Below are 114,845 nucleotides of genomic sequence, written 5' to 3' on the forward strand. Positions count from 1 at the left end.
AGGTTTGTTATTACAATGAGCAGGGCCCATCCCTAATATAAACGTTAGTCTGATTGATATAGCTACTGTCCTTCTTGGATAATAGGTCCAAACAGTCTAATGTTAATACATCCTTCCAACACTAAGCCCAACAACAGAACAAATTGTCTAAACTGAGAAATACACACAAAGAAACTGGTTAACATCTGGACTTTTGATTAATTTGCAATCGGAAAATTCTCACACATCATCAAACCCGATCAGCAGTCCTTCTCTAAAGTATGCAACACAATTTTTCCTCTTCCTCTTCAAAAGGAGGAAGCCCCCCTCCCGTCCCCGTCTAAACTCTTTGCCAATGTGCTGAGCCAGTGGAAAATCCAACGTCTGTTCAAGAAACAAAGTGGTGTAGAAAGATTGGTTGACCAGAGGAAGCAATATTCATACAGCGTGTCCTCACTGATAGCGACCTGCTTGTGTAAGTTGACTAATGCGACATCTTCATGAGCGCATTTTCCACTTGCCTTGGCTTGAGGAGGCACATGATCTCCCAGCGCACCATAGGCATTTCCACCACAGTCATATGTTTATTTAAAAAAAAAATGTTTAGGAAAGAACTGCTAATCTGTGTGGCTTGTGATTTATCTTTTCCATCCCCTTTGGCTTTTCCATTTTGCATTGTTACTTCAGCAAGTGTCTTAATCAGCTCGCAGCAGCATGTTATCTAAATATGTGATAAGATGCCGAGTCCGCAACTAAGTTCCTCTCCGTTAGAACAGCAGACACATTCATGAGGTGCCAGTTGCTAGACACTCTTCGGCTGAACCTGCAATTATTTGTCAAGCTATCTCGTCTCATGGTGTGTAGAGCTCTCCCCCAGTAATTAAAGTTCTATGTTGGGATGAACACACGCACACACACAGCCGCGGCTTTCTTGTTTATTCTCAAATGTGACAACACTTTTGTGTAACTTTTTTTTTTTGCTTTGTTGAAGCCATGTGCCCTCTTTCACCTTATATGAATAAGTGATTCTATTCTAGTGTTTTTTTTTTTAAATGCAAGCGGTACCCCGAAGACAGCATCCCCCTTTTTGGAGGAGTTTTGGCATGCCTCATTATTAATGCTTACTCAGGCAGCATAAACAACACATTAGCATGCACAAAGTCTAATGACACTTGACATTTACTGTAGTTCACAAGATGCTCCAGAGCATATGGCAAATTTCCTCTGAGAAACTGAGTCAACAGCAAGACTGAGACAACAGCTGTGGGGAAAATGATTGGTCTCCCCAATTTAAAAAACTCTCAGCAAAACTACTGACATGGCTCTCTGGGTGTGTTTGCACAGATGTAATTTCCTTTTCAGTTAAGCAGCAGGATTAATGTAAGTACATTTTTTTTCTTCAGCAGTTAATTTCTCAGATTACCACCGCTGCACACCCTGTTGCAGATACATGCAGTGTTTTTGTTTTTATTTATTTATAATTCACTGTCTCTATTAACGAGTCAGCTTCCAGATTGATGTGTGTACAGCTAAAAGGCCTCTCGTGTGGGGTTTCACCACGTCACTCTCTTCCGCGGTCCCAAAGTGTTCAAATAGATTGAGGGCAAGATTGAAGAAGTGATTTTAACAGAACAAACAGGCAGTGATGACACAAGGCTAAATAGCCTACCTATTTATTGTCTGTCACAGTTAGACTTAGAATAAACCATATAGAAATATAAGCCACAGAGAGGAAAGTTTTAGCCTCCTATATTGACCTATATTTTTATAAACTGCCTTATTAGTGAGCGTGTGTCTCTGGTTGTGCATTCATGTTTGTGTAATTGGCAAAAAAAGAAAGAAACAACCCTTTCCCATTCCTTAAATTTAATATAGAGGTACAGTTTGATGTTTTGGTTAGCTTAGCTTATAGCACAAGGACTGAAAATACTAAGAAATAGCTAGTCTGGCTCAGTCTAGCAATAACAAAATCTGTTAGCACATCATATTTTGTTTCTTTAATTTGGACACAAACCAAATTCTAAAGACAACAACTTGCTGCTAAATGGGGTGGTTCTCTGTCTGCCCCGAGCCAAGAAATAGTCTGGCACAGAACAGCCTGAACCATGGGCAAACTGTGGCTGTTTCCAGCCTTTGTGATGAGATAAGATAACTGGGTGCTAGCTGTACCAATACACTGTATGTACAGACATATCTTCACATCTAACTCTCAATTAGAACATTTTTTAAATGGCACAAATATAAGTAATTGACATCTGTGCCCTTGTGTGGTAGTCTATTGGACTTGTTTCTGAGAGGCCTTTTAGACCGTTAGATTATTGTGTGTTGGCTTCTGCAGTATCAAGAACAAGCGAGAGATAAAGAGGGAGCAAGGAGACACAGACTGATGGATATAGTCAAAGATAGGCAGACAGGGAGAGACTGAGACAGAAACTTGGGCCATCAGTGTCATGTTAGACGGACGTGTGCTCAGGGTAGGCCAAACACAAAGCACTGCAGGAAGTCGTCAAAACCACTGTCAGTGAAGAGTCACAAAAATAGTTCTTGACTCTACCTCACTCAGCAGCACAGGGCTCGAGGGTCGGCAGAGCAGCAGAGATCTTGTTTGCCCTGTGCTAGCTGGGCTGAGATCAGTGGTATTGGTGGATGATGTACACGAGAAAACATGGAGATAGAAGCGCTGCAGTGGAACAGTTTGAAGTCTGAGAGCAGGAGATTGACAGCTGAGGATATCTGATGTGTTTAGGGCTGCACATTTGCCACCCAGAGATAAGTGAATGCATCATCTCACTGGTGGCTGCTTTTGGCCAAAATTCTCCACATGTTTACTTCTCATATCTAGAAATTCTTTTTTCAGTCACAACGAAAGCCGTTCTTATTATAGACTCAAGTTTTAATTTTCCAGTGCATGGTATTGTGTGCACTAATGTACCATACTGTATAGCCTACTAACCAGATGAGTCATATAATTTGTGGTTGAAAGAGGAAGACTGGATGTTTGAGAGTATGAACAGATCCAAAAAGCAGTGATCAATATAATTATCAGTTGTATGAATATTGATATCATATGTTGATCATTCCTGTGTCTGCTTTTGACCGACCCAACTGGGTCAAATTACACAAACGTGAGACCAAAACAAGTGCACAAGTTACATAAATCAAGTTTTTTTTCCACTCCTCTGCTTAATCTCTTCCTCTTTTCTACCCTCCCTTGACACTGATCTGACTCAGAAGTTCTGAAACAACATTTTCCAACTTTTAAATTGCACACAGCCGTAAACATGTTGAACTTTTCCCTTGTTTACAAGTTGTGCAGGGGTAAATGTTTCTGTGCACTTAGGGCTCTTGTGTTAATGATAAATCCCATTATGTCAAGGCAGCAAGTATATTACACTGGGGTTTGACCTCAGTCGGGATTATTTTCCGTTTATCATCTACCACCACTGGTCTTGTCTTTTTAACCAGGGGGCCCACCGCAGGCAGATAAGGTCACTGATGATGACAGTTAGTTGGTGCAAAGTCAAAATGTCTGTGCATGAACATCAGCTAGCCTATAAGTCAGTTACTTTTACAGTAATATGTGACCATGCTGCACCATAAACATGAATAGCTATTCTCTGTTTATTGTTAATGTGCAGCTCAGTTTCTGTATAGTTTAAACAGTCAGTGGTGTAGCCTATTTCACCGACAGTTGGCCCCCCTAACAGAGAAGTTGATTGTTGAATGTGTGACTGACTGCTTCTCAATAGGACCCAATACAAGAAGCGCAAAGAATACAGGCATTGAATCCAGAGAAGAAGAAGTAGAGAAAGAAAAAAAAAAAGCGCTACGTCATGGAAAGAATGACGTCAGGTATTATTAGGCGCCGAGGGAAGAGCCTCGTGAAGCCTAGGTGGAGTTCAGACAGCCACACGGCAGAAACGATGCGGCAGTGAGGTTTCGGCGGGTACTTTTTTGCAGGCTGCATCATATGATGGGAAGTGAGGAGAGAGAGAGAAAGAGAGAGACGGGGGGGTGGAGGGGGCTGAATAATCCTGTTATTATAAAGCGACACGGGAGCAAAGAGGGAGTACGAGGGGATCATGACGTAACCGTTTCCATAGGCGACTGATATGCCGGCTAAGCCAATGGGAATCCACACTAGCGGTCCATACCTATCCTCCTTTTAACGTGCATCACATGTCCGCGGCGGTGTAGTGACAGGACGCAGCCAGGCGAAGCGAGATGATTCACCGCCGCGCACTTCCGCCTTCGCCGACAACGTCGAATGCACGTCAGACAAACCGAAACACTTTTTTTTTTATTATTATTATTATTATTATTATCTCCAGCTAACTCTATCCCAATGTCGTTTTCACTTGCATTTAATGCTTACAACCTCAGAGAGTTGAAATTGTCCTGATACTTATATTTCATACAGTTGATTAAAATTTACAGGTGCTCCTGGTTTGTTTGCACCTGTTCCACAATGACGCGCGACCCATTTTATGAATCATCCATGTGGTCATTTCTGTTATTTAGATGAGGTAGCAACTGCCCGTTATTTCAATAGTGTCACATTAGCAGTACGCATGTGTCATATGTTTTTTTTTTCTTCCGGGAAGTGGACGTGGGATGTCGTGGGGACGGGAACCATCTTGACAGTCGACGCTGCGAAGACTTTGGTTGTGGTTGTGACAGCGCAGTGGGCGGGATCTTACCTCAGATCAGGGGAGAGAGTCCAGTCTTTGGTGAGACTGAGGGGGAGTTAAAGAGAGAAAGGGAGCTGGGGTACTCTTCAGAGAACGGAGTAAGTATTTTTATTTGTGCTATATTTTTTCCTCTGCTGGCGCGACTAAATGCACCAAGACCCGGCTTGCCTCCGAGTGTTTCGGCCGCTGCACGGAGCAACCCTGGTCGGTTCAGTCTTCTTTTTGTGTGTCTGTGTGTGCAGTGATCAACGAGGGCCAACCACTGGTGGTGGGTAGCTGCTGCCTTGGGTAGTTAGCTTTATACCAAGCTAACATCGTTAGCTCACGTTAAGTCTTGAATAGATACTGACACTGGGCGTCTCGTTTTTCCAACCCCAGGTAGCTTTTCAGCCCAGGATGCTGCTGCTGCTGCTGCCACCTCCTCGTTTCTGTTTAGTTTACTCAGACCCCGGTGTTGCCACGGGCTAAGTTTTTCCACTTGTCAAATCTATTGAAAGTAGCTTTTGTTTTAAAGAAAAGAAAGAAAGAAAAAAAAAATCCAATCTTTACAATCAACATAAGCTAACGCATGGGGGGCTAAGTTGGCTGGCTAACATTGCACCATGTTAGCCCGGATCGATGTGGTTTTTAAACACGTTTCCAGTGTCTCGTGGGTCGCAGTTTTGACGGGGCGAGACGTGGAAAAGCGGGTTAGCGACTGCGTGCGAAATATGGCTAGACACAAATGTTGGACGTCCATAATGCTCCCGAGAAAGTTGCCTGAATATCATCCTCCTATCACACAGAGCTCAGAGGAACATTTGGTGCATTTTTACGACCTGTCATTTAACCCATTTAACATTAAGAGGGCAGCAGTGCACCCCCCCTCCTTTTTTATTTTTATTATAGGCGCTTAGTGGGGTAGTACCACCACTCAGCCGGCCTGGAGCAGAGACTCTCCGGGTCCTGGACTTCACGCACTGCGGCTCTTTCACATGGGCAGCTCGGGGAGTCGTCTTTTTAAAGTGAATACTATAAATATGCGTTTTTTAATACCGAGTATCGGTTACGTCTTTTCACGCCCCACGTGTCCCCACGCTGTCAAAGTTGGACGCCCAGCCGGGGGTAGTATCATTATCATTTTGCCGGTGTTGTGTCGAGGTGTCCCCTCGTGCTACACTATATCCTTCACTCTATTTTGATCTAACCTCGGTCTAACCAACCCACGGAAAACACCTCACTAACGGGAAACACCATTTTGCACCCTTGTCTATCTCACAACCTCCAGTCACATATCAAGCCTAAATGTCATGGGAGGAACCTTACACTTTTTTTTTTATCTGTTGCAATCCCCATCGCTATTTTAAAAACAAAATATAGCCTATAACGCTCATTTCCTGACTAGTAAGGCGACTGCAGTTCACTTCAGTCGAAACCTTGAGCCGCATGTCGCTTTAAATTACCATTACCACTTACAGCATGACGGTAATGTCTCGTAATATCTCCTGTTTCCTAAACTTTCCAGCCCATGCGAGTTGATTACATGTATCAGCGTTACACTTTTGACCTTGATAGGAAATGCAATATAGTTTCGCACTCGCTAACATTATACCGGCAAGTTTGTAGGTTAATGTGCGAGTGTGTGTATGTGTGTGTGTGTGTGTGTGTGCAGCCTCTGAGCACCTTTCTGGTGTCTAGTTGAAGGGATCAGTCCTTATCCACTGAAACAGCACCGGGCTTGCTGCAGCGCCAGCACAGCCTTCCTGTGTTTGTGTAGAATAACTCGTGATCCTTCACAGACCTATTGTAGTTTTTTTTTTTTTAAATCGAGAAATAATATTTGAACACCGAATTTAAACTTGAGTTTGAAGTGGATCGACTGTGATTGAATGATCCAAGGTGTGCCATGGTATGGTATGGTTATCTGTAGACATAGCCTATTACATAATGGCTAAGAAGTTCCATATACAATCATTATTGACCCTCATACTGTATTGTGAGTGTAGGCAAGATGTGAGGATAGTCTTTGTGGTATTTAGTTTTCAGTTGATATGTGTGGATCTTCCAGATTTTACAACATTAGGAACAACTTCCAGGTTTAACAATGAGTAGCCTAATATTGAATTCTTGTTGTCTAGCTCAGCATATAGAGGTCCAGAGTTTGTTTAATGATTCACTTAAACCATCAGTAACACAATCTGTTGCTGTGTCTGAGCCCTTTGAACTCAGACTGTTGCTGTCACTCAAGAATGACAAAAATATCCTTTCTTATTCCTCGCCGTACCATGCTTTTTCATAATGGCAGACTATCACCCCGACTAAAGCATATACAAGTCGGTAGTCCTCCTCACACTTGTTTTGTGAATAGATTTTGAAAGTGGTTAACTCTCGGTGGCAGGATCACTTGACCTTTTTGGCAGTGTGGTTCTGCCAGATAGTGTTTGAGCTACTTGCATATTATAGACCGACAACTTGTCAAGACTACTACTACAGGTTTTCTTCTTTTGTGCACGTGCCTAATGGGTTCATTAGGCAAAATGCATGCCGGCAATGATGTGATTTCCACCAATCATAGCACGCTGTTGAAATAAGTGTCGTTTGTGGTTATGGTGTAATAGACACTGTTAAGTAATGCAGTATAGTGAGTACACTTTCTTCCAGGCAGTTTTCACCTGTCATGTCATTCCTTCTTTTATCACGGAGGAGACACCTCTTACAACCCCATGCTTTACATGTCCTCTCATTTCATTGTCATGTTCTGCACATGAGTCAGTTACAAGCTTTGCTTAGAAATAATTCATTTTGTTAATGAGAACAAATATTTATGCGTCTCAGTTTAGTCTCTATTTTGAAGCTGCCTAGTGTAAAGCATTGTTTTTGGAGAGCAAGCAACTATAGGGTCATTAATCTAAGGTGACTTTGAGCTTCATGTAAACTGGCATGGAAAGCTAAGTATAGTCTGGTTTTGTACCATTTCGTACAATGTATTTATGGTATTATTTACTTATGATGGAGTTTTGCTTATCTTTGTTTTTCGATGTGGATTATAAGGCCAAGGTTATTTCAAGCAGTGGTTTTAGGTTACATGCAGTTTGACTCATTCATTACTGCTCATTCATTTAGATGTGGCCTGACAAAGCGAGCAGGAAGGACAAACTACACCAGTATGACTGAAATTTATCTGCTGAAATGTTAATGTTAACAACAGCCAGGTTGATGTTATGGAGGCAGGGAGACCCCAGGGGATTAAAATGTGACAAACAAAAAAGGCTAAACGAAATTGATAAGCAATCCTAAGGCTCACTTTCAAATATCATGAATTAGTCATCAAGACAGGCAGGAACAGCTATGCTCCAACAAGGTGGTCCAGCCAGACATTTATCATAGTTTTAGCATGTTTGGAAAATGTAATTATGCTGCTAAACACCTAGGTTTTTTTATGTTGAGAGATACTGGTTGTTGTAAACCTGTGGCATGAGGTACACAGTCCTTTGCTGGTGTCATTTCTTCCACACTGTTCAGAGAGAAAGACAATAAAGACATCTCTGTCTCTCAGGCCTTTAAAACGTAGCCCTCAAATTTCTCGTTTGGAAACCCTGTTAGTTCACCAGGTATGGTCACAATGAATTGAACAAATCTGAAATTGACACGATTTGAATAAAGTGAACTGAGTTAAGTGAAAAAAAATGGATGGCTGCCTTGAACCTCTCTTCACTAAAGGTATAGTCTGAATGCGTTACTCAGCTTGCAGAGGCTGGATGTGAAAGTGCTGACTGCTGACGTGCAACATATATACAAGCTTTAAGACTTAATATACCTTCACCCACTTCCCTGTTGCAAGCCTATGAGTCACGTTAAAATGAATATAATGCTCAGCAGCACTATGGCATACTAAAATTGAAATGGTAAGGACAGCAAGGTCGGATTATGGCAGCAAATGGTCCGAGTGGCAGGACCTCAGGCCACTGAACTGAACTGCTTTGTAGAATCACGTGTGACAGACACCACGGAGAGCTGCTCATCTTCCAAGTGGCTCGATGAAAGACGCTTCATTTCGCAATAAATTCCATCCCATGTATATGACAGACTTCATAATGGTTAAATAAAACCTCCACCTCCTCCTGATCCTCTGACCTCTGAATGAAAAATATGATAATATTTTCACAGACACTACTTACACAATGTAGTTTGAATATTAATACAGGAACGCGGTGGAGCAGAGAGGGGTCTTCAGCGGTAGAATGTGATTCTGATCAAAAGAAAAATCCCTTTCAGAGTTCGTGGGTGACTATAAAGAATTAATGATATCTTAACAACAGTATAGTCTTTCAGGACTCAGCACTGCTTGGACAGCCTTGTTAAGAAAATGAGAAGTAGATGATTGCACCACATGACCTCTTACCGTATGCACCTACGTCTTCACAGTGATGAGAAGCTGAAATGAGGTGCAGAAATAGTGGATTTATATAAACTGTGTGACATGTTACATGGGGCAATGATGAGGTTTTAGAAACTGAAGAAAAAGATAAGTGCTTATACCTCTGCTTTTACTTCATCTATATCTTTATTGATTATAAGGGACAGTTTGAATCTTTTAAAAGCACACATTTAAAAGGAATAAATCAGTCACTTTCACCTCAGCATGTGGGAATTGAATGATATTCTTGCCCATGCTGTTTGATTTTCTTTTGAATAGGCTTTTTTTCGTAGGCAATCATGATTATATGCACTTTGCACTGATCTGCTGGTCATTCTTGAAGTGTCTCTCTCAACATTCAAATGTTTTCTAGCTCTGGCTTTTTGTGGATCAAAAGCCAGAGCCGGTGCCTGCTCTATTTTTATGACGTAACCGGCCAAATTTCTGCCCCATTTCTGGGCTAGCATCATGCACTTCACTTGCACGTTGTACTTTGGGACTGTTTTTTCATTGAACATCAGATTTCTTTACACAAATGTTGAACAACTAAAGTACATTGAATTATTTATAAGCAAAAAACACCTGCAGTGATGCTTGAAAGAAAACACACAGGCATTAATTTTAATGTATCAAACAATTTATTGTTTAAAAAAAAATATTGAATGAAATGGAGAAATCTGAACAATATAAATTTAGCAGTTAAAGAACAATAAAGACATCCGCTAAGTAAACTCATTCCTCATTCCTAAGTAATTGCTACGCCATAAATCCAGGTCCAAATGCCTCTGGAGAATGATTTCTTTTCTTTTCGCCATCACACATCCCTGCATACAGTACATAAAGTAAGAAGAGCTGAGGAGGAAAAGTGTGTTGACGCTGACACCTCTGACTGTGCGTTCTTATGCATTGGCAGCCTGACAGCGTTTGAGGTCCCGGTCCGTGGGGGTTGAAGAAGCCACGGCTCTTCAGTCGGCCACGAGCCGTGCAGCCGCGCAAGGAGGGCTGGGTGTCTCTGCTTTTGTACCCTCCACATTTACATGGCCTGACCCAGTTCAGCAGTGGCTAGCTGTGGGGGGAGGGGCAGTCTGGGGAAAGCTAAAAATACCACCCCTCGCATTAGGCAGCTCCATTGCAGAGGGATCCCTAGAATTGCTATCCTTGACTTGCATCGAGTTGTTGGCACGTAGAGGTGTGCAAACTGCCAGAGGGTTTCCTTAGCGTGGAAACAAAGACATGAGTATAATTCTGAGATGGCCTCCATTCTTGTCCTATCTACTTCTTTTCCACTGGACTCAACCCATCTGGGTGGAGAGTTAAGTTGTGCATCTAATGTGTGAAAGCAGCCTTAAATAGCTCGACGGGTATAGAGAAGTCGCTCGTGGTGACGCGGAAGCCTCGCCGGTCCTTTGGGTGAAAAACCGGCGCACATTTTAATGCTGAGCTACGGCTTCGCTGCGGTTTGTCTGCAAGGGGTTAACCTTCGTCCTCTGTCATTCAACCATACCATGCCAGCTGTTGGCTTGGAGATCCAATCACAATGATTTTCCACTGTTGTGACATGTGACCTGCTCCGCAACCCGAAACTGTCGCAGCACAGCAAATGTTGGCACTTCCTTTCAGCTTGGCGTTGTTGCCGCTCGTGGTGTTAGGGAGTGTGAATGTGGGAAGAGAGGGCTCATGGAGGAAGACGGGAAGACTGGGGGAACGGAGAGGGCAGAGAAGTACATTCATTACAATGAGCTCTGTGAAATATCTCCTGTTCAAGATGACTCCTTTAGGATGCATGGACACATTTGACACATTTAAGAAGCTGTATGCTTTTACCCAGAGTCATGTGAAATTCATCTCAGGAACCCCAAAACCTTGGACCATCTGGGTTGTCTTTGATTAATCTTGTGACTTGTGTATTTGCATACAATGATTATTTTCTTTCTCTAACACATTTATCATCTCAAACACTGGGATACACACACAATCATCAGAATTAACAAAAGAAACTATCTCACCTGACTCACACTATAAACTTTAGTATTGATCAAAACTGATAATTACTGTTTAACTCAGCCCCATACATCAGTAATTAAAACATTACTGCATCTACACTCACAGCTTAGTCACTGGGTGTCACCATGATGATGCATGAGTGATAAACTCGGTTTGCGATGCAACTACAGTGAAACGTCTCATTTCTCACACATCTACTATGTGTGATGTAGACGTGGACACGAAGCAGACATTATGGAGGAGTTATCCTGCAGAAGAATATCCCAGTTTCTACTTCTCTGTGGAAATGAAAACAGTGGTATGAGGAATTGATGTGATTATCATCGATCATACGATGATGAATATTGGGACAAAACAACAGCAGAAATGATTGCATTTCCTAATTGGCTTTGTCGACATGCGCCGGTGATGAGCACGAGAGGTGGAGAGAGGTGCATTTCCTCCACAAAATATATTTCTGCGATCTCTCCCACCTCGGTAATACACCCGGCCCTGCAATTATGCTGTGTAATAAATAATAAATTCTGTCCTGTTTTCCATGGCAGATGGCTCCAAATAGAATCTCAACATGTGACAGAATAGTTTCCAAGAATCTCAATGGAATAAGCTGCGAGCTTTCATTTGTGCAGTGAGCAATAATAAAGGCTACATTTTCTGTCCTCCTGCATCTGCGTCCCAGTTTAAAGGTCCGGCGTATTTGTGAATTTTGGACGTTGGTTTGGATTTGCATGTTTCGAAGGGTCCTGCTTGCCGTTAACGGTGTTCTCGTAGAAAACGTTTCGATGCTTGTTATATAGTCAGAAATCCAGAATGCGAGTAAAACCTCCCCAGCTGTGGGATAACGGCAGCATTTTTTCCAGACCAGGAAAAAACATCCCCGTCTGTCTCCACTCTTATGTATCAGATGGCTCCGTCCAGGTTCCCTTCACTGCAGATTATAGTCAGACCTGAAAGTACAGTATAATGTTTCCCAAATTGTTTCGGACTAGTAATCAAGCTCATCTTGTTGAATCTTTCAAATAAATCCAATCCGACATGAATGAATCACTCTCATTGTGTTAGGCTGATTAAAGCTGAATGGACAGCAACCTCTCATTAGAATGGACTCCCCCCATGTAGAGCACCATGGAGCTCCCTGATGCCACAGATAGTCTTAATTAGATTAAACAGAAGGCTTTTCCTAAGGTAATCAGTCAGTTGGTGCCTGTTCACTACGTTACCCCACATGTTTCACTGCAGGGAAGCTTGTGGCTTGGTTGTCTGAACATTTTTTCCCCGCCTTGTCACAAACCTACGGTGCTCACTGGATAGACGAGGATTTTTCGATTTGACTTTAATATTTTACATCTGGTCATACTTGGAAACCGATGTTCTCATCATGCAGCTTGGCCTCAGAAGTGTGTAGAGAAGAAGAACATCTCCGAAACTCTTTCGCTTTTCCCACGGGCATCTCTGGGGTGAAAGGGGGATTATACATGGCTTTTCTAATCATAAATAGAAATCTAGCAGTAACAATACAAAATCAAGATGGAGAGTTATAAGAAAAACATGATCAAAATTTAAATAATTGATGCTTTTAATTCTCTACAGAGGCTGCTCTTATCTTTTTTTCTTTTGTTGTTGTTGTTTCACTCACTAATCAGTAACGTTAATTCCATTCAGGGCACGTGTGTGTGTAATTTTCCCTGCCTACCTCACTATTAATTACAGCACCAAATACCTGTGTAGTGAGTCCACTGATTGATTCAGAGTGGATCACTGAACAGTTTCAGAGTTGTTACTGAATTTTATTACTACCCAGCTGTGATATGTGATGCAAATACTTTTTTTTTTTTTTGTAATTTGAAATGAGAGCGTGCTTGCCTTCTGTTCTGCAGCTTTTTTATCTTTCAGTTTCCCGGGCTCACTACTGTTTAAGGTCCACGAGTAGTTCACCAGCCACTGGCCAGCAAACAGATTTGGGCCAGTGCTTAAGCTCGTATCTTATGTGCATTAAGTAGTTTTAACTCGCGCCCTTCAGCCAGTCAGAAGGCAGCAAATGAAATGAAACCAAACACACTGAGTCAATTCAAATCCAAGCAAAGGAAGGAAACTGAATTTGGAGATGGCTGCTGGAAGCCTTTTACCTTGCAATGGCAACAAGAAGCATTGAGTTTCTCTTCAGTGGTAGATGAACATTGCAGAGGGGAAAAGACTATCTTTAAATTCTCCAAGCAGGAAAAACCCTGGGAGCAGCTTGTAGCTGAGTGATTATTGAATACTAATGCTCCATTCCACTCACATATTCTTGCCGGGAAGCAGAGTGCACATTACCAGACAAGAGTTTTGTCCCAATGACAAAATTATTAGTATTATTTTAATAAAACTCAAGTACAACTAATCAAAATCTCTTGGCAATATCTCCAGGCAGTTTCTCTAATTATTTTCCTACTTCTCTCAGCAGCCAAGTGGATTTGTGCAAAAGGCCTCCTCCATGTTTCCTCTTGTGCGTCTGTGCTAGCGTAGTTGTATAACAGAGATGCAAAGACCTATTGTTCAACATGCGACATTGAGATTTATGAATGAAGAATGAAGGCTTTGCATTAAATCAAGTTACACAACATTTATCTGTATATTATGATCTCTGCAAAGTATCTGTGTTCTTATCTTGTTTGAAAGGGATGGATTGTGGGGGGAAAAAAAGTCAGAAATGGACCTAAAACTCAACTAATTGTTTGCTCCTCTCTTTCAGATCTTCATGCATGGTGATCTCCGGCTCTGTGGGTGATCCTCAGTCACCATGAAAGACTAGGAACTCAGCTCTCCAAGGGGAAATGGCTTGTTTTGTAATATCCCTGCCCTGCTACCTGGCGTACGACTCCTGCTGCCTGTGAAGGGCCTGTCAACTGTTTATGGGAACTACTACTGTGTATGCACTCTTAAGGATTTAAGCTTTTCCAGCCCCCTTCCCCTCCCCGTCTTCAATTTTTTTTTTTCCTTTTTTAAATTACATTTTTATTTTTTTTTTACCCCCGCCATCGAGCCAAAGCAACAACGCTTTGCAACCGAGTGGAGAGGCGCTGAGACAATGGCGAACAACTCATACAGCGGGGTGAAGAACTCCATGGTGGAGGCCAACCACGATGGAGAGTTTGGCTGCACGCTCAAAGAACTGCGCTCGCTCATGGAGCTGAGGGGCGCCGAGGCAATAAGCAAAATTGGAGAAACTTATGGGGATATTCAAGGACTCTGCAGCCGATTAAAAACTTCACCTACAGAGGGTAGAGTAACGCTTTTCCACTACACTCAACACGATGATGACTTTTGGTGGTGTTTTAACTGGATCAAATACAAGATGTTTTCACAACAGTGAGAGTAGTGAGTGCTTGTTGGAATGCTAATGTGGCGCACACATAGTTTAGGAGGCGTGTCATTGCGGCCGTGTTATCCACATTGTGGATACCTTGACATCACTTCCTTGGAAAACTCATATGCCAGACAGGTGGCCAGGCTGGCTGGCTCTGACCTGGGCTGGTCCTGCTCTATTTCAAGGCCTCTGGATATGTCCCTCACACCCTCTCCCACTCTCTTTCGCTCTCTCTCTCTCTCCCGTTTCACCTCTGTGTCTCCGTGTGTGCGTGTCTCTGTGTGTGTGTGTGTCTCTGTGTGTAGGCTTCAGACGGACCAGCTGTCTGCCTGGGCACTGCACCAGGCTGCAGGCAGGTCAATGTCCCACATGTGGCGGACAAAACAGGAGGCTGTAAGGCTGGGTCGTAATGACTTGAACATGTTAGGGGGAAGGAGTGACTTCATTTTTTGAATCGCTCTCCTGCCACCAAACCATTCACCGTGAAAAAATAAGAGCATGTTAATTCTTTTGGAAAAAATCTCCGGTTAGCCTACAGTACAACCTCACACAGCGGTGGTGGTTGACAGCACAGCGCCACTCCGTTTTTTATTTTTTTTTTAACTACTCTTTCTCTCTCTCTCTGTCTCAGTTTGTCTCTCTATAGACAGTCTGCCTAATCGCCAGTGTGACCTTGACTGAACTCTTATGGGAGGGGATTTTCAGTTTGATCCCAGATTAAAACGGCACCGCATATTCACTGTAGCAGCAGCAACAATCCTCTGTATGCAGTGTCTCAAAGCAAGTCAAAAAAATGTCCTAACCAAAAAGGAATGCCGTAAATACCGCGCCGTTGCTACGAGCGTCGCTTCATTCAATAATCGCCGCCGCAGCGAACCGTTTGATTCTTGACCTTTTTGCGTGTATTGACAGCGCGGGCCGGCGCACATGCTACGCCCGCCGTGCATGTCTCTTCTGCTTCCTCCATTGTCAGTCATACACAACCCAGCAGGCCCCTTTTGTCTGAACTGTGAAGAAAAGTGCTGAATTGGAATTTGTCAGTCGGAGGGGGGGAGGAGAGGGAGCGAGTTGTCTAAACATGTATGTGGCTGTGTCAAGTCGGTGAACACAGAGAGGCCTGTCATATTTGTAGCATGAGCGACACGGTTGTTTCATAAGTGTGCTCGTTCTACTGAGTCCACATCACATCGCAGCGCTTTCTGCTATGAAGTCTTAGTGCATTATTGGTTTTTACTGGAAGCAGGTAACAGAATACTGTTGTCAGACTACTTTAAAACTTAGCATTGATTTTCAACCTCTGCTTCCATCAGTATTCAACACAGCACACATCTCCTATATACAGTACCGTCCTCACAGTGATCAAAGACGACGCAAAAACTGAGGGATAATAACTGAGAATAAACATTGTTTTTTGTTTTTCTAGCTCTGACGGAAGTTGTAGAAAGTTTAAGTTTCTACTCCTCCACTTATTTGCGACTGCACTGCTCTGATAAGCTCGACGAGGTTCACATTTGTTTCCCCACTCGCAGCAGGTGCTGTCCCACTTGGTACGCCGCCACTGAGTTTTGATACTTCGAATCGGCTCATTCGTCATTGGCTTGGGGAAATTAAGCCATCATTTAAGATTACAGCAGCTTGACAATTGAAAAGGGATTTCTAATTAGTTGGTTGGTCATTTCTCGAACTTCTTAAGACAATCCTTTGCTAATCCTCCACGTTTCCGAGCTTTTTCTTTTTTTTTTCTCCCCCTTTTTTTTTCATCCAGAGAAGTTTGACACTAAACTTTCTTGTTGCAGCTGTGCATGAATGTACTACCCAACTAGATTTCAAAATCTAAGACCTAGAGACATGGTCTGTTTGGATTAGGCTAAATTTAATATAACATGGCACTGCTATTTTCCATGCCACAAGTCTGAAGTCTGAACTTTGAATATCTCTCAGGTCTCCCGATTCATTCAGATTCCAGTTGATTGGGCTGTGATTTAAATTCGTTTTTTCAGTGAAAAGAGTCAATTCTGCTCAGTGTACAATGCACTTTACGAACTGTGACAATGAACTCTGCCAGAAGCTTATTCAAATATTACATCTGTCTGTTAGACAAATGTAAACCATTAACCCAGTCACAGTGCTGAGGTCTTGTGAAATAAATGGTGAAGCCTGAAGGACAATAATCACAGATAGAGAAGATCAAAACTACGAGTTGATAATTTTTAACCAACTTCTTGTTTTTACACGTGTCCTTCTAGTCTTGTCGTGCTTGTCAAACAATCCCTGCTCCTAAAAAAAAAAAAAAAAAAAAAAAAAAAAAAAAAGTGGTGAGGATGCCCTTTGTGTACTGGAAAGACAGCTCACCACTACCTGAAGCTCTGGCTGTTGGCCTGGTCTTATTTGTATGAGTTCATTTCCTCTGTGTGCGCAGATTGTTTATTCTGTTGCTAAACACGATGAAATAAGCACCAGTTAACTCTCAGTTTTACCTCTCAGGGTATCCGTTTATCTCCCCCCCCTTTCTTTTTTTTTTGGTTCTTGTTGCATAGTCGGTTATATAAACCTCAGTGGCACAGAAAAGGAAACTCCAACTTGTCTTTACGCATAAAAATCATCCATTTGAAATACTAGTATTCAGACTGTGTGAGAATATTAGTATAATACCGTATGTGTTCTTGTGGGAGCGTTGTCAAGCCTGAGGAAATAACACCAGTGATGTCACCAGGGTTACCTTGGCCCGGGACCTGGTGGTGGTGATGACGCATTTTTAACTTGAAGGTTGCATTACATTTCTTGGGGCACGGCATTTTGGAAGTCCTCTGTGTTTACCAGACTGAGAAGGCTCCATTGAAAAAAAGTGCACTCAGGAGTCAGGATGCAGGTTTTGGGGAGTCTTACTGATGGTGTAAAGCCCCTCGCTCTCTGACAGACTTGTCAGTGGTGCATCCGTCGTCAAGGGAGGCAGGCGATGCTGCGGAGTGGGCTCTACTTATTTTTCATGGTCAGAGTCAGGATGTCTGAGCCTCTGCTGCATTAGGTGCGACTAGTCTTGTGTTTTTTTTTCGTTTTTAATGTGTCTCTTTCAGTGGTGTGTAAAGAGCAGCATTAAACCACTTGGAGTACTGTTATAACAAAATTCCCATCCTTTTACCACATTTTTCTCAGCATTGAATATCACTGTAGCTCAGGGTCGTAGCATTGTCGTTCCAAACTGTACCCAGATGTCTGGATTTAGAATCGGGAGTTGCCAAATCAGTTGATGCTTTAAAAGCGGTTAGTGTGTGTGTGCGGTTTGATCAACTGGAGCGTCCATAAACGCCTCGAGGAGAATTGGGAAACACGAGCTTGAGTTTTTTTTTTTTGCATGTTTGGAATATTGGAAAAAGTAACATCACACTGCATCATCAATATTTTCAGCTCACACAACAGCTTTTTGTATTTATTTATTTATTTTACTCCCTATTATTGGATCCTCTTGTCTCCTCTGTATAATGAGACTTATCAAATGCGCAAGGCCACTTTGCATCGATATTATTGACACCATTCCCCTATTTCTCCTTTCCACTGTTATTCCCTGTTGATCGCTGTTTTAGCAGAGTCAAATATTTGGGTTCCAGCCTATTGATCTGATCGACCGGCGGGGCGGAGAGAGGCTTCCACGATTTGGAGAGGGCAATTCAAAAAAAAAAGTGACAAGCTCTCTGTACAGTATCTGTCACTGCTGCAGACACCACACCCCCCCCTCATTCACAACAGGACGGTTCAGGCTGTTAAATGATAGCTTACTCTTTGTGACTCATGGGGGCTCATGCAGCTTGTATTCATGTCTGAATTCAAAATGATGTGCTTAAGATGGGCTTCTTGCCTGTGAGTAGTGGAGCATATGGCCCAGAGTCAGACCCTGCTTCTGTATAGTGGGAACAGGGGGAAGGTATGCTGTGCTGTTAGCTCTTGTGTTTCCTCGCTTTTCCTTATTAAACACGGGCACAGCTGTCGTAGCGTATGTCTGCTCCTATTGTCTTGGGGATTTTAGAGCCTTAATCTGTGAAGTAGATAAGTTAAAACCTGTTTAATGATGAGCACAAAGCATTCAAACATTTAGGGAGCTGTGAAGATACCGTCCCCTTGTGTTATTCATAGTCCAGCCTGATTCTCCGGTACAGCTTGCCAGGTGGAAACTGAGCTCCCTAAAGTGGTCTTCCCAGAATTCCTGAGATGGGTGGTGATATTAGATCCACAAAAGGGGGGATACCAAGGCTACCAAAAACACATTTTCTGTACTTCTGTGATGAAACTGCAACGGAAAAAACTCCCATTTATCGCCTTGCCTTTTCAAAGTGGAACGATCAGGCCGCAATAATGAGGATGCAGCACTGCTGTTCCATTCGTTAAGCAAAGCCCTGCTCATTAGCACAGAATCTGCTTATGTGCAACAACGCCCAAAATGCCCTGATCGCTTGGAAATGAGAAGGAAGCATGGGGATGTAATTGCTAAAAATGACAGCAAATGGAAGTTCAGAAAAACAACCGCGGTGATTATTTTTGCATGTCAGAGTCACCAAGCCATTTTTCAAAATTGCAGGAAAAGTGAAAGGCGTGTCTGCTTTATGTGCCCAGAGAATGAGTTTTTACATTTGAGCCATTTGATAAGGCAAAACACTGTTGCTCCCCAGTGGATACCTGTTGTATGAACCCTTCAAATCAGGAGTTGTATGATACTACAACTTGAGCAGAGGTGAAGGGAATCGAATAATCCATTGATCTTTGTTAGACTCTTTGTGGCACACCCAGGATATGAGTTAAACATTTCAACCATAGTAGCTCATTTTGTTGTTTCCTGTTTTTAGGACGCTGAGGATGTTAACCAAAAAAACCACAGATGAATCATACACAAACACAAACAAATTCTCTCAGGTTCAACTCGTTAGACTTGTTTCAAAAAATCAATTAACAATCCAAATGTTCTCATCTGGGTTGAAAAGCACAAGCGGAACTCTCTGGCATCTTTTTTTCTGTGTGTTACGCTTCACATATAGTGATTTAAAATGCTCTGACGCACACTCCCGTTATGTGAACGGAGATTGGAAAGAAAGCATGAAAAGAAGAGTGGACATCCAGAGTCAAGAGGTCTAATGACACAAAGACTCTTAAGTGTCTAATGAAGCTCAGCTACTATATACGACTGCGAGTGAGATTTTCTCTTTTCTGCTGCTGTTCTGTTTAAGCTCCCTGGGCTATTGTGTGAAACGGCACATATTATCGTTTGAAGCAAGATGGCTTTCAAATAGCTTGCCCATTAAAGGGGTTGGTCTCCCAGAACTGGACAGCGTGTTTGTGCTTCTCTGTCTGCAGCAGTAATGTGAAGGCAGTTTAAAAAAAAAAAAAAAAAACGGTGAGACCCTGATGCATTTTATTGTGACAAGCCTTACCTTGACCCCTCTCAAGTGGCTAAAATGACAGTACTCCGAGGGGTCAGCTGGGGACAAGCATCCAAATTAAATGGTTAATGATTAGCTGCTTGACTTGAGACACACTCTGGGTGCTAAAATGATGCGAGGGGACGCCAAGGCCAACCTATTTTCTGTTTGTGTACCCAGCGAAAGGGGACGGCATGTTGATGATGATCACCCCCCCTCCTCCTGTCACTCGTGTTCGCTGCTCTAATGCAAAGGGAAAATGTGGTGTAAAATTGAACGGGGTATTAGCTGTCAGCATGTTTTCATTAGAGGCGCAGAGAATCAAAGCAGACGGTGAGAGACAGCCAGGGAGCAGCAACAGGCAGCTATGCAGAATAAATCTCATAACCTTTTTTTTTTTTTTTTTTTTTTTTTTTAATGTGCTGTGCCAGTGAGTCATTGTTCCCTCTTCACCTCCCTTTTAGAAAAGTATGCATCAGTGTGAGGTCGTAATGTCAATTAACCATGTAAGTAGCGATAAAAGGATTATTTTCTTGTTTTAATGAAGTGGACCGAAACTTGTTTTAAAGGGTGAAATGTGATGGAAATGTGAGAGAAACACAAGCGGAGAGGTCATGTTTTAATTAAGTTAGATCTTGCACCCATAAATGCACACAGCACAGCATGCAGCGGTCTCACTTCTCACTGGAACAGTTCACACAGGTGGAGCTCGCTGATATAGGCTACTGTAATTCAGTTATGGCCACATGTAATATTAAACTAGGACAAAGCATTAGAATAATTGCAGATGCGTCACTGGTTTTGTTTTATTGAAGTATCCCAAAACATTTAGAGCTTAAAGGATGACTGATTAATTAGCCAATTGACTCAAAATTAATAATAACACCTATGGTAATCATTGAAGATGTGCTTTGGGTGCTTTGCGTCCTATACTTTTATTAAATTTTGTATATTTTCTATAAGATTTAATCACGAAAGCAATTACTGAATGATCAAATTCTCTTGGTTATTATAATGATGTATTGATTGTTTAAAAAAAAAAAAAAAAATTGAATCGGAAAATGTGTTGCCAGCATAAACCGAGAACTAGTATCAGATTTGGTTTCACATCTTCACAGTCATGGCACAAAACCACCTAAAAAAACCATGACATCATTTATTGTGGTGCATTTCAGTTGGTATTTTTTTCAGTACATGAACAAAAAACATTAACCTGACAATGACAACTTTGTTTTGAGGTCAAGAATAATATCTCACTAACTGCAGTCAGCCCACAGAGCTTCATAAAACATCTTCTAAGCACCAACAGTTCATGGTTATTGAATGCAACACAGCTGCTAGTATGTACAGTACTGTAATATCTAGTTGCTTTATTTCAGTATTGTGTATTAACAGTTACTACGGACAGGATTTGACAAGATTGAAGTGTTAAAGAGGAAAAAAACGTAGATTTATTTCATGAGATGATGCTTTGTTTGATCAATGGACAAGTTCATGTTTTAATTCTCAGTGAATGTGGGCTGGTACTGTAGACCTGTCTCGCCCACTGTGCTTTGACGTAGTGAAATCTGTTCCCGTTCGCCTGCAATAATCAAAATTCAGCAGCAGCAGCAGCAGCAGCAGCAGCAGCCTCCTCCTCCTCCTCCTCCTCCGTGGTCCCGTTTTGGCAGCGTCCGTGCTCACGTGACAACGGAGAATTGTCTCATTCCCAGATGAACAATGTACCTTACTCCCTGTGCTGTTGTCATCGCACAGACTCATTATCCAAATGTGGTGTCGCCATTTGTGTGTTGTACCTCTAGGCTTTCCGTGTGTGTGTGTGTGTATGAGAGAGAGAAAGACTTGACTGTATGTGTGTGTGTGTCTTTCTGTCCATAAACTGACCCTACTGATCCTTTCCCCCCCATTGAGATGCTGCTATTCCCAGTGCAGCTTCCCCTTCTTCCGCCGTCACTCGCTCCTTCTCTTTAATAGTCTCGGTCCTTTGCACCCTCACCCCCGACCCCCACCCACCCCCCATCTGCCTGTCAGTAGCAGTTTCACACAGTCACTCTTCTCTGGCCCCCGATTCTGCTCCACCTCCTCTCTGCTGCCGCCACACGCACGCACACACACACACACACACACAACAGCTCCATCCAGTCTGTACAGCCGCCCACACACAGTCAGTCGGCATGAATAGAGCTGAAAAACTGTCAGGCATCATCAAATGTGCGAAGGCCCTTTTGAATATATGACTGTGCCTTGAATGTGGAGGCATTTTGAATGGGTGGCTGCAGAACGCTCCCCGTGCCACCACATGGATGAATGGGTCTCCGGCCAGCCAGACATGTAATGTGTCAGAGAGATGACTCTATAACAGGACAGTAGCATGCACGTCGGACACCTGTGAGGCTTTTTTTTTTTTTTTTTTTTTTTTAAAGCTGATTCAACCTCTCCAGTCATTCAGTCATTGTATTTAAAAAAGGCAGTTTACGGGATTAGCTCTGACCCTCTCTGTTGTCACATTCTCTGGCATGCCTGAAAGAGGTGAAAATGTTTGACGTGGCCCGCAGAATGTGTGTCATTGTTGTCCGGCGTTGTCGCCTCCACAGTGTGTCCTGCTGCCAGAAATGCTGAGTCCTTTTTGGGGGGGGATCGTGTTTTTTTGGGAGGCCCAGTGACCATTCACTGCCTTTTTAGCTTTTTTTTTAACAAACAAGCACTCCTCCTGTCTCTTTTGTGACACAGACATATGCTATCTGTATTGTAACATTGCATCTCTCAACAGATCTGAGTTCTGAACCTGACAATTGAAACGGTTTTCTCTCTTGTGTTTCTCTCCCCAGGTCTAAGTGGACAGCCTGCAGACATCGAGAAGCGGAAAACAGTGTTTGGGGCGAATTTTATACCACCCAAAAAGCCCAAAACTTTCTTACAGTTAGTGTGGGAGGCACTACAGGATGTCACACTGATTATCCTAGAAGTGGCAGCCATAGTTTCACTAGGCCTTTCTTTTTATAAACCTCCAGATGCCAAAAGAGAGAGTAAGCACTTCATTAAAATGATATTTCCTGTACTTTGCACTGGTTCATGTTCCTGTAAATGACTATTAGTCTGTGTTTGGATATTTGAATAGATTTGGTTCTGCATAACACATTTTAAAACAGTCAGTTGTTTTTGTTTTAGTTATTCTGTCAGTTTATTTCATGCTAAAACCAAATGAAATGCTTCTTTCTCTTACACTGAATTTTTTGGTCTGAGTTTGTGCCTGAAAGACGGCATGATGGGATATTGTGATGAGCTTTTCCCTCCCCGTGTCTCTCTCTCCCTGCAGACTGTGGAAAGGCTGCTGGAGGCGTGGAGGACGAAAACGAGTCGGAAGCGGGTTGGATCGAGGGAGCCGCCATTCTTCTGTCGGTCATCTGCGTGGTGCTGGTGACGGCGTTCAACGACTGGAGTAAAGAGAAGCAGTTCCGAGGCCTCCAGAGCCGCATCGAGCAGGAGCAGAAATTCACTGTCGTCCGTGGAGGACAAGTTATCCAAATTCCCGTGGCTGAGATAGTGACCGGCGACATTGCACAAATAAAATATGGTAAGAGGAGAGTTACAGCTGCTTAGGATACAGATAGCACAAATAATAAGCTTCATTTCTAATTGTTAAACTCTATCGTCCTCCAAATTAAAGACATGTTTTGTCTACGTGTGTCTCAGGTGACCTTTTGCCTGCTGACGGAGTCCTCATCCAAGGCAACGACCTGAAGATCGATGAGAGCTCGCTCACAGGGGAGTCGGACCATGTCAAGAAAACACAAGAAAAAGATCCGATGCTGTTATCAGGTAACGTGAAGCCTCAGTTTTATGCCACGTTCCCTGCTTGCTGAGGAGGGGTTGTAAAATTTAAAGATCTTATTGAAAAAATAATTAAAAGTGTTATTTTATCAGACATGCTCACTTCATGCTGTTTAAGAAATGATCTACGAGGCTCGTAGACATCTGGAAAACTGAGTTGATTTAATTAAAGTAATACCCCGCTCGTCATCCTCAAAGCCGAGCTCAGTCTTTATGGAATTTAAATCACAAGTGACCCTTGAGCAATTCCTTCGTATTAAAATGCAATATATTGTAGAGTTTTGGTCACATGCACATGGAGGTAAATGGGGGAAAACCGACTCTAATCTGATTTTGAAAAATGAATTATAGTTATTAAAACAAAATCATCCATGTAATGTTTATTTAATCTACTGTGCAGCACTGTAGACTTCATTCAAAGTTACGTCTATAATAAACTTGGGGCATACATGACATTCATCAGTCTATTGTGGCCAGCAGGTCACTGGTGCAACGCCTGAACTGTAATACAGGGACTTTTTGCCTGTTAAGTTAAATGAACAGCGTGCTCAACTGTAGAGCAACGAACGTCTCATGTTTCATTCATAAGCCCCCCCAAACCGTGTTTAATATTTGATTCACACCAATAATCCTCATACAATATGAAAACAAAGATTTTACTTAAATCAGCTGTGAACAGTTGAAAGCGCCTTTCGGTGTAGTACACAGCTCGTGCTCTGCATTTTAAGATAAGTCTCTGTGTGGATTTCTAGTGCTGTGATGTACATTTGCAACGGCTCCCGACGACAAACTGGATTTGGAATTAGAAAGTGAACTGGTCTCCTCATTCTGCTGCTCCTCGCTCTAATCAATTATCAGCCATACAACACCCCACCCCCCCCTCCCCCCCTGCAGATCTGAAGCTGTAATAGTTTTTGAGTTGTGCGTTGGAGTCGTTCCATGTGCACAAAGCCTCCTCGGCTCTGTGCTTCTGCTGTCAGATAGCTTTGTCTTCACTGCTCCGCTCGGCTCCGCAGAAGTGTGGAGGGAGTCAGGAGGAACACTTCTTGTTTAGTTCATCCAGCTCTCTGTTGGCACACCTCCAACAAGAGAGCTGTGAGTGTGTGTGCGTGCGACGCGTGTGTGTGTGCAACCGCTGCTTTTAGATTCCCCTCAGCACAGGCTGTATCCCTTCTGCCATCACTCTCACGAATGAAAGGAAAGCATCCTCTAATTAACAAAGGCATGAGAGAGCTTTATAATGCTTTCTACCTCCTTTCTTTTCGGCCTCTTGCTGTTCTCCCTCTCAGACTGCGGCTTGTTTTCTCTTCCGCTCTCTTCGCTTTTCCTGTATAAATCGACAAGACTTTCCTGTGTCCTGAGAAGGATAGTGAGCCAGAGATATTAAACTCCGGAGAAACCCTCTGAGATTTCCATTAATTCACCCAGCCTGACAAATGGCTTTTGATTAAAGGCTGTTGATTAAAGGTTTGGAGGGTATTTGCATCTTTCTCTTTTTTACTCACAAATGGGCCATTCCCTTTTTCTATTTACTGCCTGCATTTGAAAACGGGTATTTATTTTTCCCCTAACTTTGTGTAGCTGAACATGCCACTTGAAATCCCAGGCTAAACCACCTTCTTTAGTAAGCAAAGGAATCTAGCTCAATATTTAGGCTGAACCAAAGTCAAAGCAGCAAATAAGTCAGAAATGTCACGGTCAAAGCTGAAGCAGGAACGGGGTTTAAGTAATCTTTGGAAACAAATTGAAACAGCGCGTATCGTTCAGTCAGTATTTTCTACGTCCCCTCCCTTATTGACTCACTTCTTTATTTTCCTCCTCCTCTGTCTAAAGGCACCCATGTAATGGAAGGCTCAGGGAAAATGGTGGTCACTGCTGTCGGTGTCAACTCTCAAACTGGAATTATCTTCACTTTACTCGGGGAGAGCGAGGACGACGAGGAGGAAGAGGAGGAGAAGAAAAAGGAAAAGGAGGAGAAGAAGAAACAAAGAAAAAGTGAGTGTCCCCCCCACCCCGCCTGTTTCCACCGGCATCGATCCGTCGGTATCGATCATCAAGGTGGACGTGTTTGCTCACACACATCTGACAGATTCTCGCAGGCTTTTGCAGAGGTGTAGTTGCTTCCTCACTATGAGCGTAGATCAGTCTTGGTTGATAATGGATAGGGCCAGAACCTATTATTTATTTACATCACCAATAATCTAATGTATGTTTTCTTCATTTCTTGAAATATCTGTAATTTCCCACATCACCCACCATTTTTATTTTCTTCAAATGTCTTGTGTTGCCAGTCCAACATTTCAAGGTCTTACGGAAGATAAAGAAAAAAAACATCACATTGAAAAACTGGAGCCAGCAAATATTTGGCATTTTACTTTTAACTTTACTTACTACTCAGTTAACCAAATAGTTGCTGGATGAGGCTCTGTCAGTTTTATGCTCAATGGCCTAATTGCTGCAGCTCTGCTTATGGACATTGTGATGACGATAGTTAACGTGATTATAAACACAGCTTCTATCCATACTGATAGATAGATAGATAGATAGATAGATAGATAGATAGATAGATAGATAGATAGATAGATAGATAGATAGATAACAGTGGTTAATGGCACTGTAACCAATTATCTACATAGCAACACTCACTCTGGTGTATTTCTCCGCAGACAAAAAGCAGGATGGATCTGTGGAAAATCGTAAGAAAGGTAAGTTGCTTCCCCACACTAACACACACACACACTAACTCACACACATATGTAATTGTCTTACATCTCAGTGTCTACCTTCGTGTATTAGCCTCCCTCTCCATTCAACAGCACTGGCTGTAGGTTAAGATCTGGATCTGTTAATAATTGGCCACAGTGGTTTTTATGCGAGTAATGAGGAGTTGCATATTTTAGCATGACCCCGTGTCAGCATATACTTGGTACAGGATGTTCTTGCCCATCCATTGTACTGTCTGACCCTCCCTTCTGTCTCTCTCTCCTCTTCTCTCGTCCTTCCCTGGCACATTGCGCTTTGAGCAGCAGGTGCTACTGAATCCAGTTATGGCGATTAGTGATGAGGAGATTAAAGCCATGCAACAATTCTGGGGCCAGAACATCTGCTTTCCCACCCATCTCTCTCTCTCTGACTCTCCCTCAGGCCCCCACTATTTGATTTCTATTGACGGCCCAATCTGAACTATTCACAGTCGACCCGTACGACTTCAACTGGTGCAATTTCAGACCCACAACAATGCTAACGAGACTGTTTGAGGGGTGGGGGGGGGGGGTTACTCAGCCAGCTAACCGGGCTTGTAGTCCTCCTGGGACACCATGATCAGTAGTGCTTGGGTCTGTGGCCACAACCCTGGCGCTAGTCCCTGGTGCACAGATTCCCTCTGCCTGCCAGGAATCAACAGTAATCCTTTAGACTGAGATTACACAGGCCATGTAAGTGCAGAACAAGCCACAGTCCACAGCAGCAGCTGCAGCGGCCCAGCGATAATGCCCCTCCTCTCCCCCTGCTGCATACGTTCACACACAATGCCACGCCACAGTCCATACCATAGTAAATAGAGCTTTCAGCATTGACAAATTAGACACGAAAGGCAAGACTGCTGAAACTACACAAGACGCCCACATAATGAACGGTAATGATATTAGCAGAAAGTAACTGAAGGATGGGAGAGATGTGTCGGTTTCCCTGTAGCAGCAGCAGCCTCAGTAGCCTCAGTGCCCCGCAGAACTAATGATTTTATCGTGGTGAGTGACACGACAGAGCCCAGCCCCTGCTGGCCTGCCGGCTGCCTCTCCGCTCTGCTTCGCCATTAGAGACCATGTGTCTCCAAGGTTACCTGGTTGTATGTGGGCTTGGGATTCCTGTCAGTTCTGCAGGCGAGGAAAATGGGGAGGGAGGGGAGGGAGGGGGGGGGGGGGGGGGCTCCTTAGGGACGCTGAGGAAAAAGATGAATGAGATTTATGGGAATTTAACTGGCAACAACTGCTGTGGGTGCTGCTGCTCAGACAGATCCCAGACGCTACTAGCTGGTTAACCTGCTCTGGAAATCTCTAGGTGGAAGGATGCTAATTACACTTCTGAATCTTTCTGCTAATTACTGTACAGTCAGATCAGTGCAAACATAATAACAGTGACTTTTCCTAAATTCCACAACTAAAAAAAAAAAAAAGACACGTGCTAAAATTTGGAGTGATGTGACATCTCGAGTCATTTTGAAATTTAGTGCTCAATCGCGTGACACTTGAAATTCCCACGCTCTCGTAGGTTTGACATATGAAGCAACTGAAGCTACGTGTTGTGACATGTTACCTGCTGCATCAGGTATTCAAATGGTTGCAATCTAGTCTAAACTTGTTTGGGGTCATATACTTGTTTTCTTTAACTTAAATGCTAGGAAGGAAGGAAGAGATTGCATCCTGAAAGAAATAACCTAACACGTTGTAAAGTCAACAATACGGTTTTATTTCTGGTCTTGCAAATATAAGCAAATAGGCTTTGCATGGTGTCAGATTGACAAACGCGGCCCTTGTTCCTTTGTTTTATGCTGATTTGTTTCTACCTAGAGGAGTACGATGAGCAATCCTTTGCATTTCAGTATCAAATCTGTTACAATATTCAGAAACCGTGCTACGTTGCATCAATGCCAGATTGTGTGCATCACTTCACCCGACCCCAGTCCAACGTCACGGCCGGTGCACGAGCGGAGCTGCCGGGGCGTTTCATCTAACAGCTATTCCTCGTTCTCTTTTGCTGCAGCTAAAGCACAAGATGGAGCTGCGATGGAAATGCAGCCTCTGAACAGTGATGAGGGAGCTGATGCTGAGGAGAAGAAGAAAGCCAACCTCCCGAAGAAAGAGAAGTCTGTCCTCCAGGGCAAACTGACCAAACTAGCTGTACAGATTGGAAAAGCAGGTGAGTCAGACAAACGCAGCTCAATACAACTGTTTTTTTTCTACAACTTTCCATAACATTTTCTATTCAGAGTATCTTCTGTTAATAGTAACCAATCCTCCTTCTTTCTTCCTTCCTTCCCTCCCAGGACTGGTTATGTCAGCCATCACTGTTATTATTCTGGTGGTGCTGTTTGTAGTAGACACCTTCTGGATCCAGAATCTACCCTGGGACAAGGACTGCACCCCCATTTACATCCAGTTCTTTGTGAAATTCTTCATCATCGGCGTCACCGTCCTGGTGGTGGCCGTTCCCGAAGGCCTGCCGCTCGCTGTAACAATCTCCTTGGCATATTCCGTCAAGGTAAAGTCTCTCTAGCCAAGTGACCTGTGCCCAGCACCGACCAGCTTACACATTAGCCTATTAAAACTAGCAGCCAGGCTGTTAAGTCAAGACGACTTGGTTAACTGATACCCTAAAGCCAAGCAATGATCCCCTCTGCTGAAGTTGTTGGCCAACAGAGGGCTTTATCCTACCAAGGAGCTATTATTTCAGCACATATAACCTTTGCACACTATTTTAAAAAAACAACAACCATTATTAGAATAGAAAATGTACCCGTTGAATTTCTCCTTGTGCACGCTGGTAGCTGTTTGTAACCATCTGACGCATTGTGTATCTTCCTACAGAAAATGATGAAAGACAACAACCTGGTGCGTCACTTGGACGCCTGCGAGACCATGGGTAACGCTACGGCCATCTGCTCAGACAAGACTGGTACGCTGACGATGAACCGCATGACCGTGGTGCAGGCCTACCTCGCTGACAAGCACAACAAGAAAGTCCCTGAGCCAGAGAACATCCCCCCCTCCATTTTAGACATCCTGATTCTGGGCATCGCAGTCAACTGTGCATACACCACCAAGATCATGGTATGTTTGTGAAGCGCTCTCTGTCGGAAGAATACACCATGTGTCACCCTGATTATATGATGTATTTTTCCTTTAGGAGATAACTTGCTCTCCTCTCAATTTCTCCTCAGTCTCCAGAGAAAGAAGGGGGCCTGCCACGGCAGGTGGGTAACAAGACCGAATGTGCCTTGCTTGGCTTTGCTCGTGACCTGAAGCGTGACTACCAGGCTATCCGGAACGAGATCCCTGAAGAAAAATTATACAAAGTGTACACCTTCAACTCAGTCCGCAAGTCTATGAGCACTGTGTTGAAGATGGCTGATGGCAGCTACCGTATGTTCAGCAAAGGAGCCTCAGAAATTCTCTTAAAAAAGTGAGAAAACAGTTTTTATCTTTGGTATTAATGCTGTATGTGGTTGTTTTTGTCTTATATGTTGGATTGTGTGGTTGTTTCGTCTTTATATTGGTGTTTTTTTGTTTTTTTTGGGGGGGGTGGAATTTTAAAGTTTGGTCAGTCCTGCCCACATGAATGATTTTACTCAATGAAAGGTTATTCTGTAGGTTTTTTTTTACTTGCTCCAACTGGCCAGACTTTGCAGTAAATGATATGTGTAATGGCTTAAGCAGCTAAGAAGTTCAAGTGCATCCCACCCAAGCCCCTTACTTTGAGACTTAAAAACAGGGGCTGAGAAAATGAGCCGGTAACAACTCTGTAAGCCTCTTAACCAAGCAGGCTTCTTTTTAACCCACAGACGGCTTAGTGTGACTTCTTACTACTCCAGCTCACCATTCAAATGCTTTGTCTTCTCCTCTTCCCTTACCCCTTTATCTCATCCAAATGATCCTCTCTTTTTACAATTCACTACCTATCTTCCTCATCCACATCTTTCTTAAATGCCTTTTCTTCCTCTGGATGTTTTGCCCTCCTACACTCCCTCTCCCCTCTGTCTTAACCCTCTTCTCAACACTTACATATATATATATATCGATATATCCGCTTTTCCCATCCCAGGTGCTATAAAATCCTGACAGCAAGTGGCGAGGCCAAGGTGTTTCGCCCACGGGACAGAGACGACATGGTTAAGAAAGTGATCGAGCCCATGGCCTCCGAGGGCCTGAGGACCATCTGCCTTGCGTACAGAGACTTCCCCGTCTCCGAGGGCGAGCCTGACTGGGACAACGAGAACGACATCCTCAGCGGACTGACCTGCCTCTGCGTGGTGGGCATAGAAGACCCAGTGAGACCCGAGGTTAGTGGCTGCAAAAAAACACCCTCGGCCTGTGGTTACATAATAATTGTGGACTTTAATTGAATCCGCTGGAGAGAATTTGATTTCATAAACAAAATGACTTGCGTGTCTTGGATTATTTTCAGGGGAACCACTCATAATGGAAATGCAGCTTGCTTGTGGGTACACTTATATCACTAATACATTTTGGAAATAACAGTGCATATTTTCAGACCGCCTGTCCTGGAAGAGATTCATCGTGTTGCACTCGGTTGTTCGCATGATAAAATAACAGAAATAGTTGTGTCAGGAATGAAAGGGAAGAGGAAAAACTAGAGAAAGTTCAAACCCACGCTTTTTTTCTCACCTCCGAACAGCTAACAAGTCACAGCATGGAGTGGTCGACAATGTCAGATTGCAGTTTTTTTGGAAAAGATTGCAGGTTACGGAGAATGAGTTGGAGAACACAGCCTCCTCCAGATCAGTGTTAGACAGGTGAGGAGGAGGAGGTGGAAGAGATGCTGCATCAGCCAGTTTTAAAAATGAGAAGTCAATGTTAACTCAAACATAAAATACTGAACCAATGCGCCAGTTCTGATATTGAAGTGTCTGTAGGAGTGCCTCCCCTCAGTTTGTTTGTATGTTGTGGGGAGCGGAGACCAGCCAGCTGAGAGTTGGATATTACTAATGAAACCCTCATGACAGAAGGACTCATTAGTTTGTGTCTACAGCTTACATATGTATGCTTGATGGAGCTTTAATTTTGATTTTCCCCAGCCGATCCCCTGGCAAAAAAAACACAACATGCATTTCCTCTTTGATCATGTTTTCCTCTTTCCTCCTCCAGGTCCCCGACGCCATCAGGAAATGCCAACGCGCTGGCATCACGGTGCGAATGGTGACCGGGGATAACATCAATACAGCTCGAGCCATCGCCACCAAGTGCGGCATCCTCCTGCCTGGAGACGACTTCCTCTGCCTGGAGGGCAAAGAGTTCAACCGAAGGATACGCAACGAGAAAGGAGAGGTGGGCCACAGCAAAATACTGTACGTCAGAGACTGTTGCAGTACTGTACTGTTGGGATTCTATTAGGTTTTGTCTCATGTTTCTAGATTGAACAAGAACGCATTGACAAGATCTGGCCCAAACTACGAGTACTGGCTCGCTCCTCACCCACAGACAAACACACCTTAGTGAAAGGTAGATCTGTTTTTCTGGTTTGTATGAAACGTTTTGTTGTCACCAGCGTGTGCGTGCGTGCGTGCGTGTTGTTTCAGGCTCTGAGGGTGTTTAAATATTCATGTTCTACTATTCCAGGTATTATTGACAGCACCGTGATAGAACAGAGACAAGTGGTGGCAGTGACAGGAGACGGTACAAACGATGGTCCTGCTTTGAAGAAAGCCGACGTTGGCTTTGCCATGGTGAGTCTTCTGTTTACAGACGTGATGTTCCAGTCACTAAGCCATGCTAACTCTGTATTCAGTGAGAAAACAACACAGAACTGGGCCACAAACAGTTGAGTCTGCAAAAAAATAATGCTCACGCAGAGACATAATGATTTTAAACATGTTGTGACTAGATGGAGATCCTTGATCATTATGGTTTTTGTCTCCAGGGCATTGCTGGCACAGATGTAGCCAAGGAGGCATCTGACATCATCCTGACTGACGACAACTTCTCCAGCATCGTCAAAGCCGTCATGTGGGGACGCAACGTCTACGACAGCATCTCCAAATTCCTCCAGTTTCAGCTAACTGTCAACGTGGTGGCCGTCATTGTAGCATTTACAGGAGCCTGCATCACACAGGTTAGAGTCCAATTTACCCAGATAATAATAATAATAATAATAAAGGCTTTAGCAAAAGTAGAGTGAAATAACTACAAATTGATTGCAGATGCAGGTTTTAAAATAGAGTAGTAAGTGCTGCCCACCTTAAATTCTCTGCAATTTGTTTCATTTTATTGAATTTCCTGTAGTAGAAATTATGTTACAATGACTTTTAATGTCTTTTGTTGACCTGAGCCAAGTTCTGCAGGCTAATAGAGTGATTTACTGTAAGTGTAGCCAAAAAAAATATACTGCACATTTATTCTACATATTCAATATATTTCTCAGCATTATTTGTCTTTTTTTCTCAAAAATTCCTGCACTATAATGATAACTCTTCTTTTTGTGACACAATTTGTTCCTGTGTAGAGAAACCTGTCATTTCTCTCTTTCCCATCAACTATCAATCTAGGACCACATGTCAAAACACACACTCATCATCGCTCCTGCCACCACAGCTCATAAACGTGCACTCAATTATGGAGCAAATGACAAAATAATTTCTTTTTCCACATGGCAATTTAGTCGAGTGGAATCGCTCCCAATTTATGCGCTGAATTCCCACGACGTGTGATATCATGAAAATGTAAGTGGATCTGGTGTCTCTCCAGGACTCTCCACTGAAAGCAGTCCAGATGTTGTGGGTCAACTTGATCATGGACACCTTTGCGTCTCTAGCCCTGGCCACCGAGCCCCCCACAGAAGCCCTGCTGCTAAGGAAGCCATACGGCCGCAACAAGCCCCTCATCTCCCGCACCATGATGAAGAACATCCTCGGTCAGGGGGTGTTCCAGCTAATCATCATCTTTTCTCTGCTCTTTGCTGGTAAGACGTTAGAACGGCCGTATAGTTGGACGTTGTTTCTCTTCGGTAAATCTGTCCGTTAATTGAAACAATTTTTCTCTTGACTGTTTCCACAGGCGAGAAAATCTTTGATATCGACAACGGCAGGGACGCACCCCTCCACGCCCCACCCTCTGAACACTACACCATCGTCTTCAACACCTTTGTATTGATGCAGCTTTTCAACGAGATCAACGCCCGCAAGATCCACGGAGAGAGAAACGTCTTTGACGGCATCTTCAACAACCTTATCTTCTGTAGTATTGTCTTTGGTACCTTCATTATCCAGGTAAAGTAGGCTGGCCCCCCCCCCCCCCCCCACCCCTATCCCTTCTGCAAAGTTGCACACTTTCTCTGTGAATGTGCCAGTGACTCACACATGAAAGGAGATTATCTATCCCACAAGACCTCATCCTGTAAATATCAAATCTAAAAGTTGCCTCTCTAATTAATTCCACCTCTCTCCCTCCTGCTCCTCTAGATTGTCATAGTGCAGTTTGGAGGGAAGCCATTCAGCTGTGTGGCTCTGTCCATCGACCAGTGGCTCTGGTGCACTTTCTTAGGCTTTGGCTCTCTGCTGTGGGGACAGGTAAGATGAGACAATACAGCTGAGCTCCACCTTCAGCCAGCCAGTTAGAAAAATGTGGGATAACACTGCCCCCCTGTGTTGGAAGTGGCATAGTAGGTGTTCAATGGCAGCAGCGGTCTGCTTTGAAGGGAGATTTAAATAACTGTGGAACAAACCATACGGTGTAATTGTAGCGCATAATACGCCAAGCTTAAGATTTCATGTTGCCACCTGAATGAGTTGATCACAGCTTGTTTTACATTGTATTGTTGAGCTCTGAGGCTTGTTTTTCTGTCTGTCTGGAGGAAATTGTTGTAGTTTCTTTGCTACTTTGTACTTGGAAAGGGATTGTGTTTATGTGTTTATGTGTTTATCGTTTTTGTGAGAGGCTGAGAGATAAGGTTCCTTCGGAGTTATAATGGCTTTTTGAGGTAATTGTAGTTTGCGCTCACTGCCCACCCACGGTGTGTACGATATGTCATTATCCACTCTCATTAAAGGAAGAGAGCGGCGTCGGCCAGTGTTTCTTGATAAGACACAGTGTTGCATTGAGTGCACATAGCTTCAGCCTTAAGAGGTATTTGTGTTGTTGATTTAAAAAAAAAGAAAGAAATGACTGGTATAAAGTAAATGTCTGCTGCCTCAGTCATTACCCAGGGTGCTTAGGCTTTGTTTTCAAATTGGATGCAAATACAAAAACTAGTTATTTTAGCATGTTTAAGTTAAATAAGCAAGTTATCAAACCAAGATGAAATTATTTGCATGTATGTACTGTATGTATATGATCTTAATCATTGGGGCTTTTTTGAATCATGACACACGGCTGCAACTAACAGTTATTTGAGTCATCCAATAATCTGCAGATCGCCATCACAATTGATAGAATGATTATTTACTAAATGAAATAAATAAAAATAAAAAGTTATTTAAATTTCCCGGATGTGAAAGTGGTGGTAGCCTGCTGCAAATGACCACTCCGTTTAAATCCTTTGTGACACAGAAAAGCAAGAAATCCTCATGTTTGGAAAATGAAAGAATCGGCTGATTTAATTCATTGATTAAACTGTAACACATTGCAATACTTATTATTATGATGGGAATTAATTTAGGAGAGGGAAGAAGGTTTGAGATGAGACCTATTTATCACCAGATAGTTGGATGACATGATGGCAGAAGCTATAATGCTGAAATACTTGGTAGTATAAGTTGCAACATGATTATCAACGCAGAAAGTGTGTCTATCAAATTAATGTGTGACTTCAGTCTTCAGCAGTGCTCCTGATTGTAAATCCTTGTTTTCCCGCCTCCAGGTAATCTCTTCGATACCCACTAGCCGCTTAAAATTCTTGAAAACGGCGGGCCACGGCACCCAGAAGGAGGAGATCCCCGACGAGGAGCTGGACGACATGGAGGAGATGGAGGAGATCGACCACGCTGAGCGGGAGCTCCGCCGAGGCCAGATCCTCTGGTTCCGAGGCCTCAATCGCATCCAGACTCAGGTAACGGCCCACAGACCCCCCTCCCCCCGCCCGCGCACCCCCCGAAACACACCGCACCGGACACCAAGGGAATCAAAAGCCATAAACCCTTTAACTCTACTGCTCTTCCAGCTTTAAAACCTATGTTTTGTTCTTTCTCTCGGCACTCTTAAAGAATGGCTTGTGCCCTAAAAACAAAAGCCCTCTCTCTAATTTCTCTGTTCTGCTTCTGAGCTAAAGCAGGTTCCTGTGCCTATTTCTGACTCAGTCTGAATCTATCTGCTAAAAAAAAAACGCCACTAGTTTGAAGGTACTGATGAGAAGCAAGTGAATTTTTTTGATTGGATGGAAAGCACGATAGAACAGCTGAATGTCCAAAAGACTATTGGCATGGCTTTAGCTGTATGGAAGGACCCTGCAGAGAAAAGAGTGAAAGTGAGGTCAGATTTTGAAATCGGAGCTCGGTTCGATCAGTGCCTTTAAACCTAAACCCAAACCCGCCCCTATTTTCCTCTCTCTTTGACTTATAATGCCTAAGTCCAATTTCCAAGTGACATTTTTTCTATGGTTACTGGTGCCTTCTCTTTATTTTTTTCTCTCTTCTCTCTCTCCTCTGGCTGTGTTGTGTTTTTATTTCCTCTGGGCTTTTTCTCCTGTCACGCTGTCTGATTCTTTGCAGATGGATGTAGTGAGTGCTTTCCAGAGTGGAACTTCCTTTCAGGGGGCTCTAAGGCGGCAGGCCTCCAACTCCAGCCAACAACAGCACGATGTAACCAATGTTTCTAGCCCTACACATGTAGCCTTTTCTACTACCACTACTGCCACTGCCGCCAACACCGCTTCTGCCACTGTGGGGTGTGAGTGCGTGTTCTCCTCTAGTGCATGAGACTTTTTCTTTTTTTTTTATTTCTTCTGTTTTCTTCTAACATCTTCCTCTTCCACTCTGACTTCTCACCTAACGTTGACACTTTTACTCTCTCATGCTTCTCCTAATGTTTCCCCCAAGTTTTCTTCCAAAAAAAAAAAAAAAAAAAAAAACACCAAATATACCACATCTTCCATATTGCTTCGATAACACTGCTGTGTATATATATATGTATATATGTACCCTGTTACCAGGTCGCTTCTGGCGTCAGGGTGTTTTCTCTGTGTCATCATGTTTTCTGTTCTGCTTCTGCTTTGGTCTCAGAAATGGAAAGTCTGTTACTGTTATCTCAGGAGGGGGAGGAGGGAGGGAGGGAGGGAGGGAGGGGGGGTGATGTGCATTTAATAATATTGTGACCAAAAAAAAAAAAAAAAAAAAATCACACTCTTGCATTGACAGTCACCAGGTTTGTCTGCAGCTGCCTCAGTCTGCTCTGTGCCTCCTCCCTGCAGCACCCATGGGTCTGTGTCGCAGCTCTCTAGTCCCTAGCTGGGTAAATGTTTTGAGTATATGCCCATGATCACGGCCTAAAAAAAACAATAGAGACACAAACCATGACGTGGACGTCATCTTGTGAGGAAAATCTATCCCAGTGTCAGTGGAGTGGATGTCACTGCTTCTTCAGATGTGAGTTTGCTGTGTACAAGATGGGATGTTAATAGAAGAGAAGGAGGTGGCAGAGAAGAGGAACAAACTCCCCTTAGCTGCAGTTGGCATGACACAGTTTGTTGGTGTGTTTTGGAAGCTCTTGCGGCTTTCGTCCGCTCAGTGTGGAGGTTTTTTTTTTTGTTTTTTTTTTGCTGTTGCTGCGTGGAGAGCAGATGCGGATCATTTCACCGTGGTATTTCCTCTTGACCGTGCCCTTACAAGGATTGTTCCTCTTGTGTGTTTGTGTGTGTGTGTGTGTATGTGTATGTGTGTGTGCTTGTTGACGACTCTTTTTCTCTTCCAGATCTTCCCCAGGCCGACCATCTGACCAGCAGTGGATGTTAAATGTCTAACAGATGTCACTTAAAAAACAGGCTTAATGGAATAAATGACTGTGCTCTTGAATGTAAACATGTGGGACTTCTCTCAGACACATTAACAGCAGATCCAGTTGTGTTTTTCCTGCCGTGTCGAACAATTATGCAACCTCACAGTAATATCCAGCTCCGTCTCCGCTGGGACTCCTCTCCTGACATTTACGTGGGGGCCAACGGCTACTTCCTGATTAACCTTTGACCTTTTCCTTTCAGGTGCTCCGGAGCCTCTTTTTCTTTTTTTTCTCTCTCTTTCTCTCTGTGAATATTTGTTTGTTGGCAGAATTTGATCCACGTCGGCAGATGTGTTTTGCCAAAAAAGCGTCCCTTTAAAACAATGAATCCCACTGACTCCCCACATATTCTTCTTTAGATTCTGTGAAATGTGTCATGGGCTATACTCAAAGGTTTACTACCATTGAACACAAGGTAGCGCCACGCTCTGCATGGGTTCAAAGTCTCTGGTCTCGTTTGTGAGTTTTTTCTCTTTGTGCTGTTTTTGACATGTAAACCAGCTTGTAGACATGCTTGGCTGCCGCAGCTTTTTTGTTTTTACTCCACAAACATGAGCTATGACTGACCACCCCTTTCTTTCTCTCTCTGTCTATCTGTCTCTCTGTCTCTCTCTCTGTCTCTCTACCCTAAGCATGTCCAACAACAGTAAACTCTTGTGTCCAGCCTCTGTCCTCTCTTCTCTCTGGATGTGTTCTTGTCTCTAAAGAACAGCATCTCTCTCGTCTCTTGGTTCCCTTTATTGCATTTTTGATTAATCAGACACAGGCCTCTACCAAGTGTTTTGTGAAATACTACCACCGTACTGACAAAACAAGACAAACAAACCAAAAAAAAAGAAGCATACACTGCATTGAGTTTGACTGGTTTGTACCTAAGGGTTTTAACTACACAACTGTAAAGGATAGTTTCAAGTCAAATGTCAGGTTTTTCCTCCCTTGGATGCAACTCCAGTTATCTATCTCCCTCTCAGAAACACTTTTATTTTAAAACATTACTGAAATCTGATGTCCTTTAAATGCCACTTTCCTGATTTGTAGTCGTGTGTTAGCATGCCGTTTGTTTGGGCCTGTGGATAAAGGCTTTAAACCGTTGTCAGTCCATTATTATACTGGCAGCACAGAGGGCTAACTTGGAGAAACAGGAAGTGACACAGAGTTTAAGTGAAGAATTGACTCTGACAGTGGCTTTGAGGCTAATGTATCCTAAAAAAAAACCTGGGTGAGGACAGGCGACAGTTAACTGGTTTTATAAGTAATAATTTGACTACTAGAAATAACCGCACACTTGCACGTGTCTCTGAGAGTTTTCCCCCACCACCTCACTGATGGTTTTTTTTTTGCCCCTAAAAAAACTCACCTATTATTGACTCGATAAAACCTGCGTCCAAGGATTTTATCTGTGGTGTCATATCGAGGTGTTTTTGAAAAAAAAAAAAAAAAAAAATGCACAAAATACACATGTGTCATTGCTGAATGTGACTAAATCTGGGCCTTTCCCGCCTCCCTGTCCCTCCTCCCTCCCTCCCTCTCCTCCAGATCCGGGTGGTGAATGCATTCCGCAGCTCCATCTCCCTCTATGAGGGGCTGGAGAAGCCCGAGTCGCGATCATCCATCCACAACTTCATGACCCACCCCGAGTTTCGGATAGAGGACTCTGAGCCCCACATCCCCCTCATCGACGACACCGACGCCGAGGACGACGCGCCCACCAAGCGCAACTCCGCCAGCCCCCGCAACGCCACGCCCACGCCGCCCTCGCCCTCGCCCACGCCCTCGCCTACGCCCATCATCATCGCCGCCACCACCACCATCAACCTCGCCCCCGACGCCACCGCCACCGCCACCACCACCACGCCGGTCTCCCCCTCCCCGAACCAGAACAATAACGCTGTGGAGAGCAGTAACCACCTCCTCCCAGAGGCTCCTCCCAAATCAGGAACGCCCTCGGCCCCGGGAAGCCCCCTACACAGCCTGGAGACCTCACTTTGATCTGACCCCCCCCCCCATCGCCCCTAACACCCCCACCCACCACCGACCCACCTCGCCGCCCCTCTCTCTCTCCCGCTCCACGCGTCACCACCATCACCACTTTTCTACCCACCAACCAAGGAGCTCAACTTGAAGACGAAGGGAAACGGACACTTGGAGGAAGGAAGAAGAAGAGGAGACGAAGGTTTAGATTAAGGAGAGCGGAGTCACGTGTGAGCTCGGCTTGGGCTGGACTAAGAGAACAGCAAACATTCAGAGGAATGTACGGCTTGGTGTGGATGCTTTGGTCTTCTTTTATTTTTGGTTCTTATTAATCCCCCGCTGCAACACAAGGACTCCACCCCTCCCTCCTTGGTAACTTTTGTTTTTCTCAGTAAACAAGGGGTGATTATAAACTCAGATTGAAAGTGACCTGTTTTTATTATCTATTATATTATTATTATTAGTAATATTATTTGAATTGAGAAGGGGAGGTCCTTCCTCCTGGCTTGAAGATCGATGAAAGAACCTTTAGCTTCTCTTTTATCTGAATGGTGTTGTATATTTATATCTTTGGCCCTTGCTCATTCAAAACTTATTTCTGCTCCATTGGCTGTTAATATTTTGAGTTATTTATGTTTTTGGAAAAAGCAGGTCTGTTTACAAAGTTTGTAGATACTTTTTTTCTGTTTGTAGGCAAAAGAGCTTCCTGATGTATGATGCAGAAAACTGGGGACAGAAAAAGAAATGAATGAGAGGAATATTTCAGATACTGCTGTATTTTCAGGAAAAAGGGTGTTTCTATTGAAACTTAACTATTTTTGCCTGCAAGTTTTATTTGTTATATATTTGTAGATAAATATAGAACCTTCTAGCCAAACCGATAAACACTAAGGCTTGTATAGAAAAGAGGTCCACCGGGGCGAGGTGTTTTTTCACAAGAGACGGGGACGGGAAAGACAATTAGGGCCTCTGTTCACGTTGCTATAAATATTTACTTCTTCCATTTCTTCGATAGTTTTCATGTGCACAAAACCTTCTGGAGTTCTGGATTCTCTTTTCATTCATGTTGTGTTCGAGGATTTCCACATGTTGAAAGGTTCACTCATTAAAGGGATTTATAGAAACAGACACACACACACACACACACACACACATCTGGGCCCGTATTTAGCAAGCATCTCAGAATGACGCCTAAGATCCTGCTGAGAGTCGGACGAGGAAACAAAGTCTTACCTCAGAGTCGGACATGAGGTCCTTACGAAGCCTCCTAGGTGACTTTCAGCAGGAAGTAGAAGTTTTTCCTTTCTTAGATATTTAGTGGTTTTACAAGCTCTTGTTGTTGGTGTTGATGTTGTTGTTGTTATTAGTTACATTCAGAAGAGGCTTATGTAGATGTAAACGTCAGGAAAAAAAAAGAAAAAAGAAAACGGCTTCACTTATGGGTGTATGACGAGCTGATTTCTGCACATTAAGGCTAAAAAATTTGTTTTTGCCAAAACACGAAAGCATTAAAAAAAATGACTTAAAGTTCATCAGCTTTTTTTTTTTTTTTTTTTTTTTTTAACAACCAGCTGAGTCCTAACCAGTGCTGTATTTTGAGCTACTCAACCAGTGCGCCTATTTATTTTTGAATAAGAACTTCATATAGACTAAACGTGAATGTGCCTTGGCTACAATAATAATTAAGTTGATGCTTGGTCCCACCGTTCGCCACCTTCAGGAAACTCCTCGCAGATAAAAAACACTGTCGCTCCCTCCAGCTCAAAGTAGAACCAAATAAGCCTCATTCTTCAAATTTGTTTGGAAATGTTAGGACTGATTTCTTCTGTCTAGATGCTTGATAAATATGGATCCTGCTCTTTTTTTTTTTTTTTAAATGGGTGCATTTTTTTTTTGTTTGTTCGTTTGTTTTTTCTCAGCAAAACATTAGCCCCCTGCCAATGTACAATACTGACATTTGTTTACTCAGGCATAGAAAAAGGTATTAAATTTAAAAGAAATCTATAAGGAAAAAAAAAAACCTTTTTAACTTCAGACTTTGTGTATTTAGATAGTTAAAAACATCGTCTTGGTCAAAAAGCAAGTGAATTATTTTCATATTTCAAACTTAGTTTTACTCCTCCTAGTTCTGGTTTGTTGACCTTTTAAAAATCAAAAATCAAGGGAAAAAAAAAAGGCTTTTATTTTTTGTTTCTTCGGCCCTTTCCATAAAACTCCTTTCATCTTGATTAAATGTTGCTGCATTTGATTTGTTTGTAAAATATTTTTGACACCTGATGTACTGGAAACGCTAACAAATTGGACATGTGCATTTTTCAAGAATAAAGACTAGGCATACACTGGTATCTATCTGCACAGGGTACTTTATTTCATAGCGTTCCTTGGGGGAAAAAAGAATTTTGATACGAATCATGAGTAAAAAAAAAAAAAGATGTACCTTTGTATTTTTATGACAATAATGATGAAACCTTTCATCGTACTAAATCAATTTTGGATGATTTGACACCAATCACATTATATGGGGGAGGGTTTTGGCCACTAAAATGTGTGTTGTTCTGGAATATTCATCTCAGGGTGCAAATGGTGTGAAAGAGAACAGGCCTCTTTTTAGTTTGTTACTTAAATCAATGTTTGGGACGGTGCTTGTCGACCACACACACACACACACACACACCGACAGGACGTCTCCGGCAGCAGGCTGCAGATTCTTCCTGCAGCCTCCTGGCGGCCTCCGCCTGAAGGGCCAATGGACGGGGGAAGGAGGTGAAAAATGTTAAATCACAACGTTCTCTTGAGGAAATAAGTTTGTTTTCCTTGTTTTACAGACGACAAAAAATAGCAGCTAGGATTGCGTACAGTACAAAGTGAGAAATTGAAAAGACAAGCAGAATCCATACGAGGAGTTTGTTCTGTAGCTTCTTCCTGTAATGGGAATGAATGTTTTTCCATCTGTTTTATGGATTATTATTTTTTTTATCTTTTAACATTTGGAAATAAAAAAAGTACTTCATGTCTGTTTATCTTGAGCATTTTAAATGGATATCGTGATTGGATTTACATTTGAAACTTGTCGAGTAATGTGTATGGTTTTTAAAAATAAAAAATGTATTTAGCCTAACTGCAGGGCCATGTTTTTCATTTATCATGTAGTATTTATGGGATGTAGTCACTGTATGCAAATGTGAATGTTGCAGAGATGAAGCCAAGAAAAGATTTTTCACAGAGCAGGTGAATAATGTGCATTACTTCACAATGACCAAGTGTATCGTAACTATTAGATAATAAGTAATGAACAAACACAGTTAAATGTATTTATAGACTAGGTAACAAGTCTATACATTTAATTTAGCTGTTTGTTTTGAGTATGAGTAAGGATGAGATGGTTTTTGTTATGTTTTTGTTCAAAAATTCCTGTGCAATCTGTAAAAGATTCATATTATGTGGTTGCAAAATTGAAAATGCTCCTGCTTCCTCTGCTTCTGTCTATTCCTGTCAGACTGGTTTGTCCTGTGGAAACAACGGTTGATCCCAGTAAAGCTACTGTCTATCTGATAATGAGTTGTGATAAGAGGAATTCAAATTTCCCACTTTTTCAAAACATCTCTTGAGGTCAGTGTAACATTTCAGCTCATCTGTCGGGCGCGTACAGAAGGTAACTGCATACGTCCGTGTAAGCTGCCAGTGGCTCTTACACAATGGACGCTTTGTTGGAAATGTTTTCCACAGCTGTCTCTGCTCCAACAAGGCCGCCTCTTACTCCTGTGCAGCCGTGACGCAGGTAACGCAGGAGGTTATTTGCAGTAGGTCAGCAACTTGGAAAGCTCACGTTTGGAGTGTTTATTATTACACATACGAACAGATATACATAGCAACTTGATATCTGTTTTTATGTTGGAGATATGCACTTTTTTCTGAGCAAAAATAGGACAAATCAACACAATTTCAACACAAAAGAATAACATAAAAGGGCAAAACACTGACACTAATGTTAAATGTTTGAACAAACTCAGACTGTATCATACTGTAAACAATGTTGTTACATTCAGGGCTGCAGCTAACAACTATTATTATTAATTAATCTACAGCCAACCACATTCTGGCTTGTTCAATTGATCTCTTGCTTTATAAAATTGTGAAAAATATAGGCTATGCAAAAAAGGTGAAAGTGCCTATTGCAGTTTTTCAGAACCAAAGGTGATGTGTTCACAGTGAGAGAAAAAACAAAAAAACAAAAAATTAAATAAAACACTATCCTGGAACAGAACACTCTTAACTTGGTAAATAATTTGAAAAAAATGTTTTTAATGGTATAGAAAAGTAGATAGATATGAATAAACCTCAAATAAAATGAGAATAAAACAAATAAATACATTTGTTAACACTAAAAATAAATGTTTGCACAAACACATTTCAAACAAACCAGAAAATAATGTTTCCTGAATCAATTAGCCTAAATTTAAAATATAATCTATATTGAATACATAGATGCTTCAGAAGGAAATTGAGGTTGCTGCTCATCCAGACCAGCAGAGGGCGGTAAACTTCTCCTCTTTTAGCTCTTTAAAACTGACAGCTCGTCAAAGATTGTCTACAGGTAAGATGAACCACTCGGCTCTGACGTCAACAACCACGACCGACCACGTCGCTGACACTTCCGGGTCTGGGCCAGAGAGCATAGTCTGGGCAAAGAAAACGGGAAGAAAAGTCTCACCTTCACGATTACGGCGTTTCAGAAAACGTTCGAGTCAATCGGAAAACGCAGCGGAGTGAGACCTCTGCTGCTCTCCACCTCCTCTCCTTCCTCCTCCTCCTCCTCCTCCTCTCTGCAGCCCCGTCGTTTGGTTCCTCCTCCTGGTTCCTTTCCGCTCACCTCCCTGCCTGCCTGCGGTAATGGATCCTGATCACAGGGCGAAGGTCTGAGCTCCACAACACAGACAGGTGGCTACGTTTCTGTGACTGTGAGTACCGCACTGTGACAGACAGAAACACAAACATGGCCGCCATACATACATACATACTCCTCCTGCACCGACGCTGTCCTGCCTTTTCCTGTCCTGTTTCTGTGACCGACCGCATAGTGACAAAGTTCACAGACTGAACCCACACCCTTGTCCGTCTGTATCCTTGTCTTCTTGTGCAGGGGCAGGAGGAATGCGACTCCCCCCACCGCCGAGCTCATGATGAGGGAGTGGTGGATCCATGTGGGTCTGATCTGCGTGCCGCTGGTGGCCGTCTACCTGCACATCCCGCCCCCTCAGCTCTCACCTGCCCTGCAGAAGTGGCACAGCGCCGGGGAGGTGTTCCACTTCAGAGGCCTTAAGATCTTCTACAGAGGCAAGAAAGACACTGTCACACACTGCCTGGGGTTATTAATTATGTCTGTTTATTATTGTCCTCAGTGCTGGAAGTAGGGCTGCTGATATTGATTAATGATTGATTAGTACACTTACAACTTCAACCATATATATTTTTTCTGGTCATATTAAACTTTTATTGGCAGCTAGAGAGTCAAAGATGATACAGGTACCTAATAAAACAAGATTAAATTAAGATCTTCTACACTGGGATTATTATGTCTGTTTGTTATTACCCTCAGTGCTGGGAGTAGGGCTGCTGATATTGATAAGTGATTGAGTAGTACATGTCACTTACAACTTACACCATAATAATAATGAATTTAAGCCAGAGGTTGAGGGTGATGTCTTCTGTAGCTTTCAGTCATAATGCATGATATTCTTCACTAGGAGGATCTCACCCAACTGTCATAGGGAAAAATGAACATCTGCACTTCTATTCCCATATCACCATACTTAAATATTAAAGCACATTTCCAGCAATGTGATCAGAATCAGAATCAGGAATGTTTTATTGCCAAGAGCAGAAAAGGTCAATTTACTGCACAAGAAATTTGACGTGGGGTCCGGTTTCAGACACAAAAAGTACAGATAAAGTAGCGATCAGATAGAATAAAGACAGAAAAGAAAGATCCTGTAAGTCAAAATAATGAGAAACTATCATCTGTATCTTTCTGTCATTGCTATCAATCAGACGTCTGTTTGCATGATTTTGCAGCAGAACTGAACTGCTGCACAGTTTCTCTGTTGGTTCGGGCCACAGCTGGTTCTTGTGTAACTTTCTCTCCAGGGTCCAGAGGCTCAGTTTGATGTTATGCAATTCCTCCCCCCCAAAAAAACACTAATATAATATTCAGGATTATTCAATTGATGTCTTAAGTCGTCTTCAGTGGTGACGTTCATTGTCTCTGCTGATATTAGTCTCACCCACAGCCACTTTCCTCTGTTGCTTTTGATGCAAATGATACATTACATACATTATAGATACATTATAATGACTTACTTACATTTGTGTTCAGTATTGCTGTGCCTCCTTGCTGGAACAGGTTGTCATGAGCATATTTGTCTCTTTATTCATCATGTATTAATATTTTTTCTGTCTCTTATCTCCTCTGTCCAGACTCCTATGGTGCTTTGGGAAGCTCTGATGTCATCATCCTGCTCCACGGCTTCCCCACCTCCAGCTACGACTGGAGCAAGGTTCCCATTGCACACGCTCAGTAGCTAAATCAATGTACTTACATTTTTACAATTATTATTATTACAATAATTAATTATTGACTGTGTGTGTGTGTGTGTTTTTTTTTCTTCTTCTTTTTCATAGATCTGGGAGCCACTCACACAGCGCTTCCATCGAGTCATTGCACTGGACTTCCTGGGGTTTGGCTTCAGCGACAAGCCGGTGAGTGGAAAGAATATCTCCCGCTGTGGTTTTCAGTTTTGTTTTGTTTTTTAAATTATTTTTTACAGATTAATTCACTTAAACTTGTTTCTCAATTTTTCTCCGTGATGCACTGTGTCTCCTTAAACCCAGCGACCGCACAGGTACTCCATCTTCGAGCAGGCCAGCGTAGTGGAGGCGCTGGCGGCCCATTTGGGTCTGAGCAACCAGCGAGTCAACCTGGTGTCCCATGACTACGGAGACACTGTGGCCCTGGAGCTGCTCTACAGGTGTGTATGTATGTATATCATGCATGCAAATAATGAAAAACAGGCTAAAAATAATGACTTACCACCCTCCTCTGCCCTCTGTCTGTCTGTTTTTTCACTTTGTTGCCAGGAGCGACCAAAATCGCACAGGTCACCTGACCTTCAACAGCCTGTGTCTTTCTAACGGAGGTACGCTGTGCTGTGCCGCCTGTTTTTCCCCTGGTGCTGTTGTTGTCATTGTAGCAGCTGCAGTGATTTACTGTTCTGAGATCAGTGTGGTAGAAAAACAAGACCTCTGCTTGTTTTGCATCTCCAAACATGTGAAAGTCAGTTTGTTGCATCATCAGATTACAAAATGTGTAAGCAGTTCCTGTTGTGTCTCACATTGACTCCTTCCCATTCTGTGCAAAAGTAGATTAACTCACACTTGACCACCAAAAAAAATAAAAAACATTACTTATTTACTGATTAAGCAAACATTTCCACACATTTTCTGCCTCTAGCTTCTAAATTGTGAACGTTTTTTTCTGCTTTTCTCTCTTTTACATCGCTGTAAATTGAATATATGTCTTTAAATCCTTCGCTGCCGCTCCTACACCCAAACCGAGTCTTGATTTTTCTCTGCTGTGGAGGACACAGACTGTGCTGACGCTTGTAATTTCCAACAGGAATATTCCCAGAAGCGCACTACCCACGGCTGCTGCAGATGGTGAGTCACCTTTGTTTTCTTCCACCCACTTTTCACCACAGCCGTGTGTGAGATCTTAAGAAGCAGGAACTCGTGTGGGGAGAAAGATGTTTGTCCCCTAAAAAAACGTCTCTGTTTCGTTCCCCCAAAAGCTTCTGAAGGACTCCAGTTTTCTGGCTCCGCTCCTGACACGACTCACCAACTATTTGATCTTCCAGAGGGGGTAAGCAGACTCGCAGGTTTGTCCCAAGCTGAGACTTAAAGGGATAGTTCAACATTTTTGGCAAATTGGCCCATTCCCATAATCCCTATAGTTTTAGGAGTAGGTTCGTTACCTTTAATTGTCAGTGCAAGCTATTTTTAGAACGGTGGAGCAGAGCCACGAGCTGCTCAGAGCTACGCTACGGTGTCTAATGGGATTTCTTGGTTTCACTCATCAAATACACAATCAAAATGCAAATGCATAGACTGCTTGCCAAAACACTGCCCCCGATGGGAACGCGCATCAGCGGTTTTGCATGAATTTACCTTGAAAACAACTCTGTCTCGTAACGTTCCATTATTATCTCATAGCGTGGTGAATGTGCAGGTCACAACTTGTCCACGAGAGCGTTTTGGAGTTGTTGGATTGTGTATTTGATGAGTTTGATGAGCAAAACCAATACAGTAAATCCCATTAGCCTCCGTAGCGTAGCTCTGAGCAGCTCACTACTCTGCTCCGCCGTTCTAAAAATAGCTTGCACTGGCAATTAAAGGTAACAAACCTTAAACTATAGGGATTATTATGGCAATGGGCCAATTTGCTAAAATATTTAACTATCCCTTTAACTCATGCAGCACTGTGTGTGAGTGTGTGTACTATATGAAGCCTGTCTCTCTGTTGACTGTCAGGATCGGGGAGGTGTTCGGTCCCTACACGCAGCCCACTGACGCTGAGTTCTGGGACATGTGGACAGGTTTGCGCTACAATGACGGCAACCTAGTTATGGACAGGTGTGTGTGTTTGTCTTCTCTCTTCACTTTGTGTCACACTGTCTCTCTCTCTCTCTTTGAACGTTTGCTTTGCTCACCTGTGTGTCTGTCCTCTCTGTCTCAGCATTCTCCAGTACATCAACCAGAGGCTGAAACACAGAGAGCGATGGGTGGGTGCGCTCTCTTCCACCTTCGTCCCATGTGAGTTACATAAGACGTTTCCTCCTCTGTGTGTGTTTGTGTGTGAGAGAGAGAGAGGAAATCAGAGTGTGGCTTTTGTGTTTACCAAGCACTTCCTTGAGGTGTATTGACCCAGCAGCCTCAGCCACAGAGCTGCTGATGCTAAGCTGCTTATAATGTGAGGAGCCCTGTAGCCCATCTGTGTGATTCTGAGCTCGGGAATGTCTGTGTGTGTGTGTGTGTGTGTGTGTGTGTGTGTGTGTGTGTGTGTGTGTGTGTGTGTGTGTGTGTGTGTGTGTGTGTGTGTGTGTGTGTGTGTGTGTGTGTGTGTGTGTGTGTGTGTGTGTGTGTGTGTGTGTGTGTGTGTGTGTGTGTGTGAGAAACAGAGACCTCATAAGAAATGCAGTAAAAAAGCTATTAGCATTGTCATGAGCTGTTGTGAGCTTGCTGATATATGCATCAGAGTCTCAGTGTGTCTCCCTCCATCTTGTTTTGCAGTGCACATGATTTACGGACCCTTGGACCCAGTCAACCCCCATCCTCACTTCATCCGTCTTTACCAGTGAGTCCCCCCCGCCCCCTACACACACACACACACACATACCCCCTCTCGCCTGATTCTTAAACCTCTTTCAGATGATCTGTAACGCATCTCATCCTCCTGCAGCTCATTCATTGAGTCTATGAGGACAGAATTAGTTTTAAGTTCACTCTGTTTTTCCGGCTGATTTTAGTCAGGATGTGAGCTTGCATCTTTTGGCTTGTAAACGTGTGTTTTTTCTGTCCATGTATCATCTTTTTTTATATAATAGTGGGGGGAAAAAATCCTTTGAAAAAAATGTGTTTCAGCCCCTGAGAAGAAAGTTAAAAAATCTTTTCCTGTTGTTGTTTTTTTCTTTAGGGAAAAAATATGAAAACTTTTTACAGTTACCTTTTTCTTTCTTTTTTTTTCTAAAGAATAAAACTGTTCAAAAGAATAAAACAAAAGTGAGAAAACATTTTTTGGGAGAAATTTGTTATTAAAAAATACTATAAAAATATTATAAATTATAACATTTTCTGTTTGTTTCTGAAAAGCAAGTGATACATTTCAAGAATAATATAATATTATGAAAATACATCCTTATAAGTCCCTAAATATTTTGACTTTATTTAAAAAATATTCTGACTTGATTCTTGTAAAATTAAATTACTTTTTTTTTCTTCAAATATTATGACCTGTAGTGCATTACTGATCTTATTCATCTAGAACTCATGTCGTGTCCCTGCAGGCAGCTGGTCCAGAGGTCGACGGTCACCGTTTTGGACAAACACATCAGTCACTACCCTCAGCTGGAAGATCCCACTGGCTTCCTAAATGCATATTTTAATTTTATTCACTCTTTCTGAGGGGTAATGCCACCGTCTGTGTTCAAGAATGATGTTAAAAATCATCTCTAGCAAAGTGAGAGATGATCACATGTGGAGGTTAGACTCCTCCGGATGAATGTCACCAAGAGGAACGCTACTTAATCTGAGATTTAATCACGACTGATGGTTTCATTTACATTCATAAATCCCCGAGATGTCAGATCCTGTCACAGAAGACAATTGAAAAAAAAAGGAGAAACAATCGATCAATTATAATGCAAAGACAAGTATGATGGTGTGTTCAATTATAAACCCTCTGAGGGAGCATGACTCTGTAAATTCAGTTTGATTGCTTTGAACTAGTCTGTGGGACTGTTTGATTTCCTGTTCCCTCGTTGTTGTCCTACAATCAGCTGCATTATGAATGAATTTTGATATGATTTTCTACAATCTTTTCTTTCAATGTTCATGAAAAAAAACTTTCAATTTTTCTTCAAATAAAACTAGTTTTGTAAAAAAAAAAAAAAAAAAGAAAAGAAAGAAAGTCTTATTTCATACACAAATGAAACCCACTGTGTTTTACAGTCAGGACTTTATTGTAGATTTGACAGAAGGATGAGGACCAGAAGACAGTATAAAGAAAACAGCAAGAAACACTTTTCAATTTATATACTAGAAATAAAACATCTTTGTTGTCTTTCAGGTTGGATGGTGTCAGCGTAGTAATTACAAGACCATTACACATGTAATTTTAGAGCCGTGAAAAAAGAAAAGTGACTTTTCAGACAGTGTGTCGTGCAGATGACAGGTCTCATGGTTGCAATGGCACAGATCTGCACTCTGCACGTGTTAACCCACAGAGGCCAGGATGACGTCGACAACGTTCTCCTCTCCGCTGCGAACCGTCACCTGCATGGTGACGCCGTCGGCCAGCGCCAGGCGGGCACGGACCAGCACGTCGTGACCCCCACGGAACACACCTGAGGAAGGGGAGGGAGAGATGTCAGTTTACCGTCACACCTGTATCATGCAGATACAGTTTCTAATGAGTAAAATCACTTTGCTACTTGTAGCTATGATATTTCTGATATGAAAAAAAAAGCCTTTTAAAACTAAAACATGACCGTCCTGACATCCAACACCCACCAGCGAGGAAGAGGACGTGCGAGTTCTTGTTTTCGGGAACTTTGTCGGAGCGTTCGCATGGCTGCATTCCCAGGAAGCTGATGATGTTACCAACCGCCTCTGTACATGAAAAACCACTGATTAGTCACTGACGTTCCTTGACATACTGCGTTAAATCTCTGGAGGCAGTTACTTGTAAAAATATACAAAAAGTAAAGAAACTTAATACTTGAGTCTAGTTGGTGAACAAAAAGTGAACGCTGAACATTCAGTGTAACTTGAAGAGAAGATTTCTGCGTACCGTCAAGAGTCCGTACTGACGCGAGGGCGAAGGTCTCTTCCTTCTCAAATTCATCACCCACTTCTTCCCATGCTGCTCCGAAGTTTGGTTTCAAAACCTTTTGGATGTGGTCTGCGACTGTCACCTCCAGATCCTCCAGCTGAAGAAGAGCAGGGGACAGGAAACACACACAGATCAGACGATGGAGAGTTGGATATGAGCCGCAAATAAAACAAAACAAACAGAATAAGACCACTTAAACACATAGATAGACTGCAGATGTGCTGCGATGACGTACCACATACTCGTCGTCATATCCGTCATCGTCAGGCTCTCCTGTGTTGGGGTCACAGTCTCTGACGAGGTACTTCATAGTACAGCTGAACGTGCAAGAGACTGTGGACAGACGGGACACATCTGTTATTTTGGATCTACTCAAAGCATCACATTTCAGTATTACTACTCTTGACTGAAATGTTATTAAATTAATATTTGGTGTGCATCATCAGAGGAGAAGTAGAATAGAAGATGTGTCCCAAAAAATTGTGTTTTTTCCGTGGACACCTTTGTCCTCATCTGTTAACAGTGTGCCTAAAGTTTGGAATCTGGGATTGTAAAAAAAAAAACTAAAACTCCATCCAAAACAAGTTTGCATTCAGTATACTGAAAATATCCCCCTTTTATGTGCTTTTTGAGCAAATCTTTGTCATAGGACCCTATATTTGGGCATTTAAGGGGTTAAAAGTCTGAAATTAACTTAATATTTGGTGTGTATCATCAGAGGAAAATTGGTGTGTATTGGTGAGACGTAGAGTAGAAGATGTATGCAAAAAAACTGGAAAGAAATAATAATGCATACTATTTTTATGGTGTTTTTTCTGTGGTAAATACAAAGGTTAACTCTCGTTTCTTTGACGAGCCCTCTTTTCTCTGCCCCTGTAAGACGTGACAGTGGACCTACCAGCTGTGGGGTCGTCATCAGGCAGTCGGACCAGAGTGTAGGAGGAGCCGGGCTGACTGTAGGGGAGACTGGTGGCGGGGACGTAGTGGATGACCTCGTAGGACTCTGACGGCTCCATCTGCACTATGACCTGACACAAAGCAGCAAAACATCAGATTTACAACTGTGGCACGACAAAAGAAAAGTAAATTATCTGAATAACACAGGTAAATGGAACGAAACAGTAACAGTGCCGGTACCTTCTGCAAGAGCTGGTCGTTCAGAGTGTTTGTGCAGTCGAACTGGAACACCATGTGCCTGGCGAAGGTGTGTTTGATGCAGCGCACCACGTATTCTGTCTCGGCCTCCGTCAGCTGCACCGGCTCCGAGGACTTGAAGAGCGGGCCAAGACCCTGGAACTCTGGGATGGCCGCCAGTTGTTCTGTCGCAGCGGACGAAAAGCAGAGACGATTGAAAAACAAAGACAGACAAAGGCAGGTTCTTTATTCATTATATCTCGTTAAAGCCGATACACTGTATACAAAGGCAAAACTTCAGGCTATAATTGCATCATGCACGTCTTGAATCCCATGAAGGATGAACAGTGTTCACAATCATACCTTGATAAATGTCCTGGCGTGATGGGGCCAACTTTTCTGGCAGTTTGCTGGTAGCGACAGGAGCAATTTCTAGAAGGAAAAGAAGCAACATTAACACACACTTAACTCAGATTAGTTCAGAAATCAAGAAAAAACCTCTGCAGATCCATTAACATCACTGTGGTTTGTACCTGTCTTCTGTTCTGTGATGGGAGTGGTGGCCAGAGGAACGGTCTTCATGTCGAAAGGTTTCTCCGACGGCTCCAGAGTGTACTGGTGGAGGGATTTCTCCAGGCCGGGGACGGAGACGGACAGACCTGGACAGCAACACGCAGAAGAAGAGACACTTTAGTGCTCAACATTTTTTGGCTTCGCTTCTCAGGATTTTTGTTCTTTGCTCAGGAAGCTTTCCAATCAAAATCACTGACTCGGTGTGTGCGTGTGTGTCTTACCGTTGAAGATGTAGGCAGCGTTCAGAGCCTTCTGCTTCTGTTGCAGCACGTTCATGTAGAAGGTAGCTCGGTCACGCACCTCGTCATCGCTGTCCATCATGCACCTGTAGGAACAGATGGTACCATTTATTCAAGAATGCATAGTGTAGTATATAATGTAGTATAGTGTATGTCTCACACACATCTCCATTTATATCTCTATACAACAGAACCTACGGTAATTATGTAAAGAATATGCTGATTTATAAAGAGTGAGAAAAGCCCCAGTTTCCCTGGTGGCGACAAAATAAACTGATCAGTCTGTATGAAAGGAGGAGGACTAGAGTTAGACATGAGAAGAAAAAAATGAAAAAAAAAAAAAAAAAACACACAGCTTATGAAAATAAATAAATACCTCTGCATGAGAACCAGGACACTTGGCAGCAGATCATCATTCTGAGCTCCAAATTTAGCCAAAGCGCTGACGGCAGCTGAAGGTGGAGGGAGAAAAAAAAAACACATTTTCAGCTGGTTACAAAATGTCATTTAAATGATACTGACAAAGCAAACAGGCTGTGATGTGACCACCAGACATGTTTCTTAAAGGGCTCAACATTTTGGCAAATTGGCCAATTGCCATAATCCCTATAGTCATAGCAGTTTGTTACCTTTATTTGTCAGAGTAAGCTATTTTTAGAACAGTGGAGCAGAGCCACGAGCTGCTCAGAGCTACGCCGTTCTAAAAACAGCTTGCACCGACGATTAAAATTAACAAACCTACTCCTAAAAATATAGAGATTATGGCAATGGGCCAATTTGCCAAAATGTTGAACTATCTTAAGTAAGAGGTGGCGGCTCGCTGCTGACACGAGAGTGGATGTCACAGATCTCTCGGCCTCACCTGCGCGAACGGCCTCGCTCTCCAGCACCACGCGGTTGAAGATGAAGCGGATGTACTTGGAGGGCTGCGGCGTGCGGGGGCCCTCTTTGCCCAGGAGGTGCAGGATCTTGGTGGCCAGCACCGTGTGCTCGCAGTCCTCGATGAACTCGCACAGGTGGGCCAGGCCCGTCTCCTTGCTCTCTGGGTTCTCCTCGATGATGCTGATGATGCAGTCCACGATGGCGCGCTTGTACTCAAAACCACCCTGCAGGGAGACGATGTGTCACTAACAGGCCTGTGCAACAAACACTAAGGAGCCGCAACTCAGGAAATAGTGTGAACAATACAATAAAATAATAATAAAAATTGAGTAAGACAGCTTTAATCAAGCATTTGTTTAAAGCTTTGTACTAGCTCTGTGTTCGGGTTGTGACATAATCAAGGAGGGCAAAGATCAAAGTGTGAGGGACAGTCGGTGATCTGTTAATGATGAACTCACGTCGTCTCTGAGCATGTTGGACAAGAAGTTCATCATGACGCTGTGCTTCCTGGGATACTTCTGACACAGGGCGCTGATGGCCTGCACCACCACCACCTGACGTAAACAAGTATCAGGGTCAGATTCAGGACGACAGACGAGACAACAGAAATAACGAGATTTAAAAAAAAAAAAAAAAAAAGGGACAAAGGATAGAATGAAATTCATTTTAGGAATTAATCTTTTGTGGCTCCAGGAGGTGAAATCCTCAGAGATAAAAATTTAAATACCACACTATGACACAACAAGAACTGAAATAAAATACCAGTAGATTTCACTAAGACTCCCACTTGAAGACATTTCAGCGGATATATAAAAGGCTAAAGGCCGGTCTTTCTATTGATTATGAAAATCTGGCACCATGTGTGTTTGGATTTTGTTATAAAATACAGGATAAAATTAGATTTAAGAAAAAAGGGAAAAAAAGGCAGACCTTGAACTCGTCTGAGATTTCAGAAACGAAGGAGGAGATCTGCTTCATGAGTCTGTCCACGCTGCTCTCACTGCCCGTCTTCAGCAGAGTGGTGATGGCGAGTGTGGCGATGCTGCGGTTCGAGTCCGTGATCAGGTTCTCCAGGTCCAGATTACAGGCCGTGACGGCTGAAGGATGCTTCATCGCCACCTGGTGGAGACACAAGAGGTATCAAGAGAGTGCTTGCAGTATCACTATACATATTTTACTTTATATAATTTATATAATTTACTTTATAAATTTGACAAATTTAAGTGTTTTGTGCTGATATATTGTAACATGAGCAGAGTAGAGGAGGGACTTGGAGTGTTGCTGTACCTTGTTGAGGGTCCTGACTGCAGCGTATCTCAACGCAGCTTTAGGAGAACTGCAGAAGAGCTGCAGCACTGCAGAACACACAGTTACAATTAGATTCATAAGCATGTAATACGAAAGAAGCATCAGTCTGCTGCTGATACTCTGAAACAACATTACACAGAGACATAGCAAACTAAATGGAGAGAATGAATGAATGAATGAATGAATGTGATGAGTGAACTACTGACCTGACACAGCAGGGGCCAGCTCTCTGGCGGTGCAGTTGGGCATATGGACGATGGCAGAAGCCGCCTCATACACCACCATCTCATTCTTGTTCCTCAGGCAGCTCTCAATGAAGTCAAACAAGGGACTGTCGTGACTGTAAACAAGAGGATAAAGTACACTGCTGTCAACAGCCTGATGATGTCATCTCTCTGTATTTAGTCTCACTCAGCCACATCACAGAAATAACTTATGAGTATATATCGTCTCCCTGCTGAATTAGCTGCTCTGTTCGACTACCGTGATGTCTCAGAGGCTGTCTTTACACTGCACTGTTCAAGTGGCCCAATTCCGATTTTTTTCTCTCAAGTGGCTCAGATCGGATCTGTAACATGAATGTGTAAACGGGACAAATGCGCATGGAATCGGATATTGTCAGATAAGATTCAGGCCCCCGTTATATGTGGAAATAAATCAGATACAAATCGGATCTCTGCCAATGCGTCTGCAGTCTAAACAGACAGATCGGATCTTCCCTGGCAATGCGTGTCATACGTCATCAATGATAATATTAATTCACGTGCTCACGCGTCTCGCTGAACCTCTGTAGTCCGTGATTGACACGTGGGGCTGACCTGGACTACCGTGGCCAGCTGTGGCCAGCTGTAATCACTGTCACAGGTGTTACAGTGTTTAATAAACTCGTCGTCCCTGTAAATGAGGGGAACCTCAGTGACCAACAAGTTAAAATAAAGGTTTAAATAAATAAAAAAATAATTTTTGTGATGTCCGCGCGTTTGTTTTTCCCCCTCACTAGTTCTTGTTTTCATATAGCCACTACAGTAACGTTCATTTCTATGCGGATCGATACGAGGGCAAGCGAGGGAGCGCGAGATAAACACCAGATTTCACGTTTTCCTACCGGCAAAGACTGAACCGAGCCGATAAGAAATCAAGAGAGGAAAAACAAACATTGTATACAAATGTGTGAGGCTGTCCCCGTCCTCACTACGTGAGCGACGGAGGATCAAACGGTGGCACAACTGTCACCGTCACTCAGCTGCTCATCTCACAGCAGCTCCACTCCACGCAGCCACTTCACTAACGTTATTTTGTAACGTTCACATTGTAAGTGACGTGTTGGATATAAACTCTGAACACCAGACTCACCTTTGTTTAAAAATATTCTTATATTATTACGTGACAATTTCCTGAAATCACTAGTTTATTTCCAGCGGGTCGTTTCATGCAAGCACAGCAGGTGTAAATGCAGATTATCAGATCTGGGTCACTTCTGATACAACATGTAAATAGACCGTCAAAAAAATCGGATATAGGCAACAAATCGGAATTGGGCATCAAGGCCTGCAGTGTAAAGACAGCCAGAGTGTCGTCAGGTTACTGTAGGTCCACTCACCCTCCCTCTGTCTCGTCCAGCAGCTTGCTGGCGATCCGGATGAGCATGCAGTAGGCAAAGGGAGACTTGAGACCAGACTTGGTGAACTTGTTGAGCATCTTTGTGACGGCAAGACGGTCATTCTTCCTGAGGTGATACAACAGGCCCAGGGCATGGTACTGGAGAGTGGACACACAAATTGATGAATATTTAAGGTGATACAGTCTTTAAAAAAAGCCCCCTTAAAGACCCCCACCCCTCTATATCTAAAGTAAATGTTTCAAAACGATCTGTGTTTGTCCATCTCACCTGGACCATGATATTGTCACTGGAAGCAGCTTCCTGGGCTTCATTCACCCAGCGCTTCACCACATCGTAGCTCATCTTCACCATGTGCTGTACACATACAAACAGAAATGATCGTTAGAAATTAACGTTTATATACAATGACACAAGTTTATATTAACGACATGGGGACAAATCTGAGTCTTACCAGTGAGGAAACCAGGGCAGAACTGGACACACTGGGCACCTTGTCAACAATAGCCTGCTTCATGTATCTCTCAATGGCCTGCAGCATGGTGGTCTGTGGGGAAGACAGGTGTTGTATTTCGTGATCAAAAAGCATGAAACTAGCACAGCTGGAGAGTAAAAAGAGTTTTCATCGTCTGTCCTGCCAAAGTGGTGAGGATATAGTACGAGGATGAAGCAGAACTTACATCTGTAATCCTGCAGAGGGCTCTGATGGCAGGTCCTCGGTACACATCCTCCTTTCCTGTCATGTCCTTGGTCAGGCTGTAAAATATGACATAGGAAGCAGGTAAATGATCACACAGCTACAAAAACTTGTGTTTGAGATGATACTCAAAGAATAAAGTTGTGTCATTGTACAAACCTGCTGGTGACAATGATGACATCCTCAGAGATGTTGGCCATCTCTTTGATGGTGAGGTAGCACATCCTCCTCAGGGTTTGCTGGGATGGAAAGAGAGTATAAACTTTATGTGGGTGCATTTTAACACTGCAGACAGATGCTACGCTGCTGCTAAATGGATTTTAATGGAGTCAATAATTTATGCATTTTCTTACATCATTGGACTGAAAGAGCCTGGTCATGGCAAAGAAAGCCTCCGTAGCCTCTGTGGTCCCAAAATGCTCTCCCTAAGTAAACAAATATGTAAAGGTGAGGAAGGGCTAACATGTTACATCAACACATGGCAGTAAAGACCGACTTTACTTTTTTGTTAATCAACTCACATACCTGGTTGAGGAGGTAGATAATCTTGGTAAGAATGTGGAGGCATCTCCTTGGGTTGATGGGTGTCTCATTAAAAATTCGTGCCTATGAGTAAGAAAAGAAAAGTCAACTTGTTACATTTCAGTGGTGAGGATATTTAATTGATTTCGTCTTTCTAGGACACATATGTTCAAAACATGTGTTGGGAAAAAGTAGTATGGATTTTACCTCCTGCAACACGGCACTCTTCTCCAGGTGCTGGAAAGGGTTCGACCCACTTCCTAACAGACAAAATAGTCGAGTTAGATGTCTGTGCAAGCAACACGCAGATGTGTAATATGTAATTTTATATTCTAACAATCTTAAAGGACGGGGAGGTAACGCTGGTTATGGTGCATTGACGAAATACAAATACGTAAAACTAAGAAACACCTAAAGTCGTCCCCGTTAAATCAAAGCATCACTAAATATTACATATTTAAACACAGGCTGAACTTAATGTCAATGCAGACAATACAATAACCTGCAGTTTAATAACAGACATCAAAACACACAGCTGACAACTGCCTAGCTGGCAATGCTAATGCGGCTAGCTATGGCTGAACATTAACAGAGTGACTCTAGTTATTTAACATGCATCATTTTATTGCAAGTGCACTTCAGCGTAGAACTGACCCGCACTCACACAAAAAATAAAACAAACATTAATATAATTTCGCTGGCAGGTCACGGTTTAACAGTCAGGTCCATTTATCCTGACAGCTAGCTAGGAAGCTAACAGGCTAGCGCCGCGCTGGCTTCAACCCCGCAAAGAGTGTCATTTTTTCAATCTCTTCCATCACTTGAAGTAATACATTAACAACTTTGCAATCTTACCGGACTCCTCGTCCTTCTTATCAAACTTTTTAATCATGATTTCGGAATGAAACTGGCGTATGAGGGCAAAAAGATGCTCTCAGCCTCGGTTATGCGAAAAGCTACTTCCACGTAGCCGAAGTGAAAACTCACTTCCTGTTGGAACGTCCACGTAGACGGAAGTTACGTCAGAGGGAGTCCGCGAGAAGGGCGTAACGAAGGATACTTGGGTGATGCGAAAATCATTATTTTTTGGCTTTCTCTCTCAAAATAATAGGCTAAGTTTAACGTTGTCAACCTTTTCATATTACTGTGCAAATTGCATGCACATACATAAAGGCAGAGCGATAGATATATATATAATGTTATATCTATCGCTCTGCATAAAGGTAAAATGTCCAAAGGAACGCATTTATCTCCTTTATTTGTAATTGAACTGATATTTTTTTTTGAGTCTCTGAAATATTGAAACTAACAAAAAATCACTTTGCATTGCTCTATTATTTATCTCTACTTTATATATATATATATATATATATATATATATATATATATATATATATATATTTTTTTTTTTTTTTTTTTTTTTTTTTCTATTTATTTGAATATCTAAAAATTTGTCATCCTATAACTTTTATTCGTGTTAAATCATGTAATTTATTGATCTTTTATTCTATCTCTGTTATTAGTTTATGTCTTATCATGTCTTGGGATGTCTGTCGTTTTGTATATTCTCTGTTTCTACACTCTTGATGCTGTAGTTGTTGTTGTTGAGCAATAATAAGGTTTTCAAAAAAAAAAAAAAAAAGGATAGGCCTACTTGGTTGAAACTGCAAGAAAAGTAGACGCGACTAGGTGGTCGTAGCCAGAGCACTGGTCGTAGCCTACTGCAGCAGCAGACGTGTGTTATTGTTTAGTCTTTTTTCTACTTTTTTCCTATTCTGTTCTTGGACCAGCAGGGAGACATGTGGGACGACACACCCGCATATCTGAGTCACAGCCTCCGATGTAGTTACCGCTCATGACCACAAGATGGCGACATTAGTCTCTAACTCAAATCCCCAAGGCTACTACAGCTTGATTCTTTCTTTCTTTTTTATTTTCATGCGTAATATTAACATGAACCTCAATATGTGTCATACATTAAATCTGTTGATTAAAATGGTGGAGATATATACTAAATGGTAAATTTTGTAGATGAAAAAATAAACTTAATAGCTACCCCCTGGTGGACAAAGTATGTAATAGCAACGCTTTCTAAAATACCCATGAAGTCCATGGATTGAATATGTGGTTTGGGTCTTTGTACTGCAATTTATTATTAATTATTGGTAGACATATACACTGATACAAATATATTTATGATAAGATAAAGCTCTCAGTTGATAATATAGGTTATGGATATTATAGTAATAACAGAAATAATAACATATAGAAATACTTTATGATTGTTGAGGATGCTGCATATAAAAAGGCCAAATGTAGTTAGTTACATCTGCTTTATTTGAGGAAAAATAATCCTTTATTTTGAGTATAAAAATAACAGACATCTGATGAACACATACATTTCCATGCATTTGCATTTTACTGTATTCCATGATTTTGTGGTTGGTTTGTACAATAGCTCAGTGTCGGTGCTTAATATTGTATTCTTGCCACTCTGAGTGTTTTCCCCACTAGAATCTGGAAGAGTTACAGGCTCCAATGTGAACATCTGAACAACAAACAAAGTCACAAATAGAGAAGGGGGAAAACGTGGAAAATAAATAAAACGATTATGCAACAGAATCTCAAGAACATTTCATTGGTCCTTTGCTAAGGACGTAAGAATTGATCATCACAGCTGCTTCCTTCTTCTTTAGTCTCAGATTTAAATTTTGATGACTCCAGGGTAAAGTGGAAGCATTAAGAATTAATTTAGCTGGAAAAGAAAATCCAAGGCTATATCTGAACTGAAATATGTGCCTGCTTCATTGCAAATAATGTCAATCTTCAGTCTTATATTATGATAATAATAGCCTAATAATAATAACAACGACAATAATGATAAATAATAATTATAAAATGGGAACTTGGAAGTTTTTTTTAGACTTAAATGGATTGTGCCACAGTGTGAGATAAAATCACTTGTTTCTGGTGCAAAACTCCATGTCTAATCTTGTCTTGGCTGAAATCATCAATCATCTTGATACAAGTGAAATGACTTTGTCCTATTGCTCTTGACCTTATTCTGTCTTGATTCAAGATACTGACACTGTTGCTGGAAAAATGTCTGATCCTGCACAAGAAACAAATGGACTATTCTCACCCAAGCTGCAAGAAGCAACACAAATAAAAACATTAAGAAGGAATCTAAGAATGTGACTTTGTAAATCTGAAAGTTTCAGTCAATATTTATCAGTCAGTTTTGAGTTGAAGCTGAGTTGTCTTAAAATAAAATAAAAAAGGAAGAAGAAAAAAAGAACCAAATCAGAATTAAACTTTAAGGTAAAATTTCATTAAATCAGATCATTTATTGTCCCTATTGAAGTTTCCTAGTGTTTTGATAGGATGCATGAGAACAAATTAAGTCATCGCGATAAGAAGAAACGCCTTTACCTGTAGCTAATGTGAGTAGAGTGGGTATAGAGGAAAATACCGTTACCCTAGAGGAACAGATCAACACAATATACACTTTAAAAGTGAATAAGAAGTAGGCTAATTCAATACAGCTGAGTAACGAGGCAAACACCGGCCATGGCTGTCTGTTAAATTAAAGTTGTCCCATCGATCGTGTTCACTTTCTCCGTCCGATCTTCGCCAGGAGACGCGCGTTCTCCGCCGCCTTGGCTCGCAGGTTTTTGGCCTTGGCCACATCGAAGAGGACGTTCATGATGTTGGTTGGGACGTCCAGGGACAGGGTCAGTCTGCTCCTCCGGTCCCCTTTGCTGCTGTTCCGGAGCATCTGCCCTCTGAGCTTCGTCCTGCTCATGAAGCGGTAGTTTGCGGGACTTGAGGTCCTTTTTTCTCGGCTGGACTCGGCAGAAGAGGAGGAGGAGGAGGAGGAAGAATAAGGATAAGAAGAAGAGGAAGAGGAAGAAGAGGTGAGATACTCCGCGGACTGCAGGAGCGACCCCCAGCCGTCCACGGCGGAGAAGCCCGGATCGTCTTCGTCGCTCCGGAGCCCGACCGACACCTGGTCGTCGCACAGGAGGTCGGAGCGGGACTGGTACAGGCGCAGGCACAGGCTGGAGGTCGGCGTGCACAGGACCGAGAGCAGCAGCAGGGTCTTCAGGGACGACAGCATGCTGTGTCCTCTGGGACCAAGACGGGTAAAGAGAAATAAGGAAGAAGAAAAAGAAAAAATGTCAACTCTAACAGCTGATCTCATTTTGAAGAGTGCATTGACTGTCTCTTATAAGTCAGCTGAGCACTGAAGAAAAGCTTCACACTGTCTTGCGCACACCTCCCTTTCTCTGATTAAAACATTATCTCGGGACTCTGACAGTGACAGTTAGAAACGTAGATAGATAGTTCATAAAAGTATTAAAGCCTTAACATTTTAAAGTTAAAACTATTTTTTTTGGCCATAAAGGAAACTGTGTCACAAATAGATCATTTTTCGGTCAACTTACCACCGGTGTCTTACAATAAAGAATACAGTCAGTCAGAGATGTCAACCAACACGTACTATCCCTGCAAAGAAAAGCCAGACAAGGCAGAAATCCTCAAAAGTGTAACTCTGATATCAGAAATCCTGGTGAACTATATAAGAGTGAGTGCGGAGGTCAGCAGCGCGCCCTGTCTGACCAGCAGAGTGTCTTGCTCGTCCATTCCCACTGCATTCATTTAGTAGGAGCCATCAAACTGCATCCCTACGCCAGCAACAACGTCATCCCGTTGACATGTTGCTTTGCTATCAACTGTCCCCATTGGTTGTGTTGCAGTGATGTAGTGGTAAATAAGAAATAGAAAATAAAAAAAAGTTGGTAAATGTGACCTCAACCTTGTTGAAGAAGAGGCGTCACGACCACAGAGTACCACATGCTGTCAGGAGAGAAAAAAACTTCCATGCTTAATGCAGCTGAGAGTGAGACTTTGTAGTTGTACATGCAGGTGATGTGTTTAACCCTTCACATGATGGTGTTTATAGCAGTAAAATACACCTGAAGGTTGCACTGTGCTCACCAATTACAGATTATAGCTACACTGCATTCAGCACCATGGACAGTTGAGCATTCAGCACCATGGACAGTTCCCCATTCTTTTACATTCAAAATAAACTGTAAATCCCCAAAATCAAAATTAGCATGTCTACTTTATGAAATAGTTAGAATAATCAAATAGTTGGCAACTTATTCATTGTATTTTTTGCATAAAAAAATCCTAAATATATTGTCAAATGTGAGGATTAGGCTTGGGAGAGAGGGGGCAAGAGGAACGAGAGAACGTTATGCAGGTTCCACATAAAGATTTAATAGGCATAATAATTAGAGCAATTACAATAAAGATAATTAGTCTAATAATGACGGTAATAATAATAATTCTAGCAGTGGGTGATGTGGGATCATGGAGGCAGGTGGCTTTGCAATCGCAGATTCAGACTCTACAGCTCCAGAGAGAGAGAGAGAGAGAGAGAGAGAGAGAGATACCTACTACATGCAACAGGATTTAAGGGGTTTAACCTTTTAAGGCAACTCTTTCATATAGAGTGGACGTCTGCCTCCTGGACCCAAACTGGAAGATGATTCTCCAGGAGATGAGCCTGGAAGGTGAAGGCTCTGCCTCTCATTCGACTTCTTTAGTTCTTTAAGATATGATGGATTTTTAAATTCTGTTGTGGATTTGATATGATTTCTGAAATCTTATTTCTGCTCCTAGATCCTGTCAGCGTCAACAGGATGGTCTTTGGAGATTTGTTGGGGCAGCCTGATAACAAGGAACTGCAACGATCCACCCTGGATGTAACAAATATTATGGACTGGTTTAAAGACAGAACATGTCCAATATGTGCAACTGGAGAAGGGGCATTACTTGAAATTTGAATTATATCGGAGTTTATGGACATTTCCTGATCCAGGATCTTGATTCCTTTTGCTGGTGCTGGAGGCCAGAGGAACTACAGCATTAAATGATGTGCTTCTGACATACTTTGGGCCACCTAGAATTTAATGGACTGCAGTGATTAAGCCTGTAACTTCTAAATGTATGATTTTAGTCCGGGTGATATATGAGGAAAATGATCGTATTATTCACGGAGCAGTCTTGGGGAAATTAAGTGCTGGACAAAAAGATGAAGCAGGAGTAATTCAGGTGGATAACAAACCACAGCCAAAGGGATTTTACCTGGCAACTGATCTATATAACATTAACAAGCTTAAGTCATTAACTGCAATTTGTTAAACTTTATAACCTTTCCAATGCAGTGGACAGTTGTCATAAAGCAAAGCATTTCAAACATGAGTTACATGTGTTTGCAAACATCTTCATTTCTGTCAGTATGAGTTTATAAAGTTCACTTGAATATTTCCAGATTTCACCACTTTCACATCAACTGATGCAGACTTGATTATATGTTTTCTTTGAGGTTCAAATGATTGAATGACACCACGTAACAACTGCGCCGGCTATGTACAATTGACATGCTAGAGATATACTTGCTTGGTTTCAAAAGAGGAAAGACATCTGACATATCTGGAGAAGATTGTGTTTTAATTAAAACTTTCTGTGCGCGCGCAACACACACCATGGGAACCACCCGCAGTGATGTACATTAACACGTCAAGACGAAGAAAGAGCATGCACGGACGGAAAGGATCAAAGGGTGTTGGGTCAAGCTCTAATGAGCAACTTCATTGTCGGATTAATACGACTGCAAGTCTTCACAGCTGGAGTAATCACAGACTGTGACACACTGTGCAATGAGATGTCCTCCCACTCTTGCCTCCGCTCTGCAATTGATCTCTAAAATGGAATTACTTGCTCCTCCTCAACTTCAATGGAGCCATCAGACTTTCATTCCTTTGCTAGATTATGTTGTTTTTAGTGGCTGGGAACTCTTAACAGTCTCTGCATTAAGGCATGTTGTACAGCTAAGGTGTGAAGGTGTTGTTAACAGTCTGGTATTAAGTCTTACTTTGATAAATAACAGACTTTTTACTCATAAGCTGAGATGCTAAGTTGCATCACTGAGAGATTTCTAAAAGAAAAACCAGGGGATCCCCAAAATCATCAAGATTTATCCTGGAGATTTCTGTCCCAATTTTCATGCCAGTCAATCCCATAGTTCTTGAGTTTATATTCAACTTGACAACAGGTTGTGTTGTACCTTTTTATGGACTCAGTTTGATTACAGTAGACATGGAAGGGTGTGGTTTCAGTGAGAACAGCCTTTCACTGTAGATTGTGTAACCACATCTTTGCAGATTTCTGAAGCATTTCCGCAAGTGGGAGTGCATTACAGAGCAGAATCGTGACTAATATGAAGGAGTCCTTAGGAGCTCCCGGGTGAACGAGTCACATGTCACATGGAGGTGAAAGGAAATTCTGATATAACACTTTTTTATTTTTTTTCAGGGAGCAATGTTTTGATGAATTGACTTCCGTTGGAGGGGCCTGGTGGTGGAGCTGGTGCAGCACGTTGCACCAAAGATGCTAAATTAAAACATTGAATGTTGGCATGAGAATTTAGACCGAAATAACAAGTGAATACTACAGATCCCTGCTCAAGGCTCCAGCCAATGAAAAGCTGGTGATTTTAGTTATGTCGTGTATTTTCATGTGTCACACTGCCAGAAAGAAAGGGAAAAAAACCTTCAATGCGTGCTGCCCCCACATCAACACCCACGCAGGAATCCCCCGCCACTGTGGCGTTAGTGTGATGGAGAGTCCTGAAAATTGTCCCTGTGTGAACTCCCTCACTGGGCCCCTGTTGGCCCCTCATCTGGCTCCCAGCCTGACCCACAACACCCCCTGCCAAAGCAACATATGTAGTGGTGGAGGTGGCAGCAGGCAATCAGCCACCAGCTCCTTATTTTTTCACACCACACAGGATGGATGGCAAGTGACGAAAACCTAAGAAAGGTGACTGAGCGTTTCATAAAGAGACAGAGAGAAGAGAGATACTGTGGAAAGGAAAGGTGTGGACAGGAGAAAGACAAACATGACAGCAGTAAAATCACAACAGTAAAGGCAGATTTAATCAATTTTGATGTTCAAAACTCTTCCAATGTCAGCCCAGTTTAAGAAACATGTATAAAAATTACAAAATTGACATTTTTACTATTCACATTCAGCACTTTGTCCATACAGCAGATCAAGAGACAGCTTTTAAAATACATAAATAAAAGCAATATAAAACACACAATAAGAACATTTCACACAAATATGTACAAAAAGGAGCATCTTGTCTTGGGTCGCTGACGCTGGCTTCAACTCCACGGTTCAGTGCCTGAGAGTGAACAGAATATTATCTTTTAATGACCATTTGTGCATCTAGTACTATCTGCATATGCACAGATCACAACCAAAACCTCTCTTTTTTAATCAGCTGTTATGATAGATAGATACGATAGATTTTAAATACCTCTCCTCTCAATCACACACCAACTCTGGCACTCTTGTCTTGAGGAGAATCGGTTTCGATTCCCTCCACAGCCTCCATACACAAACGGTCTGCACTCCCCTGAGCGAGGATGGAAGTACCACAGCAGAGCGTACTCTGAGCAGGACCCCTCTGCCATAGGCTCCAGGCAGCGGTCTGCTGGACAGATGAAAAAAAGAAGACGAGAAAAAGTTCAACAACAACAAAAACTTTTTTATTTTTTATTTATCCCATGCATTTTTCAAGATTTCAGATGTTGGGTTAAGGTTAAATGTAACACAAATGCGTTGCTGCTTGCTTTTGATTCATTATCATCTATTCTGAGATGAATAAAGCACCACCTTCTCTGTTATGCTTCATATCTCCCTTCTCAATTAATGAGTGTATTTATTTATTATTATGAGCTGCTTCAAGAAATCTACCAGACAGTCAAATATTCAGATGATTAAATTCTAGTCTTATCATTCTCTCCCACCTTGTGCTCTTAATGATTTTGAATCATTACTCGTAGAAAGAGAATGAAATATGAAGAGAAATAGACAATTAAATAAAGTTGGTAAAAAGAGAGGAGGAAGAATGATAAAAAAGAAAATCAGTTGTCTTGACTACTCACCTACTGTGTTCGTTCCAAATACCCCTCTTCTCTTCCTCCGTCCCCACTCCACAGCCTCTTTCTTAAGAGGATCTGAAAACAAAAACACAACCAATGACCAGTTTCATAGGCTGGTGGGGTCGACCATCAACATCCCAAAGGGTCCACAGTTCCTGCGTCAAAGTCCTGCACTTCAAAGACATCTTACGTATTTTCCAGAGAAAAAACTGATCGATGGAAGTGGATTCTCAGAGTGTAAAGTTTGACTCAATGCTGTCTGTGTGTCAAGTGAAAATCCTCAAGAACAGACTTGGGATCCACACATGCTGTTTTGCTTCACAAACAGAAATTCGATTCAGTGCAATAAAGTGAACTTTGTCTGCAGAAGGAAGAAAAGGAGACCTATCAATTTCCTTTTAGAAGAAGCGAAAAATCATACTTTCTGACTCTGCTCACACAACAGACAATGAGTTGCAGTGCTGAGGCTGTTACAAGTCAACAAACTAAAAGTGTAAATCTTAAAACTGCATGTGCACGTTCATTATTTGGTACACACAGAATGGTAATTTCTAATGATTGTAATTTATGAATAAACATGCTGACATTGGCAATGGGCAATGACAGACTCACTCTTTGATTCGTTTTCTGGTTATATTGACCTAAAGCAAGAATTACAATCATTTGAAATGCAGAGAGACGGTCTTGCCTGGAGGCTGTAGCTCACTAATGAGCTTCATGGAATATTTAGTGACTTGTTGACCTTTTGTTTAACTTTCTGGTTACTTTTGGTTTTGTCTTGAAGCTGATGGCTTCAAAAACAGCAGCGCTTTAGGAGCTGATAGTCAGTGAGGTTATTTAAAATCAAGTGACTTACAGATTCAATAATGTTTTGTTTTTACCTCTCTGGGTAGCCGACAGTGACAAGTCAGCCAGGATATTTGGGCAAAAAATTGTGGCAGTATGTTCGTGGAGAATTTGCCTTAAACGTTAGGCCACTTGGATGCTGCACGGTTTACATATCTTAAAAGTGAAAGCTGCAGTGCAAACTTAAAAATGCTTCTGTACAAGCCCTAAACTACCCTTAAGTACTCTTGTCACTTAGCTTTAAAGCAATGCACATTTTCAAACTACAATGGAAAAAATGTGGATATGAAACAGAATACACTGACGAAAAACATAACATTTTTCAAGTAATGATGATGATAGAAACATGATAAAACACTCTGAGGTGTCCAAATACAATAAACTAATGAATGAGATGAGGAGGTGAGGATATCAGTTTTCTCCACCTACTCTTACCCTCAACTAACACACACACATACACATCACAGCTGTTGCACATGAGTAAAACATATGTAACCGTTTAGCTGTGACACACATTTGATCACACTCTACAAATCTGTCGGGCAATTTTGAAAATGATCCCTGGCATCTGTGTGTTTGGCCAGGGGCTTAGACCCTGCTAACACTAACTTGTGTGGACATTCACTTGCATGATTGTTAACTTTACCAGTGCGGTTCAATAGTGTCCCTTCTTCTCTGAGGATCACAGGAGCAGGACTGGTCGTTTCTTCCACCCTGTCTCCATATTCCTCTTCCTCCTCTGGTTCAGCTGCCTCTTCTGCTCCTTCTCGAGGGAGCGCTATCACTTCATCTTCTTTACCGTCAGTCACTGTGGTCGTTGCATCTGGGTCCACAGACTTCACCATGAACTTGTACTCCAACCCTGTAATGAAAAAAAGCAACACACATACATGAGTGCATGCACATAATAATTTCATGTAATGTCATGAACTTGACAGGTGGTCTCAACAAGCAAATACCAATAATACCCTGAAGACACAGCAGGGAATCAAGGTACAGTCTTGACTTGACTCTCCACTACATAATCTAAACACAGTCTGCTGGAGGTTCACTAGAAATGATCTAAAACCGTTCTATGAATCATAATATAAACAACTTTTGATACTAAAAACCCTATAGAAAACTCCAGGTGAAAAAGAGCTTTCAATGAATAAAAAAAGACAATAAAAATATTCAATAAATATTGAAATGAAAGACAAAAAGGGGAAACAAATCAGAAAAAAATTAAGTATTAATCACCAACCAGACAGCCAGACCACCACAAACCTTAAACTTTTAGCAGGTCACAACCAGAAGCCCTTGTTCTGATGACTTGAGAGGCTAAGTGGACCTAAGTGGGAACTGCAGCTCACTAAAATAATACTGTAACCCTTTTTCAGTTTTATAGTAAGAAACGCACAGGTGATATGTTACAATTAGCATTAGCATTACTCTGTTTTACTGTCTCCAATTAAACACTAGTTGGTAACAGTGTGACAGTGAAACCTGAAGGGATCATTAGCTTTATTATTTACACCTGTACTTTTCCTACTGTGACATGTCAAAATGTGTTCTGATTAATAAAAAAAAAACATTGTGCAGAAAGGTTAACAATAAGCAGAATTTGAGTGTGTTGAAGAGTGTGGTTTCTTGGTGAGCCGTCCCACTTAATGGCAGTCTCGTGTTTGTGAATGGCTCTGCTGTTGCTGGCACCATGGTGTGTGTTCCTCTGAGAGAACATAACAGATGGCACAACACACACGGGTGCCATGCTGCTGCCACAGGAGCTCCACAACAAACAATCACGCAGGCACACATGCACCCACGCACACACACACACGCACACGCACACACACAATATGTAGGCCCACCTAGAGGCACATTCATGCATTCTTGGATAAATGGACAGAAAAGTGTGAGCACATGTACAGGAGGGTGCTCAACATGTACAAGTGCATATCGTAACATCCCCAAGGACACACACACACTTACCACACTTTTCCACCACTTCTTGAGTGACTAGCTCCTTCACTTCTTCAACCTTGACACAAAATACAAAGATAGTCTTATTGACTTCATCGTCTTATCAATGCTACTATGTAGATGTTTACACATGTGTGTGTGTTACTGAGTTTGTTTGTGTGTGATAAACACATACTGAGAGTCCAGGCTCTCCTTTATCCCCCTTTACTCCTTCAATCCCTGTTATACCCTGTAAAAAAAGAGCAGATTTACACATTCACATGAGCTGAACATGAGATTTTACATATTTTGGATAATTATTATCTTCTTGGGGCAAACTGGTCCCCATTTTAACCTCTTGTTTCTTCCTCTAGGTGGATTAAATGATAGCGCAATCAGCTGTTGACATCAACTGATATACAGCACACTACCATCTTGCCCCTTTTTAGCTAGCTAGTCTATTTCACTGGCTTCTGTAACCAAAATTAGAGCAGTTCTGGTAAATATTCTTACACTGATAATAAAGAAAATGGTAAATGTTAAAGAGCCTTAAAGAAACTCTCAGCTCATTGTTTAATTTTTTGTTGTCTGTAATGACAAATCTTGTTGCTCTAAAAAGCTGCAATAAATTACAAATGTGACCAAGTTAAACATCTGGAAGACAAAAACAACATAACTATCTAGTGAACATAGAGAACAGCTTAGCCGGTCAAGGGGGAGAGGGAATTGGGGTTAAAAAAGGAGAAAAATGCTAACTTTGGTCTGTGGTGTTTGCAAACCGTTTCTATCGCTTAAAATGGGATAATGTTGTATTCACGACTTGTTTGTGCTGCCCCAATGTGACCAGAAAAGAGTTAGTTTTGTTTGTGAGTTTCAACATCAGATGCCTCACGACTTAGTCAGGAATACAGTGATGCTTTACCATAGTTGTGGAATACAAAGTAATTGTGTTGTATTGTTATCTGCCCTTAATTACGTTGGAATATGAATTGAAAACATATAAACATATAAAAGCCCTTGAGTCATTACAGTAGCTATTGTAAATTGGAACTTGTTTCTTGTAATGTGTGATTCGAGGGCTGAATGGTGAAATGACTCACACTGTCTCCTCTTTGTCCTGGTGTCCCTGGTTGTCCCCTCTGACACGGCTTCGACCTGCCTCTTCTGCCCCTCTCCCCCTGTTTGACCACAATCAAAGTGAAACACAGAGCAAAAACACATTCTGAGTATTTTACACAACCCTTCTACGTCAAGAAGAAGATTAAAAAAAAAATCCATAGCAGAAGAGTAGCTATGAAAGACAGACCAATTAGGTCCATCCTTCTGAGAGTCTCGTAATTGTAGCTGAAAAGAGCTAATTGAGTAAGATATTACTTGAAAGCTGCAGACAGAAATAAATCTGTGTGTGTGTGTGTGTGTGTGTGTGTGTGTGTGTGTGTGTGTGTGTGTGTGTGTGTGTGTGTGTGTGTGTGTGTGTTAATTAGGGACATGTCTCTGCTGCTGCAGTATAGGCTACAGAGCACATGCTGCCACTCAGACACAGACGTGGTGATGACTGTAATCAAGCTCAGCTCATCCTCCTGTTCTCTGTCCTCTGTCACACTTTCACTCTTTTCCTGTCAACTGGATTTTTTTTTGTAAGGGAGAGGGTGAGTGAGATGAATACTTAATTAGTTTGAACAACTACGTACGTATGTGTAGTGTGTGAATGTGTGTTCTACCCCATTAAAGTGATATCAATTCATTGGACAAAAAGCTTAAAAAAAACTAATAATGAATCATAAAAGCAGATCGATTTCAAGACCTGGATACAAAACAATTTATAGATATGACGCACAGATTATGTCGTCATGACGTAGCCATATGGTTTTTTAGTGCTGACGTACCTCAGAGTATGTTAAACTAGTGGCTACTGTATATTGTGACTGCACCATTCAGTTGAAGTGGTAGTTAGGCTTGTTGTTGGATGGGATTACTTAACTAAAGCGCTGAGTCATACCTCCAGCTTCACTACACAAGTGAGTACACAAGAGCTTAATGTGCTGCTTAATGATGTGTGCGTTTATTGTTGAAGCCTTGCTGAAAAATGTAATCATGTTACCTTCCTGATATGTTTAATACTGTTGTCATAAAAGTTCTTAATCGCTGTCAGTATCTTCAGTGCACAGAGGGAGCAGGTATACTGAACCTTAGGCCCCGTGTTCCCATGGGGACCTGGTGGTCCTGGTGGTCCGTCATCTCCGTCCCTTCCTGAACTCCCAGCTGACCCCTTAAAGCCGGGGAAACCTGGGAAACCTCCTGTGCCCTGAATGAGAGAAACAACAATAACACATTGTGCTGTTTTTTTGTTTTGTTTTACTCAGATGTGTACTTTTTAATTGGATTGTAAAACATATGACATAGTAAGTGAGGAAATTGTTGAACAGTAATATTGGTGTTAATTGACTCACCTTTTCCCCTTTCACTCCTGGTTCACCATTAGCACCATTGATCCCTCCTAGTCCCTTGTCTCCCTAAAATTTCACATCATGAAAAATACAAATAAAAAAAGGAAAATGCCAACTTTGTATTTGTTTGGGGAGACAAAGCAAATGTTTACCTTGCGTCCTGTGAGTCCATTCAGCCCAGGTATACCAGGGGTGCCGGGGGACCCCATATCTCCCTAGATTGTAAAAACACGTTGGTAACCATGTGGCATACACCGAGTTATCTTGAGCATTGATTGTCTTATCAAAATCTAATTAAGTCCTAACCTTTTCTCCATCCAGGCCTGGACTCCCAATGCGTCCAGGTAAACCTCTGAAACCCTGGAAAAGCAAGTAACACTGTAGAACAAGGCTAAACAGATTAAAAGTAGGAGGAAACAAAACAAATCACGAAGTCTGCACCTTCTCTCCTTGCTCCCCTTTGTCTCCTGGTAAGCCTGGTTCTCCTGAATCACCCTGAATGATGTCAAATGACATACATAATACATTAATGAAATTATGTTTGGAAGCTATAGGATCATAGTTGGTTATGTAATGTTTTCCAGTGTACCTGATCACCCTTTTGGCCTTGCAGCCCTACATCTCCTTTATCTCCTTTGGCCCCATCCACTCCGTGATCCCCGTTGCGACCCTTAAATCACATCATGCGTATTACTGTATGAGATTTTACATCTAAAATGTTGTTTGTTGAGGATGACTGCATGTTGTTTGTTTGTTTGTTCTACCTTAACTCCGTTGAGTCCGGGCTCTCCTGGATCTCCCTGTAGAAAAGAAAGCATCGTCACACACTGCAGTGTAGTAATAAAATATTGGGTAATATTGTGTCACGATATTCAAATGACCCCTCACTTACCTTCTGGCCCACAGGTCCTCGTGCTCCAAACCGTCCCAATGCACCCTTAGTTCCTGCATCGCCCTTCAAACCCTTTAAAAACAGTGTAAAACACTATTTATAATCATGATTTATTGTGGTTTAGGTGACTAATGCATTCCCATGTATTAAAGCCTTAATCATCAAGCAAGCTGATAATTGTCTAACAGAAACTTAATCATGCCTGGTATCATGTTGCAGTAGAGGTGCCCTCGAGTCTGACAGTGAATCACTATCATTACATTAGCCTCTACATGTCTTTTGGGAGACATCCTTCTTCTCTGTGCTTCTCAAATATTGACACCAGGTTTTATTACCTTGAATCCAGGAGGACCGTCTTCGCCCTTTTCGCCTTTGTCACCATCAAATCCTGGAGGGCCACGCTCACCCTGAAATGAAATGTCAAAAATGATTTTTTTTTATGTCTTTACTTTGTGTGTTAAACTGTATTATAGATAGTCTTCATTTAAGTATAACTTATTCGATCTGAGTGCTATTCACCTAATATAGATAAATTAGGTTTTATTGAGATGTACTGAATTGAAGCCAGATGGCAAAGACTGTCATATCACTTTGACCTGAATGTGAATTTATTGCACAATAGGCTACATGACTATGACCTGAGGGGGATCTCACCGCCTCTCCTTTAGAGCCCTTAAATCCACGGGGTCCTTGGATTTGGAGCAGACTGCCCTGCAGGAAGGAATTGAATTGTGAATTCATGGTGCAAGTGACTCTGCAACAAATAATACAGTAATCAACATGGAGTCACAGAGATACAGTCATAGAGCTGTGAATCATGTATACTTGTTGTATGCACAATGTGTCTTGTCAGCAAACACACCCCATGCGAAGCCCTGGTGTAATGTGTTCACTCAGCTGTAATGAAACAGCACAAAGGCTAAATACTTTCTGATTTTCCTACAGAGCAACATATGAATCATCATACCCTTTCTCCTCTGACTCCAGGTAACCCATGGTCTCCCTGAAAAGAAACATGATTATAAAAGGACTTTCCCAACGTGATTATTTCGATTGTGCACAAACACAAACTCAGATTTCCACCCCCTTTGATAGCATCACAACATGTTTGTCGTGGACTACAACATGACCAAGGTTTAATGGCACGGGATGGGAATGAGTTTGATGAATAAATCACATGGCGTCACCTCAGTTGTGACATATTTATGGAGAAGAAACAGACAAACATGAAGGCAGACTGACAACTCACATCACTCCTATCAACACAACCTGAACCTACTGACACTTCAGAATGAATGGGAAATTGCTATCTTCGAAATGAAAGAAGCATCTAGTCATTGAAATTCTGTCAATTTTGGCCTCACTGCTGACACTGATGTCCATAACAGTGAGTCATGTGTACACAAATATCATGAATATTCAAGCAGATAAGATTGAGAAGTTCATTGACGTTCTGGCATCTAAGAAATCACAGCACTTTCATGCTTTTTTTTTTTTTTTAAAGTGTGGTGAGGAGATTTTACAGGAATCTACAGCGTAAATGGAAAAACATGAAGTTTCAGTGCCTGGGGGTGAACACACTTTGGTGATGAAAGAGGTCAGAAAACAGCCAGAATGGTTAAAGGTATATGCCGCCTGGTTCATCAGATAGGCTCCATTACGAACACGCTGACACTGAAGTCGGCACCGGCGATACAAGTCCAAAGATCTATCTCCTCTCTTGTAACATGATGTAATATTCTGGGAACATTTTCCTGACACAACATTTATTTTCAGTGTGAAGATACGGCTGCAATTTCAATCTATCCCAGCTCCTAGGGGTGTACCATATCTCAGTTTATCAGAGCACCTGTGGAATGAGATCTGAACAGGTTGTTTACTGAGTGCTGCATTCCTCTAGACATCAAATTCAAATTCATGCCATTTAGGAACAAGCAGAGTCGTATTTACTCACCTTTTCACCTTTGCTGCCCCGCAACCCTTTTGGACCCTAGGAAAAAAAACGTAAAGAAAAGGAGAAAAGGATTTTTCAATGTAGATCAGCAAGAATCTAACAATCTTAAATTGTTTTTTATGCTGAATTGTGTGGTTATGAGGAAAGTTGTTTACCAGATGCCCAAGAGTTCCTTTAACACCTGGAGTGCCTTGATCACCCTGAAAGAAATGAAATATTTTTGGTTTTCTACACAATCCACCAACATCATCAACTGCATTGAATATCAAAGATAATGACTTGATTGCATTAATACAATACAGGTTCAAAACATGACACAATCAGTGTTAGGAGACACAATAATTACCCAGAAGATATTTCATAATTTTATAGTAATGGTGAGTTTGTGCTAAGTTCCATTAAAAACCATCTAAACCTGGTCAGACTGTTGTTGTGTGAAGTATTGGAGGTTGTCTGACAACTACGTATGAACTGAGCTCACCCTTCTGCCTGGGAAGCCAGACAGACCCCGGCCACCAGGCTCTCCAGGAATACTGTCACCCTGATGAAAACAACAGAGTGTAAAAGTGAGTTCACATGACATTTTGTTGAATTAATGAATCTAACATTATAAAAAAGTATGTGCAACTCAAATATTATGCATTTGTACCTTTTCTCCTTTGACTCCCGGTACACCAAGAGGGCCCTTTGTTGTGAGGTGCAGGAAGAAGAAAACATTATTAACCATCATTCCCAGCCTAATCAATCGATCACACAAGAGAAATAAACTTGAAACCACCTCAACAATCTCACACATACAGCACATGATGAGCAACTTCACTAGCCTAAAGGAGCTATTTCTAATATGTGCTATTGCTATAGTGGCATCCTGTAAATATAACAGTGGCCTAAGCTCTTGGCAACACTGCTATGTGAAAGAAAAACTTAGAAATAGCTCCTTCAACACACACTGAGGATCACGGAGATCATTTGTACCCTCTTACCAGAGATCCCGATGGCCCTCGAGGGCCAGGAGATCCAGGTGATCCATTCTTGCCCCTTTTACCCCGCTCACCCTGCACACAACACACAAATGTTTTTATGTCTCTGTAAAAGCCCAGTGCCACAACTTTCTCTTTTTCACCAATGAGAGCAAAAAAAATTATGCACCTCTCTGCCTGGTTCTCCTGTGTCTCCCGGGGGACCCCTGAGGCCTGGGGACCCTTGGATGCCTACATTACCACGGATACCCTGGATACCCTGAGCACCCTGAGGTCCCTGTTCACCTGGTTCACCCTGAGGTAAAAAGGGAGAGCAAGACATAGGTGGAGACAAATGAGAGGTCTAGAAGATAAACAGCTAGTTAAAGGTCACTTGTTTCATGTAGCATTATTATGAAGCACTTCTATTACCTTTGAATAATTGCTTTTAAATAAAGTCCTTTCCCCTTTATCAAATTAAAAGCTCAAACTAAACTTTAAATGAGCGAGTGAGTCACTGAGTCAATTAAATTCCCTAAATTAAAACCATGATGAGAAACAAAGTCAATCAAAGTGAATGTGATGGGAAAGACTTAATTGATTCACTGTGGACATTGTAAGTAAGCAGCTACGTGTATTTATAATGTAACATTTCACCTTTTGTCCTGGAGGACCAGCTTGGCCTTCTGGGCCCCTGTGGCCGATGCCCGGCTCTCCCTGAACACAGAACAAACATGGCTGCACAATGTTTCACTGTTATTGCTTCAAATGAAAAATCTCTCTGCCCTGAGCTAAAAGCGTTCATGTGGTGAACACTGTGTTTACCTTTTGTCCTTTTTCACCAATTTCACCCTGAAAAGTGTGTGAGCACAAAAAAAAAAAAAAGCACACATGAGTTAGAAAGTTGGATTCTTTCTTCAAGGGCCAAAAGCAAACAAACAACCACAGAGGAATTTGAAGAAGAAAAAAAAAAAGACACACAGAAGAATGAGCAGACTCGTCAGCATGTTTAACAAGGGGAATTATTAATGTCTGCTTTAATCTACTGTCTCACAGTCGACCAGAAATAGAGCAGAGGGGACATCAAAGGCCTGGACTCAACTGTCTTTACTGACAGGCGAGACGAGAGAGAAGCTCTCCCCAAGCTCTGATGTCATTTGCTGATGCAATGTGGGTAGGCGGGGAGAGCGGCGATGATATTTTTATGAACCAGTGGCACATTTCGTGTGGCGACTGTCATCTTGGCTCTGTGATCTTGGGATGATGATAATAATGATTTTAATCAGTGTAATGAGAGGGATGATATAATCGTCTCCTAACGAAGGGATACGGTTCATTACAAAAAAAGAAGGACGGCTGCACACAAAAGATAACTCTCACCTCTAGTGGTGTCCAGTTGTGCAGACAGTTGTGGTTTTATGTGGCCAGCTTTTAGTTAGTATAATGGATGCAAATGTAATTTTCATATAAATCAGGCCCATTGAAACCTATTCACAATGTGGTTGGATATTCAAGTAATGGGTATGAAGTGTCTTTATTATATCTTTAGTCACCTTTCTTCCTGGGTTTCCATTCTCCCCTGGTTGTCCCTATTACATGAGACATGTATAGTTAAGTTAACAAATGTATTAAATGAATTAAAGTGGACATTTATTCTTTCTATTTTGGCCGGATGTTAGTGTCATGAGGTCGACTCTGTGCTCTTACCTTTAGGAGTAAATACTCGGGAGGGTAATGGTAAGGTTGTCCGTTGTCTTCATCATAACCCCCCTCACTCCTCCGCTCCATCTCCATCCTCCTCCTCTCCCATTCCTCTCTCTCCTTCTCAATGTCTCTCTCCTCCCCTGTCTCTGTCCTCTTCCTCTCCCTCTCCCTCTCCAGCTCCCTCTCTAATTTTTCTCTCTCCATCTCGGCCTCTCTCTCCCTCTCCATCTTTTCTCTCTCCAGCTCCAGCTCCGCCTCCCTCTCCAGGTCCCCTCTCTCCCTCTCCATCTCCAGCCTCTCCCTCTCTCTCTCCCTCACCAGGACCTCCTCCTCCTCCTCCCCATCCCATTCTCGGTCGACATCCTCCTCAGTGTCCCAGTCGTAGTCTCCACTCCTCTCCTCCTCCTCATAGACTGGATCAGGGACCGTGTCTGTGAATCCATGTGGTTCTACTCCTTTCTCTTTTCCTATCCCCCACTCCTCAACTTCTTCATCTTCTGTCAGTTCGTCCCCTCCTCCCTGTGTTTCCCTACGAACCCCTCTTTCTGTCTCCCTGTACATCTTCCTCTCTTTCCGTTCTTGCCTTTTCCTCTTGGTTTGTGTTTGCTGATCATCGTTTTCTTTCCTCTTCAAAAAAAAAAAAAAGAAATTTCTAAATGAGTTGCACCATCTGAATTTGGATTAATACACATGATCTATATTTGTATTATACTTCAGACTCACATTGAAGCTGTTGTAGCCTTGAGCTCCAGAGGATAGACGCTGAAATTAAAGTGAAGAGCGTCATCTTACATCTGGTTCACCGTGACCATGAAAGTGAAATTTCATAATTTATGTGATGAACTCAGTTTTAATTTCCAATGACTGCTTAATATCTAGTGGAAAAATTACTTTTTCTGCCTCCTTGAACCGATTTCTTCCACCTGGGGCACCTGGCATGAACACCTAAAATATAAAAACGATTACTACCTCCATTTTTATTGCTATCGATCTGTCTTCCACAAAACCAGAAAACACTTACCATGAAATGAGGCTGGGGGGCGCCTCTTCTCACCCTGACAGGAGACCGAAGCATCTGTCAAGTGCCCCAAAATGTTCATGAGCATATTAAACACCAGTGTGTGTAGTTTTATGTGTATGATGGTGGAAAATGTAGGAAAGAAAGACACAGACTGGCTTAGACAGTTACTTTAACATTTTCTTTTTACTTGAGGATACATGCACAGAGAGGGTAAACACATTTCAATGAAACATTTCACCAGTGAAAAGTGTTTGATCTGGCTACAAAACTGTTTATATTCTGAGTAATATCACTGGCATTCAAAGTATTTTTTGGTGAAAAACAAAACATTTTTCCATGTTTCAATAAATAGAACTTCAGTACAATTTGACACGAGGAAATATGTATTGAAATTATTGGCACATGTGTGAGAAAGCTTATTTGTTACAGAGAAGTATTTGTCTTAATAAATAAATAAGGAGTCGTAGACAAGGTGAGTAAAGTAAAGGCTACACTGGTGTTTACACTGAACAAACTGAAGAAGAATCACAACAGTCTTTACATGAGGACATGATGCTCAGATCTTAAGAGTGGTGCCTGTGTTTCTATAAAGCTCCACCACATGATTTTTTCTTTTTTATGTTATGGCCATGGCTTTGGGTGAGTGACATCGTCGCTGAGGAGTCGTTGGTCAGGTTCAGGGCTCCTCACCAGCAATACAGTTCACAGTCTATTCACACTCTCCGTGTAGTGTGTGCTTTCTTATGAATGCTTAACTCCCTACAGTCACAGTCTCTTGGGAATTAAGAGATGTCCTGTTTAAAAAAACGAGAGAGATAGAGAAGTATTAAAAGTAACTCTCCTCTGAAGCTGAAGAGTTCACTCAGAGTCTAGTTCGGCTTCTCATTCCCATTCAGACAAGCTTTAGAGAAATCATGCTCAAAGCATGCTGCTCAAAAATGCTGTCCTGTCTCATGCTTCGGCAACGTCCATGTATTATTAAAAAAACAAACAAAAAAAAAAGTTAAAAACTGTGTGGGTGTTTTTGCATTCCCATTGTATTTGCATTAGCCTTATACAAACATCTTTTTGCACTGGTGAAAGTTTCATAGGAAGAAGAGAGAAGAAAAGGTCTGAAAATGTGATGCCAAGTGCTTATTTATATCTATTTGTGTTTATAGCATACTGGAGCCCATCCTTCATTTAATACAAGCACTTATCCATCACTTTCAGGCCTCTTTGTTAAGTGTCAGTAAAAGAGAAGGGCATTCCAAGGCATGCAAGATAGTCTGTAAGATTTAAAAAACACCACTCTACCTTGTCTGCTTCCTCTGTTGTGATGGGAGGAGTGGGCAGCGACACTTCAATCTGGTCAGGACAATAAAGGCAAAATGAAACAGTGCAGGGAAAAAATACTCCTCCAAAGTTAGGCACAATATTGAGTAAAAATCTACATATGACATTTGTAGTAAGCACCCTTCAATACCGTTTCTATATCCTTCATAGGTGGAGACAGTGGCTCTGTGACTGTCAAGACAGCCTGAGGGGAGAAGAATCAGAAGCAGAGGATAAAGAAGTAAGTATATACTTCTAAATTCAAAACATGTATCAGTGCACAAATATACAGTATGCAAGCTGGTTTAAACTCTGAAAGTCCCCTTTCTTAGTCATTTACTGTGCATTGGATATCCATTGACTGGCTGCTGAAAACATTGGGCACTGGCGATACAGCAAATGCATTTATGAAAGGTTTTTCATTTTCATTTCTTAAATATTGCCTTTTACTATATTATCATATATTATATAAGGTGTTTTTTGCATGTACTCATTCAAATTTTGGACTGGACTTCTGCTCAAATAGATATGCAGATCACTAAAGTAACTGCAGACAAACTTTTAGATTTTTTTGTTTCAGATTTGGTAGTAGTAAATACTGTACACATGCATCACGTGTGCTTTTACCTGTGTGTCTATGTCTTTGCCTGAAAAGGATATCAGAGGACGAGTAGAGGTGTCTCCCAATGTTTCTGACTGGACAGGGCTGCGTGTGGGTAATTGTTCCTAATACACAGCATAAATATGTTATTATTCCTCAGGGACATCAGGGCAGTGCATAACTGAGCTCAGCTGTCTGTGCCCCCTCTCTATCACAGCACAGTCTTGCAACAGTGAACAGTGAATTAGTTTTTGTTATTACCTGGGCTACAGAATTGTTGATGCTCACCTGTTTATCCACTGGATGTGGGAATGCATGTGTTTGGACTTCAAGCTGCATATGATGAAAAAAAACACAGGACACATTTTACATTAAAAATGAATCGCAACATTTACTGTATTCCCAATCCATCTGAAACAGATGAGGACATGCTGTTTGAAGCAAGTTTACCTGTCGCCTCTCCTGCAAGCCTGACGGATCATCCATGGAAAGTTCTTCCTGTTTGGGAAAAGAAAAAAAAAAGAAATTATAATTTCATCACAACTTTTAAATGATGATGATGATGTACAGAGCCGAAGCAGTGGGCTGTAAAAGACACTAATTAATTCTTAATAATTAATTCAGGTAGTGGGTGTGTCATTAATCAACTCTCTCCAGTGCTTTACGTGGGCACTGATATATTTTAGTCCCCAAAGACGTAAAAAAGTGGGGAAAAAAATTGATTACGAGTTTGACAGGACTGTTAACAAGAAAACACCCACGAAGACAAGGCTCCAAATCTGTGGCAAACCCCACGTCATCAATCATCATTTTAAATTGAGGTTTTCTACAGTGTATCCACTTAGTCATGCACTGCAGCAGCTGCCTACCTTGTATTCATAGCTGTATTCTTCACCATTATAAAACTCCTCTCCTCCTTCTTCGTCCTCTCCTCCTCCTCCTCCTCTTTGCTTCTCCTCCTCACTTGTCTTTACATAAAGACAACAAGAAGAAAAGACAATAATTACAGGAAGATACTGTGACAGATTATCATTTGTCACTTGTGCTAATGGCTGGACGACAACAATGCCAAGTGATTACAAAGCGATCCATTCATCAAATTTAGCTGAACTGTTATCAATACAATGAGAAGCACATGGACAAATGCATGCTTTCAGTTTTTCTTACCCCACCATCTGAATGGTGAGCAGTTATTTCTGGTGGTTATAATGTACTTTGTTAATTCATAAAGCTTATGCTTATAAAACATTTTAGTATTAGAGCACTTATGTAAATATAGTTATGTTAATGTTAATGCCATGTTAGTGATAGCCAGAGTTAGAGCCTGTGTTTATGGTTGTGTTAGTTGTTAGGTTTGTTTATGTTTAGTTGGTGACATTAAGTTTCCAGGTTTAGTTCGACCCCTTCAAGGACATTTACCAGGCGTTGTCTCTGCCTCTTATGTCGTCCTTTATTTCCTTTGCCCTGGTTAAGAAGTTCAGAAGTCAGAGAGAAAAAAACACAAAGGTTTCTCATGCTTCAGAAGTTGTTGTTGATCGAGTATGAAACTTTGAGTTGATACTTTAAGTTTAAGACAATATTTAAGAGGGGAATAAGTAGTTAATGATGATAAAAAAAATGAACACGGCACCTTTAAAAAAAAAGATGTTTAAGACCCCTTAGTGTTAAAGTTAAAACAAGTTTATACTTATAGGTATTTATAGGACCACACCAGTAGTGTTACATGTTTTAGCTCATTTATTACAAATTGCATTTTTTTTTCTACTGTTCATTTTTTGGGGAATTTCAGAAATTGATTAGATTCTAATATATTCCCATGCGTCTTGTTTTTGTCATTTTATCATTCATGTTTGTAATGCTTAATGAAATGGATTTCATCACATATCATCTCATAGAGACTTTTTTTTTTAGCAAGATCCATTTTATTGCCTTGAATTTTGTTCCCAAAACTCCACCTAGTGCATTTTTGAATGACCCAAAAATCAAAGAGTTGAGAACTTTTTTTTTTGCATCCACCACACAGCAGTGTTCATGTTTACTTCTTGTTTTCTGTCAGAATTTGATTCTCTGATGACAAAGTCCTTTAACAAGTGTGTTCTTGAAAACATGAGAAATATCAAATAAACCTAAAACTAGAAATAAACCTGATATTTATACTATGGCGGTTAAGACTTCAGAGGTAGCAACTGTGAGCTAAAACATGAAATACTAGCATGATCCTTTAACAATGTAAATGCAAGTTATCAATACTTGTTAAAATGACCCCAAGGATATTTTATTTTTCTTGTTATATCTTAAAAATTACTCATGCTTGTCTTAAATCAATCAGGGGCAAACCAGGTTATTGATGAGATGACCATGGTGGCTTTACCTTCCCACGTTCCCTGTTCTTCTTCTTTTGTCCCGTGTTCTTCTTCAGAGAGTCCTCCTGAGTGAGGACAAGTGTCTCCTCCACAGTTTCAGGTAACTCTGAAACCGTCTGACATCCACAGATAAATTAGTTTATTGTCCACGATTTCCATTTCAAAAACAATCTGAGCATGGATAGACCACACATATGATGAATATGAGAGATAAAGAGATTGTATAAAACCAAGTATCAAGTCAAGATGTTATCAGTAACATTTAACACTACGATATCCCGTTGTGTTCACAATTTAAAAGCTTTTTATGAAAATAGGTTAATCAACCCAGTTTAAATCTGAATGATGCTGTTTTATGAATCGTTTTAAAGCTGGCATACTTTAGTGTAAAATATCCTTACCTCCTGGGCCGAAGTATAATTGAAAGTAGAACTGACTACAGTCAGATTCATTTTCATTGAAGACACGTCATCACTGTCCCCTCTGTCTACGATCTTCTTCCCTGTGGATCCCTTCAACTTGGTCTCAGTCACACCAAGCTCCTGCTCATTGTTCAATGTGGTCATGTTCCACGAGGTAGGAACTTCTGCAGTTTCATTTGAAGGCTAAAAAAAAAAAAAAAAAAAAAAAGGGGAATTAGTGGATGAGAGAAAAGGCACCATTGGTATTAGTGTTTAATAGTAATGTGGCCTTCATCAGGCTCATCACAAAATACACATTACATATACATTACACATTACAAAGAACATTAAAATATGATAAATATGAAAGAGAAAAATCATATAAATACATCAAGATATCAGCCAGAGGGGGTATTCACAAATAGACAAACTTATTAATTAACTTATTACCAGGTCTGTCATCCATAATATATTTGCTTATGCTTGTGTATTGACCCTGTTTAAATGTTCTTTGTAATGAGACTGGTGGACTCATGATAAAGTATCTGTGTTTTACGGTGTTGGTATCCTTTGACAAGAATGGGTCAATACTTCTTCTCTCCTTGAAAACGTATCAGTTATTTACACCTGCACTGAGCCTTTGAGGCTTTTTAAAGCGTAAAACAAAACCTAAGCAGACAGGTGAGAAAATTGCACTCTCTTTTGGGGTATACTTCTTGGTTTTAGTGATTTCATGTCAGTGTCATTATTTTTAATCAAGACAGGACTTTGGCAGATTGCTGGACACAAAAGTTATACCTAATACAAGAAAATCCTTGAAACTGGTTGCTTTGACATTTTGGCTGGACATTTACTGATGTTACTTACAACTGGTAATGATTCTGGAGAGCTGACTTCTAAATCTGGGTGTTCAGTGGTGTCTAGCTCCGACAAGGGCTGGCTGGCGAGGTCAAATTTCACTGAACTCTGTTGAGATGAAAAACACACTTTTAACGAACAGCATGTGTCTGTGTAGTGTGGAAACTCCATTCAAACCTTCTGTAAAAAGTTTTTTTTTTTTTTTTTTTTTTTACATACCGAGTACTCAGTGATGACGTTGGAGGTGTGAGTCGCTGTGTTTTCTTTTGTTTTCTTGCTGGTGCCAAGGACATGAAGCAGCTCCTCTATCCCTTCCTGCAGCAGCCTGTCCATCAAAGCCTTCAGCAAAGGCAGCTGAGGGAATTTTTTTTTTTTACAATTTATTTTACTCTTATAAATTCTGTCAACCTCAAAATGTGTAGTGTGTCATGCTCAGCACTCACCCTTATGCCATAGGCTTCAAACATTATTTCAATATCCTAAAGGACAGAAAATATGTTGCTCAATGACTTAAGAATGCAAAATGAGAACATGTATCCCAGTGTTACGGCCTGTATTCACCTTCATCTCAATAGATTTTGCAGGAGCTCCAGCATCACCCTTTGAAAACATGAACATAAATGTAGTGAAACTGATTTACATTTCAATGCACATGTGGGATAACACAGATCAGCACTACCTTATCTCCTTTCAGGCCTTGTTCTCCTTTATCACCCTGCAAAACAACAGCAAATGAGCTATAAAACCATTATTACTACTTTGTCTCTTCATTTACTTTAGTATAAACCCCATTACCATCTTACCTTCATCCCTGGTGAACCCTAAACACACAGAAACAAGACGTTGGTACATGCATCTACAATGCATGACATATCTGATGGCAGATAATGGCACTACACACTGCAGCCCACCACAAATCATCATCACTGAATGATGACTCAGATGCCATGCAGACAAAATATAAAGTCATGCCACAGATGAAATGATGTGCCATTATTCATGAGCTATAAATATGTAGAAACATGTGGGGAGTGAACATCAAACTCACAGTGGCCCCTGGAGGACCCATTGGGATCGGAAATGCTTCTCGGAGTTCGTCAACGGTGGCGCCCTGTGAACAGAACCGTGTGAAAATCAGTAAACAGCCAGGCATCGGCATAAAAACTGCAATGAGCCAAAACTTTAGTAATAATATCGATAATAGGCACAACTGAGATCATATCACTCACTCTACTGTTCATTAAGTAAATGGGAAATGCAGGTGATTGTTTTTACCTCTGCAGTGACAAGTACCTGCCTACCAGGCAAACCTGGAGCTCCAGTCTCTCCCTTACTACCATCTTTACCCTGCAAAAGAACAAAAACACTCAAAGCTGCATCCTCAGTTTTCTCGCAAAGATTCTTTTTTAAACCTCAGAGAAACACTTACATCTGCACCTGTGTCGCCCTTTTCCCCCTGGAATTGAGAGTAAAAAGTCAACACGTGTATTTAATCATGTATATAACAAATGTCTTAGTTGGTTGCATTAGAGTTAAAGGACCTTTTGGCCGTCATCTCCTTTTGGTCCCTCGTCTCCCTGTGAAACGAAAACACGTATGTGATTTTAATCATTTACCTAAGAACATGTAAAATGCCAGTCAAATGTATGTGTACATTAAGCAGCATGGTGCTGTACTGAAACTGTTCAATGAAAATGTTCCTCACATCTTTTCCTGCCAGCCCTCTCTTTCCATCAGTGCCAGATTTCCCCTGTAGAGGAGAGGAATTAAAAAAAACAAAACAAAAAAAAAACACCATCACTGCTACATCATATAGTAATACTCAATATTATAATGTTCTTTCCAGATTGATCATTATGGTAGGAAAAACAGATGGCTCATGCTAATTACACGCCTGAAACAACAATATATTATGTTATATTGGCTTGAATGTTGACTGCAGCACTGACTGTCACCATTAGAGACGTATGAAGGATGGGTAGGTAATGTCTGAGCCACAGGCACCGTGATTCATAATAACACTCACTGGAGTTCCCGGTAAACCAGGGATTCCTGCGATGCCAACCCGCCCTTGGTCTCCTTTTTCTCCCCTCTGTTCACATACACACACACACACACACACACAAAAACACAATTGTAATTTTTACCATAAAAAACTATACAGACTGATAAACACAAGCAAGTGTATAGAGACGACTTGAAACAAAACGATAAAACAAATCAAAAAACCCCACTGTCAATGATTTATCTGGCAACTAACACATGTACAGTGTGTAATACTGCTTTCATAAAAAACTACCTTTATCTTTCTAACAGAATCATAGTGAGATAACTTGACTCGACATCAGACGAAACATAAAAGCAACATAAAAAGACCTAACAAAAGTGCAATAAAAGATCTGAATCAAAGGGTGTAAAAAGACATTTTGAGAACGTGACTGATTTATGAATGTATCTGTATAGGTGAGATAATTCTGTAATTCACAACATGCTTTTATGTTCTGTCAGCTTTATAATCAAGATTCAAAGAGTTTATTGCCATGTCAACAAGTAAAATCAAGTTGATAGGAATGTGTCTTGGTTTTTGCTCTCACAGAAAAACAATACAGTACTCCCACCACATACACCACAATAAATAAAGCAGTCAGCAGCTTTCCCCACATTAGTTCTTTACTGTGTATGAACAGTATAATTGCACAAAGTGTATTGCTGCAAAATTATAGTGATGCACTCACCAGACCAGGCTCGCCCGTTTGTCCCTGTTCACCCTGCAGTTCATATGAAACATCATGTGAGTAAGTTCTTACATCTGAGAAAACTGTCTTTCATATGAGCACGGCACATATAAAGAAATACACTTTATTTTATTTTTATTTTTTTAATAACCTTTTCTCCTGGAAGTCCTTCTCCTCCAGAACCCCCCTGTTAAACAACACATGTACATCACTTTGGACAACAGACACATTAATAGATGTAATGTAAATGTATTATATACATTTTTTTAAACAGTTGTGACTCACATTGATACAAACAGTATGACATTACACATATTTGAAAAGATACACACATACCAGGGCTGATCCGGGTAATCCTGGTTTACCCTCGGGACCCTGTGGAGAGAGACATGAATTATAATGATGGATGATTCAATATTCAAGAGATTCATTCAGGCAGCTGAACCTAACTACCATAAACTAACTATTATCTTTATTATCCATCTGTGAAATGTATTTTATTTTCTTCACTTTCACCTATAGCTGATCAAATATCCATATCCCAAAGACAATGAAATTACTATGACGCAAGACAGAGACAACCTGTAAATTGTGACATTTGAAAAGATGGAAACAAAGAAAATTTGGCATTTTGGCTTCGACCAGGTGATTATTTTCTGTGAGCAGATATAAAACAACCAGCATCTTATGTTTAATGCGTTTGATATTCCGTGTGATACTTTGCAGGACTGCAAGATTATTGATGATATTATCATTATGCATGAGCCTCTGAACTTGCAGTATCTAGAGTTTGTTTGTGACATGAGGAACTATTGATTATGCTGCTCACCCTTGGTCCAGGTACACCTGTTTCTCCTCTCACACCTGGCTCTCCTTGTTCTCCCTGAAAAGGAGAAGAACTTTAATACTATAATGGGGAAAAAAAATGAACGTAATGAAGGATATGTCATGCTATTCTTCATCTTACCTTAATGACTCTGGTCAGTATATTGTTGTCTGCAATAATCTGATGGGATGAAATAAAAAATGAAAATCTTACCTTTCAATTTCAGTTGATTGAGAAAAACATTTAAGGTCTGAGAGTGGAGCTCCTTTCTCTCTTTGTAATCTTTGCTACAACTTTGCTCAAACCTGGCTGAACTGATGAGAAGCTGTCAGAAATGATAATAAAGTTTTGTTTACTTGTGTTCCCGGAGGTCCAGGTTTTCCCTTTGTGGCGACAACGACGGCACGATCAAAGGAAGAGAACAAGAAAACACAACAGTTAAAATCTAAAATGTGCTACACCGCGCTACACACGATCCATATTTGCAACACAAAGAAAAAATTTGCGGGGCCACTGAGGGGTGACACACACTAAAAGCCAGAGTTAATTAGCGAGTACACTGAAACAAAAACCACAGGAGGATAGCGGGTTGTGAAGACGTGACATGGTGACTGACACAGAAGAATGAACAGGAGGCAGTGAGCCAGGAGAAACAATAAACACACTCATCAATGAGAGGGATGGTGGATACAAACATACCGTCTCTCCTTTGTCGCCTTTCTTTCCATCAATACCCTGCAACAAAAGACAAAAATAAATAAATAAATAAATAAATCACAGTTTATCTTTTTATTTATTTATTTTTACCATGGAGGTTTTGTTTAGTAGGGAAATTGGCTGAAGTCGGAACTTATTCGAGTTTGCACTTTTATTTCTATGAACATACCTGCAGCCCAGATTTCCCTGTATCTCCTTTCTCTCCTGGGTCCCCTGGTCGTCCTGGTAACCCCAGTGGACCCTGATCAACCAACAAAATTGAAAAGAGGATATAGCTTTGCATCAGTTTTCTACAGTAGTGACAAAAATAAACATTCAGGATTAAACGTTGCAGTGAAAATGTGTGTATAACTGCTGCAGCTTGATTGCTGCTCAGCAGGGGTCCTGGCCGACGGCGGAGCCTGTGAATACTGGTTGAACTATAAGATGAGAAGGAGACTGACAGTATTTTTCAGTGTGATAGCTATCACACCAAAACTCAGACTGAAAATGAGAGGGACTGAAAGTGAACTGTAAACAAAACAAATAAATCACACACGCACAGTGAGTCACAGGGGAATCTAACTCATATGACTAATGGTACATTGGGAGGAAATGAAGACATCTGAGCAAACGTTTTACCGAGCCTCTGCAAATTGATCAAAGCCAAAGACTGTTCTTTGTTTTTTATAAGACAGCTTCTGTTTTATAAAAAAATATATGGATTGATTCATATTTTTGGAAAGACACTAAAGAAATACCCTGATTCCTCTTTCGCCAGGCTCTCCAGGTGGTCCCAGTTCACCCTGCAAAAGACAACACTACTTAAACTTCTTAAAATGAGTATCTTATAGACATTTGATTGAATAATGTTTATCAAACTTAGTTCAAACACTGACATGGTAACTGTACCTTAACTCCTTGCTCTCCTATAGTTCCAAGTACACCCTACAGTACACACAAAGCCAATATTCAGTTATCTGCGCAAATATCTCAGAACAGGAGCAGCATGTGAATTCACAGTGACTCTTTTATCTGTACATGTCAATGTAACCTCTGATCTAGATTCCATATAAACCATCATTATATCATTACTGTGGCAACCACTCAGGATTTACTTACATCTTTACCTCTTAATCCTGGTTCTCCAGGATTGCCAGGTAACCCAAAATTTCCTTTTTCACCTTTAAAGCCATCAAGCCCCTGAAAAAAAAAAAGGACAGACAGAGTTTATTAATGTTAATGCTGTGCAAACATGTTAGTCATCATCACTTGCTTATTCATAGTCAACATTCAATGGACATGAAGCAACATTAGACTTTCTATCGAGTGGTGCTTATGGCCACCTGAGAAATACAGTATAAGCCCAGTATTCACTTGCTTTGCTCTCCACCAACTCAGTGTTTTTAACTTTTCCTGTCTATCCGGTATTATACAGTTTATTTATGTGTGTTTTTTAATGAAATCATCACCTGCTGTGACTGGACAGAGGTTGGTTAGAGAAGCACATATAAAACAAAAGACGTGTGACCAATTTCACTACTGACTATTGCATTTGCCCTTTGTTAATGTGATAATAATATTGATAAGAGTTATCACTTACCTTTGGTCCTGGTTTTCCAGACAAGCCAACATTTCCCTATAATTGATAAAACATAAATATGGTACAAATCAACACACTGCTTATAGCAAACAAGAGGTTAAGTGTTGAGTTATTTCGCTTTTCATGCTCACCCTCTCGCCGTTCTCTCCCTTCGGTCCCTGCTGTCCTGGAATCCCAAAACCAGGGCTACCCTGTCCACATCAACACAAACTGTGTCTGTATATATGTACATCTTCGACATTAAAAGGCTGTAAACTCTATTCTTTCATTAGCGAATTGGAAATGACAAAATGCAAGAATGACGTTCAGCTTTTCTCACTATTAACCTTATCTCCTTTGTCTCCACGTTCACCTTTTATCCCCTGGGGGCCTGTGGGGCCGACTGGTCCGATGTCTCCCTGTGAGACAGCAAATATACACATGCACAGAAAATCAATCAGCGATTCTGGTCACCATGTCAAATTTATCACAACACTTTCAAAACAAATCTCTCTTTACTTTAAATGGTACCCTGTGGACTGAGATTAAAAAGGTCCCATTCAATGAAGCATTCAGTCCCACTGCAAAAGCTAATGAGAGAAAATCTTAATTGTGTTTGATAAGCAGTCCCAGAGGACTGAGTCTGAGTGTGCAAGAATACCTTCAACAATTAATTACAACTATGTTTCAACAGAATAAAACAAGAGAATCACTACCCTCCGGCTGCGTGATTTATTTTAAGCCATTTAAGATAAAAACAGGCAGACAATTTAGACACACATGACTGAATTTAACACGGTGAGACAGCAGCCCGATGTGTTAACTTGTTTAAAAAAAACTTCTGAGACTTTCTGGGAACTGGAGGAGACCACTGCACATTGTAGCAGGTTTTAATTGCATTCATTTGTGGTGGCACAGTTCATCTGGATGTAGAATTAATTAGACTGGTTGAGTCGAACCTGAGTAGGAGGATCCAAAATCTAAGTAAAAAACATTAACATGGCCACCCAGAATCTACATCACAATATATACTGAAAGTTACTTTAATAGGAAAAAAATACACAAATAACCTACAGTACAGAGTTTCAATCATGATTGTAATTGCTCAGGCTGTAAAGAAGCCTGCGGGTATGATTTATTTACAAACTCTCTCTTTGTAATTTGTTATAAGCTATAATCATCATTGGATGTACAAAAAACTAATTCCTGAGCATTTACGCAAGAAGAAAATACCTTTGGTTACTTACCCTGACACCCTTTTTTCCAGTTGGACCAAGTATCTGTTGTGAAGGAAAAAGAAAGACTGAATGCTGAGCATCAAGTGATTCCTTTTATAGAGAATAAAAGAGTGAATCAGTTTTCTTACACCCTTGGCAGGATCTCCAGGAACTCCCCTTGGACCTTCGTCTCCTTTCAACCCCAACGGTCCTGTGAATCCCTGGAACCATGAAGATCAATAAAATACTTCAAATTCCTTTATTGCCATTTCTGCTGTGATAATCTGTTATGGCCTCTTGTGGCCTGTAACTTCTAAAATCCCCTCCACACTGTGCAATCTTTTGTATACCTATACTTTATTGGCTGTTGTCCTCAAAAGCAAAACTTTTTGTAATGAAATAATGAAAACTGTATTACAAAAGGACAGGAAGATGGTTCTCATGACGCATTTTTTGTGATAATCACCTCCAAGGGACTATGCTGACTGAAATTAAAAATCAGTGATGCGAGGAAAATGGCCCATTTGTTAAAGGCACCCACTGAGGTTTGACAATTTGGCTCACAATCATGCGTAATCACAACCATCTCTGATAGAACCTAATCTCGAGAACCCAGAACAAAATGGCTGCCTCATTTGTTCATTTATCAATCTGAACGTCTGCGTGGAGACATTAGAAAACAGTTATTAGATAGTGTATCGCTGGCTTTTCCAGCCAGTTGTCAGAGCTGGTCCCAGATAAATATAATGCATCTGCCTCAGGCTTTCTTTGTAATCAAATTAGAAAGTGGATTTTAATATGCACAGGTGAGTCACTGGAAGTAGTTGTGCAGGGTGCATGCATAATTTTATGGGGAATGTTTAGCCTCAGTAGTGTGAGTGTCTCAAACTTGTGTATACAGCATGTGTATAATCAACTAATCCTAACTCACTGTGGGTCCTTGAGGCCCTGTTGGTCCCATCTCTCCTCGATCTCCCTAAAAAGAGACAAAAAATATGTTTGTTAACCTAAAAAACAACAAATACATTTTTCTGTGTATCATATTAAGCATATAGGGCATAGGGTTTTTAGAGTGGACATTTGTGTAGGATGAACTCACCTTGTCCCCCTGCTCCCCATTGAATCCCTTTTTTCCCTGCGGGTACAAATAAATCACTGCTTCTGAATCTTTTAATCGCTGAGTCGTACACAATGGTCATTAGTTTAATAGGTGTGGTTTCACATCATTAGACTTCACTGTAATTAAAATAATAATCTCTATGCATTTGGGGGTATAAAATGCAGAAGTGCACACCCGAGGTCCGATGATTCCTTGGATACCCTGCTCTCCACGATCACCCTTCAAAGATGAATTGGAATACATTAGTCTAGTAAAAGTTATTTATGTCAGGTTTAGTGCACAGAATATTTCATGCTGAAATTCGTTTTTCACCTTTGGGCCAACCGGTCCTGTTAAGCCAACATTTCCCTGCAAAACAAAATGTAACACAATTTTCTCCAATCAAACCCTGACTTTTATGAATAATACTCTGCAATTATTATTGTTTTTTTTCCTTTTAAAGTTCATAGTTATGTACCTTCTCTCCTAGCTCTCCACGGAAACCTTGAATACCCTGTATGCCAATTCCTTCTTCACCCTGCAAAAAATACATTTTTTAGACCAGACACAAAGTCTTTTCCATGTTCATGTATTATAGAAGAGGAAATTAAATGTAAAAGTTACCTTCACTCCCTTCTGACCTGGTAATCCTGGTACCCCATCTATGCCAATGGGACCAGGCAAACCTGCAGTACCCTATAGTAGTGTGTATGTCACGGTTTGTATGTAAGAATCAAGACAGAAACAAAAGAGAGAAAGTCACTTAAAAATATGCAAATTGTTTTTTCATAGGGCAGGCATGCTTTGGCACTAATAATAATTTTATAAACTGTGCACTTACGTCTATTCCTGATTCTCCTTTGTCTCCCTTCACGCCCTGCTTCCCACGTAAACCCTTTTAAAAACAATGAAAGTTTTATCAGTTTTAGAATGAAATGGTGCATATTATATGACTAAACAACTGATTTTGAGGATTCAAAAGTAAGCCCATGTGCAAGTGAACGCTGTGCATTACAGCATTATGGTCAATACAAGCAATTAATTCCTTAAAAATAATAAGTTGATATAAAACTGCCTTCACACTCACCTTTGCTCCCAGCTCTCCAGCATCTCCCTACAAAGTACAAACAATACAAGTTGAAACATTTTGTGACACATACAGTACAGTACTGTCAGTTAGCTTGACTTTACGTGACTGTATGATATGGGGGTAGAGAAATGCAAATATTTTGTTACTAATTACACATGACGTAACTGTTATAAATGTCTAAATAAATGAAATGTAACTTTGCTGTATTCACATTTTGTACATTGAGCTGCTTTTTTGATCCATTTCATTGTTACCTTGATAGATATTCCTGGTGACCCTGAAGGTCCTGGCTGGCCCGGCAGGCCTGGAGCTCCATTAACCCCTGGTACACCGGGGGGTCCCTGGGGACCCTGTAATGCACAATGAATCATTTTTTATGTGACCTAAAGCTCAGCTGATAATCTCCTAATGTGTTTTTTTTATGTACTCACTGAAGATCCTGGCTCTCCTTTCCGTCCAGGGACAAAATTTGCATCCGTGCCAGCTATAACATATCCGGGCTCTCCCTGTGTTCAAACATAAATGAATGTTTAAAATCCATCTGTTCTTTGCAACTGTGCCATGAACAGACATCAGTCTACAAGTACATTAATGTGTTCATGCTGGGTTTGACTCACTCTCTCTCCTCTTTGTCCCTTTGGACCAGTGACTCCAGGACGACCCTGTCATGAAAAGAGAAGTAAAAAAAACTATTTTCAAACAGAATCATTTAAAAATTCTTTGACATTTGATAGATTAGGACATCATAAGGTTTCAGCTCTCTTTCCAAGCAACCTCTCTCTTAAATGGTGCATTCTGGCAATCTATACCTCTAATCGTTTCAAATGCTTTTTTAAAACTGTAAACTGACGATAATTCAGAAGGAAATGGAAAGTTTCACTTTGTATAAAGCTGCTAAGTCACTTTCAAAGATATAATATCAGCACATGGGTTTTAGCCGTGTTAGCCGGCGTAGTGAACCACAACAGGGTTTACTTTTCAAATGTATTTGTCGTTTTGATCTCACCATGTCACCCGGGATGCCTTGAGCTCCCTGAAAAAACAAGAGGAAGATAAAAATCATTTTCAGAATCGAATATAAATGAAATAGACTTCAGATCAACATATAGTTTTGTTTTTCCTGAACTTAGTTACCCGCTGGCCGGCAGAACCTGGGGGTCCGGTTCTCCCTGGTCGTCCAGGCAACCCAGGAACACCATCTGTTCCTGAAGGACCCTGTCAAATTAAAATATTACGGTCTGAGCTGTAAAATCAAATCAGAAACACACAGCAAAGCCACACTGACCCACACAGTCACAAGAGGGTTACGAGATTGGAAACGGTAAAAATGAAGAAATGAATTAGAAGAGTAATTTGATACTGGGACTGCAGAGACATAAAATGTGTGTTTTATTTTATATAATGGACCCAAGTGTTGAACAGACTGCACCTTTTATTTCTCCAGCTTATATATCGTGTTTTATCAGAAGTTCTTCCATCTGTAAATGTGAAAATGTAGCAGCCAACTCTGCACATGTGATGTCTTAATCATATTCACTGAAAATCTGATGTGTCATATTTACAAGCTCAACACACTTTATCCAGATCTTTCAGCATCTGTTCACCTGTGAATCTGTCAACAGCCAACACGGAGCAGACATTTTTGTGTTTCATCATCATGACAACAACGCTGCAGCCTTTTCTTTATTTATAATGAACTCTAGGGTTCCCTCCACTTTATGACATTACATGACAGAAGGCAAGTGTGGGCTGTTATGTCATTAGCTGTGGCATGACTCTAAATTACCAGGGTTTGTGATACGGCCCAGTGTTTAATGCTAATTTCTTATGTTTTGATGTGTTTCACATAGTAGGTACAGTTTGTTTTTAATGTGCTGAAACGTTATTGAAATGTATGAGAGCATAAAAATGCTCAAAAGAGCCCCTTGGTCCATCCCTGGGAGTGAATGAATGGTGCCTCTGACAAACTAAAATGTCGATAAACTGGCAAGGTCTCTATTTTGAATTAAAGTTGGTCATCAAAGTCCACTAAAATAACAAACAGTTGTAACAGAGATGCAATATTTCACAAGCTCAATATTTGTATAAACTTGTATTGCTGCATGCATGATTTTTTCATGTCAACAGGTGATTATTGATACTGGCGTGGATGCTGATAACCATTGTGTGTAGGGCCCAATACGTATACGTTTGTGTTTGTGTGTGTGGGTTCTTACCATCTCTCCCTTCTCTCCCTTGGAAGCAGCAAAAGGATCATACTGTCCAGGGCTCTGCCTAAACTTCTAAATACACAAATCAGACCATTGGTTATTTTGTACAATGAAAATTAATGTAACATTACATTAATTCCTCCCTATTCAACAGTGTTGGATAGGGAGAGGAAAGTGGACATCTACAGTAACAAACAATTAGTCTATGATTTTAATAGATGCCACATACCAGACCTCCAAGACCAAAACCATCCCCCTGAAAGAAAGAAAGAAAGAAAACAATTACAGTACACAAAATATATAGCACTGTTTTTACATGAAATAAAGAGTTTAAACTTATACATATTATTATACATATTTAAAATTTAACAAGTTTCAGTTAACTCACCTGTTCACCTTTCTGGCCCTGGGAACACAAAATAATGAATAAATTAATAGCTGATCAGATTAACGTCAGCGACCATCAGTGAAATTTGAACTTGGATGCAAACAAAAAAGATATATTGCATTGCTTGGAAAAAAAAACAGTATTTGTGTTGAGGAGGGTTTTATTTCTGAAGCACCAACCTTCGCACACTGGGAGGAGCAGGGACCCTGAGGCTTAAGCAGCTCCTCTGGATCTTTAGTCGGAGAGTCCAACTGAGCAACCTGAAAACAGACACAGACTGGTCAACTGACATGATACGAGACCACAGATGCTAAGAGGGCTTTGATATCAGCTGCATTTACACCCTCCACTGCTCTCACATCAAAACAAGTCTTTGTGTGTGGATAAAAACTGCGATTGCATTTTTTCATTGATGTAATACAAGGTTACTATGCAAATATAACCATCTCCAATAATGGTTTGGGTGATTTCACATTGACCACATTTCCCTTACATGTGCAACTTTAAGGTTTTCAATTGCATGCATGAATATAAAGCGTAGTTTCACTTAGAAACAAACCGACAATAGTTTTACTTACATCATCATTCAGTCTGAACTCGGACATGAGCGCCTCACTGCATATGCTGTTGATAAATTCTCTCTCTATGGAATGAAAGTCGTCGAAGGTCGGTGAGAAGAAGATATTCTTGTAGCTGGTTGGAGCTGCGATTTTATTAAGCTCCTCTGTGTCTGCGTTAGAGACTCCAACTGCCAAGACACTGACACCTACAGAGACACAGATTTTAAGCGTATTTGACATTGGTCCACTATATCCACAAAGTAATTTTTGGCGACACTATATGGAGGATTTACAATGACTATATCAGACCTAGAGCACGGGCAATTCTGGAGGGTGGCACCACATTATCCTGGGCCCTGCCATCTGTAATCAGAACCAGGACATGGGGAACATCCGGCCTCATCCCCAGAGACTCCTGGAACAGTTCCTGCAGGACGTAGCTGATGCCTTTTCCTGGGAACATACAAAATAAGAGCTGAAACAATTATTCAATTAATCAAATAGTCTATCAGCTATTTTAGATTATTTGTCCACTACTACTGTAAGTGCCCACAGCTTGTGGGGATAGCTTTTTTCTGTTCCTTTCTCTTCTGCTAACGTTTATCGGTTTAATTTTTGATATCTATGAATATGTATGATCTTTATCCAAAAGTACTGATTGACATTTTCTTTGAATTATCATCTCACCTGACTCTAGCTCCATTTGGAAGCAAAACATTTTGTATTTCCTCTCCACCACTGTGGCATTCATTAGATGCTGTGACATCAGTTGCATGACGTTCATAGAAATGCGATGCCATTTGATGAAAGGTGCCGACCAGAGGCAAAAACACTGTGCACATTTGTAAGAGTCACTAACCTGTTTTGGTGTTGCCGCCTCCATAACGTAAAGCTCTGAGCGCCCTGAGCACAGAGTTTCTGTCTTTGAAGTCACTTAGACGGAATTCAATTCGAGGCTCATCACTGTAATGAACCACAGCTATCTGAGAGGAAAGCGATGGAAGAAACACACATCACCACAACAACATCATCATCATCACAGCTGTTCCAATGCTTTAAAACTGAATGTGGTACAATTTAAGCTGCAATTCATATTTTTTATTCAAATACATCCTTTTTAGACATGGTATGCATCATGAGATACTATTTGCTTATTCCTCAGCTGCCACTCAGTACACACATTGCGGCTTGCTCGTCCTTTCTGCCAGTTTTTGTGCAAGACACTGCCAAGTTGGTGAAAGAAATCCACATTATGTTCCTGCTAATGGAACTGATCTACACGTAGACCCATTGGAGCATTTTTCTGCCTCACAGGCATCCATTATCATTTAAAATCACTGTTGTCCTTTCCTATTCATAATTATCCTACCACTATAAACAATATAAGAGCTAAAGTAAGCAAGTATATACACCTCAACCCATGTCTTCTCCATAGCATTAGGTTAGTACAAGAGATTACAGTACAAAGAGAGTGACTAACCTGTGTGCCCTGTGGACCAATGACAGGGAAATAAGTGACCACCCGGAATATGAAGTCTTTTAGCTTGAAAAAGTTATTGGCGCCAATACTGGAGGACTCGTCCACTAAGAACACTACGTCCGCTATGGCCTTACCACACACTGACAAAACACAAAAACACAAAACATAAACATACTGTACATTCACCACCTTACGTGCAACGCTTTGCTTTATCATATAATTAGTGTAATTAAGCAAGAGTGTCATTTGTCCAAGATACCTGGTCGTGGTAAAGCTGTTGTGTCTGGACTGACTGTGGTCGCTTGGGCTTCAGCGACACTCGGCCGAGCTTTTTTGGTGGTTGGGGTTTGAATTGGTGGCACAGCGATGGGGTGCCGGGTGGTCCTGGTGGCTGTGTGAGCGGTGGTAGTCTTGGTGATGGAGGCAGTCCGTGAAGCAGGCGTGATACGAGATGAACGGGGGGCCACTGTGGCTGGCACAGATGGGAGTGTTACCCCTGGAGGATCTGCTCCCACTGAAGTGCACAGAGCATAAACATTTAATAACTGATTTTTAAAAAAATGCTAAACAAGAGTCACTGCATTAACAAGTATCATGTAATACAAGAAAATTATTCTAAGGCGTAAATCCACACTGAATGGCAAATTAGCCAACAATGTCTAGCTACATTAGCATTAGGGTTATTTGCATAATGGTAAATTGCCCTTTTCTGGTTAAATTTATAGTCTTTTTCAAACTTATTCAATTGCATTTTGAGTTAGTAGTCACATATATTTACAGAATTTACTTACCTACTGGCTAAAAGTTTAAAATCCATCAACTAATGCTTGTTTTAGTCAGTTAGCATATTGTAGCATGCAGGGTGTTTCAGAGACATAACCAAAGTAAAGTATTATAATAAAGTCTTACATATCCTTTGGTACACAGTGGTTATAGGTCCTTCCACTTCTCCATACAAGGGTTTGATGGTGAAAATATATGTTCTGCCATATAAGAGGTCACTGATCTTATAAGAAGTGAAACCAGGACCCAGAGTCTCTGTTTTAGTCTCCAACACTGAAATGACACAGGAAGAAAAAAGTTAGTGTTGCAGGGAGTTAATTTCACCCTAAAATTCAAGATACCACGAATATCACTGTAAATAGTAAAACAAAAATAAAAGACCTATGTGGCTATGTGGATGACTGGGAATGTGTCAAGTAATAACGATGTCTGGACATTTCTGAAAAAAAGGTCACAACACTAACAGGCCTAATCATCCAACACAACAGAACTGGAAACATTTTACTGACATTACAGTCATTTCCCAGTAAAGGTAATGTGAGATTGTAAAATCTCTGCATATGATAACACATGAATATTAATATTGTGAATGTTTTTTTTATAATCTTTCCCTTTTCAACAAAAGTGTGCTTATGCTGTGACTCAATTCACATTGCAATAACATGTATCAGGCTACTGCCATTTCAACCCCCTGGTGACCCATTACAGTTACAATGTAGTTGGAATTTATTGAAATTAATATTGATTTTTAAAACCAATACCAATTTAAACAAAACAGTGCTCACGGCAGGGCTCAATACACAACACAATATAATTTACACAGTATGGGAATTAGACTATTTGCCTGATAGTTGCACTCATGTTAATGTAATGTTAAATTAAGGGAAACATGTTGTTATGGTTTAACACTGACCTGAGATGTGCCTCCAGGAGAGTCGGTAACCAGAGACGCCTGCCACTCGAGTCCAGTTTAAAACAGTGCTGCTGTCTGTTGTGTTCAGGGCAGCAAAGCCATTCACTTTTGGAAGATCCACTGAGACACACACAAAGGAGAATAATGAAAAACAGTATGTTGTAGAACATAATTTCAATCTTAGGCTTAATTAACACTCATAGACAAAGAGCTCTTTCTCTTTTGGTAACTATGGTATCTTGTCCTATGTCCTCTTTTTTTTATTTGTTGCTAAAAAAAATTGGATCTGTAGCTTTCTGACCAAGAAAATATATAAAAAACACTGAAATTGATAATGTTTCCAATGAAGAAATTGGTTTCAATGTGTGTCCTTTGCATTTGATTGATACCTCATCTGCTTAATAAGGTCAGTAACATCCCTGATATCCATCATTAGCTTCTCAACAAACATGAGGAGGAAGGAAAGGAAATCTAATGATGAAAATATAAAAGTGAATATATCATTGGGGAAAAATACTCATACAGAATTTTTAAATGGGAATGAAAAGTTTTCTTTTGCTTTCCTTCCCTTGAGTTACAGAAGCCCTAAATCTGCTTGGTTGTTTTCTCAGAGTGAAAACTGTGGGGGCTTACCAGAGTCTGGTGAATTTTGACAAATTATATCATCACCAACCTTTATGTATTTCCTCTTGCAGATATAAAACACATTTTAAAATACTTGTGTGCAACATTTAACTGTATGAATATCTCCCTGACACTTGTTTCTCACTGTTTGGGGCAGGCAGGACTCACAGGTTCGTGCAGTGACCAAGACTGGACTCCCCTCCCTGTTGGCCACCATAGAGGACACCTGGATCTTATAGGCTGAGCTCTCCCGCAGGTTGCGGATGGTGTAAGTGGTGGAAGCAGCAGATACCACGTGGGACTTCTCATCACCCCCTGTAGCAGAGAAGAATAAAATCCTGCATGAAGAGATAATGAGTGCGTGGAACACCACTGCTGCGTACAGTAGCTTACTCATTTATGGTTGAAACTCTCACACAATGAACCACAGGAGTCCACACAGTGATTTTTTTTTAGTTCTAGAGTAAATTCCCATGACGCAAAATGGTAGTAACAAGTTACTGTAATGGTTAAATCATAAAATCCATGACAATGTTTAATTGGTTTGGTGAGTTTAATTAAAATTATGTAGCCTTATTAGCCTGACACATATTTGTTGAAGCACAGTTATGAGGAAGTCACTAATTAGCTAAATTAATGTAGATTGTTTGATAGGTAATGAATTAACATTTAAATGATTAGAAGTGTCCAATTATCAGTGTTGCTCATGCTTGTATCCAAATGTGTAAATACATGCATGTGGATATGCGAGTATCAGGGTTCAGCACACATGGTTAACTGTGAACAGGATGTAATTCCTTACCCAGGAAGGGGATCCAGGATATTTTGTACCCAGATGCCCCTGGGGTTTTCCTCCAAGACAAGGTGAAGAAGTTGACTCCGATGTCCCCAACCTTCAGCCCCCTCACAGCCTGAATTTGCTCTGAGTCTGAGACAGCAGCTGAAAATAAAATAATAATCTGTCATATGATATCATTTTCACCCTGATTTAATTTTATACAATATGATATTGTCACGTCAAATCCATGAATCGGGAAAAAAAAGGCCTATCCAAAATCTCTTGGCTGGATGAGCTGGTGTGGCTTTACTCACACACCCTACCATTTGTCAGTATAATAAAACACACACTACCTTTGACAGTGACAGTGATAAAATGATAGCCGCCCTGCTGACTTTCTCTCAGTGACACATACTACAAGTGACAGCGACAGGAACTGTGGTTAAAATGGGAAGCCCAAAGTACATGACATGTCAGTCAAACACAGACACCAGACGACGGTGCCGAGTCACGGGATGAAGAACTTCACTGCCCCTACCCATTTAATTACAATGGGTGCACAGCTGCACAGCACTATTAAGATCTAAAGATGGATCATGATACATTAAAATAAACTGTGAGACCCCAGCTCTGTTCTGTACCTGTCAGCTGAGATAAGGAGATTTCTGGTCCTTCTGAGTTGCCATAGACTGCACAGATGGTGATTCTGTAGGTGGACTGTGGGTTCAGGTCTTCGATGCGGTGGGACAGGACGCTGTGGTCCAGGTACTGTGACTGAGGACTGGTATCATCTGTAGGCACATAATCAATCATTCATAGTGTACAAACAGCTAATATAAAGGTTTTAAAGGGGCTGACATGTTGTCTGACAGGTAAAAAAAAAGTTTGGTAACCCTTAAATTTACAGGCCGCTAAATGATAATGTCAAGAAATAGCCTAGAAATAACGGTCAATTACAAAGTAATGTCATGTTTTTCATAAGGCATGCTTTTATGCTTTGAGTTTTTTGGGAAAGACATTTTCTCCACCAAGTCCTTGCAATTGACTGTTATTGCTGGGCTATTTCTAGACATTGTGATGCAATTACTTTTCTTTGGCTATTTCTTGACATTATTATGTAATTAGCGGCCTGTAAATTAAAGGATTACCGGAAGTTTGCACGTTACCTGTGTTCCATGACAGTTTGTATTCGGTGGCTCCTACAATGGGACTCCACTCCACATCTATGGAAGTGCTGGTGTAGGACGTTACTTTGAAGTTGGACACATAACCCAAAGGAGCTGAGAGGAGGGAGGAAGAAAATGTGTAAATAAATACATGAATGGCAAATGAAAATCTAATTGGCAAGACACACACGCACAATACAAATATTTCAACTCCACGTGCACTGAGATTTACCTTATCCCTATCATTTAGCAGTGCTTTGATTTACTCCTAATACGCTGTGAACTGCTTAGTAGAACTAGCAATTAGCCTTTACTGTGTCTCTAGTTAAGACGTTAAACACTTTGTCCTCCTGAGTCATTTTGAACTGACCTCCTTGGGCTATTAATACAAATGATCTTAATTTAATTGAAATCTTATGAATGGAAAGGGTACTGTATTTTATTACTACTAGAGTCCAGTGCCACAGGAGTGATGGAGAAAGAGGCCAAGTTAAAATAAAACCCTTTGGATTTTTGTTGTTAAGTGCTCCCTGCTGACTCGGGCTCACTGACATACTGGAAGTGACAACAGTAGGTGTGAGGAGTGGTGGTTAAAATGGGTACATGACTTGTCAGTCAAACAAGTGCATCATTATATTTTCACTTGGCACCGTCTGCTAGTTGTGTAAATCTATTCCAGTCTCTCCTAAAGCTCAGTGGTAGCCCTGGTGGGTAGAGGATGTACTGGATACAGGTACTCACATGTTCTAAATGTACCACTGATACCAGGTCCCACCACAGATCCAAACAGCACATACAGAGTCAGGACATACTCTGTATCATGGGCTACATTCTTCAGCTGATACTCTGTGGTGCTGCCATTCAAAGCCAACTGTCTGGGACGGTCCCGACCGATAAACTCTGAAAACAATATATAATAGAAAAAAATAAAGCCACATTTCTTTTTATATTCAGTTGATTATGACTCAGCATCAGTTCTCGCTTCTCTGGACGCATCATCCTCCTCCCTTCTTCCCAAAATTTGTATTTCATCAGTCACTTCCTCCTGGCAGACTGATGGGGTGGATTTGATGGATTGTAAAAAAAAAAAAAAAAAACATCAGAAAGTCCACTATCTTAAATACATAGCAACAGGCAGAAGATTCAATATCCAGGCAGAAAAACAATTCATGCCTTCATTTCCAGCAGGTTAGATTGATGTAATGGTCTTGTCTCGGATCCACCCAAAATGAAAATAAAAAGCTTGTTCGGAAAGCTGCAGCTAGAGACATGCTAGATACAAATAAACTGGCACTGCCTATGCTTTACATTGGCTGTAGAAAGGCATCATGAGCCTGCAAGCTGTGTCTTAATCATTTATAGACATTCAATGCAAACATGAATCATGAGATGTATCACTTTTAGGATCAGATTATTATTAGTATGAACAGTGGTATGTGAAATGTGTGAAATCACCTGGGGTGGGTCCCCAGGCCAGTCTGTAGCCCGTGGCCCCTGGGACACTGTTCCATGAGATGACAGCAGCACTGGTGGTCACAGCAGACACCTTCAGAGTCTGAACTGCACTGCTGTCCACTGACACAAGGGACGAAGACAGAGAGAAAGAGAGAGACGTTATGTATTTTATACAGCACCCATCCATGCTTTTGCTTTTGAACTTTCTTGCAAGCACTCCAGTTACATGTCTTGACTTTGGTGGTGGTTACAGGCCCCTCGATGTCTCCAAAGATGGGGTTGATGGTGATGGTGTACTCGGAGGCTTGGTTGAGACCCTGGATCATGTAGAAGTTAAAGTTGTCCCCAAGGTTGATGTTTTCTATGTGACCATCTAGAAGACAAAACAAGACTCTTGATAACCTAATATCATAAATTAATAGTTGCTTTACATGTCATGATATGCTACATCACAATGTTGTGTTGTGTAACCACAGTACCTGGGGCTGCCCATGTTAGACGGTATCCTGTAGCACCCTTAACTGAAGGCCACCTCGCCTGGACAGTGTCTGTGGTCGCATTTTGGACCAGGAACTGCTGAACCGCTACCAGCTTCACTGTTAAACACACCCCATTCAAACACACACACACACACACAAATTTAATATTCCATTTTTGCTTATTCAGTGAGCCACAAAACAGAGAGAAAGTAAAGTAATGTGAGTAATTTAATGAAATATACAAACATACAAATATAAATTGGTCTAAAATCAAAACACACCCTACAGAGATATTTGTCAAATGCGGCATGAAATAGCGATAAATTAGTTTTACTGTGATAATAAACCTAATGTTTACTGGGCTTTTTATCTGGGACAACAACACCCTACTGTGGACATACTATGGTACTACACCTTGGTATTTGCTCCCATGTCATATCTTGTTTCATACATCTATACTAGTGACTCATGACTGTTAGAGTTACCCAGGCTCTTTGTCTGCAGCTGTTTATGGTAGTGACTGTGTAAAAGTATTATATATGGTGTGAAAAAGTGTGCCCGTCCTCTATATACAGTATAAAGGAATGTAATAATATTTTGACCATTTCGACCAAAGTCAATAAACGTACATGTCTTGCCAACTATTGAAACTGGTTCGCTTGGTCCCTGCTGGTAAACAGCATAAATACTGATGGTGTACTTCTTATCCTCCTCCAGGCTGTCAATCACATGAGAAGAGGTGTCTCCAGGAAGCAGCTGCTCATAAGTGAATCCTGGTCTGTTGGCTGCAGAGCAATCATAAATCAAAACAAATCAATACCAATGAAATATACCTTCCAAAACAGCTGTGGCACTGACTGCCTCGCGTTAGATCAAGTGGCTGAAAAGCATCTCTGAGCTGATAATAGCTTTCATTCAACAGATACATCAGAGTTCAACATGGTTAAATAATACAAAAGTCAGATTTAAATGATATACCTTCACACTCTACGGTATAATATTATGATGGTGAGTACTCCTTGATATATATATGTTGTTGTGAAGTAAATAATAATAGTTGCATTGTGCAATGTTAGCATACATCTTGGGATGAAGATCTTGAACCCGTTGAGCCTCCCTAAAGGAGGCGTCCAGCCCAGACGCAGGGAGAAGAGACCTTCCTCAATCACACGGAAGTTTGACACCTGGGGTAAAGGTGCTAAAAGAGAAAGAGAGAGACATGTTGCTCAGGAAAAGGAGGTACATTTTGAAAATAGACCTGCACACGCGGAGTATTTTCTGACACCTGTCTGATACCTACTTGTCTGAGTGGTGACTGTCACATAGTCTCCTATGAGGCTGGGGTAGATGGCATAGACAGTGAGGGAATAGCCCGTTTTAGGACTCAGGTCTGTCACCAGTGCCGTGCTCACGTCTGCCTTCAGATCGATCTGTTGCATACACAGAAGACGAAAAAAAAGGGAAGCTCAGTGAACACGCGTGTGTGTGGCGTGTGTGCGTGTGTTTGCATGAGATGGAAAGAGAGAATGAAGTGGAGTGTAAGATGACTGATGAGAGAAGACGGAAATACCGAGAGACAGCGCAGTGACAGACATTCACTTGAATAAACATCTTGTCTTAAGCAAATATACATTCATATCCTCATTTCCTATCTAAGTGTTTACCTCAGTAAAACACCAGCATCATTATGCTTTGTTTACTTTTCTTTCCAATATCCTGCACTCTATTATATTTAGATTAGGTGCCATGTTGTGACTTATAACATAAATCAGAGACTAAAATATTCCACTTGTGCTTCTGTACCATAGTTCTCTGTCTCTATCGCAGCTACAGCTGCAGCAGTATCCTTAAAACAAATAGATATTGCAGGAGAACTGACACCAATACAACCCCACTGTTCATGTTGATCCCATCAATGCAACACTGTGGAGAGTTTGGACAGTAACACAGGTTGAATTGAGCAGCGATGAGAGATGACTCACTGAATTTCATTTTGGTACATGCTGTACTGTATATGGGTTACCAAGGCAACCTGCATTTATCCTCTAGCTAGAAGCATGTGTTTTTTTGGCATCACTAAGGACGTAAGAAGTCCTGACTTTACCAGGGGGAACTGAAGGATGTTGTGAACTTTTTGTTAGCAGGAAATCAATCTTTATCAAATGGAAGAAAAAATGGCCCAATTTTAGAAAGATTCATAGATGTGTCAGCTTTCCCATCAGCCCCTTCAATCCCACATAAGTCAATATTTGTATTTGTTACCACTTTAGCGCAGTCTTGCCCTGTCCTACTTCAGAAAGCATCTTAGAGTCTGCACTTCATGTCGCAGGGGAAACTTTAAGTCTAAACCCAGCTTTATTGTACAAAAACAACTGGCAGATTCCTTTTTTAGTTCTTGTGCAAGTGACTCATCAGCAGTGAATGCAACACAACCATCATCACTAATGAATGCATGACCCCTCACCTGTCTCTGCTGGGGGGAGAGGAGGCGCCCCTTGGAGGTCAGAGGGGTAACCAGGAGGCGATATCCAGTGACATCACCTGTGGCCTGGCTCCACGTCAGTCTGAGGGAGCTGTGGGCCAACTCACTGACCTGCAGGTCTCTGGGGCCCACAATCTGCTCTTCTACTAGAAATGGGAGAAGGTATAGAAAAAAGGACGGGATGAGAAAAAACAAAAGAGAGTGAAGGAGATGCATATGGTCTAGAGTAGACATATAATTTGTATGAAAGATAAATTCATCTTAGCGTGAAAGCTCCAATGTAGTGTGAAATAACAGAAAACCATCATTTTTTTTCTTTTCATGCTTTAGAGCAAAATGCAATTCATCAATATAAAGATCCAAACAGCTGGCTGTATGAGGACAGCCATAGTCAGGAAATCTCTATTTGTTGTGAAGATTGCTTTCATGCTATACTGTATGTGTTTGAACTCACCAGGCTGGGGCGCTTTCACAGGACGAGGTGGTTCAGAAGCTGTGAAACACACTCTGCGGGACAGTTTGGGGAGGAGGGTTTCCAGGTGAGCGTACTCAGTGCCCAGTAACAAGTGCTCCTGAAGAGGCTCGGACACAATCCTCCTCAGCTCTGATTCATCAGCTCCCCTAACAGCTGGTCACAAGACAACAGATACAACAACAGTCATTACACCGATAGGCTGTGTGAAAACAACAGATAATATAATGAATAATCTGATGCATGTATATGACAGGACTTTGCAGAGCCAATCAGAGAGCAACGAATGTGTTGTGTCATTCTTGTATTTTCTTCCTCTTCTTTACAATTTCTCCACATGCTTCCTCACAGATATCACCAGGGGGAGCTGTTGTATTTTGAGTTTCATTTTAGGTCATGAAATGATGTAGATACCCGCATGCACATGCATACTGTGGAAATAAGCAAAGGCTCCTGGCACCTATCTTAACTTGTGGTATTATGTGAGGTTGTCAGGCCCCAGCATGTGGAAGTGGGCCCTGACAAACACCTGATAAAGACCCAATCTGGGCTCCAAAGCTTTTACTGTCCCAATGCAAGCAAGATGAACCGAAGCAGATGACTGTGTTGTAAGTCTTTTTTGGAGAGTTAATTCATAGTCACAGTTACTTGGTACCTCAGCACCTGGACTGATAAATGTTTTTTATGTACAGAACATGCATGTGGGTGCACATATCTGTACATGCTGTATGTTTTGTGACAAGCTACACAGGCTGTGCAGGCATTAGCGAGACAAGATACGTGTGGAGCTTCTCTCAGAGTGTGATGAACGAGAGCAGCAAGCCTCGGTGTCAGAGGTGCAGATGGGGGACACTGAATCGCCTAATGAAAAATGGCTGTGATTAGCGCACCATCGGCTAATGAGCAGTAATTATTGCACTGCTCCCAGCTGAAGGGAATAAGATGGGGGGCCAGTGTGCCTAGGCATATGTGTAGGAGAAAGAGGGTAAGATATGTGTAAGTAAACTTATAGATAAGAAGCTGTGTATATTCATGAGCAGGGAGAAGGGCGTGAACTGAAGTAGCTTTGCTGATGCAACACAGTATCAGAGAGTGCACCTTTACATAGGAGCTGAATTAATCACTCACTTATTCCTACATCCATATTTAGTAGATGTTGTTGTGTTTGCACATACATATACCTGCATCAGTGCGCTCGTACACTCGGAAACAAGGATCTCGCACATTCTCACAAATACCCACACTGAATCCAATGAATTCAAATGTACAGGACATGAATTTTCTAACTGCAAACACCGCAGATAAGCCGGCAGAGCTCGGATAAAAATCTGAGGGTCTGGCTGCAGTGGGGATGTTGCAGGAATTCACAATACCAACTTCCTCACTCACCTACTGCATAGAGCGAAATCCCACTGTCAGCTACAGCTTTGGCTGCGGCATCGACCTGGTCGTCTGAGGGTCCGTTTGTGATCAGAACAACAATCTGTGCACAAAGGAGGAAGAAAATTACAAATCGTTGCTCAAAACAAATAGATATATTATGCTACAATATTTTCATGGATTAAACGTATGTGATGTGATTTGCAAAGTCAAATTTATGTGGTGGATTTTTATCCGAGCAAATCTACAAAGCAGACATCTCGAAATAATAATGCAAACAGAGTCTGTTTCAGTAGTTTTGTGTCTACCTTTAATGTGTATTCTAAAAAAAAAAAACATGTTTTCCCTATTGTTGATATCACAGGAGGTTTAAATCCAGCCTCCAAATAATCTTTTGAGCATCCTTGCAATCAGCACTATGCTCATAAAAGCCTCCATGGGCTTTTGACATGGCTTAGCCCATAATTGAATACATAATTAAAAAAATCAAACCCAAAGACAAAAAGGAATTCAAGGATGCTAGCTCTCAACTGAGACTGATAATTTGCCCATTATGGGAAATTTACTCAGTTCACTCAAAGGTCACCCCTCAGTCAATAAAGGCGGAGGCTAGAAAGCATCAACATGAGAAAGTAGCTGCTTCTTGGCATGTGCTCTGGCTGTACAATTCAATATATCAACCTAATCCTCAACTCTCTGTCTTCCCACGTCAAGTGTGCTGCTGCAAGATGATTCGTGCATGAGCACAGACATTGAGAGATGAATGCTAAACACCTGTGTTTTAGAGAGAATACGCCACAGAATTATACTGTCAGAGACATTTAGCTGAGAAAGCTAAAAAGAACATTTGGACACTTGAGTTAATTTGCTAACTATTACATGTGGGTTAGGGTTCAAGGTTAAGAGCAGCACATGTTCAACACATCATTTCAGAGGGCTTAATCAGGTTAATCTCCATGATTGACCATTATCAGCTGGTAGAAGTGATTCAGACAAATGAATGGGCAATGGAAAATGTATTTCCCCCACCTTTTCTTCTTTGTCCCATTGCAAAAGGTAAAGCAAAATCTTTTATATATTGTCACTATATGACAAGATGGATTAATCAGACTCACAGTAAAAGTAGTGGTACTTCATTTTGTTTGTTTTTCCTATAGTATCCCATGGAGTACAAAAACAGACTCCTGACTAGTCATTTGCTTTCACACAGGGCCAGAGAACACAGAGTATACGCGCGTTGCCAGCCAGCTGGAAGCTGCTGTCTTTGCAGTGTGGGTTGTAATTTCAAATCAGTCATCTCTCTGATGCTGCTTGTGTATCAAGATTTAAGCTATCCAATTTTCAGTATGCATGTAAAAGGTTTGTGGTACTTTCTGGACTCATAACTATCACAGGATCACGAACAGAGGCAGTCAGTCTGGATTGGGTATGTCACTGGGTGAAGCATTGTACCTTTGGGGCGTGATCTCGACTGATGACAGGGCTGAAGACGTGGTCGACCAGGAACTGGAGGGCATCGCCGATCCTCCTGGACCCACCTTCGTATGGCAGGCCTCTGATAGCTGTGAGCACCTCCTCTAGTGAACTATAGTCTGTCAAAGCAATCCGCATCCTGCCAGGAAAGGATTACAGAGACCATAGAGAAATGATACAACTAATTACAGATTGGACATAAAACAAAATAGGAAGGAATATACTGTATATTTGAGATTATGATCATTAAGCTCTGGATGAATAAGCTTCTTATCAGTTACTGTCTGTGTTGATGATAATTAGCCACAAAAGTGTGTGCAGTATGTTACTCTTTCCTGTGCCCAGTTTTACCTAGGGATGTCCCCAAAGACAGTGACGCCAAAGCGGACTCCCTCACTCCCCACCACACTGTCCTGGAAGGAGGAGATGGCGGCTGAAATGAAGCCTTTCACACTGGAGAAGCTGTTCTGACCCACACCCCATGACTCATCCACCAGAAAGACTAAGTCTGCCTGCACCACCGTCCTGCATGCTGAGGAGACAAGAGAGGATAAATTAGTGCATGAATACAAACGAGGCAGGAGCAGGAGAATGAATGTGTTTGTTTAGAAAGGCAAGGAAACCATAATTCAGGAAAAGTGTTTGATTTTACATTCAAAAGAATTTGGACAGAACCCAAAGTAAATCTTTTTAAAGGCTAAAGGATGAGGCTGGTAAATTAGCCACAAGGGTTTAAGATATTTTATTCCTACAATGGCCACCAGATAGCAGTCTTGTTCCATCATGTCGAAGCTTTTCCTTTTCATTTGCTGCTGTCATGCAGCCAGGGCACCACACAAATCCCCATGAATTTTTAATGAGACCCAAGTGAGCCAAAGAGACTATCAATATTCTGAGCACTCCAGCAATAAAACTTTGGTCGAGCGATGAGGAACGCTTAGAATAATAAGGTAAACACAACCAAAATCAGGGTCAGTCCCCCTTGCTCAAGCAAACAAACGCATTTAACATAAAGATCTGCTGCATTTGGAGGGCTTCAGGTGCTTTTCAGTGTAGAGCCAAAAGGACAGGCACACACTACATGCGCACGCACCCATGTGAGCTTGCAACTCCCCATGCTCAGGGTATACAGTACTGTATTAGCAAATGCACGCACTCCACACAGAAATATGCTGCGTCTGCAAATGCTCACAAAGTCAATATGCTGGCATTACATATGCAATAAACCACGGTGACGACAGCATTGATTAGGTTAGTGAATAAGAGATAGGCACCGCTGATTGTTCCGTAAGTGATAACTCCGCTTTTCTGCTGTCCTCTATTTCATTACCAAGCTCGCTCTCTTCTATTATCTCACCCTTCTCCCTTTGGCTGCAATCCCAGGATTCACTGGGGGTGACATATGTCTCCAGCCCATGGCGACCTAACATTATGTTCTCCCTCACCCAACTATAGATCCCTGGCTACGCACCAAGGGAAGAGAATATCATTGGGAATTCAATTTTTTTTTTTTGATTGTTCTCTGCTGCAGAGCGACTATCTTTGCCCACATGGAAGCTTTAGTGTCACATATTCAGCAATTGTGGATTCATCTCTGATGTAAAAACACAGATGCATATTCGCAGGATACAACACCCTGAAATGAGCCTCACATAGGCAGCCAACCACCTTCAAATACACATGTGGCTCCTCAACTCACTGGGATACATTTTCTACTCCAGAGAGTTCTGTAAAAGCACATGAAATATGGTTGAGACTTTAAGCAAGGAAGCAGCTGGAGGTTGATCTCTGTCAGACAGACACAGGCTGAGGTAGAAAACAAGATCAATTATCCAGAAGTTTGTCTTTCTGGGCTGGCAGGTGAGAACCACATGCCTAAGATAAGGAGGCAACACATGCTGAGGGATTAGGAATGGTTTTCTTGAAGGTTATCTATGCTGATATCTCAAAGGTTGTATACAACGCTGTGTTAGGCCACCATTGATTTACGCATTAGATGTAGCTCAGTGGCTTCAGCATATGCTGCAGAAAATTCAGCCAGGAGAGAAACAGTCTGAGAAATAATGATGAACCACTGCAATCAGCTCCAACAAGATCAAGGGAGACGATGTAAACCATCAGCAAGCACCAGTTTAAGACACTCAAAGGGCCATCAGGTTCAAAGTTTACCCAGACAAATGAATCTAAAAGTTATTCAAAGAAGGAAAAGAAACTGCAGTTATTTGCAGGGAAACACAAACTGTTCAAGTAGAAATGAAGTATTAAATGACAGGAAGACCAAATATTGGCAATGTTTATTACAGCCGACGTGACAAACACACATTCCCCCAGGATCTGTTTCCAGCGCTGTACTCCACCACCTCTATTGGGGCAGTCAGTGGGTGCAAACAAGCAAGTCAGTCTCATAATGTTGTGACTCTAATTGGAATTTCACGCGGTTCATTATGTCACCAAAAACAAAGGCGTAGAAAGAAGAGTAAAGTCATCTACTGGCTGACACAAGGCTGACACCTGGGTAGGTCAGAGACACTGATTTTCAACTGCATATAGGCTTATGTTAGGTTCTGGTCAAGTCAAGCATTACATAACATTTCAATAGATGTAGACTTTTTGATCTGATATGATTAGAAGAAGAATCCACCTTATTCTAAATCAACCACAAAAATATCTTTTAATACTTGTGGTCCTGTGTTTCTTGAATTATGACTCACATAGTACGATACAGCTGTGTATTACTTTTGTTAGAGGTTGCTGAGTGCAGCTCACAACACATATGTATACATTTAAGTTATTCCTGACCCCTGCTTCCCTGTCTCCTCGTGATGACAGTATGAACATAAAAATGAGTTTCATAAGGTTGTAATTCTCTCCTCTCTCTCAACTTCACAATCCTCATTAGAAATACAGGTTTGAAGCAGTTGAGAGACTCCACCATCTAGCTGCTCACTGCAGACACACGGCAGATCTTAGTTAACTACATACAGTAAAGGTGCTATGGAAATATATATTAATGATACAGTACAAACTTATTTGAAGCTCATATCCAAGAAAGGGATGACACACTCAGAAAAACACGACTGTCATAATCACTGACCATCAGTCATTGCTGCAGCGTGATAAAGCATTTATACATTCTTAAGTGAGTCAGCTAAAATATTTCTTAAAGCTGTATTCCACAGAATAAAACGAACAAAAGATACTTAGCAACACGAGTAACGTCATTATTTAAATAGTTTCATTATTGTCTCGCTTTCAGTTTTGACCATCTCCAACTCCTGAGAAAAATAATGGGCTCTTAAGCTGCTAGATATTTGACTGTCTTCATCTGCCTGTCACTTGTTTTATCTGTGTGGTGTGTGATGTTTGGCTGATAAACTGCAGGGATGAACTGTATATGTATACGTATTTGCATATGAAAACAGAAAAGTTCCACTGTTGCTTCATTGTTTATGGGAGAAAAAAAACAGATTGACAGAGCTTTACGCTGCCTATTGTCTAAATGATTCAAAATTAGCTACATTTCCTTTCCTGGTTGAAATATTAAACACTAAAAGCCCTGAGGGTTGTTATAGACAACCATATGATGGCATTTGAATGAGCCCTGCCAAGAACAGACAATGATAACAGTTCCAAAGGAGCTGTAGCTTCAAATATATCCTCGGGCTATTTTTATCCTTCCATAATTCTGCCCAACAACTTTACCAATCACTTTCTTCCAACCACATCCCAGGTGGAGAAAGTCTAACTTTTGATTGGCTGATTGACCTTTTGGTGACATCCAATAGCACCTGAGGCTAAGGTTCTGTATCCAGGGGATGGGTTTGACAGGCTGGCAGACAGAGTGCTGTACTGTACATGAGGCAAGCAGATGTTTAAATTCCCTGACTAGTCACAGACTGCAGGCAAACTGGAGCTGGGTTAGAGTCTGCCCTGTGTACCAATCCAGGTGTGGAGATTTAATGATGGAGCACTCGCACAGACTGTGTTCATTAAACACCTGCCCTTTCTTTGGCCTGAGCATGTGAGTTATCTAATTCATAGACCCGTGCACATTTTTGACAATCAGACATATGGTTTTGACTTGAATTTAAAAAAAAAATGATTTTAGAGGTAGGGAATGACTGTGAAAATGCAATGAAATGAAGAAAAGGGTAACTGTGAAATGAACCACAGAGTGACATTTTGAATAAATGAATAAGTGAATGGATGAGTGGGTGAAAAAGTATGGGAAAAAAGTTTTATGGTGAAAATTGATGACCTGTGTTAGTGTGACATTTTGGTGTAAGAATATCATCAGTTACCTTCAGATTGTGCTGCGACTCTTTGATGAGAGAGAGAAAGGGACAGTAGAAAGATCCACACAGGAGAGCAGCCCATACTCTTCCTCTCCTCCTCTTCCTCCTCCTTCGATCACCTGCTCCTCCTCCCTGTCCTTCGCTTCACAAATCCCCTTCCTAGATTCCACTCGACGACCATCAAATCCAGCTCCTGTCTCCTCTTGTCTGAGAGAACACAAATGCACAGAGAGTGGAAAAAAGTCATTAAAGGCATTCAAAGGTAAAAAATATAATAAGCTATTTTCAATTTGTCACACAGTTCTGATTCTTATCCACAAGTTACGGTTTTGCAAGCTGGCAAGAGTTTGTGTTTTCCATAA

At 41.4% G+C, this 114,845-nt stretch overlaps 5 protein-coding genes across 6 annotated transcripts; 2 read left to right on the forward strand and 3 right to left on the reverse strand.

The window, feature by feature from the left end:
- Positions 1–4,636: 4,636 nt before the first annotated feature.
- On the forward strand, positions 4,637–41,681 carry atp2b1a (ATPase plasma membrane Ca2+ transporting 1a). 2 transcript variants are annotated; one of them, XM_083999794.1, is made up of 22 exons: positions 4,637–4,768; positions 13,802–14,330; positions 22,650–22,847; positions 23,138–23,395; positions 23,515–23,640; positions 25,486–25,647; positions 26,319–26,357; positions 28,411–28,566; positions 28,694–28,908; positions 29,235–29,477; positions 29,588–29,829; positions 30,469–30,706; positions 31,533–31,712; positions 31,799–31,886; positions 32,004–32,110; positions 32,305–32,496; positions 33,129–33,342; positions 33,438–33,649; positions 33,842–33,949; positions 35,239–35,427; positions 36,086–36,175; positions 38,904–41,681. In XM_083999794.1, exons 2-22 carry the CDS (start codon positions 14,138–14,140, stop codon positions 39,354–39,356), a joined length of 3,903 nt encoding a protein of 1,300 aa, XP_083855920.1. In that variant the 5' UTR covers positions 4,637–4,768; positions 13,802–14,137; the 3' UTR covers positions 39,357–41,681. The 2 variants fall into 2 exon arrangements, with proteins under 2 accessions (XP_083855920.1, XP_083855919.1); XM_083999793.1 differs by lacking the exon at positions 36,086–36,175.
- A 2,437-nt stretch (positions 41,682–44,118) lies between these two features.
- On the forward strand, positions 44,119–49,949 carry mest (mesoderm specific transcript). The gene is made up of 12 exons (XM_083999190.1): positions 44,119–44,296; positions 44,479–44,672; positions 45,813–45,892; positions 46,017–46,094; positions 46,227–46,363; positions 46,473–46,531; positions 47,011–47,051; positions 47,183–47,253; positions 47,922–48,023; positions 48,127–48,203; positions 48,681–48,744; positions 49,454–49,949. The coding sequence occupies exons 2-12, from the start codon at positions 44,516–44,518 to the stop codon at positions 49,569–49,571; spliced, it is 984 nt and encodes a 327-aa protein (XP_083855316.1). The 5' UTR covers positions 44,119–44,296; positions 44,479–44,515; the 3' UTR covers positions 49,572–49,949.
- Positions 49,950–50,120: 171 nt separating this feature from the next.
- copg2 (COPI coat complex subunit gamma 2) lies at positions 50,121–58,958 on the reverse strand. Its single transcript, XM_083999189.1, has 24 exons — positions 58,829–58,958; positions 58,181–58,233; positions 57,977–58,057; positions 57,805–57,876; positions 57,611–57,690; positions 57,435–57,510; positions 57,209–57,301; positions 57,025–57,111; positions 56,737–56,894; positions 55,343–55,476; positions 55,116–55,183; positions 54,759–54,947; positions 54,287–54,382; positions 53,809–54,052; positions 53,323–53,398; positions 52,929–53,032; positions 52,668–52,793; positions 52,498–52,566; positions 52,138–52,319; positions 51,899–52,028; positions 51,236–51,333; positions 50,959–51,097; positions 50,679–50,777; positions 50,121–50,512 (listed from the first exon to the last, which is right to left on the reverse strand). The coding sequence occupies exons 1-24, from the start codon at positions 58,863–58,865 to the stop codon at positions 50,382–50,384; spliced, it is 2,622 nt and encodes an 873-aa protein (XP_083855315.1). The 5' UTR covers positions 58,866–58,958; the 3' UTR covers positions 50,121–50,381.
- Positions 58,959–61,583: 2,625 nt separating this feature from the next.
- On the reverse strand, positions 61,584–62,105 carry ucn3l (urocortin 3, like; the record flags this gene model as incomplete). The annotated part of the gene is made up of 1 exon (XM_083999046.1): positions 61,584–62,105. The coding sequence occupies exon 1, from the start codon at positions 62,091–62,093 to the stop codon at positions 61,584–61,586; it is 510 nt and encodes a 169-aa protein (XP_083855172.1). The 5' UTR covers positions 62,094–62,105.
- Positions 62,106–66,216: 4,111 nt separating this feature from the next.
- col7a1l (collagen type VII alpha 1-like) lies at positions 66,217–114,565 on the reverse strand (the record flags this gene model as incomplete). Its single annotated transcript, XM_083999400.1, has 105 exons — positions 66,217–66,236; positions 66,372–66,548; positions 67,003–67,074; positions 68,492–68,707; positions 69,817–69,865; positions 69,983–70,036; positions 70,887–70,964; positions 71,975–72,091; positions 72,237–72,299; positions 72,386–72,448; positions 72,540–72,593; positions 72,675–72,728; positions 72,823–72,903; positions 72,998–73,033; positions 73,126–73,197; positions 73,461–73,532; positions 73,780–73,836; positions 74,093–74,128; positions 75,080–75,115; positions 75,235–75,279; positions 75,561–75,620; positions 75,729–75,764; positions 76,063–76,134; positions 76,229–76,354; positions 76,696–76,755; positions 76,864–76,890; positions 77,592–77,627; positions 77,746–78,348; positions 78,466–78,504; positions 78,634–78,687; positions 80,060–80,110; positions 80,229–80,282; positions 80,940–81,011; positions 81,129–81,176; positions 82,098–82,142; positions 83,050–83,157; positions 83,443–83,646; positions 84,310–84,408; positions 84,520–84,654; positions 84,744–84,779; positions 84,862–84,900; positions 84,980–85,015; positions 85,104–85,121; positions 85,349–85,411; positions 85,576–85,647; positions 85,730–85,756; positions 85,842–85,877; positions 86,006–86,050; positions 86,327–86,392; positions 87,036–87,068; positions 87,372–87,410; positions 87,865–87,918; positions 88,003–88,041; positions 88,218–88,244; positions 88,561–88,596; positions 88,748–88,819; positions 89,319–89,363; positions 89,470–89,505; positions 89,680–89,760; positions 90,161–90,196; positions 90,292–90,351; positions 90,487–90,558; positions 91,387–91,419; positions 91,506–91,577; positions 92,288–92,332; positions 92,456–92,491; positions 92,651–92,695; positions 92,789–92,824; positions 92,934–92,993; positions 93,080–93,151; positions 93,297–93,350; positions 93,543–93,569; positions 93,800–93,895; positions 93,977–94,051; positions 94,163–94,207; positions 94,552–94,578; positions 94,680–94,760; positions 95,762–95,827; positions 95,985–96,011; positions 96,144–96,161; positions 96,323–96,403; positions 96,722–96,909; positions 97,013–97,156; positions 97,563–97,686; positions 98,184–98,323; positions 98,443–98,697; positions 99,093–99,239; positions 99,880–99,999; positions 100,672–100,818; positions 101,306–101,443; positions 101,923–102,072; positions 102,448–102,561; positions 103,189–103,347; positions 103,903–104,022; positions 104,129–104,275; positions 104,382–104,498; positions 105,011–105,166; positions 105,463–105,579; positions 105,682–105,811; positions 106,846–107,009; positions 107,318–107,491; positions 108,725–108,818; positions 110,168–110,327; positions 110,540–110,720; positions 114,490–114,565. 105 exons carry the CDS (start codon positions 114,563–114,565, stop codon positions 66,217–66,219), a joined length of 8,907 nt encoding a protein of 2,968 aa, XP_083855526.1.
- Between the last annotated feature and the right edge of the window lie 280 nt (positions 114,566–114,845).

This window comes from Trachurus trachurus (genome assembly GCF_905171665.1).
Source record: "Trachurus trachurus genome assembly, chromosome: 23".
Classification (NCBI taxonomy): Eukaryota; Metazoa; Chordata; class Actinopteri; order Carangiformes; family Carangidae; genus Trachurus; species Trachurus trachurus.

What these genes read in the sequence shown, in the direction of transcription:
- copg2 (XM_083999189.1), bottom strand. Translation starts at nt 58,865, where the DNA reads ATGATTAAAAAGTTTGATAAGAAGGACGAGGAGTCCG. An exon ending in AGAGTGCCGTGTTGCAGGAG is followed by an intron (nt 58,058 to 58,180) that starts GTAAAATCCATA and finishes TCTTACTCATAG; the next exon opens with GCACGAATTTTTAATGAGAC. An exon ending in TTATCTACCTCCTCAACCAG is followed by an intron (nt 57,877 to 57,976) that starts GTATGTGAGTTG and finishes TTGTTTACTTAG; the next exon opens with GGAGAGCATTTTGGGACCAC.
- atp2b1a (XM_083999794.1), top strand. Translation starts at nt 14,138, where the DNA reads ATGGCGAACAACTCATACAGCGGGGTGAAGAACTCCATGGTGGAGGCC. An exon ending in CATTGCACAAATAAAATATG is followed by an intron (nt 23,396 to 23,514) that starts GTAAGAGGAGAG and finishes CGTGTGTCTCAG; the next exon opens with GTGACCTTTTGCCTGCTGAC. An exon ending in TCAGAAATTCTCTTAAAAAA is followed by an intron (nt 29,830 to 30,468) that starts GTGAGAAAACAG and finishes TTCCCATCCCAG; the next exon opens with GTGCTATAAAATCCTGACAG.
- mest (XM_083999190.1), top strand. Translation starts at nt 44,516, where the DNA reads ATGATGAGGGAGTGGTGGATCCATGTGGGTCTGATCTGCGTGCCGCTG. An exon ending in CCTGTGTCTTTCTAACGGAG is followed by an intron (nt 46,532 to 47,010) that starts GTACGCTGTGCT and finishes AATTTCCAACAG; the next exon opens with GAATATTCCCAGAAGCGCAC. An exon ending in CTCTTCCACCTTCGTCCCAT is followed by an intron (nt 48,204 to 48,680) that starts GTGAGTTACATA and finishes CTTGTTTTGCAG; the next exon opens with TGCACATGATTTACGGACCC.